The sequence below is a fragment of the Mytilus trossulus genome, chromosome 14 (assembly GCF_036588685.1).
Source record: "Mytilus trossulus isolate FHL-02 chromosome 14, PNRI_Mtr1.1.1.hap1, whole genome shotgun sequence".
Classification (NCBI taxonomy): domain Eukaryota; kingdom Metazoa; phylum Mollusca; class Bivalvia; order Mytilida; family Mytilidae; genus Mytilus; species Mytilus trossulus.
Window position 1 is genome coordinate 35633793 of NC_086386.1, and position 130933 is coordinate 35764725.

Consider the following 130933-nt stretch of genomic DNA (forward strand, 5'->3'; position numbering starts at 1 on the left):
GATCCTAACTTCTAACTAACGACCCTTCCCCTATACCTCTAGCCAATGTAGAAAAAATAAACAAGAATTTGCACAATAAAACTTTGTTCATAATAAGTCCTAGTCCGATGTCAGAATAGGTAACAAAAGAAATTAATCATAATTACCATGATACACATATGCAGGTGAAGGTGACATATTGCTACTGAGGTGGGGGAAATTGATAATTTCAAAATCAAAATAATCTTGTTTCTCATATAATAAGATTCTGGTACTGTGATGACTGTGTATGTCAAATCGAGGTATACGTCTATAAATGAGTCTGTTGTTTCTTTATTTTCTAGTCGTGGTGGATATATTAATGCAATCCAATCAGAAAAGGTTTTGATTGTTAATGGAAAGAACATCATAAATATATGTGAAATTAAATGATCTGGGGTTTTTAATCTTCTTGTTTTTATGGCAAGTGTCTGAAGTAACTCCGATTGATATAAAAATTTAGAAGAGGTCAACAAGAAGAGCGTCGTGTCTTTTATTTCTAGTTCCGGTGAATAAAAGTGAATATGTGTATATACTGGTATTCATCACAGAGGACAGAAAGTTCCTGTCTATAACTATATTACAGTGATCCTTTTTCAATGGGAGATACAACGGAAATGTTTTTGATGTATTTCTTTTCTATTTGCGAACTAAGTTATTGATGTGACCTTCAAGATGCGCACAAACAAAGGTGTTGAACATTTCAGTACAAGAAACCAAGTTACAAAGTGTCAAGGAATGACTTTTATTATGTGCAAATATTTGGTGGAACACACAGTTCAGTAACTGTAGTGCTTACATTACTGATCGGTTTGTCTTGAAGGTGGCACGGTAGTATTTACATTCCAGAATTTAGGTTGCTCTTTTGTGTACCATACCTAAGTCAATGTATCTGAACGGTTTGATTGGACAAAAAAAAATATAGGATTAACTGAAAATACCTTATATATTTGTTTTTCGTTCATTTTTTTTATATAAATAAGGCCGTGATTTTTTTTCGTTTGAATTGTTTTACATTGTCTTATCGGGGCCTTTTATAGCTGAATATGCGGTATTGGCTGTGCTCATTGTTGAAGGCCGTATGGTGACCTATAGTTTTTAATGTCTGTGTCATTTTGGTCTCTTGTAGACAGTTGTCTCATTGGCTATCATACCACATCTTCTTTTTTATATTTCCCAAACTGAGGGATGAATCAGGTGTAAAAAATATGAAATAATTTTACATACAGATCAAAATGATTTTTTGAGAATTTTTTTAAATTGTGAATTCACTGCATGATAAAAACCCTAAAAGTACTAGTGGCCTTAGATTTTTCAAAATAGCAAAAAAAAGTAAACGGTCATGATACACATTCCTTTCTAAATAGTAAAATGAAGGTACTTAAGTTAACTGTGAATATGGAATGTTTAGCAGTGTTAGAAAGTGGTGAAAATTCTAAAAAGGCTATCATTATCACTTATTGGAAAGGAAATACTACGGTGCCACCTGTAGCTGAGTATGACTATTATCTCAGTTTTATATTTTTCCTGTGTTCATGATTAATATTATTTTATTGGCTCACTTCTATATATGTATTAGACATACACTTATAATTGTTTTTTTTAATCTAACTGACTTTATCGTCAAAAAGGCTTATGTGGGTTTTTTTTTATATCCAGAGTAAATGTTACTTTGTCAATTTATATTGTATAAGATCAGTCTAATGAGTATTGACTATGGACTTCTGTTAAAGGAATTGTTTTCAATCACAACATATGTATTGTTCATTGTTGTTGACATTTAAAAGCTTATGTCAGATATGTAAGATACTACTAGAATTATCTTTACTTTACAAAACGTCACTTTGCACTACAGTCAGAATTTTTGACTCCAATCAAGTCTTTAATATTAAATTCTCCAAAATTGCTAAATGGATTTTTAAAATCTTAAACTCATTTTAAAGCTGAAATAAACTTCTTTCTTACTCTCTATATATAAATCAATTTTAAGTTTAATTAATCTCAAAATATAGCGCATTAATTGCCAAAAAGTGGTCTTCCAAATTGGATGAAAATGTCACATTCTTGTCAAATGGTAGTAAATATTTGTCATGTTTGTTATCCCTTTAATCAAACATATAAAATCTCCAAAACCATGTCTTAGATTTTTTTTATATATGCCTCCAGTAAGAATATATGTTGATTTAAACTCCTGGTGCCGAACCTGATTACACCTTAAGATGTTGTTTAATCTTCCGATTAAATAAGATATTTATAAAGAATATAATATATGTTGAAACATTTAGAAACAAATTATCCAAAAACTGGGAAAAAACACCCTTTAATCATATATATATCAAAGTCAAACAAAGGGGGTACCAAATTTTTTCCTTACAATTTCACATGTTTCATGAACAATTGTTCTGAGAAATGAGCTTAAAACTGATTTTCCCCCTAGAACCCCTGTAAAGTCTGTATAAATGCAAACATTCCAATGGGAACACCCCAGGAGTGTTCTGATACCTTTACTATAACAATAAAACCACACACTTTGTGTCTTTGATGCTCTAATGCTGTAAATTATATGTGAACTGTCCAACACTAACTTGGCATTTGGCGGGAGTTTGACGTCACATATCTGTGATCATGGTGATGTAGTAATTAAATATACAGACAAAGCTCCTCCTCTTTCCAGACAGTCTAAGATAAGAGAATAACATGATTGACCAGCTGCATATAATCAATGTTTAACAACATTATTCTCTTTATAAAGAATAATTTTCATCTGAATTTTAAAACAGAAATAAACTATGTCTAAAATTAGCTAGAAATTAAAAGCATAAAAAAACATGTTCATAAAAAGATCAAGACCACCCTCTTCTTAAAAATCCACTTTCCCTTTCCCACATGATTTTTAAATTTAATGGAACTGCAAAATTACTTATAAACAATAAATGATAGCAATCACTTAAAATTTGAAAATTAGCGCCTAAATTATACATGTTATATGATCACGTGGATATTTAAACGTATTAAGTAAATATAAATATCTTGTTTGTACGTGTTTGTTGTGATGGCCGTTTACATGTGTTTACGTTCTACCGTAGTCAGCTAAACATTAAAAGGTAAGTATATGATAAGAAACTTTTCATTTATTATTTGTTACTACAACTACCATGTTTGTTTAACAACAGCTTAAACTTTTTTCTTATAAAAATAAACAAGTTTTCAGTTAAAAAATGGACATATTTCGAGCTACTTTCATATTTAAAAAAAAACTACGATTAATTCAAATTATTTGATCACAGTTTTTAGTTTCCAGGTTATTTACGTATTTATTTCTGAAAGTTCACTTTATTATGTCATTCAATTATCCATGCAGTTAATTTATTACTGTCTGCAATTAAAATAATGAAATAACTATGGTAAGCCTTTTACATATCTATTCAATTTCAACATATATTATATTCTTTATAAATATCTTATTTAATCGGAAGATTAAACAACATCTTAAGTTATATTATATACTTGGTCAGATTTCTTAAAAGCAATACAAGATATCTCGTATAATTGATTTATCATATATCTTATTTTGCTTATGAGATATGTTTTGAAATATAGAAGATATTTTATTTGAATATATATCTTATTTAGTTTTATAAAATATCGGATTTTATATATAAGATATATATTATTTATTCTTATAAAATATCTGATTTAATATATAAGATACATTGTTCTATTTATCATGTTTATATGATATATCAATTAGTTTATAATAATTTATAAACTAAGCTTAAGAGAGGCGATACATACCAAAGGGATATTAAGAGTCATAAATCGAAATAAGCTGACAATGTCATGGCTACAAAAAGACATACAGACAAACAAAAGTACAAAATACACAACATAGAAAACTATAAGGACTGAGCAAAACGAACCGCACAACAAATCTTGGGATGATCTCTGATTCTCTGAAAGGGTAAGCAGACATGTAAGATATCTTATACTTAAGAATAATGTATTATTATTTAAGTCGTTCACCGTCACAGATTATATCGGAAATGTTCCTTATGTCATAACAACAATTCCCTTCCCTTTCGACGAATGTGACTTACCGAATTAGGCTATTGACCAGATTTGTAAAAACATAAGCAACACGACGGGTGCCACATGTGGAGCAGAATCTGCTTACCCTTCTGGAGCACCTTAGATTATCCCAAGTTTTTGGTGGGACTAGTGTTGCTTAGTCTTTAGTTTTTCTATGTTGTGTCTTCTTTTTGTTATTTGTCAGTTTGTCTTTTTATTTTTAGCCATGGTGTTTTCAGTTTATTTTCAATCTATGAGTTTGACTGTCCCTCTGGTATCTTTTGCCCTTCTTTTTAAGAGATTGGTTTACAAGATATATTCTCTAGTTTATAAAGTTTATAAGTTGATAAGTCCTATTTAAAAATTATATAAATGGTTAAATAACCAGTTTCAATCCACCATTTTCTACTTTCGAAAATGTCTGTACCAAGTCAGGAATATGACAGTTGTTGACATTTGTTTGGTGTGTTTTCTCATTTTATTATGCTATTTGATTAGGGACTTTCCGTTTTGAATTTACCTCGGAGTTCAGTATTTTTGTGATTCTATTTTTTATTAGATATCTTACAGTTTATTATTAAGTTTATTACTATCTTATGTAGTTTATAGGATATCTTTTATGATATCTTTAAACGGAGTAAACCGATAGTTTAAGGTATCAAAAAGTGAGAAAAAAAATCCTAGATCAACAAGTTATTAATATTTATCTTTAATTGAAAATAAACAGGTAGTAAACTCTACTTAAACTGGTGCTAGGTGCCGTCTTGCACTTGCCATTTCAATTGACTTTGAGATGGAGAACCGAAATAAAAGCATTGATAACTGGTATTTTAGTTTTAATTTGATAATTTGATGTGTACATGTATATTGGGTTATGCATGATTACAACATACTTTTGTTTTCTGCCACTAAATACATAGTTCGTCTTCATTGAATTCATTTACTTATCTATTTAGGTGAATATGCAGAAAAGTGCAGCATACTCTACGAAGGATTGGGATGATGTTGCAGACGTTCCTCTACTCCACGTGTCATATCTCATTAATATATTACTACCAAGACGCCATTTTGGACATGCTAGACTTCAGATCGAAAAACAGAAAATTCTTGAAGGGTTCTCAAATGTAAAGGAGGGTCTTTCAGGCAAGTTACACATTGTTCCTGTTGGAAGTAAGCCAGAAGGCTATGGGATACCAGATGCTGTCAGATTAACAGATCAACCATATATTGAATATATGTCTGATATCGACGCCATGTTAGTGCGAGAGGAATTTTCCGCTTCGGCTAACGAATTTGAAAAGGACGGAACAAGAAATCCAGTTGTTATTGAGACTTCTCACACTCACCCTGGGCATGGACGAGTACGGTCCAGTTCTCCAACAGACATAAACAGTAAAGTGTTATATCACGATGCCGAAACAGACAAGTATTACCTGAATTCCTCTATAATAATGGAGGAACAGGTAAAAATGATGGAAACCAGCGCAGACGATGGCTTAGAATATTCTCTGCAATGTCCAGCCGTTTCGTCAGACGACCCTATTCCAATGACACAGGAGAGAGGAAAACAATCGAAACTTTTTCATCCCCAGGATTACGTGTTTGCTATTACCTGTATTTCGTGGCCAGAATGTGCAATACCATGGACTAGGCGGCAGCATACTAATGGTTGGTTGGCAGCTGACATTGTTGACTCGATTGTTTCGAAGGGAATCCATATGGTACCAGTAGCTCACCGATTAAGTTGTAATCCTGACATTGAATGGAGACTATCGTTTGCAAAAGCTGAACAAATCCTGGCTGAACAGGCGGTTACTTCAGCACAACGACAGTGTTATGTTTATCTTAAAATCTTACGTAAGCATGCCATGCAGGAAAACACTAAACTTTCATCTTACTTTCTTAAAAACGTATTTTTATATTGTTGTGAGGAATTACCAGTTCGAGTTTGGGATGACGACCCTGCTGGCTGTGTTTTGTACATGCTAGACATTCTTTTAGAATGCGTTCAAAAAAGAAACCTCCCTAGTTACTTCTTACCAGAAAATAACTTGATAGATTATTTAGACGAGCCAGAATTACAGTCTATTGAATCAGCTCTACAAACTATTCGTAGTGATCCAATAGAACCAATTTTAGAATTCACAGATTTAAGAATTTTCTGTTATGCTCAGGAATGTTTAAGTTATAGCACAACTTTCCGAAATATTGTCCGGCTAGTCTTAGATGAAATTGCCTCAGTTGAAGATGTTGATATTGGAAGAACCGTCTTAGGTTGTTTTACTGATATTCAGTGTAATATTGCATCAGTGATGCTAGGCGAGAAGAGGACATCGTTTTCATACCATTTGGATTTTTATCAGCTTTTTGTACAGAAATATATACAGATGTCCTTTGTGGATTTTGTTAATTATATGGGAATAAGACTAGAAACGCCTTTCATTACGTTGATGTTTTATGAGAAATGCTTGGCTGAGGTAGAAAACTTCCCAGAACTTGAATATTTGAGAGGGAATATGGCATGCATGTGTTTTGCCTTAGCACAAAGTCACGATGATAAATCGAAAGAAAGAAAAATGCGCTTATACCAAGCAGAGAAACTTTACAACGAAGTTTTACAAAATAATGGTATTCATTTTGCTAGCACCATTGACTTTGCAAACTTTCTATGCGATAGTGAAAGATGGGAAGAAGCAATAAGTCTGCTTGCAAAATTCATTGAAGCAGAACGAAAACGACCATCGTCCATGCAAAACGGATATTATCCTGCCGAATCTACAACACTTAATGTTCAGCTTCAAAGGGAGGTCAAATATACAGGTTGCTTCCTAGCAAGATCTTTGTCATTTGCATATTATTTCATGATCAAAGCAACCATTGCGACAAAGTTAAAAAACTTGGCAGATATTCTGGAAAAATTTGAAAAGCATTGCCAGTCTGTGAACAGTTATGGAGATTATGAACTTCTGGGATACTGTGGACTAGATACTGAAAATTACGTTCTTGCAGAATTGGCTTTTTCAAAGGCTGCTAATTTACATCAAAATAATTTACTAGCACAGGTGAACCTTAATCTTTGCAGAGCCAACGATCAACCAGCCAAAAAACAGCCTCGGACTGTTAACTTGAAAATAGTTTTTAAATACTGTCTCAGCATTGCTTATCTGCTAGATGACAATGTATTTCAGGCAACAAATCTACTTTTTGAAAGATGATGAATGTATATGTATACTTATGTGGGTTTTACATGTTTTGACAATCGTCAGTTCATTGTAAATTGTTTTCCTAAGTAAAAAGTATGAAATAGCATAAAGGAATTGTAAGAATTGTTTTGTATTTGACATACGATTTAAATAAATATTATATGCTAATTTTGTTATATCGTGTGGCTGGAAATAACAAGGTCAAAGAATATATTTACAGAGCTCATTTTGATGAAAAGGGCGAAGTTAGCATGTATATACTGTTCTTAAGCCGAAAGTGTCAAACAAATTATCTGCAACAATATTTGAAAAATCTCCTTTCAATTTCAGACAAAACAATCTACTGGTTAACACATGAAACAACATAAAGCAATGTCATATTCATGTAGGTGAGGTACAACTGTGATTTTTACTTCAAAAACTGAGTCTAAATCTGCTTATGTAGAAAAATGTCTAGCGTTCTAAATTATAATCCTGGTACCTTTGATAGCTATTCTCTCAATAATGTGAAAATTCCAAATTTTATAGCTATAAATACGTTACCATCATAAATTCTGAGTGTAACCCCAATTGCGTCAGGTCAGATGGAAAATCCCAACTAAAAATAAACGTACTCTCACTGGTCCGGACATATACCCCTGTTTGCCCATATTCTTCCATTCAATTTCCATCTGCGACATCGGTCACACGTGCACATCAAGTTTTACAGATTCAACAGAGAAGTGTTTAGTTTTTTGAATAGCTTAATTGCTTTTCATATATATTGTGTATTTTATTGGAAATATATTCCCTTGTTTTGTTTAAATTTCTAAACAAATTATTTGTGTTTTTTTTTACTAAAGTAAAATTTATTATGGACTTTAATTTGAATAGTCCGTATGTAAGTATTCCTGGTTCGGACTATCTCTTAGATGGGTCACTACCTTTAAGTCCCCCCCAAACTACCAGTACATTGACCGGAGTTTCGACAACGGTGTCTGGTAATGCTACCTATCCGACCCTTTCACAAGGTTCGGCCATGCATTTTTTTTTTTGGGGGGGGGGGGGGGGGGGGGGGGTTACCTACGTCAACTTCGGTGACTCATACTTTATCTAGGTCTGTTAATTCAGCGGGTACTATTAGTTCTGTCCCAGGTACAGCTATGGGCTTGAACTTGCCAGGTTCTAGACCCCCATTATCATATTGTGGGTATATGCTTCCCAACACGGGCACACAACCTTTACCCTCATGGTCTCAGCCACCTTGGCCACAGTCTTACCCTTATGGTGGGTTTATGCCAAACCAACCTGGTTTTTGGCCTTATAGGGACAATTTCTATGGTCCCCCTTCTGGGGTAGCTACTGCACCACCTTTAGCTCCTGCTCTACCCCTAGCAGTATCTTTGACTTCTGCAGTAGCTCCTTCTACCACCGTACCTGACTCTCAAGCTTCTAGTTCTTCTCATGGTACTCAGGTTTCTGATCATGCATCACCTTTGGATGGTTTACAGAAGTTACTCTTAGACTTTGGTGAGTCTTTCAAGGCTGAATTTAGTACTCTATCCAGTCATATGACTCTACTGGAAAATATAGTTTCTTCTCATCAACCTTCTACAGCTAAGTCTGTAGAATGTGATGAGAGGGAGGATGACGAGCTTTCTGTTTCCCCTGGGAGTCATGAAAGGGCTTTCCTCACTGATGAGCATGTTGAAAGTTCTTCTTCTCCCAAGGTATCGAAGACGGCCCCTGAGCCTTCTTCTAAGTCAGCTCAACAACCTCCCACCAAGGAGACTGAGGATCCTCCTTCCTTGAAGGATCTTAGGGATAAGGTGTATACCTTGATGAGGGATGAAGCACATATCCCTTTTGCCTCTCCTTCCAAGCCGAAGAAACCTTCTTCAACTTTTGAAGCTTCCTGTGGTATTTCTCAGGATACTGTGACTTCTCACAATTCTTTTCCTGAATCTGGCCATATGGCTTTTGCTTTACAATTTATTAATGAAGGTATCGCTAATTCTGCTAGTGAAAAGGTTGCTAATAACAATATCTGAGGATTTGGAATGTCATCCTTTTCTGATCAGGTTAAGTACAAGGATTTTGATATCTTTGATTCTTCACTGGGTAGACTTGTTCCCAGTTGTGACAAATCTATGTCATCTTTATTGGGAAAAAAACCAGTAGATGGTCTTCGTCTCACTCAACCTGGTTGGTCAAAGACTGAGAATCTCCTTCGTAGTGCTTCTCAAGTTCTTGGCACAGCCGAACATTTTCTAGCTGCAACCGGACATTTGCTTAACAGCGAAGATTCGGTTGTTCCAGCAGAAGTACGATCCTTCTTACTTCAACTGGATAAAGCTTTAGGTTCATCTCAGTTGCTTTTAATGGGTTCTATTGCTAATTGCACCCTATCTAAAAGAGCAGAGTTTCTTGAAAACATTTCTATCGCTGAGACTTTGAAAGATTCTTTACTGAAATCTCCACTCTCTGACAAGATGTTTGGTTTACCCTTACAGCGGGTTCAAGAGGAACTCAGCAAAAACCCTCCTCCAGTCAAAGTTAGTGTACAAGTTACTAATGGCAAGAGGTCGGTTAATGCTACATCTAGTTCTACTAGTACTTCTGCTTCAGGTGGTCCTCCTTCTTCTGCTAAGAAAAGGAAGAATAACTACGGCAAACCGCAGAACAAACCCAATAACTCAGGAAAAAGCTCAGGTAAGCCTTCTGGTGGTTTTAAGGGTTCCAAGAAACCTGGGTCTAGTACCTAGGTTCTTGCCCCCTCGTACGTTATTGACAGCTTCCCCAGGGGAAAATTTACAACAAGTTCCTCAAAAATCAATACCAGTAGGGGGGATGTTAAGTTTTTTCCTAAATCAGTGGAAGAAAATTACCTCGGACTGTTATGTGCTGTCAATAATTCGAGGGGGATTAACACTTCAGTTCAAGAACCCACCTCCTCTGTCTGCAGTTCCAATAAGTTTGTCTCATACTCAAGACCCAGTCAAGTGGCAACTTCTATCAGTAGAAGTGGACACTATGTTACAAAAAGCTGCAATAGAGGAGGTGTCGATCTTAACTCTGTCTCCGGGATTTTATTCCCGTCTTTTTCTGGTTCCAAAGAAGACTGGAGGAATGAGGCCATCTATTCTGAACAAATTTCTTATTGTTCCCCACTTCAAAATGGAAACAAACAGATCCATCAGGGCTTCAATCTTTCCAGGAATGTGGACTACTTCTCTGGATCTTTCAGACGCGTATTTCCACATTCCCATTTCCAAAACTTACAGGAAATACCTTCGCTTCGTTTGGAACAACAAAGTTTTCCAGTTCAAGGCTCTCCCTTTTGGCCTGTCTACAGCCCCTTTGGCTTTTACCAAAATCATGCAGGCAGCTATAGCTCACCTACATTCCCTGTCTATTCAGATTCATTCCTATCTGGACGATTCCCTTCTCAAGGAATTTTGCCCAATCAAATTGAGGGTTCAGACAGATTTGGTCATCAATTGTTTTCTGTCCCTAGGCTTCCTTATCTCTTGGAAAAAGTCAGAGATAATTCTGTCTCAAGACTTTGTTTTCCTGGGAGAACATTTCCTAACCAGTGTAGGTCTAGTCCTCCCACCAGAGGAGAAATTTACAAAACTATGTCAGAAAATACATTTATTCCTGACGGTTCAATCAGTCACAGCACGTCAATTCTTGCAACTTCTGGGTCTATTGAACTCTCTGGCAGATGTAATTCCATTGGGACGACTTCACATTCGTCCGCTTCAGTTTTATCTGCACAAGTTATGGATTGCAGCTTCACAAGAATGGGAAGCATTGATTCCAATCACTCAGCCTTTATTTCCACACCTTCAATAGTGGTTAGTACGGGAAAATGTAATGAGGGGCCTATGTCTGTCCCCTCAAGTTCCCAGTCTAACATTATTCACAGATGCCTCCACCCTCGGTTGGGGAGCATATCTGGAGGGGCTTACAATCTCGGGAGTCTGGAGTCCAGATCTTTTGGAAGAGCATATCAATGTATTGGAAATGAAAGCAGTTCTGTTTGCACTGAATCATTTCCAAATGTCTCTAAAGAATCAGTCTGTCATTCTGGCCACGGACAATACAACAGTTGTAGCTTATCTCAAGAATCAGGGAGGAACTCATTCACCTTCTCTTTATCAGATAGCCAGAGACATTCTCCTTCTGTGTTTTCAACTCCAGGTTCATCTAGTGGTGAGACATATTGCGGGGCACCTCAATATTCTAGCCGACACTCTATCCAGATCCCTTGCTCCAGTAAACACGGAGTGGGAACTACTTCAAGTAGTTTTCAAAGCTGTGACTCTTCATTGGGGGTCACCTCAGATAGATCTGTTTGCGACCAGTCTCAATCACAAACTTCTAACATTTGTGTCTCCGGTTCCAGATCCAAAATCTTTTGCGGTAGACGCAATGAGCCTATCTTGGAAAGGAATGTTCGGGTATGCCTTCCCTCCTTTCAGGTTTCTCTCCCCAGTACTTCAGAAAATAGCAGGGGAAAATTGCAAGATCATAGTTATTGCTCCAGTATGGCCAAAACAGTCTTGGTTTCCAGACCTTCTGCGCCTATCATGTGCTTGTCCTCTAGTTCTACCTCTGAGACCAGACCTTCTGTCTCAAATCAAGGGCAAGGTTCTTTATCAAAATCCAGAAAAACTTCATCTACACGCCTGGCTTCTCTCAGGGTTAGCCTCAGAAAGAGAGGTTTTTCTGAAGGAGCAACCAAGCATCTCACAAAGTCTGTCAGAGACTCCACTAGCATTGTCTATGATGCAAAATGGTCAATCTTCTCAGATTGGTGTAGTGAGCGGGAAATTGATCCTTTCCAAGTCACTGTACAACAATTAGCAGACTTTCTAGTTTTTCTTTTTGAATCCAAAGGATTATGTCCCTCTACTATTAAGGGATATAGATCAGCTATCTCAAGAACTATTCATATTTCTGGTGGCCCAGATTTTGGAATCAATGAGCATATTTCTCTTTTGGTTCGTAGTTTTAGTCTTGAAAGACCAAGACAAAAAACTTTAGTTCCTAAGTGGGACCTGGGACTAGTTTTATCCTTTTTAAAACTTCCTCCTTTTGAACCAGCAGAAACAATAGATTTAAGGTTTCTTTCCTATAAATGCTGTTTTCTTTTAGCTTTGGCTTCTGGACGGAGAAGGAGTGAAATCCATGCCTTCTCTATTTCTGATGCTTGCCTTCTATTTAACAGGGATAAATCTTCTGTTACTCTTTTAACGGATCCTGCTTTTTTGGCAAAGAATCAGATTCCAGATAAGGGTGCAGAACCAGTTGTGATTCCTGCACTCCCTAGCGATTCTATTTCTGTACTTTTATGTCCAGTAAGAATCCTTTCTATTTATCTGGAAAGAACGTGTAGTTTACGTTCTGTTTCTAACTCAAGACTCTTTATTCCTATTAAAAAAGGAATCTCAGATCTTTCTGTTAAACTATTTCTACTTGGATATGCAAATGCATATCTTTAGCTTATGGTTCTTCTAAGGCAGAACTTTTAAATAGTTTTAATGTTAAAGCTCATGATGTTAGGGGTATCTCTACATCCTGGGCTCTGTTTAACAGTGCATCTTTAGAAGAGGTACTGTCTGCAGGTTTCTGGAGAAATGAGAACTCTTTTATATCTCACTACCTCCAATCTATGGCTACTTTTGCCGAGAGTTTATACTCTCTTGGACCTATAGTTTCAGCACAAAGATTGAACTTTCCTCCTGTTTCTTCTGTTACAGGGGATTCAGCTTTATGTTAGATTCTGTTACTCAGAATTTATGATGGTAACGTATTTATAGCTATAAAATATTTAAATTTTAAAGTAAATTTGGATTTTATTAGATAAATACTCACCATCATAAATTATAGGTCCCACCCACCTCCCCTTCATCCCCTTTCCTTATGTTTCTGTCTTGAGGAAATTGAATGGAAGAATATGGGCAAACAGGGGTATATGTCCGGACCAGTGAGAGTATGTTTATTTTTAGTTGGGATTTTCCATCTGACCTATGACGCAATTGGGGTTACACTCAGAATTTATGATGGTAAGTATTTATCTAATAAAATCCAAATTTACTTTAAAATTTGAATATTTACTACACAACTGGTCTAAATAATGGCATCTAAACACTGAACCAGAACAATAAGTCTAAATATTATTACAATATTTAGATCTATCTAGTAGTAATTAGAAATCACATATTCAAGAAAGCATCACAAATTCTTTGATCTACCTTCTGTCCCTTAACCACCCATAGCCAAAGTCACCTCAAATACTAGGGTTGAGCTACTGTGTCTGAATAACATTGAGTGTTTGCAAATACTTTAATGGGTTGATTGGGCCAACTTCCCTTAAATATCTTTAATATTGATATAAATTAATTTTTGATGTAACAGGTCTTCTGATGTCGTTTTGTTTATCAGCCCATAGACATAATGTTGTCATGTGGCCATGATGTCATGAACATTCAGTGTGCACCACATTTTTTATGTTATTTCTTCAAAGATAGAAAAAATATTACAGTCATTCTTTAAATAATCAACTTCCTTGATTCCACCTAAAATGCATACAATTAAAGAAAACATCTAAACAAATATTTTATCTGTTTTATTGTTTACAAATTTCAGATACACATTTTTGTGTATGTATATTTTAAATAAATTGCTAAAAAATAATTCATCAAGACCAACATGAGTTATAAACTACAACATAATGAGTCAAATGTATTTGATAACACACTTCTTAAATATAACAATATATAAAGCATAAACTGTTGACAATTGTTGTTTTATCCTTCAGATGGGAGGTCATAAACATGCAAATCTGACCTTGAATTTCACAACTTACATTTTGTTCAAGATAATTTTTTAAGAGACAATGGGAACAACCTCTGTACAGAGTTCATGCTTAAGATACACATATATTGAATATTTCTAAAATATACATTGAACCTATGGGTCATGTCTATGATCATGTGTGAATTCAGGAAATCACTAGATAGGAAATTCTAAACATGAGCTGAAAATTAAAATTTTATGGATATTACTATCTCTCTAAATATGAAACTATCGGTGATGTAATCTTACTTTGTGTAGATTGCCTTTGTACTGGGTTGGTCCATGAATGGGTTTAATACCTTTTAAAAATATCTAACATCAAATGATTTTCTACAATTTTTTGAACACTGTACATTAATATAGGATTATATTAAGCTAAATGTGTATATATCTTTAACAGAAATTTTATAAAAATTTTCATTTTCAAAATTTAAGAATGACCTGTGTTTAGGACATTTAAAGATGACTTCTTTACCAATCTTTGACTACTTGCCTTTCTAAAATGGAATACTTTAAAAAGTAAGTCCAATTTCAAACTGGATTTAACATGTAAGAGGGATAGATAGATACAGATAGAATAAAGGGCAAAAATAAAGAAGAGAAAAATGGAGAAAAAAAAGAATAATGAGTGATTGAATATGAAGAAAATAGAATAAGTGAGCAAAAGAATATAAAGAATAAAGAGTGATAGACAAAAAAACAATATAGAATAATGTGTCAAACAAAAATGAAGACCCAAACTCCAATCCCTACCCTCTTTTAAGTGATTTGTAAGATACACACAGTATGTCACTTAAAAAGACAGGAAAGGTAATAAGGAAGTCATTAAAGATACAGATGTATTTAGGAAACTTATTGTTTAATTGAGGTCTACTCATAATTGTATAGAGTCTGAAAGTTTATAATGGTACATTTTATATCTAGGAACCTACAATGGCAAACAACATCCCTCTATTGTTTAGAAGAACATATTGTCTATTTGAATGAAATGAGAAGCCAGTATAATACTTCATAGAACAAAATAAATTAAGCTGGATCTCTAACAAAGGTTAATTTAAAAAAAACTGTCTCTTCGTATAAAATACCCTTATTAATACAATATATAGCCAAAAACATCAAGTTTATTTGGCAATGGGTGAGACAATTTACATATACTCAAAAATTCTTGTGTGTCTCAATTCGAACTAAAATGAAATTATGGACTTCAGTTTTCTTGAATGCATGTATTCAAGTTAACAAATATGTAGTTGTTTCATGTTTGCCAAGTATTATTGTCAAGTTAAAAGCAAGTGTTATCTACATAATGAAATAAAAATCTAATTATGACAATGTGTACATTATGCATTTTCTATAAATGAGGTAAAAAAAGAGCATGCATACAGTTATTCAGTACATTTTTTACACATTTTTCTTTATAAACTTTCTGTGGCAGTGTTAGGATGTCCTATATTAAAATATCAATGTTTCAAAAAATGTGTCATACAATGTAAGGTTAGAATGTAGGTCATTATCAATGAAATAATGAGTCAAATTCAAGTATGTCTCAACCTGAAATTTTTGTCTCTGATAAAGTAAACATCATATGATTTTGATTATTCCATACTAAAATTTAACCTTGAATGTTCTTTAATTGTTCTGTAAGAAACATATCGAAATATTTGATTACTTCAAGAAAATTTATTTCTATAGTTCACAAAATATTATTTATGTATAGTAGATTTTAAAAATTTAACTTCTATACATACTTTTATTACATGTATCCCTCAGCATATAAAATATCAATCTTTACGTCACCAAATATTTTTGTTTTAAATATTGCGGTCTAACATAAAATGTTGTGGTCATTAAAATTTTCAATGCCGTCTCTTAGATGAAAATATACTTTCACAAAATAAAACTTATGACAACCTATAATACAACATGGATGATTTGCAATGAAAGTCACATGACTACAACATGGATGAATTGCAATGAAGGTCACATGACTACAGAATGGATGAATTGCAATGAAGGTCACATGACTACAGAATGGATGAATTGCAATGAAGGTCACATGACTACAACAGGTGGCATACTTAGATCACATGATATATCACAGAACAATACTGACTGATGTATTTTCGCCTATAATTGTCAGATGGAAGCACATATTATCACCATTCAAGCTGTTTCTACACAAACTTTAACTGTACAAAAATTGCTGTTTTCATTACTCATTACACAGATAGTAAGTTAATATATTTGTTCAAACTTTTACATCTATACATTTGTAATTTTATTTTGAAGTTTTTTAAAAATAAAATTCCTGAAAACAAAATAACTGGAGCACACGTCTTACTTTATTAAACAAGTGAAAACCATTAATAAATGTATCGCTGTCAAAAACATGAACAAAAGACATTTGCCGCTACCATACAATGCCACTACCATACAACATCATATTTTTCTTAACCTAAAATCACACATAGAAATATCATACAGAGAGGTTAATAAACTACACTATAAAGTTTTGTTTGTTATTCTTATTTCTTATTTAAGGTAAAGTTTTACATATATTTTTGTTAGTTTATTGGCAATTATTTCTATGTGCTCCAATTTATAATCTTGCACTACAGATAAAATAAAATAAATGGATCTGAATAGCAATAATAAAAAGGTCTTCAATGTGAAGTTATTTCTTAAATATGTAACCATCATTTTACTATTAGCAAAATATAGCCTAAAAGTATTTGTTAAAATGATTTGGAGACTTTTTTATAAATGAAATAACATTGATACATATATACATGTATACAGCATACATTTTTTAGAATATTTTTAATAGAAATGAAAAGAAATAGTTTTCCATAACAACCTATTTTCCTTTCTCCAAATTTTCAAATGCATCAAGAACATTGCATGTGAACTCAAATAAAGTAAGAGGTCAAAGCCCAATAATAATATTGACAATCTCATCTTGAAAAATGTACTATAGAGGGCATTACAGAATATAATATACAATTTAATATCAAGTAAATACAAAAGCCTGCATGTATACATAAACAAATTATTATACCGAAACAGGCATTTGTCGTTGAAGATGATTTACATTGTGTTTGAAATCTTATTCTTCTGAAAAAATCTTAAATTTTATTTCAAACATTACCAAATATAACGTACTTTCCAAAATATTTATGTAAACACAAAAGTTCTGGAACTGTCAAGTCAAAGTATCATGAAGATGCTGTTTTATTAACAATCATAAAGTTTTCAGTATGAAACTATTAAAATTTTTAAGTGTACTAAATTGTGTAATTCTTATACAACTTTTTTTATAAACATTCCCAAAATTTTAAATTCTGACAGATATTCTATTTTCTCCATTCCTAGATCTTTCTGGCCAAAGTGGTACCCATCTTGAGATAATATTAATGTTATTGAATGTAATCAAATGACACTCAAATAGATGACACATGGCGAGGTAACAGCACTAAGTTTAAATATACACTGTATGCTAATACAGCACTATAATAATTGTGGCACTAAACATGTACTATTTACAAAATTGACTGACACAATGAAATATATGAACATTGCTATATATATCCTTCTTTTACTTGTTTTGAAACAATTGAAACATTTATTTATCAGGGGTTAGTTGTATCCTCCAATTGTAGTTTAGCTAAGTGTTCTTTAATTTGTATCTTTTTTATTTTAGATTTTCCGTACACCTGAAAATGAGATGATGTGGTATGATTGCCAATGACACAACTCTCCATCAGAGACCAAATGGCAAAGAAGTAAACATGTTCTATAAGAAGAAACTGGCTTACCTACCCATTCTTAAACATTCAAAACTTAAACAAATCTATTTGTTCTGTAATCTCTTATTAGATGGGTAAAAATTTCATTGGTTACCTTTTTTTATTATCCGAATCATTAATAAAATATTTGTCCTGCGAAAAATATGAAACCATAAAATCAATAACTATTTTACTATCAAATTTCAAACATCACAAAAACTAGTCACACATTATAAAGCAATTTCACATACATGGACATTACTGTAAACATGAATCAACACTTGCATTCATTGTGCTGTTATGATAATTTCATACAATTTCACATTTTTCTACAAAACTTCCAGGAAAAAGTCCAGTTTTTCCCAATCTTTGAAGAGTTCCTTTAAACCATCCATCTTCCCTTTTCTTATGAACATAAACAACATCTCCCACTTTCAGTTCTAGTTCAACATCACTCTGAGGTGGATAGGAAACAACACATCTGTATCTGTAAAACATGGTATATCATTTTGTTATTAGAAAAAATAAATATATGAGCTGCGTCAAATAGAAATCGACCTTATGCAAGAGCATGTATACATGACATAAAACGTAAAAACATTGACCAAAGTACATTTTGTATGAAGCGTGACATTCTAAAAATGTGCGCACAGTCAACGCTTTTACAACATTATGAATTACAAAAAGAAGCATTCAATACTTAATTACATTTTTTAGCTAGGATCATGAAAATACGAATTTTATTATTTTTTTTCATTTTTAAATTCACCTGTGCACTTTATTGTGGGACCTTGTGTTATCATGAATGATAAGTTTTATTGTATAATGCAATTGCATAAGGAATAACATGTGATGTGCAGTTGGCCAATCAGAATAAAGTATTATAATGAAACATACATCTAATGTAATTATGAAAATTATGAAATAACAGATGAATTTTGGTCTATTCTGTAGAAATTCTAGTCAACCAGAAATAGTTTAACTCTATATTGATATTTATTTTTATCAAAATCTGGAGATCAAATGTCCATTCGGTAATCTTCTCTGAACCTTATTGACAAAGTATATTCAAATAACTGACAAATCATCTCCTTTTTTTTCAAAATATAAATTAGGAAATTTGGTATGATTACCAATGAATAACACTTCACAAGAGACCAAATGACACTGAAATTAACAACTATAGGTCACTGTACTGTCTTTAAAAATGAGCATAGCCCATACCACATAGTCAGCTATTTAAAGCCCAGACAAATGTAAAATGATTCAAACATATATGTATATTTTGTCTAACTGCTTTACTTACTTTTCTCTAACTACAGTTTTTGGTCTACTTATTTTTTGCTGAGGTACAAGAGGAACAGTTGAATCAAAGGAACCAGTTTTCATATGCTGACTTCCCTCTGCTCCAAACAGACTATTACTATCTGCTGGACAAGACCCAGATCTGAAAAAAAAAAACCAGAAATGAATTTAACTACAAACATTTAACTAAACAATAACTATCCTTTAAGTTGAACTAATGCCTCTATCACTTGCTTTATCAGTGTTGGCATGATTCTACTAGTTCTTTTGCTGACCTTTACTTAACATTTATGATCTTGAGGGTGATAATTTAATGAGTAATTACATGGATATTAAATGGATGGTTTGGCATTGAATTGAATTGTTTTGTAACATTTATTAAATTTAAATGTAAATGACATGCTACATATGGCTATACGACCAGGGTATCAATCGAGTAAAGTTTTACAGAGAAACTGCTGGCATTACAAAAATTTGACTGAAACTGTATCAGCTGTAATCTCGAAAAAAGGACATTATTATTCTAGTACTTTAAGCTACACTTACCTGACATGATTACCAATACTCTCTGTGCCAGACCCATCACTTTCTAGTCCAGGGGATTTTGATTTCTTGCTCTTACCAGAGGTCAGTCTTTTTACCAGACTTAGTTTCTCCTTTTCTTTCTTGTCCTTCTATTCAAAAATAATAAAAATGTTCTTATATAATATAAATAACAGATCAAAGAATGATCAGTATACTTGTATTTGGGATGTAAGACATTAAAAATTTGGCAGGAATATATATTTTCATTGGCACTGTTTTTCTTTCCAAAACTCACAAAAACTGACTATCAAACTATATGTAATAAAATATGAAAAGAAAAGTACAGGTTAGCAGGCAAATTAGTATTGGCACTTCATGAACAAAGCCAGATATAAATTCGGAATATCTGACAATAAGTTAAAAAGCTAAACTTATGAAATAATGGTAGCTGATTATTTGGTATGGGCTTTTCTCATTATTGAAGCCTGTACGGTAACTGTTAGCTGTTAATTTCTGTGTCATTTGGTCTTTTGTGGAGGATTGGCAATCATACCAAATCTTCCTTTTTATATGATATACAAACCTTATTATCCTTGACCCCAGGTATTTCTCCTGTGGCCCCAGCCACAACATTAGGTGGTGTGATGTTTGAAGAGGCAGACATTACTTGTGGCATTCCAACGGCATTAGGCTTTCTATAAACGACTTGTTTTGAGCTAGATGTACGATGACTGGAATGTCCTGAGGTCACACTAAGGTCAAGGTGACCTTCCATACCTACTGTTGGACCATTGTGATTTGTATGGCGGTGTGGGGATTTCGCTTTTGTTCCACTGCTATCTCCTGGCTTAAGTGAAGATGATGAGGATGATCTACTAGAAGCTGTTCTAGGTGATGATGATCCAGAATTTGTTGATTTTGTCGCTGATGATTTGTTACTCGCTGAAGAATGAGATGAGGTTTTACTGTTAGCTGCTGATCGTGATGGCGCTGATGAAGAAAGTTTAGCTAATGATTTTGAGCTTCTAGGTGTGATGGGAGGGGGACCAGAAGATGACTCTGCTTGCTGTGATGATGAGTTTTGAAGTGATGGTGACGACCCTGGCCTTATTGGTGATGTACTTGTTCTGTGACCTGATGAACTTGACATAGTCACAGCAGGAGCAGATGAAGATGATGCCAAAGAATGGCTTCCTTTTGAATGAATATTCATCACATTACCACTGACAGGAAGAAATGCACTTGGTAACCTGAAAAAAGTTCAGAGTTGGATTTATATTCAGATTTCTCAATTAAATTTAGGTGTTATATTTAATAACTTTTCGCCAGTAAGAAGCTATTATCAAATTCCCTTGTACCACATATTTTACTTGGTAAGTCAAAATAAGAAAATTAACCACTTTTTCCATAGAAAATAGAGCCCAACAACTCCATTGAAATTATGTCATATCAAAATCTACCCATACTTCTTCAATCTAAGTTGATAGTACATGTACTATAACTGAAATACTCTAAAGTCTAATACATTACCTGACCATTTGTACATAATTGCCAGGGAAAACACCAGGTTTCCCAGTCTTTAAACACTGTCCTCTAAACCATCCATCTTGACATTTATCACATACAGTGTAGTAATCTCCCTTCCTCAGTTCTATTTCATCCTCTCTGTGAGGTTTATAATTAAATAATGCTGTATATCTACAAATTCAATATTTTTTTTTTAGCATTCTTGATATCAATACGAAGACACTGAGCTATTTCGCATGTATGTTCTGGTTGCAAACAGACAAAAAATGTGTAAAGACATGCAACCACTTATGGGCACATTATCCTTACTAAGAGCAAACTAATATTTCCTAAATGCTTCATGCAGGTTAATAGCAAAAAAACAAGAATGTGTCCCCAGTACATGGATACCCCATCCGCACTATCATTTTGTATGTTCAGTGGACTGTGAAAATGGGTGAAAATCTCTAATTTGGCAGTAAAATTAGAAAGATCGTATCATAGGGAACATGTGTACTAAGTTTCAAGTTGATTGGACTTCAACTTCATCAAAAACTACCTCGACCAAAAACTTTAACCTGAAGCAGGATGAACGGACAAACTAACGAACAGATGGACACACAGACCAGAAAAACTAATACCCATAAATGGTGTTAGTGGTATTTGTTCCACAGGGTAATGTTATGCATCTAATGCGGTAGATCTATTTATATGGTTCTTATCGCCGCTGGCTTGCATATTTTATGTGAAAAGAAAGCTGAGTGTGTAAGTCTTTCATGCCAGTAAACAGCCTCTAAAAAGTTGGCTAGATAGGAGTCATAAGCCCAGCAAGGCAACCTATCTAAGAGAGACAACTCGAACAAAACCGGACAGATCATGATTCGTTAGCCTTGGTTGGCAACTGATCTAGAGGACTGGAACCGTAACACGAAATCCACTGGCCCTCCAGGTTGGGGGTTGAGCACAAGACCAACTATCTCGTCTCATTAAAATGCAGTTACTGAAACAAGGACAACATTGTCCTTGCCCTATGTGCCATTAGGCATAGCAAGGACTAAGTAAGTAAGTATAAATGGGGCATAAAAACACTACCCAATTAAACCAGATGCTCCGCAGGGCGTAGCTTTATACGACCGCAGAGGTTGAACCCCGAACGGTTGTGGCAAGTATGGACACAACATTCAAGCTGGATTCAGCTCTAAATTTGGATTGTGATTAAATAGTTGACACAGCATAGGTTTCTGACACAGAATGAATGTGTTCTAATGAACTTAAAATTTTTGTTTTCTCTTAGAGCAATTCACTATGCTGTTGAATATTAATCCTCTCAAAAAAAATGTTTGAAGAAATTTTCTTTTTATTTATGAAATTTCAAATGAGAAAAATTGAACCCAATTTTTTTAATCACATCCCCCTTTCCCTTATTCCAAAACTAATCTCAATTAAAATTTCTAATGGAGTTTGCAACAAGAACTACTCATTTAAATACATCATAAAATATTAAGATGTAAAAAAAACTGCTTGTTATCACTGAATGGTAAAGATTATTTTAATTTATCAGTTGGTAGTAAAAAGTGAATATACATTATATATTGTATATAACAAAGATTTTAAGTTGATTCTGGACAAAGAAAGATAACTCCAATTATAAAAATCTTGCTATTGCACAATATTGTGCAATTAGATATTTCTTTCTTACTATTCTGGACAAAGAAAGATAACTCTAATTAAAAAAAAATTTGCTATTTCACAATATTGTGCAATTAGATATTTCTTGCCATTGCGCAATACTGTGCAATTGAAAAGACTAGCTATTGCACAATACTTAATATAATAATTTTAGATCCTGATTTGGACCAACTTGAAAACTGGGCCCATAATCAAAAATCTAAGTACATTTGGATTCAGCATATCAAAGAACCCAAGATTTCAATTTTTGTTAAAATCAAACTTAGTTTAATTTTGGACCCTTTGGACTTTAATGTAGACCAATTTGAAAACAGGACCAAAAATGAAAAATCTACATTCACAGTTAGATTTGGCATATCAAAGAACCCCATTTATTCATTTTTTGATGAAATCAAACAAAGTTTAATTTTGGACCCCGATTTGGACCAACTTGAAAACTGGGCCAATAATTATATAATAGTTCTTGAAAAACTGGTCATTATCGTGATATATGGACTGCCCACAGGACAGTCCATGTTTCACGATAATGACCAGTTTTTCAAGAACTATTATGTTTATTTCATTGAGAAACCATGATTTGGAAAATTCTCATAAATTCAAAACGCCTAAAGCGAACTTGAGTAGTTGTACGATTTCTATAGCAAAGACTGAAGACAAGTCGTAGTAATACTGCCATTCATTATAGTGCAGTATATAACTTTATAACTTTGCAGTATATAAAATTCTTAATTAAGTTCTCTTTAATTTAACAATTAACGAAAAAATATAATAAACAATTCAACAACTTAAATGTACTTATTAAAAACAGGAACATGTTTTATAAAAGGTACATCTTTCTAAACAGAGAAACCACGCCCCACCGGTCATTAACAGAGAAACCACGCCCAACAGTCATTATCAAACGGAAACCATGCCCAAACTGTCATTATCAGACGTAAACCACGCCCCACCGGTCCATATCATGTAAAAGTTCATTAACGAACGGATTTCTGGTCCGTATTGTTCTGTTAATGACTGATGGAATTTATTACTGCAGATTAATGAATGTCATGTGACCCCTTTTTATCGAATAAGAAAATCTTATTCTCAACCGATATGAAATAATCAAGAATCTAAGTACATTTTTAGATTCAGCATATCAAAGAACCCAACCGATTCATTTTTTGTCAAAATCAAACTAAGTTTAATATTGGACCCTTTGGACCTTAATGTAGACCAATTTGAAAACGGGACCAAAAGTTAAGAATCTACAAACACAGTTAGATTTGGCATATCAAAGAACCCCAATTATTCAATTTTGATGAAATCAAACAAAGTTTAATTTTGGCCCCTTTGGGCCCCTTATTCTGTTGGGACCAAAACTCCCAAAATCAATACCAACCTTCCTTTTATGGTCATAAACCTTGTGTTTAAATTTCATAGATTTCTATTTACTTATACTAACGTTATGGTGCGAAAACCAATAAAAATGCTTATTTGGGTCCCTTTTTGGCCCCTAATTCCTAAACTGTTGGGATCTAAACTCCCAAAATCAATACCAACCTTCCTTTTGTCGTCATAATCATTGTGTTTAAAATTCATTGATTTCTATTTACTTAAACTAAAGTTGGCCCCTAATTCCTAAACTGTTGAAACCAAAACTCCCAAAATTCAATCCCAACCTTTCTTTTGTGGTCATAAACCTTGTGTCAAAATTTCATAGATTTCTATTAACTTAACCTAAAGTTATAGTGCGAAAACCAGGAAAATGCTTATTTGGGCCCTTTTTGGCCCCTAATTCCTAAAATGTTTGGACCACAACTCCAAAAATCAATACCAACCTTCTTTTTGTGGTCATAAACCTTGTGTTAAAATTTCATAGATTTCTATTCACTTTTACTAAAGTTAGAGTGCGAAAACTAAAAGTATTCGGACGACAACGACGACGCCAGCGTGATAGCAATATACGACGAAAAAAAATTCAAATTTTGCGGTCGTATAAAAATTTTAAACCTTTAAACAAGATGTGGTATGAATACAAATGAGAAAATGATCCATCAGTGACATGTAATAAAAGGACTAGGATTTCAGACATTCATATGTTGAACCCAAAACTCCTATATTTTAGGCAAGCAAGCTAACACAAGATCATCAAATCCATTAGTAAGTCTTTCCAACTAACAAAATGCCCAGTAAAAATCTTTTGAACTTTAAAATATTTGCTTGAACATTGTAGAATATACTTATACTAGTACTTAGCAAGTCTTTCCAACTAACCAAATGACCAGTAAAACTCTTTAGAACTTTAAAATATTTGCTGGAACATTGTAGAATATACTTTTACTAGTACTTACACAGGACTATTAATACCAGAAATTTTAGAGGCATCTACTATTGCTGGTCCTGTCTGTGCTTCCGATGAATTGTCAAACTTTCTAGAAGTTCCAGGTTCCTGAAGAAAATTTAAATGTTTTATTAAATTATGTTGATTTCGTAGTTTTGCTACAACCTGCATATAGAAAATTTTGTACTACATTTTATCTTTAAATTGGTATTTTTCTATACCCATGAAATCCATGAAAATCTGTATTCTTCAAAAAAATAATTAGTCCACAATATTGACTATTGATTTTTCTTCAATATGTATACAAGATATGGACTTTATATTATTTGCACAAGCATGGAAAATTATAGAAAGAAAGATAAATCATTAATTAAAGTGGCAACATGGTGTGGTGGCAAAAAAATATAATAGGGATGATTGTATGATTTGAAAGCCCTGTCATTAGGTTTAGAACTATTGAGAAGACTTCTGAAGTATCATTTACTTGTGTCTCATCATTTATCTTTAAATAAGCAAATAAACTAAGTTTAAACTAAGTTAAAAATAAGATAGTTTTTATCAAACATTCCATACTTTGAACCAATTTGGATTTTGTACTTAGAAACTGAACATTAATTATATCAAACCAAAATATTTACCTGAAATGCTGAATTAAGTTTACTCCCTGTGGAGGATGAAGGTTTGCTAGCTGTGGATGATGAGTTTCTACTGGTCACAGAAGATTTACTAGATAAAACGGAGGTTTTTAGAGCTGAGGTAGCTGACTGACTATTATGAACTGGTACTGGTGGAGGTGACCTTGACCTACTGGGAAGGTGAGGAGATGGTACAATTACCAAATTCCCACTGCTGCTTAACTCTAGAGATCTGAAGTAAAAGTGAAATTTCAAAATGGTCTTCTTAAAACATGTGATGTAAAAGGACAAATAATACCTTCAAAAAAGGAAGTTTCTTATTTAAGAATCAATTTTCCAAAAAATAAGAAAGCTTTGGCTCGTATTGAAAACTGAAGTAATGGCAGATGAAAGTACTTATCTGGGAAAAAAATTCATTTGGAATTCATTGATTTGACAGATTTTCAATTTGGAACCATAGGAGCAGTGATGCTGAGGAACTTACCAGACTTTTTTTTATAAATTATTTCTTACAATAAGAAGGCTAATATAACATGTATAATAAAATTTAAATCTATCAGTCCATTCTATTGTTTCTTCTTTTGCTTGCTGTAAAGATGTATCACTCTTATAAGGTAATATTTACTTAATTATAATTCAAATACTTAAAAGAGAAGAAAACTAGAGGCTCTAAAGAGCCTGTGACGCTCACCTTGGTCTATGTGAATATTAAACAAAGGACGCAGATGGATTCATGACAAAATTGTGTTTTGGTGATGGTGATGTGTTTGTACATCTTAATTTACTGAACATTCTTGTTGCTTACAATTATCTCTATCTATAATTAACTTGGCCCAGTAGTTTCAGAGGAAAAGATTTTTGTAAAAGATTACTAAGATTTACGAATAAATGGTTAAAAATTGACTATAAAGGGCAATAACTCCTAAAGGGGTCAACTGACAATTTCGGTCATGTTGACTTATTTGTAGATCTTACTTTGCCCACATTTATTGCTTTTTACAGTTTACCTCAATCTATAATAATATTCAAGATAATAACCAAAAACAGCAAAATTTCCTTAAAATTACCAATTCAGGTGCAGCAACACAACAACGGGTTGTCTGATTCATCTGAAAATTTCAGGGCAGATAGATTTTGACCTGATAAACAATTTTACTTCATGTCAGATTTGCTTTAAATTCTTTGGTTTTTCAGTTATAAGCCAAAAACTGAATTTTACCCCTATGTTCTATTTTTAGCCGTGGCAGCCATCTTGGTTGGTTGGCCAGGTCACGTCACACATTTTTAAACTATATACCCAAAATGATGATTGTGGCCAAGTTTTGTTTGATTTGGCCTAGTAGTTTCAGAGGAGAAGATTTTTGTAAAAGTTAACGACGACGGACATCGACAGACGCCGGATGCTGGGTCATGGGAAAAGCCAGGTGAGCTAAAAAAGGAGTTGATATAAGAAATGTTTATACGTGTACTATAGACATGTCTTAAATTTTACATACTCTGTGTAATATTGATAATCATGATAACATTTGCTTGTGACAGTAAAAAATAACAATAAACCAACATATTTGATACTGCAGGAAGAGCATACCACGACAAAATCAATAAACACAGTTTATAAAAGGGAAATAACTCGTACTTTAACACATGCTTTAGAGGAAATACACTCAACAATGGTAGCATGTTTTTATATTTTTGTCATACAAATTAAACTTGTTACCAAGTCATTGCTATATATCTGTATAAGGCCACGTTTTTTTTATTTGTTGGTTTACGGATCCGCCGACCCCATTTTGCCAATTTTCAGAATAAAAATAAAATTGACTTTTCATGCTTTTTTATTCCCGCCGACCCTTATCAATGCATTATCCCTGAAAATTAATTAAAATTTCTTTTTTTTATGAAATGAAATGCATTAATCATTAACAAAGTTGATAACACTCTCTGTTGTGAAAAATAAAACTTCCAATTTACGTTTCTAAAAATAGACAAATCAATTGTAACTGACCTTGAAATGTCGTTTACGCAAATAATTTTGCAGAACGAAACCTGTGTTTAAAACCAATTACAAAATAAGTTTGTTTCCCTTATTTGTCATCAATCGTAAGATGCATCATCTAAGAGAAATAGACTTTTCCAAATGTGGACAGGTGGAATACATCAATTAAAGTACTGAATATTAACAAATCCTTTGAAATTTTCTTGTTTCATAGATAATAAAAAATATCGATCATTGGAAATAAAAACCAGATTGCATGACAACTGATTAACCCGATATTGTCGTTTTTCCAGTGGACGAGTCTATTACGTTTTCGACACGTGTGTTAAAACTTATTTTTGTACGACGTTTTCACATTTTTTCTTTATCAGTTTTTGTGATTGAAGATCATTATTTACCAAATTTCTGGAATTTATTGAGAGCTACTCAAATCTTTTTTTCTTGTTAGTGAAATGACGATTTAATTTTGTCTTTGTCCGTGCACCCCTCTTTTTTACAGGAAGTTATTAAACGATGTCATGCGATGTTCATGATCACTGATCAATAATATTTCATCGAACTTAATGTTAAGAAATGATGACAAAACGGCATATAAGACAAACATTTTGTTAGTGAGGTGAAATATATATTTATTTTGCATATTTTTCTGTTTTGAAAGATTTAATTTTTAATTTTTTTTCCGACCGACCGACCCGACTTTTTTATGGGAAAAATCCGTAAACCAACAAATTAAAAAAACGTGGCCTAAGAGCAAAAGGTTTAAAATGTCAGCATTAAAAGCAGTAAATAATATTTTTTTGTTTTTCCAGCATGAGTGTTTATAAAACCATGCACTTTCTTCAAAGGGGCAACATTTGCCTTAAGACAAATGTAAAATTGTTAACCTGTGGGTTAATATCATATATATTTACATCCCTTATTGTATTTGTAGACTTTCAAAGCCACAAGTTTTTTTCCGATTCACCAAAGGGAGCATTAAAATAAGGAAAAAGAAGCTGCCACAGGTATCATGGGTTAAGAAGCTAGAAAAGGGGAGGTTAAAAAATATAGAACTGTGTTTTACTTTTTATTTTCAATGGTTATCAAATAAAACACACTTTCAACAGTCGTTACGTTCTATTATGCCAACTAGCTGTCGTGAGAGATTTCTGAGGAAATCAAATAAAAACACACATTAATGACAACTGTTACCTTCTATTATGCTGACTAGCTGCCGTTGATGATTTCTGAGGGGATGCTGTATATGAATGCCGCTTCTGTTGTGGCATTTGAGTACCCAAAGAAGAAAGGGGAGAGGAATGTGGCACTCCATCCCCAGAACCTTGATCATGCAAAATTAAATTACCGGCATGCAAGGAAGGACTGAAAACGAATGTTAAAATAGAAAATCATACAACCTATATATATAGCTAGCAAAGATCACAAGAAAAACAAACAAACATACAAATATTGGTATTATACAACACTTAATATATATATATATATTGTTAAAATCAAAATACTACTAATGGACACCAGCTTTCAAGGAAACTAACACTAGTAAAACAAAATAAATGAAATAAAGATTATATTCAAATCTCATGTTTCAAATCTAAAGAGTTAAGCATCACTTAAAATTACCTTTTTTTTATTAACCATCACTTAAAATTACCTTTTTTTTTTATTAACCATCTATATTCTAAAATGTTCAATCATGGTTGCTTTAAAGTTAAAATTCTCAACCGATATCTAGTATGCCTCAAAACCATCATTTTAAATATGCAATGTTTGTGCAAAGATAGATCAATATTAAATTTTTTTACCAAAATACTTTAAAATTTCAACTCATCATTTAGCTTTTGAAGAAGGCAGTAACACTTCCCAAACAGGTGACTGACTTTTTATCCCCAATCAGACCATGAAAACTGGTACTCAAGAATTCAACATTAAATACTTATGATTATACAGAAATAGGATGATTATAACAATGTATAATATGCTTTGTCAACTCCTTCTAAAATTTATCTTAATATACTGTGGATTTATAAGTATTTTTGTCTGAAACCAATTTTCATGAATTTTGTGGGCATAAAGGAACCAAGAAATTAAGTGTTTAAAGAAACTTTAATGTTTCTATAGAAATGTATGCAGACCTAAGCAAAACCATAGAATCTAATATCAATGAAAATGCATTTTTTCTTTAATACGCGAAAAATGGTACCCACAAAAATAAATAAATACACAGTATGTTACAACAAACTAATCTGTAACAGAATTCAACACTTACAAATAAAAGTTGAGTTAAACAGTATTCCAATTACTAATGGGAGCAAAAAATGTATTATCATCTCAAAATTTATTTAAAATTTTACTGCTTTATGTTAATTCTTGTTTGTAAAAAGCATTTTGTAAATAACCAATGTCAGCCAGTTTGAACAACAAGCACTTCAAAACTTTAAATAAATGAAGTTGACTTTATAATTTTTATATGTGTTTATAATTACACAGTATTTATATTTCATGAATATCTGAAAATTAATCCAATATAAAGGGGCATTAAATATTATATGGGTTTGAAAATCATGGTAAATGTTACATTTTAATTAAGTTCAAGACGACTTCCTAGTTATGTTATTTACTTTAACTGTTCTATGTTTGATTACGGTACTGTAATAATGATTCACAATGAGTTCAAACAAAGCTGATTGTCTTTTTCACATAAAATGTTTCTTTTGTCATTTCTATGTATTTCTTAAAACACATATGACATTCATATGTATATTTGTGTGTTTTATTTACAAAACATTTAAATATCGACAAGGAATATTATATCTGAATTTTAAAAATCTGTATTATCATGTAGTCAAGTGTTAGTGTTCCATAAATACATTTTTAAAACGACAAATTCATCCTGATGTTAAAACTTATCTTGTCCTTTGGTTCAAGAAACAACCAACTTTGCCTAACTATTACAACAACATCTATATACTAACAGCCCCATTGATAGACTTACTTTGATTGAGAATTAATAAGAGACCTTGCAGCATCATTCATCTGAAAATAAACAAAATTGAACTCTGACAACTGGAGAAACATGATGTGTTGCTTGGCAGATCATATATTTCATCTGTATGTAAAATTTAAAGGCAAATTATCTGAGCATAGGTTTAATTTTGGGTCACTAAATTATTTGCATCAAACAAATGTAGCATGTAGATATATTATACATATATATTGTATATATATGTAAAATGGTTTTTTTTTCTTTTTTTGTGTGTGCTTAAATTGTAATTTGTAATTACATGTACTGATGTATATGTTGTTCATTTCTTGTAATTAGTATACTTGTGTTTAAAAATGTAAATCTTCAGTATATTGGAGGAAATAAAGAGAATCAATCAATCAATCAATCAATCATGCCAAAAACTTTAAAAGACTAATAACATACAGAAAACAATATCAAGGTTTTTACATTGAAATCATAAATCAACTTGCTATATGTGAGTTGCTTGTAATAGGTGTGTCATTTTGCACATTAACGATAGATTCAGATTCAATAGTTTATGATATCTTTGTGTAATGCTCATACAAATGTTTTTTTTTAAATTTGAAAAAAAAATAATTATAGTTTCTAATGACAATAAAATTTAATTCAAGTCTATCTGTTCAATATTTAGCTAAAATTGCAAAAAAAAATAAAAAATTGGTAGTGCATATTTCTTATTGTTCATTAAAATGTGTCACAGCTTCATTCATTCATGTTTACAGTTTTATAGAGTGGTCTTTTAATAGTGGAAACTGTCTAAAACCCACATTTACATGATGTAGGACAGCATTCAATTAAATGACAGATTGATGGAATCGGAATGTAATACTTACATCAACAAAGGATACAGGAAATATTCCTATCTTTTCACCTTTCCTACCCTCCAACCAATTATCATCCACCTTTTTTAATACCGTTATGGTTTCATCCTGTCAAGCAGAAGAAAATAAATATTCAATTAAAAGACTCATTTGCTCTTTTTCCCCAAAATAAACCAGATGCTCCGCAGGGCGTAGCCTTATACGACCCCAGAGGTTGAACCCTGAACGGTTGGGGCAAGTATGGACACAACATTCAAGCTGGATTCTGCTCTAAATTTGGATTGTGATTTAATAGTTGACACAGCATAGGTTTCTGACACAGAATAAATGTGTTCTAATGAACTTAAAATTTTTGTTTTCTCTTAAGAGCAATTCACTATGCTGTTGAATATTAATCCTCTCAAAAAAATGTTTGAAGAAATTTTCTTTTTATTTATGAAATTTCAAATGAGAAAAATTGAACCCAATTTTTTAATCACATCCCCCTTTCCCTTATTCCAAAACTAATCTCAATTAAAATATTCTAATGGAGTTTGCAACAATAACTACTCATTTAAATACATCATAAAATATTAAGATGTAAAAAAAAACTGCTTGTTATCACTGAATGGTAAAGATTATTTAAATTTATCAGTTGGTAGTAAAAAGTGAATATACATTGTATATTGTATATAACAAAGATTTAAGTTGATTCTGGACAAAGAAAGATAACTCCAATTAAAAAAAATTCTTGCAATAAGATATTTCTTGCTTACTATTCTGGACAAAGAAAGATAACTCTAATTAAAAAAAAAAATTGCTATTTCACAATATTGTGAAATTAGATATTTCTTGCCATTGCACAATACTGTGCAATTAAAAAGACTTGCTATTGCACAATACTTAATATAATAATTTTAGATCCTGATTTGGACCAACTTGAAAACTGGGCCCATAATCAAAAATCAAAGTACATGTTTGGATTCAGCATATCAAAGAGGCCCAAGAATTTAATTTTTGTTAATATCAAACTTAGTTTAATTTTGGACCCTTTGGACCTTAATGTAGGCCAATTTGAAAACGGGACCAAAAATGAAGAATCTACATACACAGTTAGATTAGGAATATCAAAGAACCCCATTTATTCAATTTTTGATGAAATCAAATAAAGTTTAATTTTGGACCCAGATTTGGACCAACTTGAAAACTGGGCCAATAATCAAGAATCTAAGTACATTTTTAGATTCAACATATCAAAGAACCCCATTTATTCATTTTTTGTCAAAATCAAACTAAGTTTAATTTTGGACCCTTTGGACCTTAATGTAGACCAATTTGAAAACATGACCAAAAGTTAAAAATCTACATACACAGTTAGATTCGGCATATCAAAGAACCCCAATTATTCAATTTTGATGAAATCAAACAAAGTTTAATTTTGGACCCTTTGGGCCCCTTTTTCTTAACTGTTGGGACCAAAACTTCCAAAATCAATACCAACCTTTCTTTTGTGGTCATAAACATTGTGTTTAAATTTCATTGATTTCTATTTACTTAAACTAAAGTTATTGTGCAAAAACCAAGAATAATGCTTATTTGTGCCCTTTTTTGGCCCCTAATTCCTAAACTGTTGAAACCAAAACTCCCAAAATCAATCCCAACCTTTCTTTTGTGGTCATAAACATTGTGTTTAAATTTCATTGATTTCTATTTACTTAAACTAAAGTTATTGTGCAAAAACCAAGAATAATGCTTATTTGTGCCCTTTTTTGGCCCCTAATTCCTAAACTGTTGAAACCAAAACTCCCAAAATCAATCCCAACCTTTCTTTTGTGGTCATAAACCTTGTGTCAAAATTTCATAGATTTCTATAAACTTAAACTAAAGTTATAGTGCGAAAACCAAGAAAATGCTTAATTGGGCCCTTTTTGGCCCCTAATTCCTAAAATGTTGGGACCAAAACTCCCAAAATCAATACCAACCTTCCTTTTATGGTCATAAACCTTGTGTTAAAATTTCATAGATTTCTATTCACTTTTACTAAAGTTAGAGTGCGAAAACTAAAAGTATTCGGACAACGACGACGACGCCAACGTGATAGCAATATACGACGAAATTTTTTTCAAAATTTGTGGTCGTATAAAAAGTCATTTTGAAACCTGTAAAGCAAGTACCAGGATTTGAATCATAAAATATAGATGGCAAAATAATAATATGCCAAATGAAGAAGACCAATGTTATTGGTAATTCTTGTAAATCTTTTTTATGAATCAATTGAAGAAGGTCTTGAAGTAAACTATCAATATGGAATAAGGCAATGAAAATAGTGTTATGACTTGTAGTCATTACTTTGACAATCTGTTTGGACATGTGTATGGTGAACAAGTCTATTTTTTTCATTTCTAGAAGGCATTACACCAAATATCACATCCAATAATAATACTTGTAAAGGAATCATAATTATGCCAGGTTATCATATATAGAGCACCTCACTGTAAGTTCAAATTGCACCAACATGACCAACATTTGTCTTTGATATATTTCATCCATATCATTGATATGCACCTGTCTTCAATTTTATCCTGCAATCAGCCATCTATTGTACACATAACAGGTATACAAATAATTTTTTGCTTTATTTGTACATGTACTAATAAAGTCTCCTGTTACCCCACTTCATGTTGAGCAGTGGTTATGGGGATTTTTTCTTTTTGTGAACCAGTTCATTTTGGGTGTCCTCCTCGTGTTCCTCGTTTAAACTGTTGATTTCTTTGAACCACTAGAGACAATGATTACATTTGACAACAAAAGTTTTGAGTGTTGGGTGTAAATTTCAGGATAAAAACAATAAATGTACATTGTCAGAAAATATAAGATTTATTTGTACTAGCTACGAAACAGGAGAAAAGAGCAGTGGATCATTGATATGCACCTGTCTTCAATTGTATGGGTCTGAAATACCACCTACCGGTATTCCACTTTTACACAATGATGAAGGTATATTTAACATTGAAATACAACTGTACTTACCTTTTTAAAGAACAGACAATCTTTCTTATCACTTTCATCTTTCATTTCAAAGTCATATAAAGTCTTGCATTGGGGAACATTGGATGTGAGTTGTACAAGAACCTGCAAAGTAAATTTTATAATAAAGTGTATTTTATACCAGTTTGAGAAAAATATCCTTAAGTTGTGTACAAATTATCTAAAACCATATACTGAAGAAATAAAAAAATTTGCAACTGTAAAGCATTAAGGTTCCTTCTGTGAATGGGAGGATCCTCTTTATAAAAAGCATGCACAATTTTTCTTTCTTAATATACCTGTACATATGAAGCAGGAAAAACACCATGGTGTGAGTTGAATTCTCCATGAAACCAATTGTCATCAACCTGTTTCTTTAGGATAATAATATCACCTTTCCTGAATGACAAGTCACTGAAAAGAACAAAATATAAAATTTGAAAGACAGAAGACTTCTAGCTTTATTTTTTTTTACAGTGTTACCTAAATGTCAAAGTAAAATGACCTGACATATGTAACAATTCTACTAAGTTCAAGTCATCTGAGTTTTAGAGTAAAAATAAGATTTATAACCTGTTTTAATAAAGTAAGTTTTATCATGTTTATTGTCAACATCATACTTAATTTTGAAAGTATATTTATATTCTAAAATAGTAAAATCAGTAAATTGAATAAATTATTTCTTTTAATAAAAGATGTGGACATAAAACAGATTTCTACTCTTTACATAAAAATGTAGTATATATATATATATTATAACATCATTTACATGATTAAAATTTTTCTTTTGTTGATATCTGTGGCAGTTTCAGTTTTCACCAATTTATTTTAAATACTTCAATATATTTTTTAATTGACTGAAACTTTATATTTATAAATGAAATCTTACATGTCTTATTTTCTGCTTCAGCATTTTTAATATTTGTTTGTCATCATCCCTCAACTGTTAAGGACTGTAATTTCAAAAATGAATTTCTTTTTCAGATTTTCAATTCATCAAACAAAATGAATTTTATAATTATAGTATTGATATATATATTCAACATTTAAGAACACTTCAAAACTCTGCCACTAATGCCAACCCTTAATCCAACTGCTATACTTACTTAGAATCTTTTCCTTCGTAATTGTACAATGCTTTAGCACATGGCAGCTTTCCAACAGACTGAAATCATAGATATTTATGTAAATGTTAATGTAGACACTTTATAAATACAGTTTCACAATGTATGCAATTGGCAGCAGGTTAAAATATGGTAAATTTCAAAATAAAACAAATATATTTACTTGCTTTTATGGTGAACCTTGATTTTGAACTTTAAGTTACAACATACATTGTAGTTTATACAGTCAAATAATTTGATGAGACAGTTTAATTCATTCTTTAGTTTTTAATTCTATTTTCTGAAGGGAGGTAAAAAGTTAGCATGGGACACTTATATTCTTATATTTCTTCAATTTTATTAAATTGTAAATACAAAATAGTACTTTTTTTCTATAATATGTAGAATTTAGTTTAAAATTAAATATGGTTGAACAGGTCAAAAACAGGACATATTTATTATTTATTTAAAAAAGTTGTATTTTTTTCTTACAATTTTAAAAAATATTTGTTTTTAAAACAACTATTATAAGTATATCAGTCAGAGTGTTTATATTGTTCAAGGTATTAAGATAAGTTGTAACATTAATCATTGTATGGCTTTAGATATCAATCAGTCTTTATTATTTCTTAATTGCCAGAAATCATCAACTTAATTACTTATGTCAACAACTATAATTAGCATTTGAAATCTCAGGTAATTATCATGTAATCAACAATAATTGGTGTTTGCCTTCTTATAATGTATAACTCCAAGTTTATATCATTCATGTCATTGGCACATATACATTGTAATCTACAAATACCCTGAATAACCCATATCTAAATATTTTTTTTAACATGGTTTAAACATGAACATGGACTAATTTAGTAGGTTTTCAATCAATTTTTATTTATGTATTTGTTCATTCACTACTGAATTTCCAAACAAATGTGTTGTGATTTTTTCTGTCTATTGACAAGCATTCAATTATCTGCAGGTCTAAACAAGTACTCTGCAGTGTTATAAACATGATTAAAAAAAACAGGATATTTTTTATGGCATGTATGGTGGATTATTATAAGTCTTGTAAAGATTAATAACTTCCTTGTCTTTTGTACAGCTGATTGTCATGATTGTACCTGAAGGGATATGATTTTTAATCCATCTATTAGATATATAAAATCCTACATGAAGTTGAACACCAATTGCAATAGAAGGGACTAAAAGAATTTACAAGAGTTTTCATTTTAATTTATGTACAATGTATTTTGTCCTTCACATTAATGACTGGTGATCTATTCTTAATACCTGTTTCGAATGTCTGTCAGTTGCTGAACCAGGAGACAATTCATCATTTGTGTATCTGCCTGGAGATCTTGATCTTTCTGTACATGTTTTAGTTTTAATACCTTCAAGCAGTCTTATCAAAAGAATATTTGAAGGAAGCTCTTCAACTCTAATTTCTACAAGATATCTACATTCAGGACAGCGGAGTTCTCCTTTTGTGCTGACAATTTCTTCAAGACATCTTCTACAAAATGTATGTTGGCAAGGAAGAACCTTGCTTGTATGGTCAAGTCTGTCCAGACAGACTGAACATTCAAGGAGTTCATTCAAAGATTGCTCATCCATTAGAACTAACCATTTTGCAACTGTATCACATATTATTTTAAATAATTGTCTTTTAATTCACTTTACGAAACATTCGTGTTTCACTTACATCAGTTTGTTAATGGTATTTGCCAGTTATAATGTTTTTTCATGTGCCCGTCTGCACGTTTGAGATTCAGGTATACGATTTTTTGCAGAAACAGGTCTTTAATTATTTATTACGTAGAAAGAAAAGTTATCAAAAAACAAGGAAAACATAATAAACTCATAATGTCAATATAATAAATCTGGAAGAGGAAAACTTTTCACTGTTTTGTGAGTTCGTATTGTTGTTTTTTTCACTGTAAACTTTGGAGGCCATTTTGAATTTGACCGGAAGTTGTCACAGAAAAATAATTTTGGGGTTTTTGCGTAAATTAAAGGTTAAATATGCATTTCATTCATATTTTTTGACATTTGTTGTCTGTTTGTTTTGTTAGATACAAGTATTTACGACTATAATGTTCTGCAAAATGATATTGTTTACTAAAACGAAGTTCACTTCCGGTTCTCCGACCTTCACCTGTATTATGGACACATCCAAGATGAAGTGACAAGCCCACTTTCAAGCTGTCAAACATCTTCCATATCTCGATATAGATTAGTGATGACTGAAAATGAATTTCTTTAACATTATTGCTTATTGAATACAATCAAATATTGAAATAATCCTGTAGACATATAGTTAAAAGTAAGGAAGTATCCACATTTTATGAACATTTACAATGTCAATAGTTGCAAAGTTTATATTCATCAGCTCACAGACCCTAGTAATCCATACTCATAATTTAGCAGAATCCAGATATTGTTCTTCAAACATATATGCTCTTAGAATATTTGGTTGTAATGGTTATCTCTCAACTTACATGAATGAAATACTGCATAAATTTGTAATTGTAAATAAATGGATACAAGCTAGACTTACATGAATGAAATACTGCATAAATTTGTAATTGTAAATAAATGGATACAAGCTAGGTGAATCGGTATTAGTTTTGTCATTCCCAATACACAATTGCTCCACATATTTTTCCGTTCATTTCCACCCTATTTTCTTTCAAACTCTGGTTGAACAATAAGATGTTTTTATCAAAATATTTTGAAATTGAGAATGGAAATGGGGAATGTGTCAAAGAGACAACAACCCAACCATAGAGCCGACAGCAGCTGAAGGCCACCAATGGGTCTTGAATGTAGGAAGAACTCCCGCACATGGAGGCGCCTGGCCCCCAAAACAACATGCATACCAGTATTCCATGAAATAGTTAATTCAGCACCAATTCAAAGTTATTTCAGCCCCAATTTAATTCATTTCAGTACTCAGTTTAGCACCTTTAGAAGTAGTTAAATTGGCAAAGTATCTTATTTAATTTATTTTAAACTGACCTTTAGCATGATTTGAGGGATGTGGATGCTGATGTTGTTAGTCATGTTAGTTCAGTTCATTTAACACCAAGAATACACATTTAAAAAAAATATATACACATACTTGTAATGTATGTTTATTGAGGATATATTTTTTTTCTTTAAACATATTTTTATGATATATGTATTAATTTTTAGTTTTCTCTCTTTTTGAATACTTGCAAATGACTAAATTTATCATTGTTTATAACCTACATGTATATCAAGCAAAACAAGTAACATGTTTAGAAAGAGAATTGGTTATCTAACTAAAAACAGTTTTTTTTTCGGGAACACCCTATCCCCAGACATATGATGCAATTGTAAACATTGTTAAACCATTCTTAATTTGCAGGGGTGTTGAAAAATATGTCTAATAGGTCATAAGTTTCAACCAATTGCAAATTCATTTGAGTGTGATAACAATGTTGAAAATATTTTTTTCTCCATCCCTGCCAAACATGCCAAATTATGAAGTGACTTATCTATTTATGTTATTTGTCAAAAACTCTTGACTAGTGATTTATCTTCTATGTAAATTGTTATGTATTGCTAAGTATAACATTATTGAGGTAGAAGGCATCTGTTTAGATTAGCATTTTATTCTACACTAAAATAATCAAGCAAGTTAGTTTTATTATATATCGCGACAACTGTGGTAGGTAGTGGTCCAGGTGGTGCCATATGGTTTTCGTCACTTTGAGGTTACAGTTCATTAGATAACAATTCACAGTAACTTTAATAGTTTATATTGTCAATTTCAATTAGACATAACATAAATGATGTACTTGAATATTCTCATACATATTTAAATGAATTTAATATTTTATTAACTCAAAAATATACTTGTCAATTAATTGTTAAATTGAAATCAAAGACATTTGATAGAAGTAAAATTATTTTCATTAATTAATTCCCTGAAATGAAATCTGATTTAATTTTGTCTAATTTCTTTAACAGTGAAACTACAAATCCATGAACTACAAAATGTACTATAATACTTAAAAAAATTTAAAAAAACATTTCCCTTTTACAGTTCTAGTATAGTTTCATTTTCATGATAATCATGTGATTATATTATCACTTATATTACTTGATTGCAACTCAAGGGCTGTGGCAAAATACAAGTAAAGTAATCTGATCCCTTCAATTCTCAGGCTTCAAATATTCAGCAGAACATGTAATGGGATACACACACATACATGTACTTATAATAATTTTACATGCACCAATATAAGAATTTTTACAAGAGCTACACAATATATAGATATAGAGGTGTGCATGAAAGAAAATATTATACATTGTACATAATACAAAATAAAAAAAAAAAGCCATAGCATTATAAAACGGAATGAGGCAGAATATTTAAGAAAGGATATCTTAATTTTTTAATATTTAATTTCAGGTTCCAGTGCGACAATTATATTCTGCCATGTTGCAATGAATTTGAAAGCAAAATGTCTTGGTTTAAAAGAGGAAGAAACGATTCAAAACTTTCCAGTAAGTCTGGTAGCAGTGATAGCTTGCTTGATGGTCGCCCACGATCAGAAACAGACCCGCATACATGCTTGGAAGTTTTCAAAAACCACTGGAGTCAAGCTGTTGGTATTATAAACAAGGGTCAGATACAAGATAAAGGGCAACAGGCAATTGATGAGGTTGATACTGTCTTTCAGAACTTTGAGCAGATGTTGACACTACTAGAAAATGAGGAAGGTCTGGACGACAATGGTCAAGGAATGCCAGGACCTATACTTCATTACTTGTTAGAGAATCAGATATTTGAGAAAGTATCTGTATGGTGTCAAAGTCAAACAGAACAGACAGACAAAATTATATTGGAACAGTTACGACTTTATGAACAATTGATTAGTCAGTCCCATCAAATTCTTTTAATTCATAAAGCTGTAATTCAACCTTTATTAAGACTTTTATCGTTTTGTGAAGAGACTCAAAACTCTGCCGAAATTGAAGTTAGACTTGTTCTCGTTTTGCATCAAATTTGTGTGTGCATATCACAACAAACTTTAATTTTAGAAAGCTTCTTCAACACAAATGCTAACCATGGACCAGCACGTTTCCTGATTTTTTCATTGTTGATACCATTTATTCATAGAGAAAGAAGGATTGGGCAGCAAGCTAGGGATGCTTTATTATTGATTATGTCCCTTTCATCAAAACATCCTCATATTGGGCAGTACATAGCAGAACACTCAGACTTTTGTCCTGTAAGTCTATTATACAAATATGAAACAGAATATATTTAAAGGTTATATTAAGATATGAAGACCAGGTTTAAACTATTGTTATACTAATTTGTAAGAAAATGTCCATTTTGTTGCAAATCTAGAATGATTAAGGTAAAGGAAAATCCAATATAATACAAGTACAAATGTAATTGAGAAAATACTTAAAAAGAAATCTACAAAAGCATATTGAAGTGAATTTTCATTTTCAACAAAAAGACATTTCATGATGCTCTCACTGTACAGATACAATTAGTACTTGTAACATTGTAGATTCAAACGGCATGGGAGAGATCAGTTGGGAATTTTTCTGACAGATAATCACAGCTTTTTCAAATTTCCTGCAGTATCCTATTGTGGATTTGAAAAAAATGTATTTTTGTACTGAAGTTTTACAATGATTATATAACAAACAACTAAAATTATACAGAATGGAGCTAGGGAAAATTTAGTTGGTAAATATTAATGTAAATTTGTATTTTGAGAATTAACACATTCATACTCAATACAACATTTAAAATTGAGAATGGAAATGGGGAATGTATCAAAGAGACAACCCGATCATAGAAAAAACAACAGCGGAAGGTCACCATTATTTCATTGTGTACAAAACATTGTGAAAGAATTATACATTTTACAATCGATATATAATACAATATTTTTGTAAAATTGTAGAATGTTTTGATTTATTTTGTGTTAGGTATTAGCTACTGGTTTAAGTGGATTGTATTCGTCATTGCCAAGAAAGCTACCAAACACGTCAGAGGATTGGTCATGTATCACTCAGAAAGACATAACAGTAACTCCAGAACTACAGATGTTCCTTAACTCATTAGAATTCTGTAATGCAGTAGTACAGGTTTGTTACACATAAAGAATAAAGATACCATAATACACGAGTTATAGTGTTGGAATCTGTTTCTCTAATGCTTTTTATCGTTCTTTTTCAAAGATTTTCAGAAACTTGTGTTCTTTATATGCGACGTCATCAGGCATTGTCGCCTTTTTTCATGACGTCACAATAAGAAAATTCAGAAGAAAACAAAACATTTAGACGACACAATCAAATTTCGACTAATCATTTGCCGAGAACAGATTTTTCACTAGTGAGGAGAAATATTTTTCTCACACCGCTCAGAAAGAAATTTTTAAACACATTTCAATGGGGATATCCAAGAACTTTTACAACACTTAAGATAAATTTTTACCTGAGTTTTATCATGTGATGGTTTTGTTGTTTTAGATCTCTGACCCTCAAGTTAGATGTCAGTTGATACAGTATATATATGATGGATTCCTGGTACCTGTGTTAGGACCTGCATTACACCAGGTAGGTATTAACACATGGTGTAGATTTATCACTTTGTAGATGCTTGTGTATTTGTTGTGATACATTACTTTTATTTTATAAAATGCGTGATTATAGCCAGGATTTCTTCAAAGATGGTTTGTTCTTTAAACTTGTGATGTCTTGTTGTGACTTTCATCAGTTGAGTTTGTCTTTAAGACATATTTAAAATTAAGTTGAATATTATTACCTTTTCTTGTTGCATCATCAGTGAATTAGTTAGTTGACATGTTTTGCACATGAAAATCAGTATCATACATAGTTTTAAAACCATCTGATGACATATTTAGATAAAACCAAAAAGTTTATTTTCTCTTAATGTTTACAATTGATTTATTAAATTTTCTTTTATTATTTGATAAAATATAAATTTCTGTAAAGTTTTTATGTAAAAGACAAATAATTTTACTTGGAACAACACAAAGTTCTATCAACGCAAAAGTAAATATGCCCTTAATCTATGAACAATTTTACTCATAAAAAAAATTGGAAGCTTCAGATTTGTTATACAAAATGAAAAAGGATGAACAATTGTGGAAAATTTACACTAAGATAGACCTTGTCGATCTTTTTTTTTTTTAATGGGGTAGGGGATTAAGTCCCCTAAATAGCCCAAAATTGTAGAGTAACTTCCTAAAAATAAGTCCATATGTAGTAATCTTTTAATTGATGCCATTTGATGACTTTTTTAATGTATTACATTCACATAGTTATTTTATATTCACTGTTGTAAAATTTACAACTGTTGTGTTTTTATACATTAAAATAAGTAACTGTAAATTCAGAAATGTATGCACACATTTATTACAGTGATTGTTGAAAAACTGATAAATATGTCAGATTATGAATTGTAATTTCATGAAAAATTGCAAATAAATTATGCAATCAAAACATTTCTTTTTTGCAAAACCTATCCTCTTTATTTTTTTTGCAATAATAATTAGATTGCAAAATATTCTGAATTTACAGTGTATATTTTTAACATAATATTAACACTTTTAAATTTTCATATAACACATATATTATTTGTTATATGACAGATAAGCAAATAATTAGCACATTTATTTGAAATATAACTGTTCAATGTACTAAGTTATCACTTGACGCAAAGCGGCAGAGGTCCAATTTTGGGATGTTTGCTAGTATTAAACAGTTTAAGTGATCTGTGAAGCTTGTTTCATTACATTTAAAAAGAAAAAGTATATGCATTTTCCTTTTGATAAAAAAACAAAAACATGATAAATTGATAAATTGACAAATACACTTCTTATTTTCACTACTTCCCTTGCTTTTTAGGGGCTTGTTGGTATTAAGTCTTGTATTTAAGTATATTGAAAGGTACAAGAATAAAAATGTAAAGAAATGTTACTTGAACTATTCTTCATTATTTATTGGTCATCAGTTTTAAAAGATTTAGACCTATATTTAAAAAAAAATATGGATTAAGTTCTTATCAAAATACATATTAGCTGCTTTGATGAGAGAAAATGATTTAAACCATAATATCCACACCCAAAAAATAAATTTATCAATCGAGTAATGAAAGTTGATAAACATACATTCTAAGACAAGATTCTACAGTAATTGGGTGTGTGTCAAAATATTATAGCTCAATGGAAAATATTTTTTGTGAAAATTTCTCTTCTTATTTTTATCAAACTTAGTAATACATGTAATACATTACATTTAGATTGCATGAAATACTCTTTCTCTACAATTAATTAAAGTCAAAGTATATTTAATTTAAAAAGAAAGAGGTAAATGAAACACAGATGTAAAATTTAATCTGTTGTCTGATATCAATTATATTAAAATTACAAATAAACCCAACAGTAAACCAGTAAATATGATAGTTACTTCCCTTTGTTTAATAGTTATTTCCCTTTGTTAGGATGTATCAGGACTTCCACTACCTCTGCTAGATTCACCAATGTTTTTGGTTAGTTAAGTATATCTGTTGTATTTGCTAGTTCGTGTTTAATAGGTGCCTGTTTTTGCTTTTTTAAAAGTTGGTTATGTGCATTTTTATTTTTATGTACTGTGCATTTTTCAATCTACCCTTTTAGGTTTGTAATTTCTTTGTTCCTTCTTTTTTTTTTGGTTTCACATGTAGTTACTGCAGCTATACAAGAAAAATTGAAAACGGTTGCAAGCCTTAGTTTCTCTGCTTGAAAGTTGCACCAATGGTGACTGCATATGTAAATTACTATTTGAATATGTAGTATTATGTTATAATGATGCATACTATATATTGTATGGCTATTTTTATTTTTACAAAATAACATAGTAAAATGTTTATTCCAGGCATGTAAGAATCTAACACCCTATTATTTTCTCTTTACTATAATAATTTCTAATAATCAGATGTTGTGAAAGACTTTGTTTTTGTATTAGGCTATTTTTTCACATTAATTGGTTTGATGATTTATTACCAATTAAGGGAGGTAAGGTATACATCAACTAGACAGCAACCCAATAAAAAAAACCAGAAGCCAGATTATAGTCAACAAAGAGTCTTCAACAGAAAGAAATGTCTTATTTGTTTTTCTTTTTGTTAAATTGTTTACATAGATAGTACATATTAAATGGTATCGTGGTAGTATGCTGGAGGTCTTGGGTTGGATCCCCAGCTATGTCAATTTGAAGTCTTGAAAATTAGTATAATATACTAAGTTAGCCTGTGAAAAAGCATGTTAGAAATCATTGTCAATCTATTACATACAGTACAAGTTTCATATTCATATCACTACTTTATATTTTCATGGAGAATATGCTGCTTGACATACGAACGCAAGGCCATCCATTTTTTGAATTTTGAACCAAAATATGATTTTTTTTAATTGATTTTTTTATACAGTAATTGGCCCTTACATAAAAGAAAAAGCGAGACTAAGCGATCCTACACTCCGTCGTCGTCGGCGGCGGAGTCCACAAATATTCACTCTGTGGTTAAAGTTTTTGAAATTTTAATAACTTTCTTAAACTGTACTGGATTTCTACCAAACTTGGACAGAAGCTTGTTTATGATCATTATATAGTATCCAGAAGTAAAGTTTGTAAAAATAAAATTCCATTTTTTCCGTATTTTACTTGTAAATGGACTTAGTTTTTTCTGCGGGGAAACATTACATTCACTCTGTGGTTAAAGTTTTTAGAATTTTAATAACTTTCTTAAACTATCCTTGGTTTGTACCAAACTTGGACAGTTGCTTGTTTATGATCATAAGATAGTATCCAGAGGCAAAATTTATAAAAATAATAAATCCATTTATTCCGTATTTTACCTTTAAATGGACTTAGTTTTTCTGCAGGGAAACATTACATTCACTCTGTGGTAAAAGTTTTTAAAATTTGAATAACTTTCTTAAACTATCCTGGGTTAATTTGTACCAAACTTGGACAGGAGCTTATTTATGATCATAAGTTAGTAAATTTTGTATAAAGATAACTTCATTTTTTCTGTATTTTACTTTTAAATTGACTTAGATTTTCTTCCAGTTAACATTACATACAGTCTGCAGTTATAGTTTTCAACACCTTCTTACAATCATAGGATAGCATCAAGAGGAATATTTTTATTGATTTTTTGCCTCATTTTTGTTGAGCCTGCGATTTACAGCAAAAGTAGGCGAGACACTGGGTTCGGGGAACCCTTACACATTTTTTATATCTTTAAATTTTGTTCTTCTTCTTTTTCTAAATTAACAATTTGCTTTTATTACATTAAAATATTTTTTTATGTCAATCACTTATTTTACTAGCAGAGGTACATCTTTAACCAGTCAGTAAGATTTGTGAAAAAATGACTGAATGAAAGAATATTTTTGTTTGTTGTATCTTGTTTATCTTTTCATGTTTTTTTCAGTTGCTGCAAAATTATTATATTGAATGTTAGTATGGAAGTTACGTGATATTTGTAATGATTTATTTTGAACAAATTATTGTACATAACTGAGGCCTGCCTTTTGATTGCTGTAATTTAAAATGATCTTCAGGAAATGTTAGACATTATGTATTGATTTGATTTTTATGGTTTATGCATAATACATTGCTTATTTGCTTGAGATGCTTGTTTTGGGAATGAATTCCTACCCTTAAAACATTTTGAGAATGAATTCTGTTCTAGGCATGCATAACTCATTATTCTGTAAACATTACTTGTTGTTCATACTGTAACATACAGTGTTTGTGTATTGTCTTTTTTAAAATAACATGTTATAAAGAAGATCTAAAAAAAAAAATAAAAGAGTGTATTGCTAGGCCCAAAAATGTGGGTTTGATTTAAAACAGAAGTTGTTAAAATTAAGATTTTTGTTTATACATTTCTGATGAGGGTAATAGACATGTATTGAAACTTGTCCACTTTTAAGTTTTTAACCTTAACATAGCTTGGTGTTAACAGCAGGACTTCATTGTTTATAGACCTGTAACAATTTATGAAGATTTTCTTGACTTCTAGTGATTGTGTCTAAAGAAATAGGTTACATTTTTGGCTTTGAGTTCCATTTTCCTATACAATATAATTTTGAATAATGCCAATTAAAATACTACGGGTATTTCTGCTGATTTTGAATAATCTTTGTAAGGATAATTTTAAAAATAATAAATAAGAATATACATTTATTCTAGATCTTCTTTGGATAAAAAACAAGTTTTGTTGGTGGAAACATATTACAGTGAGCAGAAAAATGAGGTTTTTGGCCACATAAAATTATAAACAAAGCATTTAAGATTATTTTACATTACTTTTTATAATGCTAGGATAGGATTGGTAAAAGAAAAGAATAATTATTAAATTAAAGTAATATAGTAATTTTCTCTGTATAATTTGTTCTTACAGAAACTGCATGTAATTATGCAAGGCAGATAAGATATCTGTAACATTAAACTTATAGGATTAAAATACATGTTTATGAGTATTAACCTTTTCTTGTGTATGATAATAATGTAATTCTCTCTTTTTTAGAATTCTAGAGAGGAAGTAATAGCAGCTACAGCGTATCTAGAATTGTTCCTCAGGAAGATCACAGAGCCGGCCTTAACTAGAGCTTTTATACGCTTTATACTGACAGAACAGAATGATGAGATTATTATCTTAGACTCACTCACAACAAGGATTAATAGTAGTTCTAGAGTAAGTGGGACAAACAAATGGAGTATCATAATATTTCATGACCTTTTTCATTACGTTTTATTATTGATTTATTACATGGTAACAACAATATTAGCTAACAGAAGTGTATTTGACCTATGATTAAGACTGTTTCTCATATACACATAGAAGCAAAGTCAATATTATTTTGTTTTACATAAAACAAAGATTAAATCTATCTATTGGTATAAGATATTCACCATGTGCATATTAGTTTTGAATTATCCATATGATATTTTCATTTGTAGCTTGTTGAATTAAAGATTTACTGTTTAAACATAAACCTGAGAAATGCCTCATGTATCTTATTTACTTTCAGTTACTATGCTCAGCCTCCTTGTCGTTATTCAAAACCTTGGTAGATTTAAATTGTGAAGATGTAATGTTTGAAATTATATTCAAGTAAGTTTTATATTCATTTTTTATGCAACAGTCAACAGATATCTCAAGATCTTTTTGGAATAAAATGAAGTAAACTAGCAAAGCAATGAGAATACCCAAACAAAGATGTATTTACACTGCTGTTTTATTGCAGTGCTTCTTAAAAACCACTGTAAGGCCTTTGACTATGAATTTTACATTCAGAGAATAAAAATCACCTGTTCCAAATGACATTTATAAGAAACTGAAATAACGAAATTTGTCTTGTATTGTGAGTGGAACAAGTTAAAAAATGTTCTAGACTTTTGTTATGACTTTCAAGTATAGAATAAGAACATAATTTCCAGTTTGTCATTACAGATACCTTTTATACATAAACAGGATAGGATATCAGGATCTTTTAAATGCATTATACAAGGCCATGAGACTGTAATAATGTACAAGTGAAACACAAATTCCTTCATCTAAGAACATAAAAAAGACCTTTAAATAACCAATATGCTGTACTTGTATTTTAAATGATGATGATTCATTGATTTTTAGGCATCTTATTCCATGTTCACATGTTATGGTCAGTCAGAGAAGAGCTGTCAAAGATTTAGATTTGTACAGTAAAAGTTCAGAAAGATTCCTGTCCCTCCGTCCAAGTTGTTTGGTGACTGGTTCCCAAGATATTCATAAGATACCAGATATTGATACTGACAGGTAATTTATTAACACAGCTGCTTAAATTTTAATATTTGACACACCTGCTTTTATTTTAGCAGAAAACAGCTTATATTTACATTGGTTAAGGGACTTTCTGTTTTGATTTTTCATTTGAGTATAGTATTTTTGTTATTTTACTTCATAGAATGTATATATTCAAGTGTCCTTGTTAAATATTAAATTATTACTGTAAACCAACTTATTTTCGCGAGCGATTTATTTTTGCGACTTTCGCGAGTAGAAAAATAACGCGAAAATAAATCGTCGTGAATATATAAACCTTGTATCTTTCCTTATTAAACTTCGTCAAGTAAACTAGAAAATCGCGAAATTAAATAGCCGCAAAGTGGTCAAGAAAGGGTAAAACACGAAATAAAGTATCCGCGAAAATAAGTTGGTTTACAGTATTACTACCTATGATATCTCATAGATATTTTTCTGATAAAACTACAAAAAGTTGTAATCCTTTGTTTTTAAAATGATAACAATAATAATTGAGAAACTTCTTTTTTAAAAAGATTTGTGAAGCTCAATTTTATATGAATTTGGTTAAATATACTTACCATGAAATTACATTTATATATATAGAATATGTTTGCTTTCACAACATGTTCTCATCGCAATTACCTAGGTGATTAAAAATTACATCCATGAGATGTACTCACCTACGTCATAGTTCACCTGTGTTACATACACTAGCTTTAGTTTTAATTTTTGCGTTCAAGAGAACGCATGTTTCTCGTCGGCAAGGATTTTTAACAGTTTACTGTTAAAATCCTTATGTTTTATAAAGACATTATTTGTTTTTGGAATATCGGTATACGATTAATTTAATGTGAATCAGAATACAGCGCTTCTGCCAAGTTTCTGATATGCACGTTTTCGTCATTTTTACAGCTTACGAGTCTGGAAATATGACGACATAGAAAATGACCTTTGTTTAGCCGCCATTTTCAAACATTAAATCGGGTCCGAGGAAAAGCAGAATTTAGCTGTCAAAATCGGACATGTTACGTGAGTGCTACGTTTTTAAAAAGATATATATTTAAACGGATGTTTATTTCTTTTTTCACGCTCAGGTGACCGGATTTTCACTGCATTAGAGCAATGCTACGAAACGGGTCGAGTGTAAAGTTTGGATAAAGTCGATTGTTTACAATTTGCAGTCTGTACATGAGACTGTGTAAACACATCGCTATATTAAAATCAGAATAGGAATTTTGACCAGATCTGATTGTTTTTCATGTGGAAAACGTCCGTATGGGAGCGTATACCACTATTGTCACTAGAACCTCAATTGGTTTAGTCGATTGTTTACAATTTGCAGTCTGTTACGTGTACGCCTGGTTCACGAGACTGTGTAAACACATAACTATATTAAAATCAGAATAGGTATTTTGACCAGATCTGATTATTTTAATGTGGAAAACGTCCGTATGGGAGCGTATACCACTATTGTGACTAGAACCTCAATTGGTTTAATAAATTTTAATCAGAAAAGGGAATCTGCCTATTTCTGATTGTTTTTATTTGGAAAACGTTCCATACAGGGAGCGTAGACCAACAGTGATACTGTTTTAACAGTTAATAAATACATAACAATCAGAATAGGGATTTTGCCCACAACTGATGATGTTATTTGGTTAACCTTCCATTCAGGGAACATGAACCATATTTATTGAAAATAAAACGTGCTCAATGGATCACTATAGAATTTAAAAAATAGAATAGGGATTATGTCCAAGTCTATTTGATTAATGTTGACATGTTTCATACAGGAAACATAGGAACTAGAACAACATGCATGATTTAGAATCTGTAAGTTTCATTCATTCTAATAAAATACAGATTTGATATCTTACATAAAATTAAATCATAACTATTTATTGATTGCACATTGATATTTATGGAGCATAGAATTGCACGTGGATGATTGTTGCAAATAAAATAAATTAGAATCAGACTAGTGAATTTAAGTCCAGGTCTATCTGACTTTTCTAGACATCCTTCCAACCAGGGAACATTATGTCTACTTTTATTATATTTTAAAACAACACAAGCATAGCTAATATTTGGTTGCACATTGTTTTTTGTGATGAACCAACAGTTTAGTCAATTAACATATTTGCTCATATTGATAATATATTGAACAAGTGTCTGGAAATAGTCAAGACAGATATTAAAGACACTAAAATAATACATTGTTATCTAGTACAATACAAATGTGATTGCAGTTCAAACTTTAAGCATACCAATACATACTTCTTTTAAATATGTCCAGTTTAAATCAGGACAGTAATTCTTAGAAGCCTGAAATATTTTTCCAGAACAGCAAATTGCTGTAAATATTAATATTTTTTTTTACTGATAAATAATTCTCCAATGCTCTAACAGACATGGAGACAGTAAGAATGGAGCACTGTTCTAAATACAGTTGATCGCTTGTGACAACTCTTTTTACTAATATTAAATTTCATGGTCAGTTTACTTATGACAAGAAGAAAATGAATATTATAAGTATAAACTGCTATAACCAATTGTTTATTTTTTGTCGGCAGTAAGAAAACAAAGGCTTTTATATGTTTTTTATGTAAACATTAGAATGTCTATTGAATAAAGAGTTTAGGGGATGCCATGATGCATTTCACAAAGACTCATTCAAGGTAATGGCTTGTATATTGATTACATAATTCAGAGTGTACATTGCCAATGCATATAATATAATATGTACTAATTCTGTTTTGTTTTGAGTACACAAAAAAGAGGTGATAACGTAAGACTTAAGAGACTATCTTACCCTCACTATATGGGAATCACTGTCAAATTATACATATATCTTCCAATCATGAAAGCAAAAGGAGTTTGGATGCTCTTTTAAAGATAGAAAATTATGCCTTAATTTACATCTAAGGTTTTCTAAGCAATGCCAACAGATGGGCAAATTTCTGCTATAAGGATTCATTCATTGGGTCTGTTTTATTCTTAATGTGAGATTGGTAGAACCCAACAGTTTATGCAATGGCTTCACATTGTTTTTCCTAGTGTTAAATATTGGTTCAGAATTCTGAAGTATAGAGGACTCAAATATGCTGATTTATAGAAACAAGATTATCATTAATTTAGATCTTGTACAAAAATTAGTAAAATATTGGTAAATAAATAAATAAGATTTAAAGCATTGTGGATGCAGGATTTATTTAAAATGCTAGACATCATCAGGTCTAGGAAATTGAAGTAGTTCTCAAGATTTGAAACTATCTATTATACAGCTCTTTATATAAACCTTTATTTAGTCAGTCTTTACGAGATGCAGTAAAAAAGAAGAGGTTTTTTTTGGAGTAACACATGATGTACCAATATAAACATATAATATATATACTTTTCAATTGGTTCTCAAATTTTAGCACCAGTGTAGAAGCAGTTAATTTAACAGCAAAATATAGGAAAAGCAATTTATTCAAAAGACTGATTAATAGTTAGCAAATAGCTTTCAATAGTCTAAGAATAGTACATGGAAGTAAAATATAGTATGATAATTCCATGATTATATCAAATCAAATGTGAGACATTTTCTTAATATTATACCTAAATATTAAAATGTCACTGTTTATTTTTATTTTTGCTCATTATAAGCATAAAGTAACAAAAATCTAGTCTGGTCAAAGTCAAGTTGTGTATTATCTACATGCAGGAAGGTTTTCCGATTGCATGTGATTTTAATCTCGGAATTGATGGTAATTATTCACTTTTCAATTTCCATATTACCAGCCAGAATAATATACATTGTAGATATATAGCATAGAGTTAGTATCTCATACAAGAATATGCTACACAAAATTGAAATGTGTTTATTTTAAACAATTACTTTGAATTTTGATTCAATATTGTTTTGAAAGATGTGATTATTTAAATCACATTAATTTTGTTTTTGCCAAATTTGGGGACAAATGCAAATTTCTTCTGAGTGACTAAGTTAACCAAATGATATACCAAAAGCTGTTTGGTTGATATATATTGAATCATATCAGAATGTATAGGATTCAGATGAGGTGAACCAAGACAGAAATAAAATGAGCATTTTTGATAGTGAAACCATTTCTGAAATAACTTAGAACACTTAAGAATACTGCAAGTTAGTACAAGTGTTTTCCATATTGCCAAACAAGTGTTTTTCTTTAAATACAACTATAGAACTATATTTGACAAGTTGCATTTTAGTATTTCTGATAGCGAAATAATTTCTGAAATTAATATAAACAATTGTCAAGAGCAACATACAAGAGTTGTTCATTATGTCAAATTTTTGTTTCCTTAAATTTGGAACTATACTGATGATGGCAAGATATTCTAGAAAGTTAACCGTTGTGAAATGTTAATTAGAAATATCAAAACATTTTATTTTAGACAGATTTTTCATAGCTGGAGAAAATCATCTGTTAGCATTCTTTTTGGATTTATAAGGACAACAATCATGGCTTTAATTCAGCTCAACATCCAAATATTCTGTGGAAGTAGTATATCAATGGAAACATTTATACTGAAACTTTTCCACTGATTTGTCCATTTCTGTATTTTTACACTTGAGTAGTCCAATACAAAACTAAAATATTGTTCATGGTTGAAATGGTAGCCCCCTAGACATTGTATTCAAAGGTTCTATCACTCATACATGTAGAAATTTTATCAGATTTTTAAAATTTAGTCAGTTTAGAGAATTGTCATTATACAATATGACAATAGTACAAGACTTCTCTTGATGAAAATATTTTATTCTAAATCTATAAAATATTAAAAGTAGTATATCTAGCAGAGAAGCAAATTTTCAGGGACTATAACTTTAAAAAAAAAAAAAGTTTAAAGATTAATCCAGATTTAGCATAATCATGAAACAACATTGGTTTGAGTCTTTAATAAACTTTGATTGTATTAAGGACACCTATTTAAAAAGTATATTTTAATTGATTATAATTCTTTAATTAAGTAGAAAAGAATTTATTTCGAAAGATGTGATATTGATCAGGTTATCAAAAGACGACAGCAATCATATATTATATGTTATTATATTAATATAGAGAAAACAATGGAAAGGTAATAATGTTTCCAAATAAACTTAAGTTTCAAAGTGGAATTAATGAAATTAAGGTTGGATTAGTTCTTGTCGATTTGTACAAGCAACAAGAACAACCTATTCAGAAATAAATGCTTATTTACTGTTGCATCAATATTACAACACATTTAGCTCATAATGAAGGAGCTTTAATATAATTATTTCTATACTGACCTGCAGATTATTTATCTATCAGATATAGAAAGATGGGGTATAAATATACATGTGAGTGCCATTGAGACAACTCTACATCAAGTCTATTAATTTTGCATACTTGTATTTATACAATCTGCAAAGTTTGCCATTGATATACATATAGTTATGCAGCATAGCTTCATTGTATAATAAATTCAGTAATTTCGGTTTTTACTAATATCCGTATTTTACAAAATTTAATGGAGTTACTTTAAAAAATTTCACATAATTTTTTATATGTTGAAATTGTATGTGTGTGAGAGAATTTATCCTCCACCAAATGAAATACTGCTTGTTAATCAGTAAATATTCTATATATATAAATGTAATTTCATGGTAAGTATATTTAACCAAATTCATATAAAATGGTAATTTTTGAAATCTCAAGAAGAGATTTTATATGAATTTATAGGGTTAAATATACTTACCACAATCCACCACCACCCCTGGAATAAATTCAGTTTTTTGTTCACTTAATTGAAATTATTCAATTAAACGACAAATTAAAACTAAAGCTAGTGTATGTAACACAGGTGAACTATGAGGTAGGTGAGTACATCTCATGGATGTAATTTTTAATCACCTAGGTAATTGCGATGAGAACATGTTGTGAAAGCAAACATATTCTATATATATAAATGTAATTTCATGGTAAGTATATTTAACCCTATAAATTCATATAAAATCTCTTCTTGAGATTTCAAAAATTACCATTTTCATTTTATTTAAAAATGAATAGCAACATAAAAAAGACAAGTGATTGAGTTTAAAGAATAACAATTTCTAGACAATTATTATTAGAAAGTGCTTGAATGAAATGCTATGAATGTTGCTTTACGTGTAGCATTGGTGTTTTAATTTAGATCAAACAACCTTAAAATAACTGTAAATAGGCCAAAAAGAGGTCTCAGCAGTTTTCTACTTGCTCGGAAACAAGAACTGGAGCATCAAAAAGTCAGGTACTGATTGCTTTTAGAAGTCTGTCAGCTGTGCTTTAGCAACAACTGTGATCTGTCCTTTCTATACATGTATATTTTATAAAAAATCTTTACACTTTTAACTTTCGCTAGAATATATCTAGCAATTATAAGGTTAATAGTATTTCATACTGCTTGGTGAAAAGGTCATCTTGTTTAAGTAAAAAAATATGATTCATTGATGTTGAAACATCAGCAAGGTATACCATAGTTGAATCTACACAAACTAAATGCATATTTAATTGAAGACAGTATCTTGAATGATGTGGTGAAGTTTGCAGTCATAAATTTGATACTTAATTAATAAAATAACTAATGAATAGATTTATTTTAATTATCCACAAATGTAAAAAAATTATGGATCAAGACATCCATATATAGTTAATCAATGTTTATTTGGGTTAAAATAAGTTTGCCCAGAATACTGACATGAATGTTGAGACAAACATAATGCATTGTTTGACCTTGGTATGATGTTATCACATTGTTTAACCTTGGTAGGGTGTTATCACATTGTTTGACCCTTGGTAGGATGACGTTTTCACATTGTTTGACCTTGGTAGGATGTTATCACATTGTTTGACCTTGGTTGGATGTTATCACATTGTTTGACCTTTGTAGGATGTTATCACATTGTTTGACCTTGGTAGGATGTTATCACATTGTTTGACCTTGGTATGATGTTACAGCAATGTTTGACCTTGGTAGGATGTTATAGCATTGTTTGAGCTTGGTAGGATGCTATAGCATTGTTTGACCTTGGTAGGATGTTATAGCATTGTTTGACCTTGGTAGGATTTATTAGCATTGTTTGACCTTGGTAGGATCCTTTAGCATTGTTTGACCTTGAAAGGATTCAATAGCATTGTTTGACCTTGATAGGATGTTACAGCATTGTTTAACCTTGGTAGGATCCTATAGCATTGTTTGACCTTGGTAGGACCCTATAGCATTGTATGACCTTGGTAGGATGCTATAGCATTGTTTGACCTTGGTAGGATGATATAGCATTGTTTGACCTTGGTAGGATCTTATAGCATTGTTTGACCTTGGTAGGATGTTATAGCATTGTTTGACCTTGGTAGGATGTTGTAGCATTGTTTGACCTTGGTTGGATTTTATAGCATTGTTCGCCCTTGGTATGATGCTATAGCATTGTTTGACCTTGGTAGGATTTAATAGCATTGTTTGACCTTGGTAGGATGCTATAGCATTAGTTTAGTTTAAACCTATTTATTTATAGTGGATTTTGAAACAAGTTTTGCAACTTATATTAATCCCTTTCCACTTTGCAGGTGCGAGTGCTGCCTTGTAGCGGCATTAGCCTACTCTTTTTCGAAATCTACAAGGGTGTCTTTAACGTGCAAGAGATATGGCTCTCTCTTAACACGGGTCAGCCATTTATCGTCCCCTTCCGACGGACTATCATCATTTCCTCAAGACCATACTCACAAATGGTGTCAAGGGAGAGCTGAAAATTGAGTTCCTGAAATTTTCACCCCGAACGGGAATCGAACCAGGAACCTTTGTGTTAGTAGTCCGATGCACTATCCACTACACCACGGCTCTCGATCTGCTATAGCATTGTTTGACCTTGGTAGGATTCAATAGCATTGTTTGACTTTGATAGGATATTACAGCATTGTTTGACCTTGGGAAGGACATTAAACTCAGTTGAATTTCTTATCAGAGATATATGTCTCATTGAACTTTGAAATTAAGTACTATTTTAGCACTGACTTTCCTACAATAGCCTATTGTACATGGTCAATTGTATTTACAAAAAAATCTTCTATGTTGCTAAATCTTTAAATATGCAGATTAGCACGTGATCAGGGTGATCTGGTCCATTGAGATTCTTTTATCCATAATCTAAATAGTCAGTACAGTTGGTCATACATTCTATTTGGTAAACTATCCATTGGTTTGTCATAACATAAAGGTATGCACATGTTAGGATGTTCCACTTTTCTTTCTTTTGATAAATAATTGTTTTAACTTTGAAATTTTGATCAATTTCAGCACAAAACCTTCTCAATTTTCACCATTTTAATAGTAAACTCCCTTCACTTGGTTATTGCATGTACATTACAATTAGTACTTTGTTAAATTCTTACAAGAAGAGAAAATGATGAGTATGTTAAGATTTTGTTTCAGACTGATTAGGTTTTCCAGAAGACATACATTGATTCTGTATTTACTAAAGAAATAAGCACATTCTCAATGTACGAATGAATGCTCTAATACATGTATGTTTTAACAAGATCATATTTGTTGTTAACTTTCAGTTAAAATCCACTGTTTAATGTTTGTAAATTATCACTGTTAATGTTTTAGTTTTCATAATAGTTGACCTGAGTTTTTCACAGTTCTTCTTTAGATCTTAGTAAAAGTTAAAAGACAACAAACATTTTGTTCCACTTTGTTTGATTATAAAAGAAAATTAAAACACCTCTGCCTTAGTTATGTTAATTGCATGAAGCATGCTAAAATAACACACTGTATTACATCAAGCAGTCTACATTCTTCTTGCTTTATAATATAATCTGTAGAAATTGTGCTAATAAAAATATAATCCTGATTGATTTTGAAAATGTTATTCCTCCCCACAAACAAACAAAAAGTTACTTAATTTAATGTTGCAATATGTGGTTGTAGTTTCTTGTAAGTGCAACTCCTACTTAACACCTAGACAGATATTGATGACACATTCACCCTTGTCAAACACTAGCCACTTGACAGTGTGCTTAATTGAATATGATCCCAGTTGTGCATAGAGGAGATAATTGAACCTGCTTTTGTAATATGTGTTAGTAGTGATAGTCTCTCATAAGTGCCATTCCCTCTAATCGGCTAGAAGGATGAATTCTGATAATAATGAAGCATTACACTTTTGTAGAACACTACTGAGAATTTCATGAAAGAATATAATCAAAGACCAACTTAATTAAGGGGAGATAAATAAATATAAGGGGTGGGAGTATCCTGTTTTGAGTTCACTGACAGTTCTAGTTTATGTTTGTTTTTCTTAAATTACAAATATATATATAATTGTTGAATGATATTATATGTTAGATATAGCTGCATTTCTAGAAACTGCATATATATAGTAGTTTGTTAGTATAAGAAAGTATCTTATTAACCATATAATCAGTTTTTATCTGCGGTTGCAGTGTTTACGCCAAAATTGAAACAGCATTCTCAGTTTTACTGTCTCAAATTGAGTTTACCTAGCAGAGTGCTACAGCTATCTTTTAATTTGAATTTCTGATATCTTTGCTAAAGGCTTTTAAACTGTGTGCAATTATTTAAAATACTAAAATAGCTGAATTTTTAAATCTAATCAGTCATATTTAGATATAAGCAACAATCTTGACCAAATTATAGGAATATTTGTCACTTAGTTTCTTATATTTATATTTAAATCAAGTGGAGATCATTATGAAAATGTGTTTTTATAAGAAATATTAAAAAGAAGCATGTATAAATGTATTTATAGATTATTTGATACAGGATATATTATACATACATGTATAAGATTTTAGGTAAAGAGTATGCATGTATTGGTATGTTCTTTATAATAGTATTTTTATTGCACAATTAACATGCTGCAAATTGAGAAAAAAAAAGTCCCTAGGTGGAGAAGAGGTCTGAGTAGTCCAACTACTATATCATAAGCCTGTCAACAGTGAGATTGTGAGTTTGAATCATGCAAGTGGAAAATGCAGTTGACTTCAATTTTAATTGACTAGGATTGTTAAGTTAACTGACGCAGTGGTTCTCTGCAGAATCTTAACTTCCTCCACCAATTAAAACTGACAGCCACAAAATAGCATAATAGTGCTAAAAGTGGCATTAAACACCAATTAATAAAAAAAATCTATAAATAATTGCCATAATGTCACATCGTTGTGTTATTTCAGGTAATAAGTTCATGTATTTTGTTAAGATACTTTCTATATATCTTTTAACAGGTCCAGCAGATCAAATAGCTTCGAAAACAGCAAATCTAATTTTACAACAAACTCAATTGGAGGCAAACTAGAGCAGTATGATTCTAACTACATAGATTACTTATCAGAGGCAAAACTATTATTAGAAAACTGTTCCAAGGCATGCACAGTTTGGACTTACCCATACAATGGAGATATCCCTCCACATGAAGTCTTCCAAGAAATTATGAGTCCGGAGTGTAGTAAAAAATGGTTATCTGATTCAGATGTTAGCACTGTAATAAGTGAACAAACATCAAACCTTAAAAGTTGTGATACGTCAGTTAGTGATATAAATAGTACAGAAAATAGTCAGGTTAGTTCAGGCAATGAAGATTCTAAGGCTTCAACCAACCTTTCTGGTGCTGATGAGGTTTTTGCAAGTGATAGTTCCGTAGCATATTCAACAATTCCTGAGGTTTCGGATGTATTACGGAATATTGATTGGACATCATTAGATGACCCCAATTCACCTGTAGAGGATGTCAGTGAATTTATTGATTATTTGAAAGAGGTTGGCACACCTCCTGAGGAAGACCCCTCTATACAAACAAGTATTCAGTCTTTAAGTTCTGTATTTAGTTCTTTACGTTCTTTATCAAGTTCTCGGACGTCAACACCATGTACATCCAAAAGTGATTTTAGTAAACCTGATGATATTAGTGTATCAAGCAGTCTTTCATTGGAAAAATCTAGCGAAACTATTCTTAATTCAGATCAAGAATTAAGAGCAACTAGTGATCCAAAAGTTAAATTTGAAGGTGGAGATGTGACTACAGATGTGACTACAGATGCGACTACTTTTGAAGTAATTGATTCTGTGAATCAGGCAGAGTCAAGTCACAACAAGAGTCAAGATTCCGAAACAGGAAGTGAGACATGGTCAGCAGAAAATAAATCAGAAAATAAATCAAACCAACAGAATGATACCAGTTACATAGAAATAACCATGTCTTCATTACCACAAGGAAAATCATTACCAAATGACATGGCCACATTACAAAACGGAACAACATCTCCGTGTAGCGATGCAAGTACTGATGGTTCAACCAAAAGAAGTGTTAGCTTTTCATTACCGACAACTTCTATGCAAAGTTCTATTTCCAAAGTGCCTTCTGGTGCAGGGTTATCTAGTACACCAGGTATAGGTAGGTATGGTTACTGATATACAATGAACTTATAAGATCACACTTTTGTTCAAACTCTTATTTGGCTACCTCTGCCAGAAAGATACTGTTTACTTGTAAAAACTAACTATTTATTGCGAGAAATTTACCTTTCCATGCTTTTGGGACTCATGAATTCGCCATAAAAAAAATAATGCTTTTCTCTAGTTTTGCTTTTCTTATTTTGACATCAAGAAAAAAAGGCAATCATGCATGATAGTAATTTCATTATAAATAGATTTTTTGTGAATTTGTTTATGTTGTACAATATTGTTTCCTTGTAAGGAAATATTTTAAGAGATGGATTTCAAACAATCTTTATTAACATGATTAAGTGTGATGGATTTGAAGAGTATGAACCCTTTGACACAAGAAAGTGCTGGAAATGTTCATGGGATAGTATATATATGTAAGTCATGTAAGTATTAAAGAGACAACTGACTTAAGAAAAAGTCTCTTTACACATTACACAAAAGATCAAATGGTTGTCTGTACAGATACATCTGCAACTAGATAATTTTCAGAAGTAATGCAGTAACTATTGGACATAATTTGAATAGCCTGTTACTATATAATAATATAAAATTGAGAAAGGAAATGGTGAATATGTCAAAGCGACAACCACCCGACCATAGAGCAGATAACAGCCAAAGGCAACCAATGGGTCTTCAATGTAGCGATAATTCCCGCACCCGTAGGTGTCCTTCAGCTGGCCCCTAAAAATATGCATAATAGTACACCAGTCTGCATCTGAATTAAGTACATGAAGGACTAAATTGGTCTGGCTAGTTAAATAATCACCAGGCGCTGTTCATTTTATCTTTTGTTTTATTTGACAATGTTTAATGATCAATGATGATAGGAAAATTCAAAACTTCTTAAAAAAAATTGAAAATAAAGGAGTTTCTACATGTATTTAAAAAAAAAAAGAAGATAAATACAAATTTCTATTTTTCTTCTTATTTATTCGTCAAATCTTGCCATGCTTGCAAGCTTGCTATAAAACTGAACAAGATTCCTAATGTTTGATGAACCCTATTAAACTCCTGACCATGCTGACTACCAAGGGGAATAAGCTTCTGATATAATTAGAAAAGTTATATATCAATGTTGCCTTACCTGCATTTTCTAAACTATTTACTGTATATATATAATGACTGAGTATATTTTGTAGGACCATTCTTGACCGCCTTGTTGACCAAATTGGAAGGAATGATACAGAACCCTTTTGCTGTCAACTTTCTTCTGACCGGCATTATATCTCGCCTGGCTGCATTTCCCCAGCCTTTATTACGGTCATTCCTTCTTAGTCACAATCTTGTATTTCAACCCACTGTAAAATCATTATTACAGGTATATATATAAATATAAGCATGAAGTTTTTGGTGCATTTTGTCTGTTATATATATTTGCATGCACGTATATTGTATGAACTTGATGAATCTTGCATAAGATAAGGGTGAGGTCTGTAATGAGCTTGCTGTTTTAGTGAGCTATTGCTATGTTTTTAACGCCTCATTGGGAATTGAATTAGAATTTTCTGAAAATATCAATAAATGCACTGTTTGTTTGCTTTGGGTTTGTCATGTGTATGTTGGGATATTTTTGATTTTAATGTCAAAGAGCCACATGAATATCTCCATTAATAGAAGTAAGAAAGATGATGAAATTATTCAAAGGGTTAATGAGCATGATATTTGATTTCCATTTTATTCAAATCTTACACATTGTATTGCATGTCAAGTTTCCTCCTTTTCACCTTGTTTTACTTTTTTGCTTTCTAGTTAAAATTTACAATTTCTGAATTTTACAGAAAATCACTTCCTTTATATGTCTATGTAATAGATTGAGACAGGAATATAAATCAAGTGTCTGTGTATCTTCATCAATAGTGTCACGTCTTTTTCTTTGAGTTTTAACGACTCATTTTACAGCCAAGGTTTATTTTGACAGTCCTTAACTGGATGTTGTTCCAAAATGTTTTAAAGTGGTCAATACATCTGAACATGAATACTAAAGCATTATAAATATAGTAAAATATCTACAAATAATTCTTTTTACCACTTTTAGTCTGCATATAGTTCAGCATCTGCCAAAATAATGATTTAGCTATAGTGAATGCTTAAACTATAACTTCAATAATCAACTCTAAATTTTTCGTGAACTAATTTAACTATAAAATGCTTAACACTGCAAATAAACCCACAAGCTTTCCATTATTCTTATTAAGAAAAAAATCATTTGACCATATAACACCAACACTTGATCTCAGCCCAATCTGTTGCAGCCAAAAAAAAATCCATTGCATCTTTCAAAATCCTTCTGACATTTACCTTCATGGAAAAAATTCAATTGAACTAGCAAAAAAAAATGGAAATATCTGTGATACTGGAATTTATTTTGTCTGCTTTTTGAACTGAAAAGCCCACATCGCATAGTTAGCTATAAAAGGCCTTGAAATGACAATGTAAAACAATTCAAACGAGAAAACTAATGGCCTTATTTACATAGAATATGAAAATAAAAATACATGTATGCAATATGATTTTTTTAATATTTTTGTTCAGGTTATAGCATCAGTAAGACAAAAGGTAGACCATTGTTCCTATACCATACCAAACTTCGAACAACTGTTGCTGAAGGCTAGAATGACCTTAATTGTAAGAGAAGAAAACTGGAGGCATGGAATAGATCCAAATCAGATTCAAAACAATGCTGTAACTGTCAGTGCCCCTCCACCACCAGAACCTGTCCAGAAAGGTAAAATTATCATTGGAAGTACTTTTATAATTATTGTTATTGTCAGTGTCTGTCTATCCACAAGAACCTGTTCTAGAAGGTTAAATTGAAATTCCCATGTACATTTGTACTGTGGATTCATTTATTTTCGTGGGTTCCAATTTTCGTGGATTAGGGAAAAATTGCTAGTTCGTGGATATTTAATCTCGTGGTTTTGCGGAAGTCTGCATACAAGCCTATAGAAAAATTGTTATTCGTTGAACATTTAATTTCGTTGTTCACCAGTATCCACGAAAATTGGTAAATAATAATGAATCCACAGTACATCATTTCTACCATTAGTGTAAATGTCAGAACTTGTTGTAAAAGGTAAAAAAAAATCTTTATTCACAGTACTTATATAATTCTTGTAATTATTTACATTTCACTGTTATTGTAATTTTCGATCAGTGGAGATCCCTCCTGCATCAAAAACTGTAGTAAAAGATAAACTTTTCAGTAATATGTATACCACTTTCATAGTTATTGTAAATGTAAAAAAGAAGTTGTGGTATGAGACAACTCTCCACAAGAGACCAGAATGACACAGAAATTAACAACTATAGGTCACTTTATGGCCTTCAACACTGAGAAAAGCCCATACTGCATAGTCCGCTATAAAAGGCCCAGAAATTGCAATGTAAAACAATTCAAACTAGAAAACTAACGGTCTTATTTATTTAAAAAATTATTTATTTGAAAAAAATGAACAAAAAACAAATATGTAACACATAAACAAACAACAACCACTGAATTACAGGCTCCTGACTTGGGACATGGCACATGTCTGTCCTCCACTGGAACCTGTCGTCAAAGGTCAAATCTTTTCACAGTGATTTGGAAGTTAAATTTATTGTCAGTGTCCCTATTCCATCATTGTCGCACATGGTGAAATTTTTATTCTCAGCATTCTTGTAAATATTTAAAAATATTACTGTTAACATCACAGTTCAATTTGAGGTTCTCATCATAGTCCAAGATTTAACCAGATGCTCCGCAGGGCGTAGCTTTATACGACCGCAGACGTTGAACCCTGAACGGTTGGGGCAAGTATGGTCACAACATTCAAGCTGGATTCAGCTCTAAATTTGGATTGTGATTAAATAGTTGACACAGCATAGGTTTCTGACACAGAATGAATGTGTTCTAATGAACTTAAAATTTTTGTTTTCTCTTAGAGCAATTCACTATGCTGTTGAATATTAATCCTCTCAAAAAAAAATTTATTTCAAAATTTTTTATTTCAAATGAGAAAATTTAACCCAATTTTTTTAATCACATCCCCCTTTCTCTTATTCCAAATTAATCTCAATTAAATTTCTAATGGAGTTTGCAACAATAACTACTCATTTAAATACATCATAAAATATTAAGATGTAAAAAAACTGCTTGTTATCACTGAATGGTAAAGATTATTTTAATTTATCAGTTGGTAGTAAAAAGTGAATATACATTGTATATAACAAAGATTTGAGTTGATTCTGGACAAAGAAAGATAACTCCAATTAAAAAATAATATTGCTATTTCACAATATTGGGCAATTAGATATTTCTTGCTTACTATTCTGGACAAAGAAAGATAACTCTAATTAAAAAAAATATTGCTATTTCACAATATTGTGCAATTAGATATTTCTTGCCATTGTGCAATACTGTGCAATTGAAAAGACTTGCTATTGCACAATACTTAATATAATATTTTAGATCCTGATTTGGACCAACTTGAAAACTGGGCCCATAATCAAAAATCTAAGTACATGTTTGGATTCAGCAAATCAAAGAACCCCAAGATTTCAATTTTTGTTAAAATCAAACTAAGTTTAATTTTGGACCCTTTGGACTTTAATGCAGACCAATTTGAAAACAGGACAAAAAATGAAGAATCTACATACACAGTTAGATTTGGCATATCAAAGAACCCCATTTATTCAATTTTTAATGAAATCAAACAATGTTTAATTTTGGACCCCGATTTGGACCAACTTGAAAACTGGGCCAATAATCAAGAATCTAAATACATTTTTAGATTCAGCATATCAAAGAACCCAACCGATTAATTTTTTGTCAAAATCAAACTAAGTTTAATTTTGGACCCTTTGGACCTTAATGTAGACCAATTTGAAAATGGGACCAAAAATTAAGAATCTACATACATAGTTAGATTCCGCATATCAAAGAACCCCAATTATTCAATTCTTGATGAAATCAAACAAAGTTTAATTTTGGACCCTTTGGGCCCCTTTTTCCTAAACTGTTAGGACCAAAACTCCCAAAATCAATACCAATCTTCCTTTTATGGTCATAAACCTTGTGTTTAAATTTCATAGATTTCTATTTACTTATACTAAAGTTATGGTGCGAAAACCAAGAAAAATGCTTATTTGGGTCCCTTTTTGGCCCCTAATTCCTAAACTGTTGAAACCAAAACTCCCAAAATCAATCCCAACCTTTCTTTTGTTGTCATAAACCTTGTGTCAAAATTTCATAGATTTCTATTAACTTAAACTAAAGTTATAGCGCGAAAACCAAGAAAATGCTTATTTGGGCCCTTTTTGGCCCCTAATTCCTAAAATGTTGGGACCAAAACTCCCAAAATCAATACCAACCTTCCTTTTGTGGTCATAAACCTTGTGTTAAAATTTCATAGATTTCTATTCACTTTTACTAAAGTTAGAGTGCGAAAACTAAAAGTATTCGGACGACGACGACGACGCCAACGTGATAGCAATATACGACGAAAATTTTTTCAAAATTTGCGGTCGTATAAAAACAATACAAGGATTGGGATGTAATAAAAATCAAGCAGTTTAAGCTCAACGTTAAATTGTAGAATAAATACCAGTGTTCACACCGTGTATGAATATCTAGCATTGTCTAAGACTGGTATAATAAAACATTTGCAGTATTTCAATATGACACAGAGTTCATAGAGAGTCAACAAATGAATTTTTGATAAATATATTTATTCAATCTTTATAATCATAATTTGTATTCTATTTTCCAGAAAAAAGAAAATTAAGCCTCACCGATTTGCTGTTTAGAAGAACACCAAATTCCCAAAGAAAAACATCAAATTACAAAGCAGGAAAAGGGGCGCCTCAATTACAGATTATTCCAGGAGGGAAAGGATACCGCTATGTTAATCAGAGACAACAAAATATCCCTGATAATCCAATGGACTCTCCCAAAACTCGTCATTCTGTTTACTGTGCTGTGATTTTAGATGAATTTGTTAAAGAATTGGCAGCTATTTGTCAAGAACATGCAGTTCTTATTTTAGATGAAGGTTACTATAGTAACTGAATTGTTTACATTTTTAAACATCTATTGTTAATTTGTTAAACAGCTTTAATTATAGTGTATTAAACCTTTCCTGGTTTTGGGTTCTTCCTGGCTTTTATATGAAGAATAAGTTAACAGATTTTTTTCTCTGGAGCAGTCAATATAATTTAATGTGTTTTTTTTTAGATAAAAAAAATTAAATGGAATTCTTTTTTGTTAGTAAACAGCCAGTTATTTTAGTAGCAAAGTATTAGTCATATTTAGTTACACACTATATTGGGAACCTTTTTTTACATTTTTTTATTATCAAAGTATACCCTTTTTAGTCAAATGTAGTTATTTTGTAGATCAAATTAGGTAACAAATCATGAAATGATCCTTTGGTTATTGGTCTTAAAACTGAATTAGATAAACCATATTGCAGTCGAAGCTTGGTAGCTTGTTTTGTAAGCATTTGTCCAAATTATGTTTAGAAATGTGTGATCTTCAAACTATTTATCATGTTTATGATGGATATTTTTCTTTTAAAATTTTCAACAGTTTAAAATTATACATTTAAAAGTATAAAGATTACAAAAAATCAGAATATTTGAAACATACAACAATTTTAATGTTTATAATTAAAAGCTTTACTAGTTTCTGTTTTTGTTTTGATTATATTATCTAGTTATCCATTCAAAATGGCATTCAAGTGTTGTGTTCACCATAGGTTTTGCATTTTTGTTATGATAGGAAGTGCTTGCCAAATTTATATTTATCATATCAGTTTGCTTTTTATTTATCATTTGAAAACCTGTTGTTAATTCATGTAATGAGTCAGTATGACTGATATACATTATTGTGGAATGTTTATGTCAATTGTGTGTGTACTTAGGTACTAAAAGAGCTATAAGCACATACTTTTTAAAGTACGAATTAAGTCCAAGTCAACTTTGTTTTGTTCCCATTCTCGGCATCACTATTTTTTTTGTGAAATTGAACAGATCATTTGATATGATAAAATTTGAATATTTTTCGAAAGCCATTTTTGTATGTTATATATTATTTATTTATCAAGTTAAAAATTCAGAATATGCTACAATTATATAAGGAAAAAGTGTAATAAATAAATAAATTAGATTTTTTATCTTGTACATATCTATATAGTATGTTTTTTACTCTTTGGAAAACTTGTTAGATTTTTAGACTATGATAATATTTTTATTACTCAATGATTAAATATATAATTCTATGCAATATTAAACATACACTGTAATCTTATTTTCATAATTTACACCACTATAATATACAAATTATAACTTATTGATATGTAAAACTTATCCAAAAAGTGTATTGGGCGTAAGTTCAGTAAAGATTTTTCCTGTATGAATATTGGTTAAACTAGATAAAGAATTCCTACTTTACATTTGAAAGGCAGCATACTTGAAAAATTGAAAACACTTAAAACTATTTTATATCAGTAAAGAATTCAGCCTAAACTGGTGCTAGGGAAGGTCAGGATTTTTATGTCTTGAACTTTAATATACAACATATCTTTTTGTCCATTAAAAGCTATTTGCTAATAAATTTATGCCTAAATTTTAGGTTTGTATTAATGGGTTTTAGGATTCGAAATTGCAATCAGTAAAACATGCCTATTATAATTGGTCATTAAAAATAGATTTTTTTTATTCTTGTATTCTGTTATCTTAAAATTCAGGACAATGTTCAGCAATTTTCTTTATAACTTATTAAATCTAGCTTATTGATAGTGCTCAATCATTTTTATTTCTATTTTTTTTACATTTCAAGTTTTATGATTTCTTGACAGAATGATATTATTTGTTTTGTAACCATGGATTTTTAAAAAAAATTCTGAAGACCTGTCACATTCGTTGTGGTAGGACAACTTATATAACTCAGATATCTTGTGATATCAACTTGTAAGTTTCTCTAAATTTCAGGGTAAAGAAGGACCTTATTGTTCCTCCATCTTTGATAAATCCCACAAATGTATCAAATTAGTGGTAAACAAAAATGAAACACAACTAAATATCTGCTTAGACGGATTATTTTTCACAAAAAAATGAAGCAAATCCACACAAACTTAATTGCCTTAAAGTAAGGGCAATAGTTCTAAAACAGAATGACTAAGGTATCAAAACACTTTCATAGAGATTTATAGAAAACACGAATAAAATAAAGATTAATTAAACTTTAATCACTATATATATGCACAGTTAACAATTGAAACTATAAGAAAAGTTTGCACTGCATCTTTAAAAAAATATTTACTAAAAATATTATAATCAATATAAAAATATTATTTGACAGTTATCACATTCCAGAAAGTATATAAATAGATATACATAATTATTATCCTTTGTTGTCCTATAACCTAAAAAGAAATTATCAATATTTTCCTAAAATTAGTTGGTCCATTAGTTAATGACAGAACATTATTCTGTATATTCTTGTCTGTTTAATATTTACATTCTGTACACAACACAAGTTGAACAAAATTTATAAAACATCCAAATGAATTATAAGGGACGGTGATAGAGGGTGTGCATACTTTTTGACGATAACTTTTTTGTTTTTTTGTTTTCACCAAATATATCAGAAATGTTTTCTGCTGCTCACTTGCAAGGTAGCTGTCAGTGTTTTTCAGCAACAGATAGATCAGGAATGAATGCTATATTTGTAGGAGGTTTTCATTTTTAATTTTCGTTTAGACTTTATACCTTAATATTTTGTAGGATGCGCATGTAATCATCCCTCTCAAGTCTCAGTGTTATATACAGCTACATTTTATTTACTGGAACAGAAATAATTCACAGCCACAATGTAGATACTTGAGCAGGCAAATACTTGATATATTGGCATTGGAAAATCAAAACTATACATCCCTTTTTTTGCTATTTAGAGTCATTGTTTGGTGCTTTTGGTGTTATTACTGTTAATTTTTCATATTGCATTGTTTTTATCTTGTAAGTGTAATCATACAGTATTATTGGAATTGACTTACATTTGATGGATAGATTTTGAGATGGTGCTGGATCGTAGAAATGTCATTATCAAAAGATCTCTGATCATGTATTATGTTATTTCTGATGTCCATGTAATCTGGTTTCTTCCTTGATTTGTAATCTGGATTAATTTACTATTGTTTTGGCCAGTTTTATTCAATTTGTTGCCTTTTTGCACAGTTTAAGTTATCAGCAGCCATGTGTAAAGAGACAGAATTTATACCAATATTTGTACTTACACCCCAGGCCTGTAGCCAGGAATTTCCAATGAGGAGTTCCTTGGACTCACAAACTCGACTTTAACAGTCACAATTCGAACAGAACATTGACTTTAACAGTGCTTATTTGTTTTCAACCCCCTGGCTACGGGTATGCACCCATCACAATGAATTTCTAGAAGTGACCTTATAGAAAAAGATCTAATCGTACAATGCTTTATTTCAAGATTAGTCTATGTCTGGTTTTCCATTGTGATTGAAAGAATTAGGTGAAGCAGACATACTTTATCATTCTATCTGTAAAAACCAATCTTATAAAAGTCAGGTCATTCTATTTATGGGAATGTCAAGAATGCTTAAAGTTATTTTGCATGTGAGGAATTTAAAGGTTAAGTTACATCAAATCATATTGATTTAGAAAGTTTAATTGTGAAAAAATGGCATTGATATATATATATTCATTTAGCACTGTGAAAAAATATATAGATATATGTTACACCATTATCACACCAAGGTAGCTAGGGTTATTGAACATCAAATTTATGTAAATTTTGACTACATACCATATCATATGTTGTACATGTGATTTGAAGATTTATTGGGTTTTATATACTTGTTTTACTTTATAGGTAAATAAATTATCATTCCAATTTGATTACTATGTGAAATTGTATGAACATTATAATTTTGATTTAGAATTTTTGGTTTATTTCATCTTTGAAAGGCATACAAGTTTGTCAGTTAATAATCTTTGATTGATGACAATTTTGATAAGTCAAAAAAAGAATTCTGAAAACCCAAATTTGAAAATTAACTAACATGTATTTAAATGAAAATAGGCATTAAAGGGAAAAAGGGGATTGTATCTAAGCATTATGAATATAGATAATGGAAGAAGAATATTGAAGCTATAACTTTAAAACAAGAAATTTTATACTTAACAAAATATCATTGTATTATTTCGGAAAGTTTTTCAGAGAACAAAAGAGTATGAAGCTGCACATATACTGTTCACACTATCCATTTATAAATGTTATAACAGGAACACATTATCATTATTATCTTGCCATGTTCTCAACAGTCTGTTGCAATATCAAGCTTATTGTTAGCCTCTATTAAAATTTCTTAAAACGAAAAAAGTTGTTATATTTTTATCATATCTTGCAATTTTCATATATATTTTGAATGCATAATTGATTTACAATGAACTCTGAGCTTCAGATATAATTTCATGTTTTGTGTGATTCCTATTATGGTGTTACACAGTCTATAGCTTTTTATGTAGTATTTAGTAGAGTACTTCATCTTTTCTTTATTTATCCTGTTTGTCATTCATATTTGTCTTTCACTTATGAGTTCTGAAGTGCCCTATGTTATTCTCCTCCTCTTTTTATGCCTTCTCCACGCTAGTAGAGGGGCATTATGTTGTCTAGTCTGTTGGTCCATTCCTCTTTCCAGCTGTCCTGCTTCAGGTTAAAGTTTTTGATCAAGGTAGTTTTTGAAGAAGTTTAAGTCCAATCAACTTGAAACTTAGTACATTGTGATCCAATTTTCACGGTCCACTGAACATAGAAAACGATAGTGCCTGTGGGCCATCCCTGTACTATGGACACATTCTTGGTTTTTTTTTTTACAATTATCGGATAAAGATTAAATTTTAAATGGAATCCCTACAGTCACTGGCTTGTTAGCCATATACTGTGGATTCATTATTATTCGTTGGATACCAATTTCCGTGTGTTTCGTGGGTACAAGTTAGCAACGAATTCAAATGTTTGACAAATTACAAATTTTCATTTGGGTTTGTTTGTATGCAGAAATTTGCAAAACCAAGATATCAAATATCAAATATCATTGAAAATGCAAAATTTTCTCAATTTGAAAAATGATACCAACGATTTTTTTTTATCTACAGTGCATATAATATATATGCAATTAACAAAATGGTGTATGTAAGATATCATAGTGATAAAAAAAACATTAATTATCCATAGTTAGTAATCACATACAATGCAGATACTTAGTAGTTTGTAAAACGATAGCCCTTTATCACTTACTAGCTTTTTGATCAATATTTATTGTCAAGTTGTATATGGGTGTTCAGAATGAGGATAATAAAGTGCAACTGGTTTACTGTGTTCACTCCTAGTATTTTGCTAAGAATCATGTTGGTCAATATATAGTTTTCTGTATGGTGTTTTGTAGGCTGCTGTTTGTAAATATAACTAGAGGCTCTAAAGAGCCTGTGTCGCTCACCTTGGTCTATGTGAATATTAAACAAAGGACGCAAATGGATTCATGACAAAATTGCATTTTGGTGATGGTGATGTGTTTGTGCATCTTACTTTACTGAAAATTCTTGCTGCTTACAATTATCTCTATCTATAATGAACTTGGCCTAGTAGTTTCAGTGGAAAATGTTAGTAAAAATTTACAAATTTTATGAAAAATGTAAAAAATGGACTATAAAGGACAATAACTCCTTCGGGGGTCAATTGACCATTTGTTCATGTTGATTTATTTTAAGGTCTTACTTTGCTGTACATTATTGCAAGTATATAAAAACAAGTCAAGCAGAAGGTGTGTAGAATAGTACCAATCGAAACACCGACTGTCTGTTGGAATATCAGTCCTTCAAACTCAACAAATATATTGCCCATTAAAAAAAAACATCATTCGTGCGTTAAGGAGCATCATGAGTGGTTATAAAACTATGATGCTATATTGCACGAATTATTCTGCAAATTGAATTATTATAATTAACAATCAGAACTGCTGTTATTCAGAAACTGTGATTAAGAACCTACAGAACTAACATTAATTCTAATTTCCTGCATAATGACGATCACTAAGACGCTTGATGAACGTTTATAATGCAAGGAAACAGTGTTGGGGGTTCTTGGCATTATGATAAGAAATCTACGACAAAAGAGGAATATGGAAGCTATTACTATATAGCAAGGAAATTTATACTTTGCAAATAATATTGTATTTTTTGGGAAAGTTTCTTTTTGGATGAACGAAAATGAATTTGCACTTATATTGCAATTGTAAGCATATTCATTTATTTTTTAACAGGAATACGCAAGCATTAACATTAATCGTGCCATGATCTAAACAGTCGGTTGCAAGATCGAGCTGATTGTTAAATGAAAAAGAAGTTGCTGTATTTTCATTTATTATATTGCAATATTGATTTTTACTGCATGTTTGATTTACAATGAATCCTGAGATCATTTTAGTTTTTGTGTGGTTCCTATTACAATATTACCTAGTATTTATCTTTTATGTGCTAGTATTTTTTTTGGTAAAGTTGTTAGTTGTTCTGTATTTATCCTGTTTTTTTATAATATTTTTCATGGTTATAACAGGAACACATTATTATTATTATCTTGTCATGTTCTAAACAGTCTGTTGTAAAATCCTGCTTATTGTTAGCCTCTATAAAAATTTCTGAATACGAACAAAAAAAGTTGCTAGAGGATTCGCGCTATAGAACCAGGTTTATTCCTCCATTTTCTACATTTGAAATTGCCTGTACCAAGTCAGGAATATGACAGTTCTTGTCCATTCTTTTTTGATGCGTTTTGTATTTTAATTTTGCCATGTCATTATGGACTTTCCGAATTCATTTTCCTCTAAGTTCGGTATTGTTGTGATTTTACTTTCATTATTATCTTGCAATATGTATATAGATTTTTATTGCATGCATGATTTTCAATGAACCTCAAGCGTCTGAGATGATTTTATTTTTTGTGTGGTTCCTTGTATGGTGTAACATAGTCTTTTTATGTTGTATTTGGTAGAGTTGTTCGTGTTTCCTATTAATCCTGTTTGTCATGATTATTTCTCTTTCACTTATAAGTTCTGAAGTGCCCTTTGGTACCCAAACCCTTTTTATTTTACAATTTTGAGGTTAAGATTTTAAAATTGCCATCACTCCCCTACATGGACTGGCTTGTAAGTCATATATAAACATTGTACTAAATTAACATAAATGGTTTATGTGCGAAACTTAGTAGCATGTAAGCAATATAATTGATCAGTATGTAGTTTTCTAGGCTGTTGTCTGTCTTTAAAAGAGGGACCAAAGATACCAGAGGGACAGTTAAACTCATAAATCGAAAATAAACTGACAACGCCTGGCTAAAAATGAAAAAGACAAACAGATAAACAATAGAACACATGACACAACATAGAAAACTAAAGAATCAGCAACGCAAACCCCACCAAAAACAAGAAGGGATCTCAGGTGCTCTGGAAGTGTAAGCAGATTCTGCTCCACATGTGGCACATGTCGTGTTATACCAAATCCGGTCTTAATTAAAGTCCTTTTTTTTTTTTTTTTTTTTTTTTTTATCTCTTTGGGCTTTTTTCATGCTTCTTTCATATGTTCTGCTGTTGAAAAACGAAAGATTATGGAACAAGATTAGAGAATAATTGACAAAAAATGAAAAAGAAAAAAATCAGCTGCGAAAATAAGAGTTCTGGTGTACTTACATACTCAGAAAACAATAGAGAAAAATGCCTTAAAATGAAATAATACAGAAGTAAAACCTAAAATCCAGATTCTCGTATTACGCAGAAAACTAGAAAAGAGCAGGTTCAGTAAGACCCCTTTTTGTCCCCAAAATATAACAGTTTTACAAAATTGTTAAAATATAAACTATAAGTTATTTATTGGACAGTAGAATGCTTCTGCTACATAGATATGGGCGGTTTTTGACAATATAATGCACATATATCGGGTACCAGCACCATTAAGTCATGCTAAATTACTGAAATCTTCACAATTCTAGCATTTTAGTCAAATTTTAGACGGTTTCCGTGTAAAACGAAAGTGGCCGCAATCGTATTCATCCTTAATATTGAAATGTAAGTTGTATTTGATGATAAAACATAACATATATAAAGGTTGAGGATGAACACGGACGCGGCCACTTTCATTTTTAACAAAAACCATCTGAAAAGTGACATTTTTCGGTATATTTGGCAGATTTTTCATATTTGAGCTTGAATCGGGTCGTTTTTAATGACTAAATCAGTTAAAAGCTTTCACATAAACTTATTGAACCAAATAAAATAGACACTTAAGTTTGTAAAAAGGGGTCAAAATCTTTCGTCAGATGAACCTGAAATTTGAGGCCAAAATCGGTCCTTACCTGACCTACTCCTTTTAGCTAGTCAAACCATACCGAAAATCAGATGAATTCAGATGATTAGAATGGTTAAACAGTTTACAATCTTCTTAAGGTATATATGTATATAAACTGATTATAGATACCAGGACTAAATTTAGTATATACGCCGACGCGCGTTTCGTCTACAAAAGACTCTTCAGTGACGCTCGAATCCAAAAAAGTCAAAAAGGCCAAATAAAGTTCGAAGTTGAAGAGCATTGAGGACCAAAATTCCTAAAAGTTTTGTCAAATACAGCTAAGGTAAACAATGCCTGAGGTAGAAAAGCCTTAGTATTTCAAAACAATCAAATATTTGTAAACAGTAAATTTATAAATATAACCATATCAATGACGATTCATGTCAGCACAAAAAGTGCTGACTACTGCGCTTGTGATTCTGCTTGTATTCCCCGTTATGTATGAGGGTCTAGCTAATTATAAGACTGGTATCATCAGCTTTTGCAAGTTATCGTGTTTGTTTGCAGACAGGACAAACCGAGATACATTTTGTACCTTACTATTATACTGATATTAACCTTGGACAATTATGCTGCTAACATAATAGTCATATGATTTCATAAAAATTTCATGTTTTACTGAGGTTGGTAGATTTTACCTCATTATTTCCATATACTTGTAATCTATTTTTTCTAATCAACACATATCCAGTTGTGTTTACTAAAAAATGTAAAATAAGTCAATGCCAACTCAAGGTAAAGTTCAAACATGACTGATAACTGTTAAGTGTGTCATATCCTATTATCTATTATCTTCAGACATTCCGGTAGAACCACAATGAAAGTTTTACTATTTTTGATTTTTCCCTTAATCGTCAGTGGTAAGTTAACTTAGAATTCTTTTTTAAAGAACACACTTCTTAATTTCTAAATTTTCAACAACTAAATACAACAGATCACAGCTATAGTGGATAGGGTACATTTTTTTGAGGAAGCGGTCGTTGACCATTTGAAACCTTGTAACGTATTAAAAAGGGTTGTGTATAGAGAATGCCGCGTATCTTATCTGAAATGATATAAGCACGGTTGATCTAACTACTATTTCTCGACGATGGATTATGTATAATCTGGTTTCAATTAAGGAACCTATCATGTCAGACAGATATTTGAAGATTCATGCGGATCAGTTGTTCATTTCTTTTTACACTGCAGCAATACCTGCAAAACAATCGATCAAAACCAAGCACAGGATCAACCACATTTGTTTTTTAATATTATATGTTTTTTTTTATGTTTATTCGTTATTCTCGTGGGATTTTGTCTGATGTTTGGTCCGTTTCTGTGTGTGTTACATTTTAGTGTTGTGTCGTTGTTCTCCTCTTATATTTAATGCGGATCCCTCGGTTTTAGTTTGTTACCCCGATTCTGTTTTTTGTCCATGGATTAATGAGTTTTGAACAGCGGTATACTTCTGTTGCCTTTATTTTAAACCTCTGGTATAACCCAAGGATAAACTATACATGCTATATTTCTCTAAAAACTTTTCATCTTTTTACGTACTGAAAATGTCATTAGAAACAAAAGCAAATTAGAAAAGTGTAAACAATGCTTTTTATTCTATGTTTGAAAAGTATTGCGTCACCATAGAATTTTTATTTAATTTTCCAGGAGGAGATGACGTCGTGGCATTTACTAAAGGTCGGGCGACACATGAACACCTAACACATGGCGAAATTCTAACATTTGATAAAACAATAACAAACATCAATGCATACTTTTCGGCCGATGGTAAATTTGTCTGCAGTACTCCCGGATTGTACGCTTTCCATTTTTACGCAGTTACCAAAAGCAACGAACACGTATGGTTAGAACTCTACCGGAATGACGAGTATATTGTTTCAATTTACGGTAGAACCCCGAGTGACTATGTAGATGCTGGCAATTCTGTTTTTATAAATCTCGAAATGGACGATACAGTTTATATAAAGGCACGTGACAACTACGATAATGTTATCTATGGAGCAGGAGATCAAGTGTATACTACTTTTACTGGTTTACTGCTGGCAGGTTAGTTTTGTAAGGACATTGAGCGTCGTGTTCAATATACATAAACATTACCCTCAAAAAAGAATTAAGCTAAAAAGATATTGTATTCAATAATTCCTAACTGTTTATCTAGAATATTTTGTTTGAAGAAATTACTTGAGTCTACGTGTGACCGCTTACACTTTTTTTTTATCTATGGATCACTACCTTTTGATATAGTAACTTTAGTGGTCGTTAATCAAATGACATGAAAGATGACAGTATAATATTGTTTTTTTTTGTCAATGGTTTGATTTTATTTTTGTTTGGGAAGCTGGGATGATTAAATCTTCTAACTCTTTTGATACAGTAAGCGACAATGATGGATTGGATGCTTTCTCAGTTGGACTGAACCACTCAATTGACTTGTCAACCAGTCAGCATGTTTTATACGATAGAATTATAGCCAGTAGAGGTGCTCCGACGTACGACAAAGACACTGGAGCATTCACTGCGACACAGCCAGGTCTATACATTTTTCATTACCACGCATTGGCCACTTCAGATCATGTAAGTTAAGCTCAACATTTTTATCTGAGTTTATAGTTGAAGGTAATCTGGTATTTATTTTACATCTCTGGTATGTTTTAAAGAATAAATTAACATTGCGTGTTAAGAATGTACATACTAGAATAATGTTCATAAACTGTCATAAACATAATACTGATTTAAACTATTACAACTTGGACAATTTGGCTTGGTCAGGATTTTTTAAAACTTAAGCTTGCTGAATTTGTGGAAATTTTACATTCAACATGGTCTGTTGAAAACTTAAAAGATACAAGGCTTATAATTTTGAAAGCCAGATGAATGTTTCGTCCAAAATCAGTGACGCTAGAATAAAAAAAAAATAAAGCTGAAGGTTAAAAACATTACGGTCGTCATCACAAAATGAAAAATCAGTTTCACAGATGACGACGGATGTTTTATAATTGTCGTAGTCACAATCCCGTCCCATTCATTAACATGCCTATCGAATTAGACTTACCACATCGGATTTCTACACGCGCAAACCGACAGACGCTACATATGGAGTATAATCGGCTTTAACCTCCGGAGCAAATGATTAAACCCCCTAAGATTTTAAGCAGTTCCTGTTGTTCGGTTCGTTTCTATGTCGTATTTTGTATTTTATTTTGGTATCTCTCTTTAATGAATTTTGTGACCATCACCATTGTTTTGATTTGGAATACAGTGCGAAGATCTGGTATATGTTACATTACAAATTACATGAAATTAAAGTGTAATTGTGGTATTGTTAGTCAAAATCATTAAATATAGATAAATGCAGTGAGGTTTGACAATTTATGAATGTTTTTATCTTAATGCTTAACAGGAATTATGGTTAGACTTGTACTACAATGACCAGTATATCAACTCAGCATATGGTAAAACACCAAACGAGTGGGCCGATGCAGGTAACACCGCAATTATACACCTCAACACAGGAGATAAAGTATCCGTCAGATCTAGAAGGGCAGGTGGAATTTATGGTGACATTGGAACAAATCAAACTTATACAACATTCTCTGGTTCTATCCTGTCGCCGTCAACAGATTATATCGGTACGTTCAATATATGATTAAAAAATAGGCCTAATTAATCAATTCTAAAAAAGTTTATCGGTTTGAAGTAAGGTTCATGTTGCTCAGTCATTATTTTTTTAATGTGTTTTGTAAACTGATATTTGCCTTTTGGCCTTTTTTCTTCTTTTGCCTTTGACTTGTCAATATTAAAAAAAATAGATAATTTTCTTCATCTGACTTATCAGTTTTAATGTCCCTTTAGTATTTTTCACCTGTCTTTTATTTAACGAAAACACCATTTTAGTCCATTACCTCTACGCTAGTTTTGAATAATGGTTTCCATCAATTATTATCGGAACAATTCACAGTTGAATGGCATTGTACTTTTTTTATAATATAATTAGCTACACAATAATGATGTTGGCACATCAGTATTTGAAGTTTCAAAGGTTCTGAGTGTTCCCTGTGAAATAAAATTTTGAAGATGACGTCAGATACAATTTATAAAGTGTTATTTTATTATGTTTTACTTTCTTGTTCAGTGGCTTTAAACGACATTTTGATGAAGAAAAAAAAAGATTAACATGATCAAGTCGTTATTACGAATTAATATTTGTTTCGGTTAAATTTCGCAAACATTGATTGCACTATCGAAGGTTTAAAACAACAATATGATTGATTGAATTTCGGTTGCTAAACGTCCAGTAGCAAATATTTCATGCATTTTCAGGACGATAAAAATAATAGGGTATAGACAGCAATAAATGATACACGAATAGTAAACAAAAAAGTCTTCATCATCTTTTGGACATTTTAATCATTAGTTTAAGTTCAGAAAAAACACACAGTTCTGCATATAAACTTCATAAACTATTATAATGAACAAGAAAGAATCTCCCAACCCAATTATTCATATTGAATCGTCACCATGTTCACTATGAGATATTCATCTAAAATGAGATGACATTCTGAATGCTTCTAATATTTTGTAATGCAGCCTAAGCAAGTTCTTTACATTAATAGCTCATTAATGTTTCTACATATATGCATAACAAGATTGACTTAATGTTGTTTTTTTGTTTCTTATAGAAAACGGCCAGGCGGAAGAGATAGCTTTTTCAGTTGGGTTATCAGCTCATCATACACAGGCACAGGGTCATACAGTAATATTTGACAGAGTTTTCATAAATCATGGCTTAGGGTATGATACGAAAACGGGAAAATTTACTGCGAAATATAGTGGAATTTACGTCTTTCATTTCCATGCTCTGTCTCACTCAGATAAAGCAATTTGGATTGATCTTTACCACAATTTCATGTATGTGAATTCTATATATGGCCACGTTCCATCTGGTTATGTCACAGGAAGTAACTCCGCGACCTTAGAGTTGCTACAAGGCGATGAGGTATTTCTTGACATAAAAAGCCATGACACCGCCTTATATGGAGTACCTACTGAAATTTACTGTACATTTTCAGGCTATTTGTTGGCACTCTTACCCAAGTACCAACCAATCATCGGTTGATTCAATAAAACTTCAAAACGTACTGTTCACTGGTCACTATTTTAATTAATCAGCACTGGGGCAATCTGAAATATTCTCACCGAATTGGGTTACTATTTATAGATTAATGTACAGTTCTTATTTTAGATTTATTGTTTACGGAATTGTTATCCTGTCTTTTATGTAAGCATTCAACTACATAACCAGAAAAACACTACTCAACTTATCTAAAACTTGGTGTATTTGTTGATTTAATCCAATCGAATTGAACAGAAATACCACAAATACAGCAAGGTATACTACTTTCAAGGAGTTTTGAAGTCTCAACATTTACAAAACCATTGACGAAAAAAATAACACGAAACAAAAACCACGAAAAGACGAAACACTGTGAATAATTATATGTTCTTTCAATTTAAAGCAGTCACAAAATCAATAACTTCAAAAAAAAAAGAAACTTGAACATTAATTTGAAAATATACCATTATGGAGATTAGAACTGATAAACTCAACCAGACAAATTGCAGCAAACTTTGTTGGAAGGACCATGCTTAGATTAGCAATACTTTTGTCATTGTTAGTTTTTGTTTGTAATTGGAATAAAATCCAAATTCTAATACATACTACTTGTTTCGTCTACGCTTAATAACCTTCAAGATGTTAAACAAGCAAAGAAATCATTTCTACTAATACTTTATATCTGCACCGAACATACTACGATGAACAATAGCAACACACTTCTCCTTTTTGTGAAATCGCTGATGTAGTATTGAAAGGCTAATAACTAATAAGATGTCCTGCTTTATAACTGCCGGTCTACAAACAGATACGCATTCCTTTGATCATTAACACATATCTTACTATATTGATTTAAATGACATATATTAATTATATGGTAATTTTTATAAATTAATTTTTTATAAAAGTGCGAATTATTCGTAATACTGAGGATCTTTTTATCCAAGGCATAGACTACCTTAGCCGTATTTGGCACAATCTTTTTGGAATCTATGGTCCTCAATGCTCTTATACTTTATACTTGTCTGTCTTTCTAACTATTTTGATTTGATCGTCACTTATATGTCTTATGTAGACGAAACGCGCATCTGGCGTATCAAATCATATGCCTGGTACCATTGATAACTATATTTTTAGGGAAATGTTGTCGCCGGAAATCAAATACTAGTAAACGAAAGCAATAAAGTCAAAGACAAAAATATATCCAAGAAATGACACACACGCTTATTTTTTGTTCATTCCAACCTTATATATTTGTGATGACTTCCACTTTATTACAATATGGAAAATTATAACAGATATTGCTTAGAGGATTGCAGGTGTACATATCTTAGTAGAGAAACGAGATTAGGATTAGTGTGCCTAATATAGTTATCAAAAGTACCAGGATTATATTTTTTTATACGCCAGATGCGCGTTTCGTCTACATAAGACTCATCAGTGACGCTCAGATCAAAAAAGTTCAAAAGCCAAACAAATACAAAGTTGAAGAGCATTGAGTACCCAAAATTCCAAAAAGTTGTGCCAAATACGTCTAAGGTAATCTACTCCTGGTGTAAGAAAATCCTTAGTATTTCGTAAAATTCAAAGTTTTGTAAACAGAAAATTTATAAAAATGACCATGTAATTGATATTCATGTCAACACCGAAGTGCTGACTACTGGGCTGGTGATACCCTCGGGGACGAAAATAGTTATCAAAAGTACCAGGATTATAATTTTTTTTATACGCCAGATGCGCGTTTCGTCTACATAAGACTCATCAGTGACGCTCAGATCAAAAAAGTTCAAAAGCCAAACAAATACAAAGTTTAATATATCAGAATACCAGGTTGCTTCTAACATTGTATGCAGATGGCGTATGTTATAAGGTTTCCGTCTCTCATATATCCATTGTCTTTGGCCTCATTTTCATGGTTCAGTGAAAACAATGTTGAGTGTTTTGTTATCTCAATTTCTCTCTTATTATGAGTAATAGAATCTATATTGGATATGTTCATGCCTTGAGAAGTCATCATGACTTTCAGAAAATTGTCACTCGACCTCGACCTTATTGCATGATAGATTAGTTACAAAAGGTTATGTTTGTGTGCTCGATGCCACATCTCAGATACTATAAGTAATATATCTACTATGTATGGATGGATGTAAATGTCTAACTGACAGTTGTCAATTGACATAGACCGTATTTTCATGGTTTATAAGCCTATGTTAAGATTTCCTGGATTAGCTGTTTTAAGATACTTTAGTCAATAGGTAAACTATATTTAGAGTATAGATTGACACACAAATGTAAAACAACACCGTGGTCAAAATAGACAAGTAAAAAAAAGTTGGTCAAGCTATGTTTCCAGATCTTCATTTAATGAATACTCGATAGCATAACTCATAAAATTGCTGACAAATAGACAAAGATATCAATCTAGAAACGAAATGGTGATGAGCACTTTCTGTATTAAAAGATCCTTTTATGAAAACCTTAAATTTGTCGCGAATAAACTCATCATAGATACCGGGATTGAAATAAGGTATTCCACAACCCTTGTCTTCCGCTCAAGTTTGGGGGCACATGCCAAATAAAATACATGAACTCAAAAGATTTAAGTAAAACAACACACGATTACTGATAATTTCATCATACCATGTATTGCTAACTTTTGCCTTTGATCTTTTATATACAGAGATCAGAATCAATAGGATGTGTCCCTTTATACCTACCCCTTTTACAACAACCAAACAGTGTATTTTTGTCATTATTCGTGTGCAATTCTGTTTACTCTTTTTCAGATCGTCCTTATCAAAACATGTACAATTCTTTTACAGAAAATATGTCAATGTCACCTGAAGGTGAAATCTAACAAGACTGATTACAATATAGTGTGTCATGTCAGACTGAATCTAAAAGAAACATGATGACACTTTTGCATGTTTTATTTCTTTTGATTTCCTTCTCAATCAAATGCGGTAAGTCTGATATTCTTCATACCCATTTTTGTTTTAATCAAAGTAATGGACATAGAAGATAATTATGTTTGAAAAGGGTACCCTATTATAAGTATTATTCAAGATTTTTCATCATCTTCTGACGCTCCCCAAAATTTAACATTCACAGATATTTGAAGTACTTTCTTTAGAATAGTAAACAATAAATTGAATTTGAATATGTATGATGACCGTTAACTTTTTGGCAATCTTTATAATTCTAAGGTCATTAGTGCTTTTGTCGTTTATCTTGTACTCGTAGTGACTATAAAAATCTCCAAAACCAATTTTCACCAGTATGGGTTTTTTTCACATCTGATTCATGCTGCAGCTTTCGAAAGCATGTAGATACTGTATGTTGGTGTAATTACACTATACAGATACATTGACTTAAAAATGTACAAAAAGCCACCGAAATTCAGGAAGGTAAATTGTACCGCGCCGCCATAAAGTATATTGAAAAGTTAAAAAAATCATCACATTAATCATAGATTCTTGTTTGAAGTCGTCTATCTGTGTCAGCATCGAGGAGAAGACTAAGATATAAAGCAAGTCTTATGATGTACCTCATGATAGATACTGCAATGATAATACCGAACAAGTAAATTCGGTTCTATTAAGGAATTTTACACATTTTATAGATACAATATTAGTAGTTCTCAATAAATCTCTCTTCAGTGCTGCATTTCTTTTCGCACAACATAAATAGATATACGAAAAGATTTATACATAAATATCGCATGTTCAACCGAATAATAAGCTATATGTATCAACAACTTAGTTTTATTGTATTTTTATGAATTTGAAATTTTGCTGGTATCAGTATTAAATAAATGATTATATTACAAATGTTAGTGCCGTGTTTGTTATTCTCTTTGGAAATTGCAACTTATTAACTGTAGCGAATAGACAACAACTATCATACTCCTGACTTAGTACAGGCATTTTTAAATGAAGAAAATGATAATTTAATCTGGTTTAATAGCGCTAAACATCTCACTTGTACGACAGTTTCATCAAATTACGTTATATTTACAACGATGCATGAACAAAACAGACATAATAAATAAAATAGTCAAAATATATTTAGTCTGAGAGGTTTTGGATTTATATTTTATAAGTCAGACAATGATCACATCGACATCTTCCATGCACACAGACAAAATATTCACGATTTCAATGAAAAAACAAGTTCTATATCTTAATCATTTGGTTTGAGAAAAAAACGGTTATATATTACCTAAAGTATTAATACCGTTAGTTTTAAATTGACAGAAAGACGGGATAAAAGTTGTTGTGTATTTAGACGACAAGTTTGGTGTAACAGATACCTCTGATATATGTACTTACATTCTCATAAAAATAAAACAGATCTGATTAACTACGTACAACTGAAACTAATCTCAAGATATCGAACTTAGCATTGAACATTTTTAACATTTGTGCTTTATAAATATTTCTTTAAACGTACTTTTGATCCCCATGGATGCAAACGATAAAGCTGATTTGTTTATAAGAATAGTAGATGAAGATGATGGGGGTGTTTCCCTGAAAATTTTAGATGAGTTGATTTGAGGTGTGTGCTTTTATCTTTACATATTGTTCACTTGCCGGTAAAATTGAATAGATAGTTTGGATAAAACAGTAAATGTGTATAAAGTTCCGAATTGTTAAGACTGACAGTCGTTGTCCATTCGTTTGATGTGGATTATCATGTAGTAGTGTCATTTTTACGCCTATAAAATAATAGTAAAAATATCTTTAAAGTTCTGTAATTAATTGTATTTATTATAAACGTTTAACTTGAATTTTGATAAAGGAATATTATTATTTAAATCAAATCTACACTTTACTTTTTATATTGAGTTCATGAATATTCAAAAGGTTCTTACTTTAAATTACGTATTTGATTGGTCATTGTGATTTCGCGGTCAATTTATATTTTGTATTGACCAGGTAGATTTGAACGGGAACTTGAAAATTGCAGTCGCACGATATTGTGTGTCCCGAATTATTACCTGTTATGTTTTCATTCATTGTGGACACAACATATTATCTGATTATTGTAAGTTAACTTCTTTATTATATAATTAATATTTTCACATGTAAATGATAAATTTAGCAAAGTTTCTGTTGTATGATTTCGTTCTCCTCGTAAAGTTTGGTTATTACATAAGTATGATAGATGTACCCGATATTTTATTTAGCTTCGTGCTACATGTATTTTATTATCTACCGTTAATTTGTCACGATAGAACTAGATAATTTGCATAGCTATTTGATTATTGACACAGATAATTTATATTTCATAAATGGCGGCATATTAGACAAAATAAGGAAAAGTGTTAAAGTGGATATTTATTAGTACACTTATATTATACATTGTAATGATAGAAGTATAACTATAAATGAACTGGAGTTATTTTGTCATATCGTATATTTTAATATTTTATGAGTCCGAATGTTTATGATTGCATTTTGGTTTTAGGACTCCATTGATGTAATGATATACAGAGTATACATTGTGAACTGTGCCTTGTCCTTGCCAGTAAAAACTCACTCCACAAGTGGTAAGAGTCAATCTATTTTTAACTATGTAATGTTGTAAACAAGACGTTATGGATTATTTCCCTTTAAATATGCGGTTTTAAGCATATTTAATATATTGGCTTAATTAGTCTTTATGAGAATAGTATCTACATTTTAATTATTGTTGTAATGTAATTGTATGTAAAGAACAAACAATATATTATGTTCCGATCAGTTTAATGTTATGTTCGCAGTTTTAACTTTAGTTTTGTACCGTACACATAGTAAAATAGTAAACACTATATAGTATATAATTTACGGTCAAGGGTTACATTCTTGTGTAGTGAATCACAATTAGAAGTAAAAGTACACGTGACATCAGCTCACTGATTGTCTATTAAATGTATTCGCAGTATAGTACACAGTATTAAAGTGCATTGTATTTTTACCATAACTATATGTGATAATGTATAACTTAGGGTACTTGAGTTTTATAATAGATCTGTTATTTATAATTGTGATATTGTTATTTCAGAGTTTATTTTTATACTACTGGTATAATAAATAATCCGAACCCTAAACAGAGTTTATTATTACTTGACCCAAGAATCGACCCTGTTACAAAATGGCGCCCAACGTGGGGCACGAACCCACGACCCCGAGATTAAGAGTCTCGTGCCCACGAACCCACTCACCGACTTAATGCCTCCACCGAAAAGCTCGTCAAAGAGACGCAAGCCAAAACCTCGAGATCCAAACAATCAATCATGGATATGGTGAGATCTTCAAGAAAAGGCTTTCCAAACTCTTAAAACAGCACTAGCTTCACCACCTATACTTGGTTTTCCACGAAAACAACAAACAGTTTGAGTTACATACTGATGCATCCATGCAAGGCTTAGGAGCTGTATTATACCAAGAACAGGAAAACAAGAAGACGTAGATACTTGCCTACACCACCACGTCACATACCAGAACCTACCACACTTGCTAGACCTCAGAGAAATCGAAAACCACCAAAGTACCTGCAAGATTATGTAACTACAGCAAAGCAGGCTACAACTAAACCAGATTGGTTAGAAAAAGTTCATTGGTTAGAACGACAGGCAGAAACAGGACGATTTAGAGGTTTAGAGATTGAACTATCGAGGGCTATCATCAAAATTATTGAGAACAGTTGAATGTAAACAGCTTGACGAGGACGACAAGGTCATAAGAGGGGAGAAAGACACAATGACATGGAAGTCATTTTCTTCAACAGAGGGGAGAATGTAGTAGTGTCATGTTTACGCCTATAAAATAATAGTAAAAATATCTTTAAAGTTCTGTAATTAATTGTATTTATTATAAACGTTTAACTTGAATTTTGATAAAGGAATATTATTATTTAAATCAAATCTACACTTTACTTTTTATATTGAGTTCATGAATATTCAAAAGGTTCTTACTTTAAATTACGTATTTGATTGGTCATTGTGATTTCGCGGTCAATTTATATTTTGTATTGACCAGGTAGATTTGAACGGGAACTTGAAAATTGCAGTCGCACGATATTGTGTGTCCCGAATTATTACCTGTTATGTTTTCATTCATTGTGGACACAACATATTATCTGATTATTGTAAGTTAACTTCTTTATTATATAATTAATATTTTCACATGTAAATGATAAATTTAGCAAAGTTTCTGTTGTATGATTTCGTTCTCCTCGTAAAGTTTGGTTATTACATAAGTATGATAGATGTACCCGATATTTTATTTAGCTTCGTGCTACATGTATTTTATTATCTACCGTTAATTTGTCACGATAGAACTAGATAATTTGCATAGCTATTTGATTATTGACACAGATAATTTATATTTCATAAATGGCGGCATATTAGACAAAATAAGGAAAAGTGTTAAAGTGGATATTTATTCGTACACTTATATTATACATTGTAATGATAGAAGTATAACTATAAATGAACTGGAGTTATTTTGTCATATCGTATATTTTAATATTTTATGAGTCCGAATGTTTATGATTGCATTTTGGTTTTAGGACTCCATTGATGTAATGATATACAGAGTATACATTGTGAACTGTGCCTTGTCCTTGCCAGTAAAAACTCACTCCACAAGTGGTAAGAGTCAATCTATTTTTAACTATGTAATGTTGTAAACAAGACGTTATGGATTATTTCCCTTTAAATATGCGGTTTTAAGCATATTTAATATATTGGCTTAATTAGTCTTTATGAGAATAGTATCTACATTTTAATTATTGTTGTAATGTAATTGTATGTAAAGAACAAACAATATATTATGTTCCGATCAGTTTAATGTTATGTTCGCAGTTTTAACTTTAGTTTTGTACCGTACACATAGTAAAATAGTAAACACTATATAGTATATAATTTACGGTCAAGGGTTACATTCTTGTGTAGTGAATCACAATTAGAAGTAAAAGTACACGTGACATCAGCTCACTGATTGTCTATTAAATGTATTCGCAGTATAGTACACAGTATTAAAGTGCATTGTATTTTTACCATAACTATATGTGATAATGTATAACTTAGGGTACTTGAGTTTTATAATAGATCTGTTATTTATAATTGTGATATTGTTATTTCAGAGTTTATTTTTATACTACTGGTATAATAAATAATCCGAACCCTAAACAGAGTTGATTATTACTTGACCCAAGAATCGACCCTGTTACAATCATTTGAATTATGCCTTCGATAAGGGACTTTCCGTTTTGAATTTCCCTCGGAGTTCAGTATTTTTGTGATTTTACTTTTTGCCTCATTTACTTTCCACAGTAATTAATTCGAGAGCAATTACAATTGTTTTCAAGAATTCTTTCGGTTTTAATTTTTTTTAGCCTGGGCGCAAAAATATAGAGAAATCGATTTATTTTTACCGGCAATATAATTAACGAAAAAGTTCAAACACATCAAACGAATGAACAACAACTATCACAATCCATATGGTCCATGCATTTTCTTAAGTAGAAAATTGTGGATAAAACCAGGTGTTTTAGCTAGATTAACCTCCCGTCTGTACTATGTGTATGACAGTTAAATAAAATTACATTATATTCACAACAATATGAGAAATAACAAACAGATATAATCGGCAAAAATGTCAAATAGAGGTACAGCAGTCAACATTTTATTAACATCTTAATCAATATTAACAATCAAATATCTAAACAAATATTTACCATGGCACAATTACTCAATGACGGAATTTACAAGTACAGAGACACGTCATATGTAAAAAAAAAAAAAAAAAAAAAAGACAAAAGACAAAAAAACGACATAAAGACAAAGCACATTAGCAAAAACGAAATGACGTGATGATAAAGTACAAATCAGCGTCATGTGTAAGAACGGAACACAAAAAAGGCAGATAGACAAAGCATATAAGCAAATATGAAAGACAAGAATACAAAACAAAACAGAACAATAACACAATGGCGGAATGTTCAGAGCTACGCAAAAAGGATACCACCAAACACAGACTAAACAGTCGAAATATTATTTAAAAAAGGCAAATAAAAGAATACTATAACATGTTATTAAGTTGATAAACAATGTCCATAGCAGCATTTTTTTACTTCAAGACCATCGTGCCTCATTTGTAATATGATATGGGATATTTATCAACAAGCCTTTATTTACAACATCTCATGAGGAGAGTAAAGCATTTTAGTTCAATTGAAGCAGCAGTATAAAGAAGGCACACAAGTAAGGAGATTTAGTTGATCCTTGCGAATCTGATTTAGTTCGTTGTATAGTAAAATCTTCATAACGGATTTTGAACAGGGCTACACAAAAGAATAAACCCATAGACAATATTACTATAAAAACTTTGTTTAATAGATTTTGCAATGCAAGGACATTTAGAGATTTGCGATTAGTATCTATTTATTCGGCTTTATACGCAGGATTCTTAAGATATTCAATTGATGCCAAGAACCTGTCTTTCAAACAGAGAGTAAAATCTACTTTTGAATTTCGTCAATGGAAGATTATTTCTTTTTATGTTATATTGTATGTATTATTATGTGATGTGATGAATAGAATTAGATGATTAGAGGGCTTTGGGTGTGTAATGAAGTACCTGTAATTAAAATTTAACATTTACACCAAACGTAACTATAGTTATTTGCACTTCACAAACGTTGATCAGTTTTTGAAAGGAATCAGCATGACTGAAACGCAAACCTCAACGGGTACCTACCGTTGACTTTTGACATAAACATTAATTTGAATATAACCGATCGCTCACAACAGAAGCGAAATACCAGAAGACTTCAAACGTCATATATATATTTATTGCTTCGTGCTATCTTTCAATCTTTATTATATAGTACTGTAGAAAATTCGATTCCAGGATAAAGTTTAAGCAGTCAAATAAAGGCAACAGTGGTATACCGCTGTTCTAAAAATATATTTGAAAATTGTGTGTCAATTTGAATGAAGTGAGTGGTATTTTCCTTTAAAAACTTTTAGATCCACGATTATATAATACTATGGGCTCAGTGGTAATTGTGTAACCTGCTTATACATTGTAAGATGCTAACGTTGACAATTTGCTATATAATTATTTTTATGAAACTTTTTTACCATCAATATTTTACTTCAAATAATTATCAAATTATCCTAATAAATAGTAAACATTGCGTTGTACACAATGTTGTATGCACAGGAAAATAACTGAGCGATCTGCACTACACTTATTTAGACTTTTGGGTAAATTTTGTCCATGAATTGTACCCTATAACTTACTGCATGTGGTCTCTGGTGGATGGTTATTCCATATGCACTGATACTACAGTTTCTTATTTATAAAATGATAGACCTACCCTTTTTCATATGTGTACCCAAATTGATGACACTAGATCAGTTGTTAAAAACAATTTCAAATATTCCGATAAATTTGAACAGAGATTAATATACTTTTGAATTTCGTCAACCTGTATATTTTAGTCCAAGTGTAATCACCTGATATAATGAAGTAGGATTATATAAACAGAGGGCATTTAATATGTAATGAAATATACCTGTTATCAAAATTTTAAAGTTTACACTGAACGTATATAGTTATTTTCACTTCACAAACGTTGATCTGTTTTTGAATGAAATCAGCATGACTAATACGCAAGCCACAATGATGACCCGACATTCGCTTGTGACATAAACATTAATTTCAATATAACCGATCGTTCACAATAGAAGCGGGATACCAGAAGACTCGATTACAGGATGAAGTTCAAGTAGTCAAATAAAGGCAACAGTGTTCAAAACATTATTTGAATCGTTTGTGTCATGTTGAATAAATTGAGTGTCATTTTGCTTTAAAACTTACTATATCCATGTGATAATATAATGGGCTCTGTGGTAATATCTTTAACCTCAATCACACGTCTCAGTCATTACAGCTGAACAGACGTGCTGGGCCAGCTCTCCTTTACCCGCTATCTTCGATGAGGGTTTACAGTTAGATGTTCAACGACTTACTACTTAAGATGACAGAAACCAATCCATGCCGTACAGAGAGACGTAGTAGTTGGCGTACCCGCGTTAACATGCCTCCAAAACCATTGTCTATTATGGGGAGTGTCATGCCGATTAACGTCCGAGGGCTGTATCCTAGGCTGTTGGGTGATACGACCTTCATTTCACTGCCTCAGGGCTTTGGTCCTGATAACACTTCCTGTCATCTTTTGAACTACGTCCGAGATCATCTACCAGTACTCCATCATCGAGGTTAGCGGGCTGCCAAGATGACCATACTGGCCCTGAAATCAGCCGTTGTGAAGTAGAGAAAACAACAAAATAGTCAAAAAGTAAAAAACAACTCACCAAAACCAAGATGGCGGCCTCCATTCGGTGTCCTTTGCTACCTGTTCCTGTTCCTGACCCACGGCACAAAATATTCAAACGCTCACCAATCGCCTTCGGGTACCGAGCCGACCGTGCGAGGGCTGAAAAGCCAGTCAAGGTCGTTAAACACTTCCATATATATCTTTAACCTTTTGTATATACCTTTTAAGATGATAACCTTGACAATTTGCCATAAAATATTTAAGAAATTTATTAGTTTTAAATGAAATACTGAAATTTTTTACTTAAATATTTTACAGATCATATAATTATCAAAAGAGGGACGAAAGATACCAAATGGACAGTCGAACTCGTAAATCTAAAACAAACTGACAACGCCATGGCTAAAAATGAAAAAGACAAACAGAAAAACAATAGTACACATTACACAACATAGAAAACTAAAGAATAAACAACACGAACCCCACCAAAAACTAGGGGTGATCTCAGGTGCTCCGGAAGGGTAAGCAGATCATGCTCCACATGCGGCACCATGACGTAAATAAGTCATATGGAATTCACAATGAACATTCTAAATAGAGGACATAAATGCGCATAATCTTTACTACATTGCTTCGTACTGTTGAGTAAATGTTAGCCAAAAAATAGTGCCCTACAACTAAGTACGTTTCTTTTTTAGAAAGTTATCCCATTGCAACTCATACTACGGCTACATATTTATAGTATGAAAGGATTTCATCGTCTTGACCAAGGCGGGGCATATTCAACAGTGATTCAATTAACAAAATTATGTTTTAATGAGGCGTTTTAAAAAAAAAAGAGATTGGTACATGAACATACACTTGAAAACAAAACTGCAGTTGGAAAAACTGTACGAACGAAATAAAATGAACCAAAATGTTTGAATCGATTGAATTCAAGGCTCCCATTACGTTTAGGGGACTTTATATACTTTCTTGAAAAGTAAATACATATTGTAAGGAGATAAAAAGATAGACAACTCATAGGGATGCATGAGATATTAAATATGGTAATAGAGGTTAGATAAATATACTAAAATACTAATCAGTTAGTGATTGATAAAGGATATGTTTACGTCTATACGATGATAGTTGATATGTTTACGTATATATGATAGAGAGAGGATTGAGATTTTGGATGTCTATATGCGTCCTTGGTGAGTATTCCATCGATTCTTTGCTTTCCTTTCTTTTTGATAGTCCCTTTAAAAGCAAATCTATTATTTAGAATTACACCCGATTAAATAAAATGAGTATAAAAATCGGAACTGTCAGTTCTATCTGTGACCCTTATTACAAATAAAGATTAGAATTTGACTAATTGTACAGCTATTTGAAATAGTAAAATAATATGTATATTTCAAATCACAATGCTCAACAAATTCAACATTTGCTATTTGATCTATCTAATTATATATATATAAGTCAAAATGAGCAAGCAAAACCACTGAAAACCACTGCATATCCCGCTCTTATCTCATTATTCAAATATTTTTAGGAACATTAAAATAAACGGTACCAAAATGTACTGCAACTGATGGGCATTTCGACCATCAATGTATTTAGTGATGATCGATATCAAAGTATTTGAAAAACACTATAAGTTGAAGAGCAAATAAAACCATACAGGAAAGTGTGGGATTTTCAAAGTTGACAACATAGTATTACTCACTATTGTAACAGCTTAAGATCAAAATAAAAGTTGTAGTATCATTAGAAAACTTGCCCCTAAAGACCAAATGACGTGGACACAGCAAGGTGTAAAGGCCTCCGAAATAACAGATGTAAAAGAATTCAAATGAGAAAACTACCGGCCTGATTTATATATATAACAGAATTAAAAAAAACCAATTATACTTTACAGTAACAAACGACAACTTACTTATTTAAAGATATGCACATACATAAAATGGCAGTCTGTCATTTACATGTTTTCATTTCAGGTTATTAGCTTAAATCTATGTTACATGTTTTCATACTTAAAATTTGTAACCAATAATTTATTATACAATTTTTCATTAAAAAACATATTTGATCATACTTCGGCGACTTGACTAGATTAAGCAATTGATCGATATCAGTGGCTAAAACTACACACAAAGGTCGTAATCGGGACAAGTTATTCAAAAGCCAGTACAAAATATGGACAGGTACACTGTCGATGAGCTGATGAACACTGTCTGACATAAAGAGAGAATGTTGGGGAGGTATTGATATGACCAAATAGGGACTAACAAATATAACTAAATTCATCTAAGGTAAACTTTTCTTAAAGGAATTGGGAAGTTAGTTTTTGAATACTTCCTTAATATATAAACGGGGGAATTCATAATAGTTGAGTACATTGTATGTCATAAATCAAGTCAATATCGAACCACCGCCTACCGAGTTGAAAAGTTGTAGTAAATGACAGTAATACTTTAAAAAAGAATCACTTGATTAACCTTAAATAACGCCAAAATCTTAATTTGAATTTAATTTTGATTTTTTTTGTGTTTTAACGCCACCTTTAAGCACCGCATTTAGGCTATTTCGTGGCGGCCAGTTTTTAGTGGTGGAGGAAGCCTGAAGAAAACCACTGACTTTCGATAGGAAAACTGACAATTCTTGTCAATTAAGAGTGGAGTCGAGTGCACCTGCTAGAGCGGGGTTCGAACTCACAGCCTCAGTGTTGATTGGCTAGTAATTACAGTGGTAACTATTTAGACCATTCGGCCACCGAGGCCCTCTGAATTTGAAGACAATGACGTTGTAACAGTAATGAGTAGAAACGCTAGATGTTATAATTATGTCGCAAAATGAAGCAGAAAAGAATAGACAAATACTTGTTAGGACAAATTTGCCTGAGGGAGTTGAACGTTTAATATCTCTCGTGTTGTGCAGAGAATACTAATTGACTCCTCGTTCTTAAGGTGTATGTTATTCTCCTTCCATAGTTTGGCGATTGAAATGGCTGTAGATTCCTTTCGAAGGGTTTGTTCATTCCTATGTAGTTCCATGACAATTAACATATATATATTTTGATGTGAACCAATGATGTCTTATTGTTTGTATTATTCTGTACCATACCTTTGGATTTTCGGGCAATATATAAAAATAAATTTCATATAATTAAAAAAAAAATTACAATTTAATGTTTTTATTTGGTAAGCCAGCAAAGTACAATACCGTTAAATATTTATTTTGATTAGTTTATAACCATCAAACATTAGTACTTAAAATTGTTTTGTAAAATATTTGTAAAATGATAAAATCTATAAATACAGCGAAATGCGTAAAATTGGGTATATATCGGTTATCATTTTGATTATTTGTTTATTTGTCTCTGTATTAACCAAGATGACTAATACATTAAAGGTGTTATATTGTTAAAGAGTATCTAGGGCACATGACTGCTACAATCATGTGAGATTTAAGTTGGACAAATATTCATGCTGTCATCTTTTTTAAAATATTAACTTTATTTTTGCTATTAAGTTATTTCATTACCCATAAATCTAGCATTTTAAACAGATATATTATGATCTATATAAATGTTAAAATAACAGATAGAAAAAACAACCCAGTTTTTATTGAGCGTCGTAATAGTTTGTTGAAATGTAATACAACCAATACATTAACATTACCCTTATATCATAATAATATTAAAGTTGTTTCTGTCCATAGGAGTGTTTTAAATATCAAACCAAGTAAAATCTACAATTACATTATCAATCCTTTATAGGGTACATGATATATATTTACGAAAATGACATATTTGAAGAAGTAAGTCAACGAGAGCAATTTCCTATACAAGGGTGAAGGTTGGTACGTTTAAACCCGCTGCATTTGTTTGCACCTGATGATGGAAGTGTTTTAGGACCTTGACTGGAGAAACATCCCTCGCACGTTCGGTTCGGTGCCCGAAGGCGTTTGGTGAGCGTTTAGATATGTTTGCAGTGGGTCAGGTATTATTTTTTTGCATGTAATATCTGAAAGAAATGCAAAACACTTGAGTAAGATATATAGGGTACCAGGATATAATTCTGGTAGTACAGGCGACATATCTATACGGCAAACGGCAAATTATAACTATATTTTTCTTAGTGAAAGGCAATATTACAAATCGAAATTTCCAGTTTAATGGCGACTAACCTTGCAGGTATTGCGTCAGAACGCCTTGTTATATAAAAAATAAATTTCAACATTTTTCTTTGAATTAACCCTGATATTGTATTTATATTGTAGTAGTAAAAAAGTTAGGGGTCCGACATATTATATTATATTAAACTCCGAATTATACACAAGAAACTGAAATTAAAAAACACACATGACTAACAAAGGCCAGAGGATCCTGACTTAGGACAGGCGATACATTGCGAATGGGGTATTGTTAACGTTTGCGTGCAGCTTTTTATTACATTTGCGCGCATTTATTTTTTTCAGGTAAACTCAGGTAAATATACAGGTTATATAAATAAAAATAATATCAAAATATAAATGACTTTCATAATAAAAATGACTATAAATAATTAATTCAGAGTAGTAGATTATCCAATAAATACAATTTCATGTTTACTAGGTGAGAGGCAATGTTAGAATTTTAAACCTATTACAGCTGATTTCCTAATGCTTGCAAAGTAAAACTTTGGTTGGCTTGCGTGTTTGTTTGTATAATTGTTATACAAAATTTGTAAATAAGATTGACATCTTTAAACAATTTATAAAGGTATAGTTTAACCTGTATATATATACAGAACTATAAGCATATTGATAAGCCTTGGTTTGATATACAGTGTAAAGAACTTTATGTTAAAGGGAAATTCCGCGATTTTTTACTTATCATCCAATTATGTTCATCTTAACATAAAAAACACATTTGCAAAGTTTTAAATTTATATTCCTTCTAATAACGGAGAAAATCAAGTATTTGTAACTTTTTTGGTTGAATTCTCGAGTGGGTCGTGACGTATTAGCCCGATTTATTGAATTCTGGGAAAAAATAAAATCTGTTTAACTCTTATAGCTTATCGACAATATACGTAATTAAAAGCGCACAGCTGACGAATGGTCGAAGTTATTAACCACAATATAAGAATAAACGAAAATGAATATGCATATATATACCGTTTTGTATTGATTGAATTAAACTCCTATAAAATTATCTCTAGTAAATGTTTTTGAAATTTTAATTAATTATTGTTAAGATTTTTTTCATGAAATATTTATTGAACATTTTTACTGATATTGAACTGAAAATATTTCAGTTCTACATTGTATTTACCGTTATTGTTTTGATAATCATTTCAATGCAACTAATGTGTGAGCAGAGTGTGTATATTATTTTGTAAAGGTCACTGTATATTTATCGGCACGAGGTCAATTCGTTTACCTTGTAGCTATGTAGCCGCAGGTGTGAGTTCAAGCGTACACAGGTATAAATGTTGTTATTTGGAAAGGATAAACAGAAAGGTTAGAAAGAGTATATGCTGTCACGATGTTAATACACTAAGATTTAATACACGATGAGAATAAAGATACAATAATTAAATTGTGTAAATTAATTGAAAATAAAATTCAGATTCGTAATACCGAAAGTGTATAAAAATAAAAGGAAACAATTTTTGATTACTTTCTTAGCGGCAATTGGCGTAAAGATTCAAATATGAAGCAAAAAATAGTAGTTTTAATCTTTAATAAAAACTAAATGCAATATTACCCAATTTGATATACCATTGTACATCTGTTTGATATCATTGACTTCACCGGAATTTCTTAACTTGTATTCAAATCTGGCTGTGTTTAAATGCTAATAAAACTATTGCAATTTTAAAGTTTTTAATTGACAAAAAAATACAACATACAACATGCATGATTTTTTTTTAGTTTCTTTTTAACATTTTATTCTTACATAATTAAATTCATTTGACAATCATTTACACGATTTTTTTGTGAAAAGAATACCAATTATCTAAGCTAAGGTATTATTTCTTTTGAGGATTTTTGAGGATTTTTAGAATTTTCATATTACCCAATTTGATATACCATTGTACATCTGTTTGATATCATTGACTTTACCGGAATTTCTTAACTTGTATTCAAATCTGGCTGTGTTTAAGTAATAGTAAAAGTTCAATGATAAGTTAATATTGATATTAAAAGACCTCCGAACAAAAAGGGGCGTTTAGATCCCCGAGCCCGAAGGGCGAGGGGATTTGAACAGCCCTTTTTGTAAGGAGGTCTTTTAATGTCAATATTAACTTAATCATTGAACTTTTACTGACTTACAAACCGTAAAAAATATAAGAAAAGTACATAAAAAGCACTTGCAGAAACCTAATTCCCCTGAATTGGACGAGTTTAAATATGTTCAACTTAAATGATAGTTAAACAGTACTCAGACTGATATATACAATTAACAATTACCAAATTGCAATGAAAACGGACCAATTTTATGGCATTACATCTTATAATTATTTATTTTTCATTATTTTTTTAGCATTAAAATAACACTAAATGATAGTTTTACAAAATTAGGGGGTACTTAAAAATTATTTTAGCCAACTTTTCAAAATAACGATTTCTTATTTAATAAATGAGGCAATCAAAACCCCATACAGACCTCATTTATAACTGACCAATGAATATTTTACCCAACACTAGTAACTTCTTGCTATATATACTTGATGTTTTTTTTATCTGTCAGTAATCATGAAATAGATTCGTAAAGATCAGACCTTAGAAAACAGTAAGTATACTCTCACACAAATTAGCTTTTTAAACAGCTTGTTTCAGAACTTCTAATCGGACAGACCTAGATGCACCAGGTCCTTCACAATATCCATCCGGTAAATGTTCATTTTGTTTCTGATTCGGTAATTTGCCTACATAACGTTACATGCGAATGCGATAAAATAAGTTTTGTCTATTCAGTCAAATTAATTAATACATGTAGACCTTGCTTTATTTGTTTTTTTTAATAAAAACTATGCATGCAAACTTCTATGAATAAAACCGTATTAACCTAAGTTCAATGTATTATATGAAAATAAATTCTTTAATTTAGTCGTCCGTTATTCCCTTTTCATGTCTAAATGAAGCAAAAACACCTGAAAAAAACATTATATTTCTTAGTTATATCCTTGCCTAACAAAAAAATCATATGTTATAAATCGTATTAAAACAGAAGATAAGAACCATAGTAAAAAAATATTTAAAAGTTCTTTTTAATAAGCAGTCGTAATAAAATGAAGAGAAAAAAAATAAATAAAGATTTAAATGGAAATTATACATTATAGTATTTTACAAGATCTTGTCTTTGTGTGCTAAGTATACGTACTAGTACAGGAAAATTAATTAAGTTGATTGATTGTTGTTTTCTTTACGTCCAGTAGCAAATATTTCATGCATGTTCATGACTTTAAACACATAAATTTTAAATACAATAGATAGGTCGTGCAACAGGAGGTCGACAGTGAGGTTGGACGTAAAACTTTAAAATACCACTGGAAAATGAGGGTATATTGAATAAGGGCAGAAATTTAGACTTGCAACAAGTGGCAATATTCGGACCACTCAAATAATTGGTACAAGAGTTTTTAATTTGCCACGAACGTTTATCTATAAATTCTACTCTGAAGTCGATCATCGATGTTTACGTGTAACAATAGTTTACAATATCATTTCACGCATCCAATTTAGGTTAGATACTTTTAGCTCGCTTTAGTAACTGTGAGAATTCTGTGAAACTGTATTGTGTATTGTACTATGATATATATGGTATGATATTCTGCACTACCGATCACTACCGCTCTTCTGGTTGGTCTCGTGTTGGGGTGTTCGCCTCGAGAGCGGGAGGTTATTTGTTCGAAGCCCGAACGGGTCAAACAAAGACGTTAATTAAAATTTGAATTCTATTTCAACGCTGAACACGTGGCATCATAGAGTAAGATCACAGACTGTTCGACTCAGAGTCGGAAATGTGTCCGGTCAGTTGACTTCTCTTCCTGCGAAGAAATATCTTGTGAACTTACACAATGAAAAAAACCTACTCAGCGTGTCAGTCTAGTAAAAAACGGGGTTAACACTCATATTATATTTACATGTTATCGTCCTCAATATTAATTTTATTTGCCGCTGGTCGTCATCCATTATCATCATTTATTTTACCGTTATATTATACAATAAAGTGTTTTTGTTTTACTGGTTTATATAACAACTTCTTAAATTTTCACCGATCAAAGTTAAAAAAGTGCAGGTGAAAATTTTCAACCAAACACTTGTGATTGTTGGGTTATCTTTGACGGTATATAATATTTAATCAAATATGCCTTTTCGAATATATAATATTTGACGGTAAATATTATTGAATTAACTCCGTATAACTATTATTTAGTCATGGGTCTGTTTTGAGCTTATTATTCTGTATACGCATCTTTCTATAAAAAAAAATGACTGAAATTAATGTTGACTCTAAATATTTTGATTTATCTGTGTCTTTGGGTTGCTGTCGCATTGATTTATACCTTTAACTCCTTTTATACAAAACCAAATGATCCACTTAGATATAGAGATATTGACATGTCTGGACCTCTCCCGTCCCACAGTATACCCTTGCTAAATGGGTGCGTTCGTTTGGCTTATCGGATAACACGCAGCTTTGTCCGATCGAAATATACTAGATATAGGAAGATGTGGTGTGAGTGCCAATGAGACAACTCTCCATCCAAATAACAATTTAAAAAAAGTATCTTATAGTTCAATGTACGGCCTTCAACACGGAGCCTTGGCTCACACCGAACAAATAGGAATGTATATATATCCATTGCCTGGTGTAGTGAGAATTCCACGCTATCTATACCTTACAAACATTAAAGGAAAATACGATCTACGCACGAGTTGAATGATTGAAATGCGTCAACAACAAGCTAGAAAAGTCAGTTAAATCTTTTCAAATAAGTTGCATGGCTGATTTTAACCACATTTTTTGAGACTGTTGCTAAGACAGTAGTAGATGAAAATAATATAACAAAACCGATTAGCAAGACAATATAAAAAAAGACGAAACGCCCAAAATAAGTTGACTCCTTTTATAAATTGTTGTCAATATTTTTATGCCCCACCTACGATAGTAGAGGGGCATTATGTTTTCTGGTCTGTGCGTCCGTTCGTCCGTCTGTCTGATCGTCCGTCCGTTCGTCCGTCTGTCTGTCCGTCCGTTCGTTCGTCGGTCTGTTCGTCCGTCTGTCCCGCTTCAGGTTAAAGTTTTTGGTCAAGGTAGTTTTTGATGAAGTTGAAGTCCAATCAACTTGAAACTTAGTACACATGTTCCTTATGATATGATCTTTCTAATTTTTAAACCAAATTAAACTTTTGATCCCAATTTCACGGTCAACTGAACATAGAAAATGAAAGTGCATGTTTCAGGTTAAAGTTTTTGGTCAAGGTAGTTTTTGATGAAGTTGAAGTCCAATCAACTTGAAACTTAGTACCTTTTTTCTTTATGATATCATCTTTCTAATTTTAATGCATAATTATATTTTTTATCCAATTTCATGGTCCATTGAACATGGAAAATGATAGTGCGAGTGGGGCATCCGTGTACTTTGGACACATTCTTGTTTTTATCAGTTTTTTTTTGCTTTATGACAACTATATACCAGTCTGAGATATAAATAAACTTTAAACAGCAAATGTTGTCACCTAGACGAGACAGCCGTCATTGTACGCTTCAATAAATGAGTTATTGCCCTTCAATGAAGATTGTTTTTCTGTTCTAATCCCCTCCCCTATTAATTCTGCTGGAAAGGATAAAATGTAACCCCTGATGTGAACTACGACAACGTTTTTTAATGTTTAAAAAAAGATTAAATGCAAACAGAAAAATGATGAAAGAAACGCTAAGATTTACGCTGAAAAATTCAAATGTAAATAAAACTGGAAAACTGTTTGAGACAATAATCAACTGAGGACAAATGATTATACATCACTAAATGAAGCTGGTTAAGTTATTGCTCCTTTGTGTCCAGTGGCAAATATGTCATGCATATTCACGACTAGATGCAAAGTGGATCAATCTGACGCAAATGCTTACAAATTTAGAATGGCACTTTTTACAATAAGGCAGAGCGTTCGCTAGAGGTAAAACGTATGCCGTAATAGAATAGATTTGAATCATGATGATCGAACTCGTAAGTTAAGCTATAAGCCCTCCTTCCCTCTTTTTTTCTCCATGGTAGACGAATGACAAAACGTCATAAATATACAATCAATAACGGCCACTATAAATAAATGAGATATGGACTTTTTTTAATAAATAAATTCTTATTGCAGCCAACATCTCCCGGTTATTATTTCATTATAAAATGGACTATTGATCGGAGATATTTTAAGCAACCAAAAGCAATTTGAATCAAATCATTTCTTAAATTGTAAATTATAGTATTTTGTTGGGTGTTTTTTCCCGATCCTATTTCGGACCCCCTGATTTTAAGAGGGCGTATCTAATTAGTCATGCCCGATTAACTTTAAGTAAATTGAACCTCAACTTAAAGACCTACACCGGGTAAATAAGTTCGAGGTACAATAAGTAAACAATAGAAATCCTTTGTGAAATGAGATCGTCCCAGGTATCTTAGATAATTATTTTGCGTTGAATAACAATGAAAAATGCACGAGCAGGTTTGTAAGTAATAGTAAAAGTTCAATGATAAGTTAATATTGATATTAAAAGACCTCCGAACAAAAAGGGGCGTTTAGATCCCCGAGCCCGAAGGGCGAGGGGATTTGAACAGCCCTTTTTGTAAGGAGGTCTTTTAATGTCAATATTAACTTAATCATTGAACTTTTACTGACTTACAAACCGTAAAAAATATAAGAAAAGTACATAAAAAGCACTTGCAGAAACCTAATTCCCCTGAATTGGACGAGTTTAAATATGTTCAACTTAAATGATAGTTAAACAGTACTCAGACTGATATATACAATTAACAATTACCAAATTGCAATGAAAACGGACCAATTTTATGGCATTACATCTTATAATTATTTATTTTTCATTATTTTTTTAGCATTAAAATAACACTAAATGATAGTTTTACAAAATTAGGGGGTACTTAAAAATTATTTTAGCCAACTTTTCAAAATAACGATTTCTTATTTAATAAATGAGGCAATCAAAACCCCATACAGACCTCATTTATAACTGACCAATGAATATTTTACCCAACACTAGTAACTTCTTGCTATATATACTTGATGTTTTTTTTATCTGTCAGTAATCATGAAATAGATTCGTAAAGATCAGACCTTAGAAAACAGTAAGTACACTCTCACAACAATTAGCTTTTTAAACAGCTTGTTTCAGAACTTCTAATCGGACAGACCTAGATGCATCAGGTCCTTCACAATATCCATCCGGTAAATGTTCATTTTGTTTCTGATTCGGTAATTTGCCTACATAACGTTACATGCGAATGCGATAAAATAAGTTTTGTCTATTCAGTCAAATTAATTAATACATGTAGACCTTGCTTTATTTGTTTTTTTTAATAAAAACTATGCATGCAAACTTCTATGAATAAAACCGTATTAACCTAAGTTCAATGTATTATATGAAAATAAATTCTTTAATTTAGTCGTCCGTTATTCCCTTTTCATGTCTAAATGAAGCAAAAACACCTGAAAAAAACATTATATTTCTTAGTTATATCCTTGCCTAACAAAAAAATCATATGTTATAAATCGTATTAAAACAGAAGATAAGAACCATAGTAAAAAAATATTTAAAAGTTCTTTTTAATAAGCAGTCGTAATAAAATGAAGAGAAAAAAAATAAATAAAGATTTAAATGGAAATTATACATTATAGTATTTTACAAGATCTTGTCTTTGTGTGCTAATTATACGTACTAGTACAGGAAAATTAATTAAGTTGATTGATTGTTGTTTTCTTTACGTCCAGTAGCAAATATTTCATGCATGTTCATGACTTTAAACACATAAATTTTAAATACAATAGATAGGTCGTGCAACAGGAGGTCGACAGTGAGGTTGGACGTAAAACTTTAAAATACCACTGGAAAATGAGGGTATATTGAATAAGGGCAGAAATTTAGACTTGCAACAAGTGGCAATATTCGGACCACTCAAATAATTGGTACAAGAGTTTTTAATTTGCCACGAACGTTTATCTATAAATTCTACTCTGAAGTCGATCATCGATGTTTACGTGTAACAATAGTTTACAATATCATTTCACGCATCCAATTTAGGTTAGATACTTTTAGCTCGCTTTAGTAACTGTGAGAATTCTGTGAAACTGTATTGTGTATTGTACTATGATATATATGGTATGATATTCTGCACTACCGATCACTACCGCTCTTCTGGTTGGTCTCGTGTTGGGGTGTTCGCCTCGAGAGCGGGAGGTTATTTGTTCGAAGCCCGAACGGGTCAAACAAAGACGTTAATTAAAATTTGAATTCTATTTCAACGCTGAACACGTGGCATCATAGAGTAAGAGCACAGACTGTTCGACTCAGAGTCGGAAATGTGTCCGGTCAGTTGACTTCTCTTCCTGCGAAGAAATATCTTGTGAACTTACACAATGAAAAAAACCTACTCAGCGTGTCAGTCTAGTAAAAAACGGGGTTAACACTCATATTATATTTACATGTTATCGTCCTCAATATTAATTTTATTTGCCGCTGGTCGTCATCCATTATCATCATTTATTTTACCGTTATATTATACAATAAAGTGTTTTTGTTTTACTGGTTTATATAACAACTTCTTAAATTTTCACCGATCAAAGTTAAAAAAGTGCAGGTGAAAATTTTCAACCAAACACTTGTGATTGTTGGGTTATCTTTGACGCAGCTTTGTCCGATCGAAATATACTAGATATAGGAAGATGTGGTGTGAGTGCCAATGAGACAACTCTCCATCCAAATAACAATTTAAAAAAAGTATCTTATAGTTCAATGTACGGCCTTCAACACGGAGCCTTGGCTCACACCGAACAAATAGGAATGTATATATATCCATTGCCTGGTGTAGTGAGAATTCCACGCTATCTATACCTTACAAACATTAAAGGAAAATACGATCTACGCACGAGTTGAATGATTGAAATGCGTCAACAACAAGCTAGAAAAGTCAGTTAAATCTTTTCAAATAAGTTGCATGGCTGATTTTAACCACATTTTTTGAGACTGTTGCTAAGACAGTAGTAGATGAAAATAATATAACAAAACCGATTAGCAAGACAATATAAAAAAAGACGAAACGCCCAAAATAAGTTGACTCCTTTTATAAATTGTTGTCAATATTTTATGCCCCACCTACGATAGTAGAGGGGCATTATGTTTTCTGGTCTGTGCGTCCGTTCGTCCGTCTGTCTGATCGTCCGTCCGTTCGTCCGTCTGTCTGTCCGTCCGTTCGTTCGTCGGTCTGTTCGTCCGTCTGTCCAGCTTCAGGTTAAAGTTTTTGGTCAAGGTAGTTTTTGATGAAGTTGAAGTCCAATCAACTTGAAACTTAGTACACATGTTCCTTATGATATGATCTTTCTAATTTTTAAACCAAATTAAACTTTTGATCCCAATTTCACGGTCAACTGAACATAGAAAATGAAAGTGCATGTTTCAGGTTAAAGTTTTTGGTCAAGGTAGTTTTTGATGAAGTTGAAGTCCAATCAACTTGAAACTTAGTACCCTTTTTCTTTATGATATCATCTTTCTAATTTTAATGCATAATTATATTTTTTATCCAATTTCATGGTCCATTGAACATGGAAAATGATAGTGCGAGTGGGGCATCCGTGTACTTTGGACACATTCTTGTTTTTATCAGGTTTTTTTTGCTTTATGACAACTATATACCAGTCTGAGATATAAATAAACTTTAAACAGCAAATGTTGTCACCTAGACGAGACAGCCGTCATTGTACGCTTCAATAAATGAGTTATTGCCCTTCAATGAAGATTGTTTTTCTGTTCTAATCCCCTCCCCTATTAATTCTGCTGGAAAGGATAAAATGTAACCCCTGATGTGAACTACGACAACGTTTTTTAATGTTTAAAAAAAGATTAAATGCAAACAGAAAAATGATGAAAGAAACGCTAAGATTTACGCTGAAAAATTCAAATGTAAATAAAACTGGAAAACTGTTTGAGACAATAATCAACTGAGGACAAATGATTATACATCACTAAATGAAGCTGGTTAAGTTATTGCTCCTTTGTGTCCAGTGGCAAATATGTCATGCATATTCACGACTAGATGCAAAGTGGATCAATCTGACGCAAATGCTTACAAATTTAGAATGGCACTTTTTACAATAAGGCAGAGCGTTCGCTAGAGGTAAAACGTATGCCGTAATAGAATAGATTTGAATCATGATGATCGAACTCGTAAGTTAAGCTATAAGCCCTCCTTCCCTCTTTTTTTCTCCATGGTAGACGAATGACAAAACGTCATAAATATACAATCAATAACGGCCACTATAAATAAATGAGATATGGACTTTTTTTAATAAATAAATTCTTATTGCAGCCAACATCTCCCGGTTATTATTTCATTATAAAATGGACTATTGATCGGAGATATTTTAAGCAACCAAAAGCAATTTGAATCAAAACATTTCTTAAATTGTAAATTATAGTATTTTGTTGGGTGTTTTTTCCCGATCCTATTTCGGACCCCCTGATTTTAAGAGGGCGTATCTAATTAGTCATGCCCGATTAACTTTAAGTAAATTGAACCTCAACTTAAAGACCTACACCGGGTAAATAAGTTCGAGGTACAATAAGTAAACAATAGAAATCCTTTGTGAAATGAGATCGTCCCAGGTATCTTAGATAATTATTTTGCGTTGAATAACAATGAAAAATGCACGAGCAGGTTTGTAAGTAATAGTAAAAGTTCAATGATAAGTTAATATTGATATTAAAAGACCTCCGAACAAAAAGGGGCGTTTAGATCCCCGAGCCCGAAGGGCGAGGGGATTTGAACAGCCCTTTTTGTAAGGAGGTCTTTTAATGTCAATATTAACTTAATCATTGAACTTTTACTGACTTACAAACCGTAAAAAATATAAGAAAAGTACATAAAAAGCACTTGCAGAAACCTAATTCCCCTGAATTGGACGAGTTTAAATATGTTCAACTTAAATGATAGTTAAACAGTACTCAGACTGATATATACAATTAACAATTACCAAATTGCAATGAAAACGGACCAATTTTATGGCATTACATCTTATAATTATTTATTTTTCATTATTTTTTTAGCATTAAAATAACACTAAATGATAGTTTTACAAAATTAGGGGGTACTTAAAAATTATTTTAGCCAACTTTTCAAAATAACGATTTCTTATTTAATAAATGAGGCAATCAAAACCCCATACAGACCTCATTTATAACTGACCAATGAATATTTTACCCAACACTAGTAACTTCTTGCTATATATACTTGATGTTTTTTTTATCTGTCAGTAATCATGAAATAGATTCGTAAAGATCAGACCTTAGAAAACAGTAAGTAAACTCTCACAACAATTAGCTTTTTAAACAGCTTGTTTCAGAACTTCTAATCGGACAGACCTAGATGCATCAGGTCCTTCACAATATCCATCCGGTAAATGTTCATTTTGTTTCTGATTCGGTAATTTGCCTACATAACGTTACATGCGAATGCGATAAAATAAGTTTTGTCTATTCAGTCAAATTAATTAATACATGTAGACCTTGCTTTATTTGTTTTTTTTAATAAAAACTATGCATGCAAACTTCTATGAATAAAACCGTATTAACCTAAGTTCAATGTATTATATGAAAATAAATTCTTTAATTTAGTCGTCCGTTATTCCCTTTTCATGTCTAAATGAAGCAAAAACACCTGAAAAAAACATTATATTTCTTAGTTATATCCTTGCCTAACAAAAAAATCATATGTTATAAATCGTATTAAAACAGAAGATAAGAACCATAGTAAAAAAATATTTAAAAGTTCTTTTTAATAAGCAGTCGTAATAAAATGAAGAGAAAAAAAATAAATAAAGATTTAAATGGAAATTATACATTATAGTATTTTACAAGATCTTGTCTTTGTGTGCTAAGTATACGTACTAGTACAGGAAAATTAATTAAGTTGATTGATTGTTGTTTTCTTTACGTCCAGTAGCAAATATTTCATGCATGTTCATGACTTTAAACACATAAATTTTAAATACAATAGATAGGTCGTGCAACAGGAGGTCGACAGTGAGGTTGGACGTAAAACTTTAAAATACCACTGGAAAATGAGGGTATATTGAATAAGGGCAGAAATTTAGACTTGCAACAAGTGGCAATATTCGGACCACTCAAATAATTGGTACAAGAGTTTTTAATTTGCCACGAACGTTTATCTATAAATTCTACTCTGAAGTCGATCATCGATGTTTACGTGTAACAATAGTTTACAATATCATTTCACGCATCCAATTTAGGTTAGATACTTTTAGCTCGCTTTAGTAACTGTGAGAATTCTGTGAAACTGTATTGTGTATTGTACTATGATATATATGGTATGATATTCTGCACTACCGATCACTACCGCTCTTCTGGTTGGTCTCGTGTTGGGGTGTTCGCCTCGAGAGCGGGAGGTTATTTGTTCGAAGCCCGAACGGGTCAAACAAAGACGTTAATTAAAATTTGAATTCTATTTCAACGCTGAACACGTGGCATCATAGAGTAAGAGCACAGACTGTTCGACTCAGAGTCGGAAATGTGTCCGGTCAGTTGACTTCTCTTCCTGCGAAGAAATATCTTGTGAACTTACACAATGAAAAAAACCTACTCAGCGTGTCAGTCTAGTAAAAAACGGGGTTAACACTCATATTATATTTACATGTTATCGTCCTCAATATTAATTTTATTTGCCGCTGGTCGTCATCCATTATCATCATTTATTTTACCGTTATATTATACAATAAAGTGTTTTTGTTTTACTGGTTTATATAACAACTTCTTAAATTTTCACCGATCAAAGTTAAAAAAGTGCAGGTGAAAATTTTCAACCAAACACTTGTGATTGTTGGGTTATCTTTGACGGTATATAATATTTAATCAAATATGCCTTTTCGAATATATAATATTTGACGGTAAATATTATTGAATTAACTCCGTATAACTATTATTTAGTCATGGGTCTGTTTTGAGCTTATTATTCTGTATACGCATCTTTCTATAAAAAAAAATGACTGAAATTAATGTTGACTCTAAATATTTTGATTTATCTGTGTCTTTGGGTTGCTGTCGCATTGATTTATACCTTTAACTCCTTTTATTCAAAACCAAATGATCCACTTAGATATAGAGATATTGACATGTCTGGACCTCTCCCGTCCCACAGTATACCCTTGCTAAATGGGTGCGTTCGTTTGGCTTATCGGATAACACGCAGCTTTGTCCGATCGAAATATACTAGATATAGGAAGATGTGGTGTGAGTGCCAATGAGACAACTCTCCATCCAAATAACAATTTAAAAAAAGTATCTTATAGTTCAATGTACGGCCTTCAACACGGAGCCTTGGCTCACACCGAACAAATAGGAATGTATATATATCCATTGCCTGGTGTAGTGAGAATTCCACGCTATCTATACCTTACAAACATTAAAGGAAAATACGATCTACGCACGAGTTGAATGATTGAAATGCGTCAACAACAAGCTAGAAAAGTCAGTTAAATCTTTTCAAATAAGTTGCATGGCTGATTTTAACCACATTTTTTGAGACTGTTGCTAAGACAGTAGTAGATGAAAATAATATAACAAAACCGATTAGCAAGACAATATAAAAAAAGACGAAACGCCCAAAATAAGTTGACTCCTTTTATAAATTGTTGTCAATATTTTTATGCCCCACCTACGATAGTAGAGGGGCATTATGTTTTCTGGTCTGTGCGTCCGTTCGTCCGTCTGTCTGATCGTCCGTCCGTTCGTCCGTCTGTCTGTCCGTCCGTTCGTTCGTCGGTCTGTTCGTCCGTCTGTCCCGCTTCAGGTTAAAGTTTTTGGTCAAGGTAGTTTTTGATGAAGTTGAAGTCCAATCAACTTGAAACTTAGTACACATGTTCCTTATGATATGATCTTTCTAATTTTTAAACCAAATTAAACTTTTGATCCCAATTTCACGGTCAACTGAACATAGAAAATGAAAGTGCATGTTTCAGGTTAAAGTTTTTGGTCAAGGTAGTTTTTGATGAAGTTGAAGTCCAATCAACTTGAAACTTAGTACCCTTTTTCTTTATGATATCATCTTTCTAATTTTAATGCATAATTATATTTTTTATCCAATTTCATGGTCCATTGAACATGGAAAATGATAGTGCGAGTGGGGCATCCGTGTACTTTGGACACATTCTTGTTTTTATCAGGTTTTTTTTGCTTTATGACAACTATATACCAGTCTGAGATATAAATAAACTTTAAACAGCAAATGTTGTCACCTAGACGAGACAGCCGTCATTGTACGCTTCAATAAATGAGTTATTGCCCTTCAATGAAGATTGTTTTTCTGTTCTAATCCCCTCCCCTATTAATTCTGCTGGAAAGGATAAAATGTAACCCCTGATGTGAACTACGACAACGTTTTTTAATGTTTAAAAAAAGATTAAATGCAAACAGAAAAATGATGAAAGAAACGCTAAGATTTACGCTGAAAAATTCAAATGTAAATAAAACTGGAAAACTGTTTGAGACAATAATCAACTGAGGACAAATGATTATACATCACTAAATGAAGCTGGTTAAGTTATTGCTCCTTTGTGTCCAGTGGCAAATATGTCATGCATATTCACGACTAGATGCAAAGTGGATCAATCTGACGCAAATGCTTACAAATTTAGAATGGCACTTTTTACAATAAGGCAGAGCGTTCGCTAGAGGTAAAACGTATGCCGTAATAGAATAGATTTGAATCATGATGATCGAACTCGTAAGTTAAGCTATAAGCCCTCCTTCCCTCTTTTTTTCTCCATGGTAGACGAATGACAAAACGTCATAAATATACAATCAATAACGGCCACTATAAATAAATGAGATATGGACTTTTTTTAATAAATAAATTCTTATTGCAGCCAACATCTCCCGGTTATTATTTCATTATAAAATGGACTATTGATCGGAGATATTTTAAGCAACCAAAAGCAATTTGAATCAAAACATTTCTTAAATTGTAAATTATAGTATTTTGTTGGGTGTTTTTTCCCGATCCTATTTCGGACCCCCTGATTTTAAGAGGGCGTATCTAATTAGTCATGCCCGATTAACTTTAAGTAAATTGAACCTCAACTTAAAGACCTACACCGGGTAAATAAGTTCGAGGTACAATAAGTAAACAATAGAAATCCTTTGTGAAATGAGATCGTCCCAGGTATCTTAGATAATTATTTTGCGTTGAATAACAATGAAAAATGCACGAGCAGGTTTGTAAGTAATAGTAAAAGTTCAATGATAAGTTAATATTGATATTAAAAGACCTCCGAACAAAAAGGGGCGTTTAGATCCCCGAGCCCGAAGGGCGAGGGGATTTGAACAGCCCTTTTTGTAAGGAGGTCTTTTAATGTCAATATTAACTTAATCATTGAACTTTTACTGACTTACAAACCGTAAAAAATATAAGAAAAGTACATAAAAAGCACTTGCAGAAACCTAATTCCCCTGAATTGGACGAGTTTAAATATGTTCAACTTAAATGATAGTTAAACAGTACTCAGACTGATATATACAATTAACAATTACCAAATTGCAATGAAAACGGACCAATTTTATGGCATTACATCTTATAATTATTTATTTTTCATTATTTTTTTAGCATTAAAATAACACTAAATGATAGTTTTACAAAATTAGGGGGTACTTAAAAATTATTTTAGCCAACTTTTCAAAATAACGATTTCTTATTTAATAAATGAGGCAATCAAAACCCCATACAGACCTCATTTATAACTGACCAATGAATATTTTACCCAACACTAGTAACTTCTTGCTATATATACTTGATGTTTTTTTTATCTGTCAGTAATCATGAAATAGATTCGTAAAGATCAGACCTTAGAAAACAGTAAGTAAACTCTCACAACAATTAGCTTTTTAAACAGCTTGTTTCAGAACTTCTAATCGGACAGACCTAGATGCATCAGGTCCTTCACAATATCCATCCGGTAAATGTTCATTTTGTTTCTGATTCGGTAATTTGCCTACATAACGTTACATGCGAATGCGATAAAATAAGTTTTGTCTATTCAGTCAAATTAATTAATACATGTAGACCTTGCTTTATTTGTTTTTTTTAATAAAAACTATGCATGCAAACTTCTATGAATAAAACCGTATTAACCTAAGTTCAATGTATTATATGAAAATAAATTCTTTAATTTAGTCGTCCGTTATTCCCTTTTCATGTCTAAATGAAGCAAAAACACCTGAAAAAAACATTATATTTCTTAGTTATATCCTTGCCTAACAAAAAAATCATATGTTATAAATCGTATTAAAACAGAAGATAAGAACCATAGTAAAAAAATATTTAAAAGTTCTTTTTAATAAGCAGTCGTAATAAAATGAAGAGAAAAAAAATAAATAAAGATTTAAATGGAAATTATACATTATAGTATTTTACAAGATCTTGTCTTTGTGTGCTAAGTATACGTACTAGTACAGGAAAATTAATTAAGTTGATTGATTGTTGTTTTCTTTACGTCCAGTAGCAAATATTTCATGCATGTTCATGACTTTAAACACATAAATTTTAAATACAATAGATAGGTCGTGCAACAGGAGGTCGACAGTGAGGTTGGACGTAAAACTTTAAAATACCACTGGAAAATGAGGGTATATTGAATAAGGGCAGAAATTTAGACTTGCAACAAGTGGCAATATTCGGACCACTCAAATAATTGGTACAAGAGTTTTTAATTTGCCACGAACGTTTATCTATAAATTCTACTCTGAAGTCGATCATCGATGTTTACGTGTAACAATAGTTTACAATATCATTTCACGCATCCAATTTAGGTTAGATACTTTTAGCTCGCTTTAGTAACTGTGAGAATTCTGTGAAACTGTATTGTGTATTGTACTATGATATATATGGTATGATATTCTGCACTACCGATCACTACCGCTCTTCTGGTTGGTCTCGTGTTGGGGTGTTCGCCTCGAGAGCGGGAGGTTATTTGTTCGAAGCCCGAACGGGTCAAACAAAGACGTTAATTAAAATTTGAATTCTATTTCAACGCTGAACACGTGGCATCATAGAGTAAGAGCACAGACTGTTCGACTCAGAGTCGGAAATGTGTCCGGTCAGTTGACTTCTCTTCCTGCGAAGAAATATCTTGTGAACTTACACAATGAAAAAAACCTACTCAGCGTGTCAGTCTAGTAAAAAACGGGGTTAACACTCATATTATATTTACATGTTATCGTCCTCAATATTAATTTTATTTGCCGCTGGTCGTCATCCATTATCATCATTTATTTTACCGTTATATTATACAATAAAGTGTTTTTGTTTTACTGGTTTATATAACAACTTCTTAAATTTTCACCGATCAAAGTTAAAAAAGTGCAGGTGAAAATTTTCAACCAAACACTTGTGATTGTTGGGTTATCTTTGACGGTATATAATATTTAATCAAATATGCCTTTTCGAATATATAATATTTGACGGTAAATATTATTGAATTAACTCCGTATAACTATTATTTAGTCATGGGTCTGTTTTGAGCTTATTATTCTGTATACGCATCTTTCTATAAAAAAAAATGACTGAAATTAATGTTGACTCTAAATATTTTGATTTATCTGTGTCTTTGGGTTGCTGTCGCATTGATTTATACCTTTAACTCCTTTTATTCAAAACCAAATGATCCACTTAGATATAGAGATATTGACATGTCTGGACCTCTCCCGTCCCACAGTATACCCTTGCTAAATGGGTGCGTTCGTTTGGCTTATCGGATAACACGCAGCTTTGTCCGATCGAAATATACTAGATATAGGAAGATGTGGTGTGAGTGCCAATGAGACAACTCTCCATCCAAATAACAATTTAAAAAAAGTATCTTATAGTTCAATGTACGGCCTTCAACACGGAGCCTTGGCTCACACCGAACAAATAGGAATGTATATATATCCATTGCCTGGTGTAGTGAGAATTCCACGCTATCTATACCTTACAAACATTAAAGGAAAATACGATCTACGCACGAGTTGAATGATTGAAATGCGTCAACAACAAGCTAGAAAAGTCAGTTAAATCTTTTCAAATAAGTTGCATGGCTGATTTTAACCACATTTTTTGAGACTGTTGCTAAGACAGTAGTAGATGAAAATAATATAACAAAACCGATTAGCAAGACAATATAAAAAAAGACGAAACGCCCAAAATAAGTTGACTCCTTTTATAAATTGTTGTCAATATTTTTATGCCCCACCTACGATAGTAGAGGGGCATTATGTTTTCTGGTCTGTGCGTCCGTTCGTCCGTCTGTCTGATCGTCCGTCCGTTCGTCCGTCTGTCTGTCCGTCCGTTCGTTCGTCGGTCTGTTCGTCCGTCTGTCCCGCTTCAGGTTAAAGTTTTTGGTCAAGGTAGTTTTTGATGAAGTTGAAGTCCAATCAACTTGAAACTTAGTACACATGTTCCTTATGATATGATCTTTCTAATTTTTAAACCAAATTAAACTTTTGATCCCAATTTCACGGTCAACTGAACATAGAAAATGAAAGTGCATGTTTCAGGTTAAAGTTTTTGGTCAAGGTAGTTTTTGATGAAGTTGAAGTCCAATCAACTTGAAACTTAGTACCCTTTTTCTTTATGATATCATCTTTCTAATTTTAATGCATAATTATATTTTTTATCCAATTTCATGGTCCATTGAACATGGAAAATGATAGTGCGAGTGGGGCATCCGTGTACTTTGGACACATTCTTGTTTTTATCAGGTTTTTTTTGCTTTATGACAACTATATACCAGTCTGAGATATAAATAAACTTTAAACAGCAAATGTTGTCACCTAGACGAGACAGCCGTCATTGTACGCTTCAATAAATGAGTTATTGCCCTTCAATGAAGATTGTTTTTCTGTTCTAATCCCCTCCCCTATTAATTCTGCTGGAAAGGATAAAATGTAACCCCTGATGTGAACTACGACAACGTTTTTTAATGTTTAAAAAAAGATTAAATGCAAACAGAAAAATGATGAAAGAAACGCTAAGATTTACGCTGAAAAATTCAAATGTAAATAAAACTGGAAAACTGTTTGAGACAATAATCAACTGAGGACAAATGATTATACATCACTAAATGAAGCTGGTTAAGTTATTGCTCCTTTGTGTCCAGTGGCAAATATGTCATGCATATTCACGACTAGATGCAAAGTGGATCAATCTGACGCAAATGCTTACAAATTTAGAATGGCACTTTTTACAATAAGGCAGAGCGTTCGCTAGAGGTAAAACGTATGCCGTAATAGAATAGATTTGAATCATGATGATCGAACTCGTAAGTTAAGCTATAAGCCCTCCTTCCCTCTTTTTTTCTCCATGGTAGACGAATGACAAAACGTCATAAATATACAATCAATAACGGCCACTATAAATAAATGAGATATGGACTTTTTTTAATAAATAAATTCTTATTGCAGCCAACATCTCCCGGTTATTATTTCATTATAAAATGGACTATTGATCGGAGATATTTTAAGCAACCAAAAGCAATTTGAATCAAAACATTTCTTAAATTGTAAATTATAGTATTTTGTTGGGTGTTTTTTCCCGATCCTATTTCGGACCCCCTGATTTTAAGAGGGCGTATCTAATTAGTCATGCCCGATTAACTTTAAGTAAATTGAACCTCAACTTAAAGACCTACACCGGGTAAATAAGTTCGAGGTACAATAAGTAAACAATAGAAATCCTTTGTGAAATGAGATCGTCCCAGGTATCTTAGATAATTATTTTGCGTTGAATAACAATGAAAAATGCACGAGCAGGTTTGTAAGTAATAGTAAAAGTTCAATGATAAGTTAATATTGATATTAAAAGACCTCCGAACAAAAAGGGGCGTTTAGATCCCCGAGCCCGAAGGGCGAGGGGATTTGAACAGCCCTTTTTGTAAGGAGGTCTTTTAATGTCAATATTAACTTAATCATTGAACTTTTACTGACTTACAAACCGTAAAAAATATAAGAAAAGTACATAAAAAGCACTTGCAGAAACCTAATTCCCCTGAATTGGACGAGTTTAAATATGTTCAACTTAAATGATAGTTAAACAGTACTCAGACTGATATATACAATTAACAATTACCAAATTGCAATGAAAACGGACCAATTTTATGGCATTACATCTTATAATTATTTATTTTTCATTATTTTTTTAGCATTAAAATAACACTAAATGATAGTTTTACAAAATTAGGGGGTACTTAAAAATTATTTTAGCCAACTTTTCAAAATAACGATTTCTTATTTAATAAATGAGGCAATCAAAACCCCATACAGACCTCATTTATAACTGACCAATGAATATTTTACCCAACACTAGTAACTTCTTGCTATATATACTTGATGTTTTTTTTATCTGTCAGTAATCATGAAATAGATTCGTAAAGATCAGACCTTAGAAAACAGTAAGTAAACTCTCACAACAATTAGCTTTTTAAACAGCTTGTTTCAGAACTTCTAATCGGACAGACCTAGATGCATCAGGTCCTTCACAATATCCATCCGGTAAATGTTCATTTTGTTTCTGATTCGGTAATTTGCCTACATAACGTTACATGCGAATGCGATAAAATAAGTTTTGTCTATTCAGTCAAATTAATTAATACATGTAGACCTTGCTTTATTTGTTTTTTTTAATAAAAACTATGCATGCAAACTTCTATGAATAAAACCGTATTAACCTAAGTTCAATGTATTATATGAAAATAAATTCTTTAATTTAGTCGTCCGTTATTCCCTTTTCATGTCTAAATGAAGCAAAAACACCTGAAAAAAACATTATATTTCTTAGTTATATCCTTGCCTAACAAAAAAATCATATGTTATAAATCGTATTAAAACAGAAGATAAGAACCATAGTAAAAAAATATTTAAAAGTTCTTTTTAATAAGCAGTCGTAATAAAATGAAGAGAAAAAAAATAAATAAAGATTTAAATGGAAATTATACATTATAGTATTTTACAAGATCTTGTCTTTGTGTGCTAAGTATACGTACTAGTACAGGAAAATTAATTAAGTTGATTGATTGTTGTTTTCTTTACGTCCAGTAGCAAATATTTCATGCATGTTCATGACTTTAAACACATAAATTTTAAATACAATAGATAGGTCGTGCAACAGGAGGTCGACAGTGAGGTTGGACGTAAAACTTTAAAATACCACTGGAAAATGAGGGTATATTGAATAAGGGCAGAAATTTAGACTTGCAACAAGTGGCAATATTCGGACCACTCAAATAATTGGTACAAGAGTTTTTAATTTGCCACGAACGTTTATCTATAAATTCTACTCTGAAGTCGATCATCGATGTTTACGTGTAACAATAGTTTACAATATCATTTCACGCATCCAATTTAGGTTAGATACTTTTAGCTCGCTTTAGTAACTGTGAGAATTCTGTGAAACTGTATTGTGTATTGTACTATGATATATATGGTATGATATTCTGCACTACCGATCACTACCGCTCTTCTGGTTGGTCTCGTGTTGGGGTGTTCGCCTCGAGAGCGGGAGGTTATTTGTTCGAAGCCCGAACGGGTCAAACAAAGACGTTAATTAAAATTTGAATTCTATTTCAACGCTGAACACGTGGCATCATAGAGTAAGAGCACAGACTGTTCGACTCAGAGTCGGAAATGTGTCCGGTCAGTTGACTTCTCTTCCTGCGAAGAAATATCTTGTGAACTTACACAATGAAAAAAACCTACTCAGCGTGTCAGTCTAGTAAAAAACGGGGTTAACACTCATATTATATTTACATGTTATCGTCCTCAATATTAATTTTATTTGCCGCTGGTCGTCATCCATTATCATCATTTATTTTACCGTTATATTATACAATAAAGTGTTTTTGTTTTACTGGTTTATATAACAACTTCTTAAATTTTCACCGATCAAAGTTAAAAAAGTGCAGGTGAAAATTTTCAACCAAACACTTGTGATTGTTGGGTTATCTTTGACGGTATATAATATTTAATCAAATATGCCTTTTCGAATATATAATATTTGACGGTAAATATTATTGAATTAACTCCGTATAACTATTATTTAGTCATGGGTCTGTTTTGAGCTTATTATTCTGTATACGCATCTTTCTATAAAAAAAAATGACTGAAATTAATGTTGACTCTAAATATTTTGATTTATCTGTGTCTTTGGGTTGCTATCGCATTGATTTATACCTTTAACTCCTTTTATTCAAAACCAAATGATCCACTTAGATATAGAGATATTGACATGTCTGGACCTCTCCCGTCCCACAGTATACCCTTGCTAAATGGGTGCGTTCGTTTGGCTTATCGGATAACACGCAGCTTATATATTTGAACCAAGCTTTAAGAAGTCAAAGAGTACCATGCATTATCTTTATCATATATAATTAAAACAATTTTAAAAACAATATTTATTATTTTATTTATTTTATTTAAAATTTCTGTAATATATTTAAATAAGACAGTGGGAAATTCATACAATTGATACTGAATAATGTTTAATTATAGATTTTTTTCTTCTAAAATCACAATTTTTTAAATCATAAAGTGTCTTTTTATAAATAAATGTTAAAATAATAATCCAAGAGACACAAATCCCTAATTACTTAATGTTTATATTGTTCTAAAAACACAGAGCTTTAATTTGTTTATTTAATTTATTCATCTAAATTCACATTTCGCCTTAGTACAATTCCCATCTCGCCTTAGTATTTTTTTTACCTTTTTTACCTGGAATTCACAACTAAGGCGAAATGGGAACACACCATGACAAGTAAGACAGAGTTGTATATTATACATCTGATAGTTCAAAATGGAAAGTTATAAGTTATCAGCCGTGTACACTGATCAATACCTGCAGAAGTGAAACGATGCATGAGCTTGCAAGCCCGACAGGAAATCGCTTGAATACCTGGACGTGTCACCTCACACCCCTCACAATACCTTTGGAAGTAATACCTTTAGCCATGCTGGTGATCAGATGAGGGAAGATCAATATATATTTGAAAAAAGTTTATTACTTTAAAGAATTATGAACAAATTAGATTTTCGAAAAGAAGTTTCACGGAACACTTATTTATGATTTCAACTTTGACTTTTCACCTAATTCCAATATCAACAGTTTAAAAACAACAGACCATGGTAATTTAAATTAATTTAAAGTAAGAATATTTTCCGTATCAAGTTAGTTAGTCGGATAAAACAACCGTACGATTGACAAGATATCGACACGCAATTACGACTACATCGGTTACTGTAGTTTTGTTTCTTTGTGGTTTATAGACATATCTTTTTTATTAATCGGGAAAGAAGCCAAGATGGCGGTTAGCAAAGAATTGATACTCTAAATTTAAAATCGATGGTGATCGCTTATCTAGCGGAATAAAACTTTAATATCTATGAATTTGAGCATTTTTATACAGAATGAACATAATATCAATTTTTGATTTTTTTGCGAAGTTTCCCTTTAATTACTGCAAAACTTTATCTATATTTAATGGAAATAAATCAAAGAAAAACCATATTGAATTAAATCGTGTGAAGAAGACATATAAAGATTATGAACGTAAACGTAGACGTATATATATGCGACAAGAAGGTGAAACCCTTTGTAAGTTAAGGAAGAACAATCCTAAGAAATTTTATTCTGTATTCAAAAAAAGGAGAAAGGTCAACAGTGATCTAACAGTAACTGATTTTTTTTTAAATATTTCAAAACTCTAGTATCTGATAGTAAAGAGCACAACAGTAGACCAGAAATGCCAGATAATGTGTGTATTTTTGAAGAACTGGATATGGATATAACCATTGATGAACTTATTAAAGCTATACATGACTTAAAACGCGAGAAAAGCCATGGTCCAGATGGTTTGTTAAACGAATTTTTCATTGAGTTTAAGGACCTTGTGCTGCCTTATATATGTACTATTTTAAATGCCGTTTTGAGCTCTGGATATTTTCCGTCCACTTGGTCTGATGCTATTCTAGTGCCAGTATTTAAATCCGGGGATGCGAACGACCCAGCAAATTACCGTGGTATAAGTCTTGTCAGCAATCTAGGTAAACTATTCACTACTATTTTGAATAGTAGATTATTAAAATGGGCATCAATGAACGATATTTTATCTGATGCACAATTTGGTTTCCGTAATGGTTACAGTACAGTAGATGCTGTGTTTTGTTTATATTCTGTCATACAAAATTCTTTTTGTAAAGGTAATAGATTATACTGTTGCTTTGTTGACTTTTTAAAAGCGTTTGATACAGTTGATCGTCTAAGTTTGTGGTACAAGATTTCTAAATTAGGAAAAGTAGAGGGAAATTGCTTAATATTCTAAAATCAATGTATAACAATGTAAGATCTTGTATTAAACTTGATGGATTTAATTCAAAATACTTTTCTAATAATCTTGGCTTAATGCAAGGGGAAGTTCTTTCCCCTATTTTATTTTCATTTTATGTCAATGACTTTGAGAATGAATTTATTAATAATGGTAACTGTGGACTTGAATTTCAGGACATAACACTTTTTTTTTTTATTAATGTATGCTGATGATATGATTTTGATGTCAGAATCAATCCAAGGCTTACAAAATATGTTAAATACTTTATCTGGTTATATCTCATTATTAATTACAGAGTTTACGGTCACGCATTTTGAACAGGCGGTTTCGACAGATAATGAGATGAAAAGAGCACGATTTAAAATTAACCAAATACCGTTAGACTTTATGAGTAGTGAGATACGGAGAAATGCCTTAATGAATATCATCACTGACATCGAACACTCGCGAGAAACTCAGGAAAACATTGACGTGATTTATGAAAATTTATGCACCGAGATAATCGCAGAAATGACCGATAAAATCCCACAATATTGTAACTATAACTCTAAGAAGCGTTTTCGAACGAAAAAGCCGTACTGGAACGAAACTCTGACTGAACTTTGGAATAAGATGCGTACATGTGAAAAAGATTTCGTCAAGTATTCAGGGAGGAGAAATATTAAAACAACTTTGCGCAATAACTACATGCAAGCTAGAAAATGTTTCGACAAAAATCTAAGACGGGCAGAACGTACCTATAGAAGAACAGTAGCGGTAGAAATTGAGACAATGACGAGCAAAAATCCAACTGACTTTTGGGAAAAAATACGTAAATTAGGACCTAGAAGTAACAAATGTATACCACAGGAAGTCGTTGATGATGATGGTACTATAACTAGATCTGAACAAAAAGTTTTGGAAAGATGGCGTTGTGATTTTGAAAATTTATACAATGGTTTGTCGAGTGATGAATTTGATTCAGAACACTATACTCAAGCTAAAGTACACAAAAACCTATTAGAGGAAAATATGGAGGACCCTTTGTATATGCCGAATAATCTTTTAAATGAGAACATATCAAGAAATGAAATAAATTCTATAGTAATGCAAGCGAAACTACGATCTGCAAGTGGATATGACGAAATACCATACGATGTTTTAAAATTTCCTGTAGTTATTGAAATAATACACAATCTTTTTCAACTGATTTTTGACTCGAGTTTAATTCCGTCCGCCTGGAGAAAATCCATAATTTGTCCTATATTAAAGGATCCGTCGTCAGATGCACGTATTCCGATGAATTACAGAGGAGTCAGTCTATTGTCATGTGTAAGCAAACTCTATAGCGCATTTGTGAACAAGAGATTATCAAGTTTTCTAGAGACTGAAAATATTCTTGCAGATGAACAGAATGGGTTCAGGAAAAATAGGTCTTGTGAAGATCATATTTTTACCTTAAACAGTATTGTGAGAAACAATCACAACGTCTTTGCGGCATTCATTGACTTAAAAAAGTGCTTTGATTTCGTTGATAGAGACATGATGTTGTATAAGTTGCGCTTAAATAATATAGACGGCAAAATTTACAATTCAATTAAAAGCATTTATCAGCATACAAGCTCCTGTGTGCGTATCAACAATAAGCTGACGAATTGGTTTGACTGTAAATCCGGCGTAAAACAAGGGGATAACGTTTCTCCGACACTTTTCTCTATCTTCATCAACGATTTGGTTAAAGAAGTAAATGATTTGAATTTAGGATTTGATATTAATGGAAGACAAATTTCACTTCTACTTTACGCTGATGATATTGTTATGTTCGCAAAAAGTGAGGATGAACTTCAACAAATGTTAAATGTGATTCATAGCTGGTGTAAACGTTGGAGGGTTCTGATCAACACGGACAAATCTAAGTGCGTGCACTTTCGTAAAGGACGTAAAAAGCAGAGTGAATTTAACTTTTCAATCGGCAATAATGCGTTAAAAACAGTGGACGACTATAAATATTTAGGTGTAACTTTTAACTGTAAAGGTAACTTTAATTTACATGCAGAGACTTTGGCTAAAGGTGCAGGAAGAGCCTTAGGTAAAATTATCTCGAAAATCCATAGTTTAAAGGATTTTGGTTTTCAGTCTTATGAAAAACTTTTTTATTCGTGTGTTACTCCAATCCTCGACTACGCATCTGGAATATGGGGAAATAGGAAGTTCCAATCAATAGACAACGTACAGAACAGAGCAATTCGATATTACTTAGGCGTTCACAGATTTGCACCAATTCTAGCACTGTACGGGGATACTGGATGGATACCAAGTCAGTTTCGGCATTGGGTAAACATTATTCGCAACTGGAATAGGCTATTATCGTTTGAAGACGACCGATTAACGAAAGTGGTGTTCAATATGGATTATGATCGTTGCACAAACAATTGGTGTAGTGACACTAAAGATATTTTCACGGAACTTAATATGTTACATTATTATGAAAGTAGAACAATGGTGGATATAAAAGCTTTTGAACAAATTGTACGAACTCATTACAGTGATATATGGAGAGAGTCCTTGATAAATAAGCCAAAGCTACGATCTTACTTAAACTTTAAAACAAACTTCGAACTAGAGCACTATGTAAAACTAAATCTTACGAAACACGAGCGATCTGTGCTAGCCCAGTTTAGATGCGGGATATTACCGATCAGAATTGAGACTGGTAGATATATTGGGGAACCAGTAGAAAACAGACTATGTCGTTTTTGTAACTCTCAAAATGTTGAAAGTGAGCTACATTTTCTTATAAACTGCACATTTTATAATGATATCAGACAAACTGTTTTTAGCGAGATATTAATGGTGCCTGACTATACGCAACTAGATGACCAGGGAAAATTAACATTTCTAATGGTGAACCATCCAAGGAAAATAGCTAAATACTTAGCAGCGTCACTTTTCCGTAGAAAACAAACAGTTTACTCTAGTTAACATTCTTAAACTTTTTTACAAACTTTAGATGAATTTATCATTATATGAACTTTTACAATCGTTAATTCTTAATCTATAATTATCTGTATTTAAATTTAAATTGGCAATTGACACGTGATATTAGAACATTTATATTGAACTAAAAGTAAAAGGTGACTTATTGGTCCATTGGGCCGGGTGTATTATATATGTAATTATATTTTGTACAAATTTATATATTTATGCTGACTTACACATGTCACTATAATAAACAATTTACTTACTATTTACTTACTTATACTGAGAAATGGGGTCTTTCAGTTAACACCAAAAAAACAAAGATAGTAGTTTTTCGTAAAGGTGGGAAAATTAGTCTTACTGAGACATGGATTTATAATGGTAAACCATTAGATATTGTAGATCATTTTTGTTATCTGGGTGTGTTATTTCATTATAATTGTAAATTTTGTATTACTCAAAACCACTGTGCTGAACAAGGCAGGAAAGCTATGTTTAGTATGAGGAAAAAGGCATTATCCTTATACCTGAACACTGTTACTTATATAAGTTTATTTGACACTTATGTATGTAGTATTTTAATGTATGGTTGTGAAGTTTGGGGTGTTCATAGAGCACCAAATGTAGAAAAAGTTCATTTGGACTATTGTAAAACATTACTAGGTGTCAAGAGATTCACTTCTAATGTAATGGTATATTATGAATTAGGAAGATTTCCATTGTTATATGAGCGAAATTTTAGGATGCTCAAATTATGGACTAAAATTCACGGTAGTGAAAATTGTATTATAAAGTCTTGTTACAAAGAACTAGTAGCAAATAGCAATAAATGTAAAAACTGGGCCACTTGTATTAAAACAATTTTATATGATCTTGGTTTGAATTATTATTGGGACAACCAATGGGTACTTTGTTTGGATAGTTCATTTTTACAATTAACCAAACAACGAATATATGATCAAGCTAAACAAGAGTTGCATTTTACGCTTGAAACATCACCTAAGTGTAGATTATATAAGTTTATTGTGTCAAATGTAGAATTACAATTTTATTTACAAAAATGTATTCCTGTAATAGCTCGTAAATGGATAACGAGAATTCGCCTGTCCTCACATAATCTATGCATTGAAACTGGTCGTTTTTATGGAATAAGTATAAATAGTAGAATGTGTATTGTGTGCGATAAAAATGTAGTAGAGGATGAATTTCATTTTATTTTACAATGTACAAATTATAATGATATACCAAAGTTTATCAAGAAATATAATTGGACTAGACCGTCAACTTATAAATTAGTACAATTGCTTTCTGTTGAAAACACTAAGGAACTCTGTAATTTAGGAAAGTATACTTACTCTATGCATTTAAGTGCAGGAATAATATTTAAGATCTATATGTTTATTATATGTAGTATGAAACTCACAAACTGTATAATATATAACTGATATTTCTGACGTTTGTTATTTATGTGTATGTTAACGCTATACAACTTGTAAACTGTATATTTATGCATATTATACTGATAAACTGTATTGTTTAAAGTAAATAAAGAATTGAATTGAATATATCATATTTGAATTTAATTGGGTGTTATCCTAATGATTGAACAATATACATACAAAGCGAGCAAGCTAACCAAAGTTTTGTCCTACATGCATTAGGAAATTAGCTGTAATAAAATCATGTTAGTCCTAGTAGAAGCAAGCCGATGTTTAATACGGAAATTGTAAAGTAATAAAGAAAAACGTAACAAATAAGTTAATCAGTTCTGAAATTATTACATCATCGATATTTTATCCGGAATTATCAGATCAAAAGATCAATTAATTAGCAGGAAATATTTAAATCACTCTACATTGTGTCATTCCTCTATGTTTACTGTGATAATTGCATCTTTAAATCTACTTTTACATGTCTAAAGCACCGATTAAAAAGACATTTAACTTATCAAATGATTTATGAAAATATAACACCCGGATATCGCAAATTTTAAGCGGCGTGAATTTGAATTTTCTTCGGCGGAGCAAATATTTCCGAGTTGCTTGCATTTGATAAGCCATCCACCATTATGATCACCAACCAAACTTTCTATATATTTCTTTAATTTTTCTATCTCGATACAGAAGTGGATCCAGGCTAGGGAGAAACACCTATGATCGCGTCCCGTAAATCTCAGAAATACTGCTTTCTGTTCGTGATGATGCATATGTATATGAATATGTTGAAGCATATAATAGTTCTAGTTCCAACAACCAGTGGCGGATTCAGAAATTTTAGTAAATGGAGGCCAACCAAATTTTCCCGGAAAAGGGGAAGACGGGCCCTGGGCCTCCTCTTAATGGGCCTCCTCTTAATCGGCCTCTGACAACTCCAAAGAATACAACATTATGTACGAGTACATCAAAGATCAGCAAACTGTCTATCCAGGGTCGTTGTCAGATATAGAACTGTTACAGTACATAATAATTTGCAAAAATCTGACACTATAGTGCACTGAAACCCTTGCCAATAACTATACCCTGATGCTTCTTCTTCTTCTTATGGTATCCAGTTATCCATCAGATTTTTGATGATTACTAAGTGCTGCGCATGCGTAGGATAATAATAAATAAATATTTACAAAATAAAAGTGCCAAAAAATAAACAAATACTAACATATGGTTAAAACTATTTGCATAACTACTAGGTTTACTGTTCTATATTGTAGAGAACAGTAGGTGTTAACTGTTCTCTAAAAATATTTACGGTGGGAGAAAGTACTACCTTTGGAGGTAGTACATTCCATTGCGTAATAGTATACGGAAAAAATGAATATTTGTAACAATCTTTAACTGTAAGTAGGTGTCTGTAAGTTTGTGGATGAAGTTGTCGGGTTCTATTGTCTGTTGGTATGAGTGATGCTGATGATACAGCGACAATATGGTGTACAATTTTATAAAACATTATAAGTCTAGTTTTAAGTCTGCGTTGTTGTATTTTTGCACACAAGAAACCATATATATATTGCTCACCTTGTACTTGTAAGTTTTGTATTCTTCTAATCAGTCAGCTGTTTTTCTGTCGTCGGTTTTGTTTTTTTTACACCAGAAATTAATGAAGCGATGAAAGCGCGGGAAATGAAATGAAATCTTCGGCGGTAAATTCCGTGATTTTAATATTTTCTAATCATATGTGTAAGCAATGAAAAATAAAAGATTGTTAATTATATCAATAGAGCATACGTTTTTTGTATTTATTATCTAAAATCTACGCTTACGAAGAAATCTAACACGAAAGTATCTCAATCATTTAACCGGTTTAATACCAAGTCTATAAAGTGTAGATAATGTGTACTACTGATCTATTTTTAAAGCATTAACATACAGCCTCGTACCAAAAATGCAACATAATTTCAAGATTACATGATTTCAATATCCCAGAATTATATTGAATTAACTAATTGCACCCAATTGACAGTGCTTCGTGAATTAACATGATAGCTCCTTACGATAGCAAATCATCACTTCATTATAATTTATACCGATGACCTATTATCATGATTGTTATCCGATCCCACATACGGACGCGTTCACACATAATGCATACCACTCACTAATAGCCAATCAGACGTAAATATTGCCTTCATTTTTCCAGAATCATTCCGGAAGCAACCACGAAGCAGCCATTAAATAGTATTTATAACCAATGATATACCGTTTACAAATTTACCACATTCCAAACGTCCAGTCCCTGACTAATCAGACCGTATCACCATGGATACAGTAATAAAGAAAAAGACGTGCATCGGAAAACTGGTCCAACTTGTTTTTTAAAGTGCTGGTATTTTTACTTTTTCAAGATGTTTTTGTTATCAATAAAGTTAACAATTTCAATATAACTCATCAAAGTTTTCGTTTTAATCATAACCGCCTTTGTTGTCCAGTAGCGTGTTCACCTCGAGTGCGGAAACTTGTGTGATCGAATCCGGTTCGGGTCATACAAAATAATTATAAAGTCGTACTCGCTGCTTCTCCGTTCAGGACAAGGAACAATTACCATTCCTTAGGGTTCAATGTGTGCAAGTGTAGTGTAAATTGAAAACTTTTAAATTATATTTCAAAAGGAGTATGAAATTACAACTTGAAGATTAGTGTTAATTTTAGATTTATTACCAACTAACAGTAGCCGATTCAAGTTCAGGGCGGCGATATCGTATGCCACCCACCCCCTTTTTTGTTAAAAAAATCCAAAGTGTTAGCACAAGATCGTCACAAGGTTTTTTCACTCTGCTACACTTGGTGCTATATATTTCCTTTTAGTGAATTAGCAAATTAGCTCCCTACCCCCACCCCCGCTGACTAAATGTGTATCTGTGATATTTAAAACTAACAATGATGTGTTGCGTCTTGTATATAAATATCAACAGTGAGTTGTTACTAGGCCGGTCGCTTAATTGCAAAGGTCATTTTATATGATATGTTGCTATATAAATATTTATTCTAAAATGTTATCCTGCACAGGCCGGATCTTTCAACATATTAAGCATTGTTAAGATTAAAGCAAAAATTATGTTTTTTAGTTACCAGATATTTGAGGGTTTGGTCAAACAAATGATATTTAAACTATGATTGGCCAGGTAAATAAATAATGACTCTGACTAAGGTTTAATAACATTCTCCCTTTGTAAAAATTTCACAGCATATCTTTTTTTAAAGGTAAGATCTTTTACTATGTAATAGTGCAATTGTGTAATTTACATAATTAACTAATATTCAATAATCTCACTAGCGAGAATGATGTCTAGTGTATACAGTGATGAGGTAACAAATTACATTGCTATTTGAAACTATTGATAAAATGTCGTTATCTAATTAGGTATTTAATACCGCATATTGAGTTCTGTTCTATTGTGTTATAATTTCGCCTTCTTCATTTTGTTTGCTCAATAAATATATTCCTAGTATAGTTTAAACGTTGTTTAATTCTAAATGTTGTGTGAAATGATTCAAAACCAAACCCTTGCTTCTTTCCTGTATTATTTAGTAGCTCAACAATTTCAATATAATTAACGTTAAAGACATACCAATATGAAACAAAAAAAATGGACCGCCTTAAAGACAACAACATTTATTTATTGATTGTTGTTTGCTTAATGTCCAGTGGCAAATATTTCATCCCTGTTCAGGACGAACAACAAAACACCTACATACTCATTAGCGTCTATTTCTTAAGGGTTGTCTCAAAATGTTATTTCAAAAAATATTATTCAACAGTTGTGTGACCACTGCGATATTCAGGCATTGATTCAGTCATTTTGAAAGGGAATCCATTCCTAGGAAACTATAAAAACATTCGCATAGTTGAAAGAAAAAGAAAAAAAAAACACAGAAAAAACCGATAACGGCTTTTATACTTCCGAATGGATTATATTTATCATGGAACAAAATCCCTTTGTTTGAGCCATCAGTTTGGCCTTAGGGAGCTACCATTTGATTTTTATGGGGGAGCTAGGATGAAAAATTTTGTCCTGCTTATTTTTTTAGTTGTAATCTCTGTCCTGCCTTTTTATTTTTTACTCTATTCGGTCCTGCCTTTTTTTTTTATAGTTTATCCTGACTTTTTTTACACAAATTGTCATCCTGCCTTTTTTTTTACCAAGTTGCTCATCCTGCCTTTTTTTTTTTACTCAAAACTCCTGTCCTGCCTATTTTTTTCAAATTTCATCCTAGCCCCCCCATAAAAATCAAAAGGTAGCTCCCTTATCAAATTATATTTTGTTATGGAAACAGACTCTATCTCAACCTCTACGCTAAGAAATATAAACAGCATACAGATGACTTTTTTTTGTGCAATTGAAACATTATTAAATAGGAACGGGTTGTTGATTCTTGATTTTTGTTTTATATTTCAATCAATAATGGATGTACATCAGCATTCACAAGGATGTCATAAAGCGGAGAATTCCCTTGCAACTAAATGACCTTGTCCTTTGAATTTTGAATATATCATGTCTTGAATGGATGAAATAATAGATTCTTTTTGGCAAATATACTTAATTATTAATGTTGTTTTCTTTTTTTTTCTTTTTTTATTATCTAAATACACATTGTGTTGGTTTTTTTTAAAAACAAAAACACATTGTTTTAATCATTATGCCATAGCCGAGGTTTGAATATAGATACAAATCTTTGAAGAAGTTCATTGTTAAAGTTTTTTTTTAAATGTAATCTACACCTGTGTTTTTCTTCTTCTCTTCAACATTAAACTTTTTTGCAGATAAAAACGAAATCATTCCGCAATATTGATTTACTAAGTTATGTAAAACATGTTCGTTCGATGACAGGCTACATTGAATAACTTCTATTTCCTTTATATTTCTTTATATATCTCATAGGCGATCTGAGCTCTTTTGAAAACTGAGGATATTTAATAAGAATTATCTTGATGACCTACCACGTGGGTGTTTAGATTTAAAATTGATGAAAGTATAGATATATTAACATATTGTCTAACAACAAATAAAAGAAAGTGGAAGATTTATCCTTGTATCTGATTAAATAATATAACTGTTTGAAATGTCTACAACGGTGTAATGATAACGTAGTTTAAAACCTCTTCTCTCCTAACAAGTACAAATCTACCAAAAAATCAAATTAATCTTGTTAAGTTTCTGAAACAATAAATACATTTGAGAATGGATATGGGGAATATCTCAAAGAGACAACAACCCGACGAAACAGCAGAAGGCAACCAGTGTGTCTTCAACACAGCAAGAAAATCCCACACCCGAAGGCGAGAAAACATGTTTTAACGATTTGCTCACAAATGTTTTCACGGCACACTTAATTTCACTGAGGTTAAAATACAAAGTCTTCAATCCATGTGATTCTTTGATATGCGATTTAAGATTTTAGGACCGGTTTTCAAATTGGCCACTGTCCACATAGTCCATTATCGAACTCTGTATGATTCCATCAAATATTGAATTTTGGTTGTTCTTTAATATCCCGCATCGAACCATGTATTTAGATTTTAAATTTCGGGGCTCTCTTTCATATTGATCCACATTCAGCAGTAAAGGATCCAAAATCAAACTTTGCTTGATTAAAAAAAAATGTTTGGGGGTTCTTTGAAATGCTGGATCTAACTGTGATTGTATCATGATCCACCAAGCATTATATAGATTCGCATGCTATGATAATCAGGATAATATCCTAAATTATGTTTATATTATATATCAATATACTAAATAAATAAATGATTGGGAATATGTTAAAGTAATAAAAAGTCAAGAGAATTTCAGAACGCAGTTTGGTTCCGAACAATATCTATCACGCTTTGTGCATGCAGACTCCACGCGGCCTTCGCGTGATTTTACTATTTTTAGAATAATTGCATAGTAACCAAATGCACTTGATTCAACCTTTACTAATTATGCAACATTTTTGACCTGGTCGTGATTAATGTCCTATAATAAGAACCCATGCAGCTTTCACCTGATTCTCTATTTATAGAAAAATGTCCGAGTAACCTGTCCATATGAACTTGATTGATTCTTATCATGTTATTTATATGGAGCGCCTAAATAAATATCTTATTAACAGAATTTATAGTGTCAGAAATTATATTAATTTATTTATGGCATCTTAAACTGTAAATGCATACTATACGCTTTTATACCTAAATATAAACAATAAAGGCTAATAGGGTGGTAAAGTATAAAGAAATTTTAACAAAATAATTAAACAAAAATAAAGAATACAGACCAATGACATCATAATGGGAAGAATACAGAAATTCGCAACTTCCATTGAAACACTCTTTAGGCAACAGTTGCTATTAGCTCATTGGTGAAGGTCGAAAATGCTTCATTTTACATATTTTTTAAAGCAACTTCTAAATATAATGGATTTGGTTTCGCTCATTGTTGAAGCCCGTAAATGCTTCACTTTTCATATTTTTTCAACAAATTCTAACTAAATATAATGCATTTGATTTTCTCATTGTTGAAGGCCGTAAATGGTTCACTTTTCAAATTTTGCTGTGTCCATATCAACGGCAGCCATTTTGACCTTTTTCAAAAGAGATGTCAAAAACATTTCACTTAAGTGTAATATTCTGTCAGAACATGCTACTTTTACGTTGTTCCCCCGAAGGTTTCACTTTTTTTGCTACATGCAAACTCCAAGCAGCCTTCACTTGATTTTCAGAATTTAGAGATTGAAAAATCCCGATGTATCCGAGTATTTAAGAACAATCCCGAAACAACAGAATGAACTTTCGTCAGGCTTTATTATATATCAATTATATATCAATATAC

General features: G+C 31.7%; 6 protein-coding genes across 9 annotated transcripts; 5 read left to right on the forward strand and 1 right to left on the reverse strand.

The window, feature by feature from the left end:
• Positions 1-3073: 3073 nt before the first annotated feature.
• LOC134696449 (uncharacterized) lies at positions 3074-7391 on the forward strand. Its single transcript, XM_063558266.1, has 2 exons — positions 3074-3122; positions 5043-7391. Exon 2 carries the CDS (start codon positions 5049-5051, stop codon positions 7299-7301), a length of 2253 nt encoding a protein of 750 aa, XP_063414336.1. The 5' UTR covers positions 3074-3122; positions 5043-5048; the 3' UTR covers positions 7302-7391.
• Positions 7392-10118: 2727 nt separating this feature from the next.
• LOC134697699 (uncharacterized) lies at positions 10119-11126 on the forward strand. Its single transcript, XM_063559984.1, has one exon. It carries the CDS (start codon positions 10119-10121, stop codon positions 11124-11126), a length of 1008 nt encoding a protein of 335 aa, XP_063416054.1.
• A 3575-nt stretch (positions 11127-14701) lies between these two features.
• LOC134697335 (E3 ubiquitin-protein ligase SH3RF3-like) lies at positions 14702-37969 on the reverse strand. Of its 2 annotated transcripts, XM_063559542.1 has the most exons (14): positions 37142-37966; positions 35855-35913; positions 35048-35162; positions 34752-34853; positions 31755-31850; positions 30889-30929; positions 29088-29258; positions 25904-26132; positions 25276-25373; positions 21278-21445; positions 20331-20997; positions 19769-19896; positions 19224-19364; positions 14702-18404 (listed from the first exon to the last, which is right to left on the reverse strand). In XM_063559542.1, exons 1-14 carry the CDS (start codon positions 37463-37465, stop codon positions 18227-18229), a joined length of 2517 nt encoding a protein of 838 aa, XP_063415612.1. In that variant the 5' UTR covers positions 37466-37966; the 3' UTR covers positions 14702-18226. The 2 variants fall into 2 exon arrangements, with proteins under 2 accessions (XP_063415612.1, XP_063415613.1); XM_063559543.1 differs by lacking the exon at positions 29088-29258 and having other exon boundaries at positions 37142-37969.
• On the forward strand, positions 37261-55010 carry LOC134697336 (FHF complex subunit HOOK-interacting protein 1A-like). 3 transcript variants are annotated; one of them, XM_063559544.1, is made up of 9 exons: positions 37261-37373; positions 40293-41115; positions 41834-41992; positions 42377-42463; positions 44373-44420; positions 47448-47615; positions 47953-48035; positions 48558-48719; positions 54888-55010. In XM_063559544.1, coding segments are annotated over exons 1-9 (1635 nt in total). In that variant the 5' UTR covers positions 37261-37371; the 3' UTR covers positions 54991-55010. The 3 variants fall into 3 exon arrangements, with proteins under 3 accessions (XP_063415614.1, XP_063415615.1, XP_063415617.1); XM_063559547.1 differs by lacking the exon at positions 37261-37373 and adding an exon at positions 37977-38174; XM_063559545.1 differs by lacking the exon at positions 44373-44420.
• Positions 55011-58559: 3549 nt separating this feature from the next.
• LOC134697700 (uncharacterized) lies at positions 58560-62919 on the forward strand. The gene is made up of 3 exons (XM_063559985.1): positions 58560-58567; positions 58976-60141; positions 62727-62919. The coding sequence occupies exons 1-3, from the start codon at positions 58560-58562 to the stop codon at positions 62804-62806; spliced, it is 1254 nt and encodes a 417-aa protein (XP_063416055.1). The 3' UTR covers positions 62807-62919.
• A 12443-nt stretch (positions 62920-75362) lies between these two features.
• On the forward strand, positions 75363-79741 carry LOC134696343 (uncharacterized). Its single transcript, XM_063558069.1, has 5 exons — positions 75363-75463; positions 76251-76649; positions 76978-77177; positions 78004-78232; positions 79283-79741. Exons 1-5 carry the CDS (start codon positions 75421-75423, stop codon positions 79717-79719), a joined length of 1308 nt encoding a protein of 435 aa, XP_063414139.1. The 5' UTR covers positions 75363-75420; the 3' UTR covers positions 79720-79741.
• The last annotated feature ends 51192 nt before the right edge of the window (positions 79742-130933 follow it).

Excerpts from the sequence above, each read along its gene's own strand:
- LOC134696449 (XM_063558266.1), top strand. The coding sequence starts at position 5,049 with ATGCAGAAAAGTGCAGCATACTCTACGAAGGATTGGGATGATGTTGCA.
- LOC134697699 (XM_063559984.1), top strand. The coding sequence starts at position 10,119 with ATGTTAAGTTTTTTCCTAAATCAGTGGAAGAAAATTACCTCGGACTGT.
- LOC134697336 (XM_063559544.1), top strand. Across the intron at positions 41,116-41,833 it reads AACACTCAGACTTTTGTCCT|GTATTAGCTACTGGTTTAAG; the intron begins GTAAGTCTATTA and ends ATTTTGTGTTAG. Across the intron at positions 48,720-54,887 it reads CCAGATATTGATACTGACAG|ATCAAACAACCTTAAAATAA; the intron begins GTAATTTATTAA and ends GTTTTAATTTAG.
- LOC134697335 (XM_063559542.1), bottom strand. The coding sequence starts at position 37,465 with ATGGATGAGCAATCTTTGAATGAACTCCTTGAATGTTCAGTCTGTCTG. Across the intron at positions 35,163-35,854 it reads TACGAAGGAAAAGATTCTAA|TGACTTGTCATTCAGGAAAG; the intron begins GTAAGTATAGCA and ends TGTTCTTTTCAG. Across the intron at positions 20,998-21,277 it reads AATTATGTACAAATGGTCAG|GTTACCAAGTGCATTTCTTC; the intron begins GTAATGTATTAG and ends AACTTTTTTCAG.
- LOC134697700 (XM_063559985.1), top strand. Across the intron at positions 60,142-62,726 it reads ATCTAGTACACCAGGTATAG|GTTATAGCATCAGTAAGACA; the intron begins GTAGGTATGGTT and ends ATTTTTGTTCAG.
- LOC134696343 (XM_063558069.1), top strand. The coding sequence starts at position 75,421 with ATGAAAGTTTTACTATTTTTGATTTTTCCCTTAATCGTCAGTG. Across the intron at positions 76,650-76,977 it reads TACTGGTTTACTGCTGGCAG|TAAGCGACAATGATGGATTG; the intron begins GTTAGTTTTGTA and ends CTTTTGATACAG. Across the intron at positions 77,178-78,003 it reads CATTGGCCACTTCAGATCAT|GAATTATGGTTAGACTTGTA; the intron begins GTAAGTTAAGCT and ends AATGCTTAACAG.